The sequence below is a fragment of the Patagioenas fasciata genome, chromosome 2 (genome assembly GCF_037038585.1).
Source record: "Patagioenas fasciata isolate bPatFas1 chromosome 2, bPatFas1.hap1, whole genome shotgun sequence".
NCBI classification, from domain to species: domain Eukaryota; kingdom Metazoa; phylum Chordata; class Aves; order Columbiformes; family Columbidae; genus Patagioenas; species Patagioenas fasciata.
Window position 1 is genome coordinate 153,830,286 of NC_092521.1, and position 128,294 is coordinate 153,958,579.

A 128,294-nucleotide genomic window follows, 5' to 3' on the forward strand; every position below is an offset into this window, starting at 1 on the left:
CAAACTACCATGTTTGTGACACGCACAAGCAATCTGGGCAGCAGCAAGTGATGGACAAACCAAAGAGTGACATGACTGTCTCATCCCACCACTGGTCTTTTCAAGGTAGCATTGAGATTCCTTAGTGGTGGTAGAAAACTCATGCTGCTGCTCCCTTCCGTCATGCAGTGGCAGCTGTAACTGCAGGGGTGCAGGGGACACACACAGACTATTATGAAACTTCCCCTCAGTCTTAGTTTGGGCATGGTGGGACTGCAAAGAATGTAATTTAACTGTGTGCCCCAGAGCACTTTACAGCACCAGGCTAGGGAATGTGGCTTTTGCAATTGTCCCCTGAAACAATGTTCTTCTAACCACAGATCATGGTAAAGTACATCAGCAACTTGTACGGGATTTTTCAGATGAAAACCAGAACGAAACACTAGACATTATATATATATACATACATATATATATACACATACATATATATAATTATTATTATCATTCTATTTATTTATTTATTTATTTATTTATTTATTTATCTTTCCTGTCCTGTCTTCATCCAAATTACATCCAGGGATTTTGCTAGCACAGCAAAAAGCAGCAGAGTTACTGTTCTGCTCTCTGAAGAGGACTCAGTGTTGCTATTCTAAACTAGACCAAAGTAATTTGTGGAACTAGTCAAAGCCAGAACTAATTTTTAATGTGAGAAGAAAACAGTTACTGCTTCCTTGGTGATAGGATTATTCCTCCATCATAATGCTGAAATGGTTTTCAAGGAAAATGCATGTACAGGTAGACTATGAAAGCTGTATAGATATTTGACTTTACTGGTAGCAGAGCCCCAGGAATAAAAAAAGAAGTAAAAATATCCTGAGCAGCCTGTGTGGTAATTATAAACACACAGAGTAGGCTTCTCATTGCTATCAGTCCTCCTCTTGCCAAATGACCCATCTGGTCACTGTGAGTGTCCTCTCATGTGATTTCTGTATGAAGTGTTGAGGTGTTTTCTGAATATTGACAATGGTCTCTTTGTATGCTGAGCTGAGCAGGGTATACTCCCAGTCAGTCAGCTGATAGGGGTAACCAAGAGAAATTATTTTGAAGTTTTTTCTGGGTTGGAAGTTAGAGGAAAGGTTATTGTTAGAATTTTATAAATAAATGGGGGGTGGGGGGAGAGGAGGTGTTGTTGGTTTTGTTTGTTTGGTGTTCATTTTTTGGTTGTTTTGTTTTGTTTTTCCTGTTCAATATAAAAAAGGAAAGGAAAGGAAAATAATTCATAAAACCAGTAAGTGACATTTGAAGTTCAGCAGATATATTCTAAGCCCCGCAAAATTTCCTGAAGTGTGGCTTAATTCATGAAAAGAAAGATAATTCTTCCAACAGCATCATGTGCTTCTCCTCTTTCCAGAAACAGAAACTTCATTTGCCTTCTCCAGTGAACCCAATCAAATTTTTCTCTAGGAGTGCATAGGGACTATGAATTTAAAAGGACCATGGAGGCCAAACAGTGTTTTGATATCCCTCACCTCTCATTGGTGTGAAGATATGACTCACGCTGCCCAAAAGAAAAGGGTATAAGGACTCTCACTGATCTGTACAAGTGTCTTTTCAGAGTCCAAAAGATCTTTATTAATGGGGTCTGGGCACTGCAATAATCCTGCACCCCCCCCTCAAGGGAGAGAGCTCAGTGGGCGGGTGTGGTTGGGGCACATGCCGGGCCCTCCTGCTGGACCCGCTGCTGCCCTCAGGCTATTCAGCGAACAGCCAAAGTTAGCTGGGGACAGATGCTGCCCCTGCCCACAGCAGCTCCTGTCCCCACCCACTGAAAGGAATTCTGCGCCTGACATGGGCTGCAGGAGCACGGGATCGCTCCCCTCGGCTCGCTCCTCAGCCCACCGCAGTGCCAGCCGGAGCAGAAGTCAGATTTTGGAAACTAAGCAGCAGAAATTCAGCATTTTGTCTCCACCCTCCAGTAAATAGGTCTTCCTAAGGCTTTTTTTTTTTTTTAATTTTTAGTTTTGTCTCAGAGTCTGGTTATCAGAGCATTTCATCTGTTCATCGGAACTCTTTTTGACCTCAATTAATGCTTTGAGGAGCTAAGCTAATAAGTGTTTGAGGCATTACCATCACAGGAATATATATATTAGAAACATGTGCTTTGCTAAAAGGGTCTTGGAACAGTCTCAGCATGCCTCTGTGTCCCCTTGGATCATTACCACCATTCTTTCTGTGCTGGCGTTCCAGAGCTGCTGATTCACAGCCTGCATCTGGTTCTGTGGTGTTCTTGCCAACTCAAAGCCTGATGCATTATTTGGACACTTAACTTGCTCAAGTCATTCTGCCTCTATCACCAGCTTGTTTGTTGTAACATCCTGTGTGTTAGAAACACATTTCTGCAGGGCCTTTCCTCTCTGTATTTGATTATGCTATTTGATTTATCAGCAATGAAGTGTTTTCTTTCCTTTCTCTCTTTGGGCTCAGTTTTGCAGTTGAGGCCAAGCAGACAGTTGCTGATGCACACATGGAGTCCTGCTGGCTTCAGAAAGGCAAGGGGTAGGTGAGGACATCTGCCTGGGAAGAGTGACCAGGCCCAGATCGGGATCCAGCTATGTCAGCTGTCACTGGCGAGAGCAAAAACCGAGCTTTCCAGACATGTTACAGTAGACAGTCCGTTGGGATTTTTGAAACTTAACAGTGAAGTGTTTGTAGACTGACATATACCCCAATTGGTTTATGTGGAATTGTATCTGTCTTCATTCATTTATAATTGTTGATGAGTTTGAATTCTTCAGTCATGTAAAACAACTTGGGCATCAAAGGCAACATGTGAGATCAGAAAGCAGCTGAGATTTATGCCTAATTTCTAGGCTATGAAGAGGCTGGGGATGTAGAGCAGTGACTATGATTCAGTACACACATGTTAGGAAGGAGGCCTTTCTTCAAATTCCTGCACTAAACCATAAGAAAAACTAAATGATCTGCCATCCTGTGACGTTCATCTCCACTACATCAAAAGTGGCCAAGATCCCATCCTATTGAAATCAATGAAATTTTGCAAGTAATTTCTGTTAGTCTAGGATTACTTCCAATAGACATATATCCTGTGCCTTAACCAAGGGTGGTTTTTTCTCTCCAGCAACTACGGGGAGAGTTCCCCATTGCAAAAGCTGCTTAGGGCAGGAATGGCTTTTATAGGTTGAAGTTTCCTCCACTGTAATGTTTAACATGGGTAGCAGCTGTGCAGCCTTCTTCATCAATGCACTTCACAACCCTTATTTCCAGCTTTGCTAGGCAGAAATAATTCCAACATTGGGATGTGAATTTGATGTCCATCAGCTTTCACTCTTTTTTGTTGAAACTTAGTGATACTGCCAATGAGGTCATGTGCTCGGTGATGAGGGCAGTGTGCACTGAGAACAAGGATGGACAACCTCCTAAGCCATTTCACAAAGAAACTGCTTGTACGGTGCTTTCCGTGAGTGCTGGCTGTTCTCCAAAAGCTCAAAGCAGCTGTCTCAAGAGACCTATCTGTAAACTGACACAGAAACCCACCGTTACTGATTTATAGCAGCAGTCATGTTATATTTTGAATGGATGGAGATGGGCTTGACATTGGCTGTAATGGTGGTTGTCCATAGCATGAATAAGCAGAAAAGTCCAGGACCAACAGGCTCCTGGCTTCCCATAATGTGAATGTTATCAGCTGCCCCCAGCTTGTTGCAAGCTTGCAACATTATTTTATTTTTCTCCAACTCATGATTCTTGGAGTCTGGCAGTTATGTGGGAATTGTCACTTTCAGGGATTTCCTTGCCGAGTGTACACTTGGCTGGCCCAGAGCCAAAGCCTGTCATGATTTTTTTGGTTGCTTGAGTTCAGCCTAAGGACTAAACCAATAAAAGTGTATGGTAAGATCTATTCTTCAAATGCAAGCGGGTTATTGCAAGCAAAATCAGTTAACTCAAAAGGAAGCAGATTTAAAGACCTCTGGTCCATTTCTTGTATACTTTGCATCTTGATGCTGTCCTGTTTCCTTTCTCTGCTTTTCTCTCCCCTGAATATGTGCCCTCAGCAGCGTGAAACCACTTAGTGTCTCATATCACAGCAGCAGAGCGGCCGCTGTGACAGGACGAGCCTCCCTTCTGAGACCCATGCACCAAAGCTGGATTTCCAGTGGGGTCACAAACCTGTTCTGCACTGCAGGCTGGAGCTGAGTACCTCAGCACAGCCTTTCCTGACGTGTTGGAGGGAGGGAGAGCTGAGCTCAGGATTTCTTCTTTCTTCTCGACACTGTCCCAGGGCAGAATGCAACAGGAAACATTATGATTTCCATTGCAGGCATCTCTTTGTGAAATTAATCCTGAAGGTTTTCAGTTTAAATTATTTAAAGCAATGGGGACATTAAGGCCAAAAATAATGTCTCTATCAGCAGATGGAGCTAAGCTGAGGTCACAAAGATCCCATTTGCTGTATCCTGAATAAAAGCCTTCATGTTAAAAAAACAAAAACAAAAAACAAAACAACAAAGCTAACAAGATACTTCACCAATGCTGAAAACAACCTAGTTTAGTTCTGACTGTTACTGGTAAGAAAGACAGCTGTGCTTTCTGAACAAATACTAAGTTACCGAGTCCAGTGCTGCTACCCCATACAATAGCTCCTCCATTTGAAGTGTCCTGATGTCCTTTGTGTCTGACAACCCATAAAGGCTGCTCCACATCCCTGATGATGAGCGGTCCTTTTCTTTCCATGGAGCGAGAGCTGCTATCAAATGGTGGTGATCCCTTGCTCACCAGTGTAAAATCAATCTTCTGGCAGAAAGTCATAGTTCTGTTCTAAATATTTTTTTCTGACAATCTTTGTACTTTGCTGAGTAGAATTCCCTTTCCTGTGCTTTCACTGAAGTTATTCTTAAGCCTGAGAGCTGGCCAAGCAGCCATGTTCACAGTGAATTGATAGAAATTTCTACCAGGAAATGGAGTGGGAAGGACAAAGAGCAGCAAAATGAGTCCAAAATGACCAGCAAAGAGAGGCATCAAAGCCAAACTAAGAGACATGAGGCTTCTGAGTGCCAAACTTGTCAACACTAGAAATCTTCTAAGTTATTGTATAGGTATGTTGAAAATATATGAGGAAAATATAAATAAACAGAGCTAAATACAAAGTCATTGTAGGAATATATAGTAAGGACCATATGAGAAAGGCCACTAAGTCCACTGGCATGGATGTGATTCACTCTCAGGCTCTGTGCCAACTCAAGGCCTAATCTCTGCCAAATTATTTTGGGCCTGGTCTCTGTGGTTGCTAATGAATTTTTTTCCATCCTACTGTATCAGGGTGTTTAGCCCCAGCAGACATAGGAAACTGAACAAGCAGTTTATTTCAAGGAATGGGCTTAATGTTCCTTACGAGATGTAAAGTTAACAGCTGGGTTCTCTTCTGCACCTAATCCAAGTCAAATATGTCTATTAGACCAAGCCTAACTGAAAGTATCCACAAAGCTTTGTAGCAATTGAGAAAGAGGCCGTGTATTGTGTCATATTTTATATTGAAACGGTCTATTTCTAATAGGGCATGAAGCCTTGTCAGGTACAATTTTAGTGTAGTTTTTATAGCAATAACCTAATCATCAAAGGCCTGTTGTTCATCTGATCTGGCAGGGCTGGATGTATTATAGGAAGCAGAGATTATGGAATGTCTGCCTGAAGCTTCCAGGTTACACGTAGAAGTCTTGTTAGAAAAGGCAGGATCTGAAAACGTTCAGCACCTCCAACCAAAGTGTTGCTGCTGAGACACAACTCTGTGTACAATGTGTGAGACACAGGCACCCACGTTCCTCCAGGATGGGCTTCAAGGGATCACCATCAGCAGCAGTGTCAGGTGCTCAGGTGTTAGCAAGATTTCTCTCTTTCTTGTTACAAATAAGCATGGAATGTCATATGCAAAGTGGGTCCTAATCCCAATTAGATTGTTTTGTTTTCTGGTACTTCAATATTAGGTAGCGTTTTTATGCATGTTATTTCCCTTCCTGCTTAGTTTTGTTGCTTGCTTCTTTCTGTGGGTCTCTGCAGAGACCACAACTTCGTCTCTGTGGAGAATTCCATATAATTCTCTTGTTGCTCTGATTCAGAAGGAATGAAATAAGACATTTTATCCCTGATAAATCGTGTTTGTCATCACTTGATTTATTCTGTGGGAACTTTTTTTGAGACCATCAGCAAGGAGGTAATTACATAACTGGATTCATTGTATGATCGAACCCGTCTTTTTGGTGCTTTTACTTTTGTAAAACACATTTTTTTCCTATACCTGCTTGATGCAAACGTGCAGGATCACTTTAGCACCACTAAATGTGAGGTGGGAAATGAAAATGCAGATTCCCATTGAAAGAGACCTGTTATATCCTGTGTTGGCTCTGTTAAAAACCTCATCTTCAATGCAGAGCATTGAAGCACATTTTGTGAGGTTTTTCAGGACTGAGATTTTATCGCTTGCCCAACCTCATGTGTCCACTTACAGGGGTCCAAATTAATTGCAATTGTGATGGCTGGTTTCATGATAATGATGATCCATGTCTGTCAGGACCTGGCTTGAGACCAACTGTGCACTTTTATGCTCCTGAACAACTAAAAGATGTCCATGATGGATCGTCACCAGGAGAAATGTTGGTCTGAATGGCTGAAGTGGCAGGGAACTGAACAGAGATCCTGTATCTGGAAATAGCTGGGTAAGGTTAAAATACAACAGGTTAATATCAAGCTGCAGTATCACATCTAGTACAACTGCCCTAGATGTGTTTAAATGGCCCAAATGAAGGGTGAAATTTTCAACCAGGAACAATTTAGTCTCCCACATATCATCAGAATGAGAAAGAAAATGCCTTTGAGGCCATGAATATTTACACATTTGATTACACATGCAAATTAGATGCTTAAACAAATAAAGGCCTGATTTGCTTTGCTAGATAATCACATACAAATCACATATAAACTGGATCTAGACTTTGAAAATGTAGCCCTAATTTGACACAGTTACTATTTTATGAATACCTAACCTGATCGAGTACTTTGCACCTGAGGATGTTCCCTAAATCTTACGGCCACATTGTATTCAATGAACGTTTATGTGGGAAAATAATCAAAGGAAGAAAGATGGACCAGAAGAGTTACAGAGCTCCTAATCTACTAGTTTCAGAATAGATCATGTAAATGTCTAAAAGAACTGGAAGATTCATCAGAAACTCATGCAGAGCACACAGTGAATTCAGCAGAAGTCATATAGCAATAGATGTTGATGCTTTGGTTTTGGGTTTTTTTTGTTGTTCTTTTTGTATACCAACTCCTCCTGTTCTTTAGCATGTTACCTTGCCTCGTTCAGGTATACGATGGGGAGGATTTTCACAAAGGTAAAGTACATCTCTTAATATTTTCTCTAGTAAGGCTTATTTTCTATGAGGTTGTTTTGAACAATCATAGTAGGCAAAATTAACTTTTATCTAGAGGCAACTATTTTATTCCTTATTGTTGACCATTTTGTTCCTCTCTGTTACCCATTCACAGTTCAAGGCAGTAACATACAGACAGAAATCAGTACCAGGCAGAATGCCTGGGCTCTGAACTCCAGTGTACTTCTATTCTTTAGCCACTACAATACTAAAATGCTAAAGGTATTCAGCTGCACCACAGAGGTGTGTTGAAAGGCTTTTGCTAAATATGGATTAAAAGGTGAATTACCTCTGCTACATGTACCTGAAGATTAGGTTAATTCTTCATGGCGTGCAGCTGAAATCCACTAAACCCACAGAGAGAGCCTCAGGTGCTGCTGTGGAGACACAACTTCCCTGTTCGTCACAGGAATCCTTGGTGCAACGGGGGGTGGGAGCTTGATTTGCTCCCCTTTCTGCATAAATCCCTGTGGGGAGGGTGGCTGTTTACCAGGAAGGAGAGGAAGGACGGAGTATAAACTGGGGAGGATGGAAGCCAGCTGTTAGGACAGAACCAGGTACAGATGAAATGATGGACACAGGGCAGTTTAACAGTTGGAAATCTGTCATTTCTGCTCATCTTTTCTGACTGCTCCACATATGCGGGCTGTACAACTTAGCAGTTTTGAGAGAATAATAAAAATTACTCTCTAGAAGATGGCTGGAAATAAGGTAAAAAATAATGAGAATCCATGAAACAAGGCAATACAGGGTAGCAATGACAGGTACCTCTGCGGCTGAAAAAATGAACCCTAATGGAAATATCACCCTCTATGTCTTTCTGCCGTTAGATGTATGAAAGAAGTGCCTTTAAAGTAAATGCCTGTTATTTACGGCTGGGGATTAGTTTGACCTCAAGTTATTCATTTTGTTATTTTGCCAGTAGTTAAATTACACACTGTGCTACCTGAGCAGCAGTTACCCACGCCGCACTTCAGGCGCTTTTCTGTTCAAGGCCTTGAACAATGTGAATCAGTTTGTGGCCAGAAGCTCGTATGCTGTTCAGTTTATGTCATTATCCTGTTTGCTATACAGCTGGGAAAGCAAGGGATTGGTAATGGAGGCATCAGAATTCTGTGAGTAAAGCATAAGAAGTTTTACCAAAAGGAATTTGCAACAAGGAGGGGGTTTTTATGGCTAGTACTTGTGGTTTTGATAGAAAGATATAATTCCTGATTTTACATGAGGAAATAAATATAAGGTGTATGCAGTTTGTCATCTGATGTTGCCAAAACCTTTAAAGATTACAAGAGTTGACTTGGAATGGTGACCAAACTCTCTAAAAGAGTTGAGTAATGGTCCCACTAGTTACAGTGAGTAACTAAAGATGTAGTTATCCTGACCGTGCTTCATATTTTGTTAAAATATCTCTTAAATCTTGCAGACACAGAATTATTGCTTTTGATTTCTTATATCTTATAAGTAGGGAATTTATTTGCTGGCACTAGCAGACTTGGGTCTTCGAATGTTTACTGGCTAGCTGTGAGCTATATGTAAGCATTTCTCTACCACTAACACCTCCTGCTTCCAGAGACATCACTAAATACTGGAATACCAAATCAGCAATTATAAACCTGCTAATCACTACAGTGGTATTCACAAAGGCTTTCTTTAGCTCAGCAAGGTTAATCTCCCTGTGCTGCCTCTACAGTCAGGAGGAAATTTCTATAACACGATTCAGAGCAGAAACCTAAAATTTAAGTGCTCTAAATGATTCTGTAGAGTAGATCTGGCGATAAGGTGTCTCAAGAGAGAGCTTCCCTATGCTGCAGCTATCCTTGCATTATACATCATATTTTTTTTTCTATTCAAGAAAATAAATTCTAATAAATCAAATAAATAGTAGCCAGGGAAAGGACAAAAATGAACAAAAGGAGAAAGCTGCTGATCTCATACTTTCCTGCAGAGAAAATAAGGAAAGGGTGGAGAGTCGCCCAGACACTCTCTGATTATCCTGTAAGATAGGATGGGAACAATGAGGTGGCTGGGGTGAGCCCCAGCAGAGCACTTTCATTTTGGCACTTCAACAAATGCTGGCAGCATTTCCTTTTTTAATGTCAATATTATGTGCACAACTTCAAGGTAAGCTCTCCAAGTCACTCAAGTTAATTGATACATCAGGGATGTGGAACTGGAACATTATGTCCTTGATGCCACTTAAAAATATTGCAGAACTATATGTTGCCTTTGGAGGAGGGACTAGAAAAATCCAAATACCTATACAAGTGCTGGCCAGAAGTGGGGGGATTCACTGCAGCCATTTCTTTTAATGCATGTCTCAAATTGTTTGAAAAACTGTGAGATTATGTCTTCTGCTCTAGTTTTGATGATTAAATACTGTCCTGCCTCCCAAGTTGCTTCTACTATCATCTTATCTGGAACTGTCCTTTTGCTGCCTGTATGTACATGTTGATACAAAAGAAGTGATTTTGCTCTGAACTTACAGCTGTCTGCCGCAGTGTTGCCTCAGGGGTTCAAAACTGAGGGGTTTGAATCTGGTGCAAGAGCTTGTTTCTGCAGAGACAGGCTCTGGTGGGTGGAGCAAAGAAATGTCCCTTCCCCATAGCTGTTGCTTGTGGGGTGTATCATCCATAGGTATACTCAGGCTGTAGATGAACATTCGTGTGAGCTGCAGATATCACAGACTCTCAGGCCACTGTTGGCCCTCCCCTCGCACTGTCGGCACACTCAGAGCCTGTGCTTCTCGGGCCCACACAGGCTGGAGTGACACCTGAGTGCCCACCACCCCGGCAGCACCTGCGGGGCGCGGCGAGGGGAGGAGGGAGTTGTGGATGTTCAGACAGGCACTGCAGAAGAGATGCAAACATATAAGTACAGTGGCAGGAGAAATGTTTTACCAGCCTGGCCCCTGGCTGCCACTCTGGAACAGCACAGGTGTCCTACAGATCGTGTGTCACACCTGTCAGCCTGGTGTGGATTATCTTGGGAATACCTGTGAGTGTCACATGGGACAAGAGGGGCTGTTCAGTTGAGCAAACCAAGCCCTGTGGCTCAAAGCATTACAGTTACTAACCAATAACAATTTTTTTTCATCCTATAAGATATGGTCTGTCGAAACTATGTGGTGTAAAAGCAGAAGTTGATTGTGTTTTGGTGGAAAGTGCCCTGACAGAGAGGGAAATTCTCCTCTGAGACTCCAGGTCCTACAAGAATCCAGAGAGGCTCATCAGAGGTCCTAAGAGCCTGACTCTGCCCCTAGAAGTGACAGCTCTACTCTGAATGGTCTACTTTGCATCACTCCAGTTCAGCTAATCCAACGAGCGCAATATGTATCCTGCTACAGTCAGGTAAGGAAGACTTGTAAGACTTGTCCTAACTGTATTTTTATAGTCACACTGTTCCTGTGCACAACAGTCACTGGGTGTAACTGTAAATAAGGAATGCTTTCGTCTCACAGTTCAAAACGATGAGCTGTCTCCATTGCTTTTGCAGTGATTGTGCACTGAGACACAGAGGGATGACAGCTGCCCAGGCCAGCCAAGGGTTTGGTGTTCCTGGGAGCATGGCTGCGGTTGAAGTATTTTCTATCTCACTGCTATGCTGCTTTTATAGCATAATTAACTCTTGCAAATCAAAACTGACTTCCTTGCAGTGTACCCACACAGGGGAATAATAAGATCCTGAAACCTGGAACACTTTCTAAGCGTCAACACCAGTTTCCAGGTTTTAACATCAGTCATTTTTTCTCACGTGGGCAATATCACAGTATCACAGTATGTTTGGGATTGGAAGGGACCTCAAAAGATCATCCAGTCCAATCCCCCTGCTGGAGCAGGAACGCCTAGGTGAGGTCGCACAGGAATGTGTCCAGGCGGGCTTTGAATGTCTCCAGGGAAGGAGACTCCACAACCTCCCTGGGTAGCCTGTTCCAGTGCTCTGTTACCCTCACTGAGAAGAAGTTCTTTCTCAAATTTAAGTGGAACCTCTTGTGTTCCAGCTTGATCCCATTGCCCCTTGTCCTATCATTGTTTGCCACTGAGAAGAGCCTGACTCCATCCTCGTGGCACTCACCCTTTATATATTTATAAACATTAATAAGGTCACCCCTCAGTCTCCTCTTCTCCAAACTAAAGAGCCCCAGCTCCCTCAGCCTTTCTTCATAAGGGAGATGCTCCACTCCCTTAATCATCTTTGTTGCCCTACGCTGGACCCTCTCCAGCAGTTCCCTGTCCTTCTTGAACTGAGGGGCCCAGAACTGGACACAATATTCCAGATGGGGTCTCACCAGGGCGGAGTAGAGGGGAAGGAGGACCTCTCTCGATCTACTGACCACCCCCCTTGTAATACACCCAAGGATGCCATTGGCCTTCCTGGCCACAAGGGCACAGTGCTGGCTCATGGTCATCCTGTTGTCCACCAGGACCCCCAGGTCCCTTTCCCCTACACTGCTCTCTAATAGGTCATGCCCCAACCTATACTGGAACTTGGGATTGTTCCTGCCCAGATGCAGGACTCTACACTTTCCCTTGTTAAATTCCATCAGGTTATCCCCCGCCCAACTCTCCAGCCTGTCCAGGTCCCGCTGGATGGCAGCACAGCCTCTGGCGTGTCAGCCACTCCTCCCAGCTTAGTGTCATCAGCAAACTTGCCGATAGTACACTCAATTCCCTCGTCTAAATCATTAATGAATATATTGAATATTATTGGCCCCAGTACTGACCCCTGAGGCACTCCACTAGATACTGGCCTCCAACTGGACTCCGCACCATTGACCACCACTCTCTGGCTTCTCTCTTTAAGCCAGTTTGCAACCCACCTCACTACTCTATTGTCTAGACCACACCTCCTCAATTTAGCTGTGAGGATGCTGTGAGGGACTGTGTCAAAGGCTTTACTGAAGTCAAGGTAGACCACATCCACCGCTCTGCCATCATCCATCCACCACATATCACTGCATTCATTTCACTGAAAGAGGAAACATAGCAGAGGTGAGGGACTAACCCAGCACTGTAAAGAGAAATGGTATGATGCCTTCAACTGAAGCTCAGAAGATCCTGGCTCCCATTCATAGCTCTCATTTACTTCAGTCCGGTTCTTTATTTTATGCAACCCGTATGTTCTGCATAGATCAGTCACAATATTAAAAAGTGGAGACGGGGTGACAGTTGGGTTGCCTGTTTTGTTTGTTTATAAACAGCATAACTGGATGTAGCAGTCTCCATGGCTCAGAGGGAAGGACATGGGCTGTGAGGACACATTCAGAAGAACCCCTGGGAGCCAGTCTGTGTGCAGTCTTCAAAGGTAACCACAGTTCCTTGGTCTCTGTAAGCAGAGATATTCCAACATGATACCATTTAATGAGATTTATTTGATTGGATTTGATTTGAACGGTGAGCTCTGGAGCTACCAGGGAGCTATAATCTAGCCAGGTTTGTCCCTCCTTAGAAGACACGTCTTGTCTCCATGACATGCCAAGAGCTCCCAGGCCAAGGCTATGAATCTCTGGGCCTTCCACAGATGGGCTCTTGCTTCTGAAAGCTCCTCCTGGCTTCAGTTTAGTGAATTCAAATGCAGTAAAATCCCTTCTCTAGGGACATGGGTTTGTTCCTCTGACAAAAAGCTGCTCCTGTCCCTCTGCCTCTGCAGGACTCTGCTCCCGCTGACCTTGGACTGGGACCACCTCCCTCCCCCAGCATTAAGCAAAATGTCATTTTAAACATGGGCAACCCTTAAGCTGTAAAGAACTTTCTGAAATGAGACAAAATTAGGATTGATATCAGCAAGTGTGTATTTATATTCTGTGCTGGCCTCAAAACATATTTAACTTTTAACCAGGTTTGTTAGGAGAGCATTTGTAGCCAAAGATCATCCTTACAAACAGAACAGGAACCCATAAAAGATCTTAAGACTTCAAATTTCTGAGTAAATATGTGCTAAAAAAGCTAGTTTTATACTGTTGTTTTCAAAGTAATTAATTTTTAACCTTAATATTTACTCAGTGTAATGCAGTTTATTTTTCAGATGTATAAATTAATTTTCACAGAAATTGTTCATATGTGGCAAGTGAAATCTACATATGATGTCAACATAGGCAACACCCTGGTACAATTTCCTTCTGCTTTTCTAGAATAGCTTACATATAATTTTTGTGGCATAAAATAATTCCTTACTACATTAGCTATATGAGGAATGTTTACAGAAAATGAAACCACCATTTTGATTGCTAAAGCTCAGCACAAGGTCTATGTGGGATAATTGTAGTTAGATAATATTCACTTGTCCACAAAGTGCCCTGGATTCACCAACAATTACTGAGATGTGTTCAAGCCTTAACTAATAGCAGCATGTGACTGGAATAGTGATCTTTTGGAAGGTAATCAGCAGCTGGGCTGGAACCTATTCAGAATGAAATCCTCATCTCTGTTACGTGAGTTACTGTGCTGGGAATCAGTACTGTTGCTGATTTCACAAAAATAAGACATTAAAGAAATGATGGCCTACTCTGAGTTCTGTCAGCAGATCCTGAAGCCAGGGAAGATTACAGAATAACCGAGGTTGGAAGGGATCTCTGGAGGTCACATGGTCCAACCTCTAGAGCAGGTTGCCTAGGACCACATAGATCTCCAAGGATGGAGACTCCACAATGTCCCTGGGTAACCTGTGCCAGTGCTCGGTCACCCCCACAGTGAAAATGTGTTTTCTGATGTTCAGAGGGAACCTCTTGTGTTTTGGTTTGTGCTCGTGTCCCCTGGTCCTGTTGTTGGGCACTAGGAATCACTCTGTGTGCTGCTGGACTGTCCTTGAATCTTCTTAATCCATGCACAGACCACCAGACTTCTGGTAATTCTAAGCATAAATGATCACACCAGGTAAATCATATGTTTTTCTGGTAGCCTGAAGGGCCTTCTGTTGTCCTGCCACTGCTCTCCTTGTAGGTACTTGGAGATTGTGCTCAGGTGTCCATAGCACATTGAATGAAACGGGCTGAGCTCTGTGGCTCTTTCACCATCAGGTGTTTCAGTGTTTTGGATACTCTCACAGCTCTTCTCTGAATCCTCAGAGCGCAGCCCTGTTCCCACTGAATGGAGCTAAACCGGTGCCAGATACTGTCACAGAGCCCTGAGGGCTACCTGTGACAGAAGCACATTAGAACTTTTACTCACATGAGTAAACTCAGAGAAAACGAGTACAGATCCTCATTACAACACATGTCCCAGGCCAGACCGGCCATTTTGCACTCCTGATTTATTTCAGCTGGCCAAGCTACAGAGCTGCATATAGGCTGCTCCTGATGACAAGCAAAACTAAAGAGCAGGATCTCTTTAGGAAATAACATGCCTTGATCAGAAAAGCAACAGGTAGGAGGGAAAACACAAAGTCTTCTGTTCACTTGGTGATGTCTCAGCGCAAGGGCGGGTAGGAGGAGGCAGGAGGCCTGGCCTGGCCAGAGCAGCTGCTCTGAGGAACACCAGCACTCAGGCTTAGACACAGAGCCATGAGAGGTGCAAGTTTAGGAAGATCTCAGGCCAAATCTATACTGGGGACAGTTTCTGTGGGGCTGGCTCATGATTCCAACTCAGCCAAGACACCAGCAGCCCCCGAGAAGCAGGGAACAGGCTTCTAACGATGCGTGCTCTTGCTTTCTTTGGTTATAACTCTTCCATTCTTCAAGCCTACAATTCTAAGCAGCTATCGCTTTCTCTTAAACCTCGATTAAAGCTGACCATGAGTAATCCAGCACACGCTGGCATTTCACTGCTGGGGGGAACAAATGGATTATTCAAGGGCACACTGGGAAATTCTGGAGAACCTCAGTACTGAGCATGCTGTGGTCTTTTCGGGAACCTGAGTGCAGTCTGCCCACCGGCCTGGCAGGCAAGCCGGGCAGAGGAGCAGCTACCTGAGCAGGGTTAGTCTGTGTCTCTCCGGGAAGCAGTAAGGAAACAGAAACATTATCAAAGACTTGAGTCACTGGAAGTTTCTTTTGTATCATTGGTACTTACTGTTATCCGCTGCCCTTCCACCATCTCTCTGATGTTGAAGGCAACCCATTGTCTCAAGGACGGTGATGGTTTCCTCAGCAGGTACCTGCCAGCAGAAAGTACTCGTGGGAACAGTGGTTGAACATCAAGTTAGTGACAGACAACTGCTAGAAGGGACTTCAAATTCTTGGTACGTTATTTTCTGTACAATGGTACCTGACCTGTGAAGAATCTGTAAATTCTGTATTTTTGTTCTGTATCAGCTAAAGGCTTTTAATCTAATTATTTGCTTACAGTGAGCCACTGTATGTAAAATCTGCTTTTTCAGTTTTCGGTCTGGCACTTCCGAAAGGATTTATGGGGTTTTAATACAATTTTGTGTTAATATGGGTTTGCTTTTTTTTTGCAAGTGTCTTTACAACAAACACACTACATAGGAAATTAAAGCTTGTTAAAACCCGAGTATCTCAAGAATACAAACCTTATTGGGACACCCCTGTAAGTACCATCACTCAGCAGCAAGACAAGTCAACAGCAGCTCTGTGGCAGAGCGTGAGCAGATGGGTGATGTTTGCCCCTATTAACTGCCCTGGCTGCCTCACTACAGTTCCTGCTTCATAAAATAATCTTTCAAGAATGGAAGCTATCATAAGAAACATCAACTAAGCAAGTGTTACTGACAGCTGCAGATTGATTTACACTGGCAATGCACTGAAAACCACATGTGAAAGGACGGGATGTCTACAAACTTCAGCGAAAAGGATTTTATCTCTATCAGTGCCACTGGTTTATACTCCCTGGAGACCTGAGATAGTGTTGATGAGAGAGGATTGCTGTACATGCCTCTCACCAAACCTGTCTTCTACTGAATCCAAAAGATGCCGGTGATGGCACTGATAACTCTGCCGTACAAAACCAGCCAATCACGCTGCAGCCCAGAGGTCTTTTACAGCAGCAAAAGGGTGCAGCAAAATCAGATAGGGATTTAAATGAACACCTAACACACTAAGCATCATCTCTGGCTGAATGGTACAGAAATACTTTATTCACATTTATTGTCCAGTACTGTGATCTGGGAGGCCGGTTAGCACTGAATATATAAGGGCTGTGCTGCTTAAACATTTAACTAGACACCATGACAATGGAAATCACAGCAGAACCTAGAGAAAAAGAATGTCTTTTTACAGCTGTGAAGTCATTGCATCCCATTAGAGGAAAATCAGTAAACAGCACACAAGTTCTGCAGCATGAGCAGTACTACTGAGCTACTGACAGCACAGGCATAAGCACGGCAGGGCAATTACATCCCACACATACCTATGTAGTCACATCTCCAAAGAGGTAAACAACATTGTCATGGCAAGATAATAAGGAAACATGTTACTGTTTGCACTTACGCTAGCTTGAGGACATGCCTTTTAAAAAATGGGTATGATCAGCCTCCAGCAAGATTGGAGACTGCTCGCCTGTCCCCACGAGCAGAAGTCAGAGGAGCAGCAGTGCATGACCAGGATGGGATGGATGACTTATGTATGCTAACATTTGAAAATGCTTATACTATGGAACAGAAAAGATTTACAAAACTAGTTTTAAACCAGTAAAGTAGCACTCTGTTAGTTGCATCAAAGCCCCACTTTCATTATTTTTAGCTTCTTCCCAATTTGCCAATTATGACCACTTCCTAAACGGCAGTTCCAGCCAATGCCCAGATTCAGGTTAACACCCTATTTATAAACTGGAATGGAAATTGCTCCCTACATCCCTGACCATGGCAATAATTCCAGGGCTGACAGCGCAGCTCTCTACACTGGGAAAGCACGTAGCTCTTTCCTTCTGTGTCTTCAGGGTGTTATTCCTTAACCAGATGTGTTAAAATGGGACATGATAAAAGTTTAAAAATAATTTAGGATGTGGGTGGTTTTGCTGTTACATGTTTTAAGTAGATGACGCACATCTCACTAACCCCAAATGTGAAAAAACAGTTAATGCTAGAATATAACCTTTCACTAATCTCTACTTTAAAAAATAGCTCCGGTTACACTGAAGAGTTGCATCCAGATTTCTAGCACTGCTCCGAAAATCTCACCCAGCAATTACATTGTGCTGTTTCAGACTGCCACCTGATGGTGAGGAACAAGCTTGTTACCTAAGTTACCCTGGTTGTTCCTCTCTCTTCACAGCTGCTGCCCACTCAGTAACAGAGTCCGAATTACCCAACGCACCATCAGATACGCAGGTTTCTTGAGAACCAAACCTTTCCTTCCCCCTCCCTGTGATCCTCCAGAGCAACTTTCGTTCCAGCTCCACCTCGCTAGCGGGCCAACATGTCAAGCTGCTCTGCATTTGCACTTCTGGCAGAGGGAATGTTTTTTATTTATTTCTTAATTATTTCTTTTACAGAACTGGACTGCATGACCTGGATCAGGGCTAACAGAGATAGATAAAAATGTCCAGGGTAATTAGTGAGCTTAGAGCCTCATTCTTGCAGATCACTGATGCTTACTACTTGCTTTAAAATAACTAACTTGCTTTATCTACCACAGCTCATAGAGCAATCTAAACAGAACAAGAACAGCAGGTTTCCATTTCTTCCCTCTTCTGACACAGATGAACGCAGTCAGTGCTCCTTCACTCAGTCCTGGCTTTCTCCTATTACTGGTGAAGATGCTGTTTCTTGTAAATTACTTCCCTAACAGACAGATTTTAATTCTCGCTTCCCCATGGGGAACATTTCTATTTACTTCTCGGGAACCTTCGGAGAAAAAACAAACAAACAAAACATCAGTGCTCTTGATTAGACTACCTTCCCTAACAAACAAGCAATAGATTTGTTAATCCTATTCAAATGCTCAGAAGCTGAGCACACTCACTCCCCAAGACACTCTAATGGAAAATGAAGTTAAACTTCTGACCATCCCCATAGGGAGCAATCAGTGAAAACGCAACCAGCAGTATCGCCAAGTCCACAATTCTAATTTGCCTCATTCTCACCAGTCTGGACTCATCTCTTAAGCAGAGGACAAGCACATTTGTAGTTCTGGCTGTGAGCTCACCCAGCCTGCTTCCATCACTCCTTTTCCTGAGGCAGCAATCTTTGTCTGTTGCTAAGATTTTGTTTCTCCTGTATGTACTAATCTGTGGGTATTAAGCCATTCCTTGTGGGCAACCTGTATTTCTGGAATCTACTTCTCCAGTTGTTATTTCTGCCATTTATTTACCTGCATCTGCTGGCAGCTCACAGGTAAGTATTCAGACAACTCTCCCCAAATTTAGGACAGTCCATTTATGAGTTGTTACATTTTCATGCAAATTCCACATTTCAGCCAGCATTACTATTAGCTCATTTTTTTGTGGATGTAGAATTTTTGCTCTGTGGCAATCCAATCTTCCTGTGTTTAGGAACTCCTTTGACACACCTATCTTTGTATTTTCTCCTCAGCAATGCAATGAAGAAACACTCAGATGGAAGCCACATCCTTGACCTCAGTTTTCCCAAGACAGCAGCAACTAATCACCACGTCAGACTGGGAAGTAGTACTCAGTGGCACTGTCCTTCACCTCATGCTTCCTTGTCCTTCCTGGAGCTGAGTGGTCACAGTATGACCAGCAGCAGCCACGCCTGTTTTCAGGGGAGGCGGTAAAAGATGCATCTCATTTTCCAGTGCAACAAAAGGGCTGTAATGAAAGGAAAGGAACTGCAAGTCATCCATTTTTAAACAGATACAGCAGTGCTTCAGTTTAAGGTATTTAAGCACTGCAAAAGGTAAGTGGTAGTGATGGCCTAGGACTAACCGCCTCCTCTCACACCCCTTTTTTCACGAAGCATTAGCACGATCCAGCAGCAGGGAACACTTTTTTTGCTTGAAACCGAGATGACACATTTTATTTATCTGTCACTGTTCTCCCATACGTTCCAGTCTTCTGTAGGAGATGAGGCACTTCCTTGGGCTGTTCCATATCAACAAATGGGGCAGAGCACGAGCAGCCCCCTCTTACAAAAGGTCACAGCAAATGTCTACTTATGCTGACTCAGCACTGTGGAAAAAAGTTACTTCATCTTTCTGGCCTAAGTTCTTTAAGATAAGGAAGGACAATGACTTAAACATTTAGATATTGTCTCCACTGTTTGATAGTCAATATTAAACTTACAAAGCTGCTAATACAAAGTAATAGCTCTATGAAAGAACAATCTCATTTCTCTTAGGGCATGTAGGCTGAATCACAAGGATGAGATGCTATTTATCAGAAGCTTTCCACTTTTCTGCGGCAGGTACGACGCACAAATCTAAAAGTGACATTTCCTTTCCAGTTGTGATTCTGAACAGGCAACTCTGAAAAAAATAAAACCTAACAACTTACCAGGACCTGCCTTCCCACTTGTATAATACCCTTCTAGCAACTTAACAGTTTCTACAGAACTATCAAGAAAAATACATATTTTTCTCCTGTCTTTAGTGTTGTAATGGGTGAAAGCCATGAGAGCTGCCATCATTTAATCATTACTGCCTCTCTAAATTGTATGGACAGCTACCCCAAAAGGTCAAATCCTTTCGATAAAAGCAAGAATGATTCCAGAACTTCAAATTAAAAAGACACAACCACACTTTTTTGTCAACATGTAATGCCCTGGGTTTATTTTGTGAGAGTTCTGTCACAATTTTTCCAGGTGGGATTAAAAACCTTAAGGATAATGTATGCCATTGGAGTGGGCATTCAGACTTCGGTACTGACAAAGCACTAATAGTAGTCTGTTAAGTACCATTCTCTTCACAGAAGAGAGGTCAAATATTTCCAAAGGAAGGCACCCGATAGTTGTGGTTCTGGCCTTGCAGCCTTCTGGAGAATCTTAAAAGGAAAAAAGCTGGCTGTTTTAGAAACTGGAATGATGATACACGTACAGCAATTACTGCATTCTTCTCCCTTATATCCTTTTTCTTAAGAACAAGTAAAGAATGAAGTCTTAAAAACAGTTACACAATAAAAAAATACAATGTCTTCAAAAAGGGCGAGACAACATAAAAACTCCAGTTGTAAGGACTCCATTTGCATACTAACACTTTTTGGTGTGCAAGGAAATGGGACTAACGAGGGGAGCAGCAACATAACCTTAGTGCTTTAAGTACCAGAAACTGCCCACATGCCTGTGGACAAGCCAGGATGGGAGAATTCAGACTTCATTATTAGCTTGTTACTTGTCTTACGATACTCAAACAGGAAGATCCCCATTGAACAGTACATTCCCCATTGTTAAACTGATGCCTTTTTAAAAAATTCTGTATGTATGTCACCATTTTTCACATGATACACAGAAAACTCAGGGACCCAGAGGGGAACCAAGTTATGTTATACCATTTACAAAATACCAAGGAGTCCACAGCTACCTAACACATTTACTACAGCACAGGAACCAATGAAGGTACAGTGTACAAAAAACTGTAAACACGGCACAATAAATAGATAAAACAGCAGGTTCCGCACCATGCACATGATGTGATGACACTTTTTCATCTCTATACAATCTCACATCTCACACTCTTACTTTGTTGCAGTTTGTTTCCCTCCCACCCCCCACCCCAAGTGCAAAGCATCACAAATGAACAGGTTTGTATTCAAGTAACATATATACAAGAGTATTACAAATATGCAGTACTGTACAGATAATTGCTGTATTGTTAATTTACAGATGTTGATTCTTTCCTATTAACAGTAAGAAAAGAAAAACCAAAGCATGAGATGTGCATTGCTGTCAAGTCCCCACAGCTGCCATGGAAACGCAATGTGCGGCATTCCACCATCCCTTGCATTCAAAATGCTACTGATGCATAGCACCTAAACAAGTTCCCAAGGCTGCAGTTTCGCTCCTACGGAAACTACGTCACCTCCATAGCTACTGTATTGTCCGCTATATTGTTCAGTGCTGGCTTCTCTGTTTCATGGTTTTCCCTGTTGAAATAATAATAAAAGGATTAACAAGACTGGCAAAAGAGAGCAGAAACTGTTCCAAAGACAACTGCTCATCAGTACTGCAGAGCTCTTAAAATGCAGCGAAGGCACTAAGTGAAAAGCAAAATGATGGAGACATGAAATGCATTCATCTCACACTTCCGCGTTTATTGGGTGCTCAACTCCCAGCAATGAGTACTTTGAACACTTGCTACGCTGTAAAACCTCCCCATAAACCACCATGTCATATAGGAAACAAAAAAAGGGTGTTCTAAGCAGAAAATCTGTGATGCAGTAATAAAAAGTGTGCAATAAAAAGCTGCTGATGAAGTCACTGATTACAAAATCTGAAATTATTTACGGGAACACAAGTGATTTCCTGTCCAATATACTTTAATTCATCTTCTAGCCAAATATCTTGAACTAATGAAGAGAAATTAAGAACAGTAGTTGAGAAATAAAAATGGTTATTATATGTAAAGAATGTGACAAATACTTTTCCCAAATTTTGAGATACACAAAATATCATACATCCTCTGAAGTCTTCTGCAGTGTTCAAATTATAGAAACATCTTTCAACACAGCTGGACCAACTCTACCCTACATTCATTCCTGGCAGACTTACTTTTAAGGACAGACACACATTTAATTTTGGAATATTTCAGCCTTCACATAGAATATAAGAGTAAAAAAATCCTTACTTGACAGTGGAGAATTTTTTTATGGCATAGTATTATGAGATCTTAAGATTTCACTTCTAAGATAACATTTACTTTTGATCTGGTGGCCAGCAGAACATCCTGGAAGCCTATCAGTGTAAAAACCTGTCCATTGTTGTATTCCTCCCCACGTACTCACTTTGACCACCGTTATACACAAGGTTAATTTAAGCCAACCTGACCTAATACAACTGTCCTCATGAGCCACAAACATTTATCAAGCAAAATAAAGACCAGAGAACATAAGCAGATATAAAAAAACCTACCTTGGTACTGCATCCACAGAGGATGAAGCTGGAACCTTGGCCACCTGACAATTTGTTGCTGCAGCCAGCTTTAAGGCAGATGATGGAACAGCACTTAAAGTCCTCGGTATATGTCGTGCATTCAGTGTGGTAATAGAGTTTACAGTGGCAACTGATGAGGGTACAGTTAATCGAATGTTGTTCCCAATCAGAACCTGAGTTGTTGCAGAATTGGCAGCAGTTACTTGGTGACTCAGTGCACTGTGGGAACTTGAAGTCTGTGTTATATTTGAAGGCTGTAACAAGGCTGAACCTGCTGTTGATGATGAACTTGTATGGACAAGTGCTGTAGGTGTAGTACTACTGAGGTGTAAGCCCTTGTACACTCCTGCAAAGGATAAAAAACAAAACAAAAGAACTCAGAAAATACTCAACTCCAGACAGACACATCTCCACTGTAAAAATCAAGATGCAATCAAATTCTGTCAAATAGCTGCGTACCTGAGGCTTGAAGAATGCCATTCACCCCAATTCCAAGCACCACATCATCCTTCATTTTGAATCCCATCAGTTGTTCTGATGTAACCAAAGCTGAAGCAGCAAATTGAGCACTAACAGAATCCAGTGTCTTGGAAACAAAACCCTAAAAAGAAAAATGATAGCAAATATATGTGATTGAGGCTTCCAAAAGTCAGTACTCTCCCCATTTTAAAGCTACACATAAACCAGTAAAACAAACATCAATACATATAAATCAGAACTGTGGCCCAGTTATTCTCTCAGGCCAAACTGTTGTCAGCATTTTGTAAAACTAGTTAAAATGTGAACTGTGATTTTTTTTTCCCATGCACTTTTAACTCCATTGTAACAATGGAGAGGAAAATCCCCACAACTATTTAAAATACAAAGACACTTATTTCCAAAATTCTATGGAATAACATTGTTTCACAGGTCAACTTGTTTTCATGGAATTCTAAACCCAATCAGAGACTCAGAGGTTCAGGTTGGTAACAACTTCTGAACCTTTTTATGTGTCCATCACCATATTTGTGAATATTCGACACTTCCACAGTGGCATGGAAGACATACTCAGGACTTAGCTTTAGTTATTAATTATAATCCTGTCCTAAAAATCCCCCACTATCAAGAGGATAATGACATGGCTGGAGATGTCTGCAATTCATATTCCTAAGGCTTCGAAAATTTCATTAATTGACTGACCCATCTTTGTTTGTTTGTTTGTTAAGAGGGAGCAGAGGCAACGCCTGCCACACTCACCTGCAGTGTCCCTTCTAAACACTTTACAGAATGGCTATGATGTAGATTCAGGCGAAAGCCACTTTCCTGTTGGTTAGTTTCAAGGTTCTATGGCAACAGTTGACAATTAGAGATGAACCCTGGTGGGAAACAATGAGGGATAAATCATAGCACAGACAAATCCCTCACCTGTGATGTGTTGGCAGAGGAATTACTATTTGCTTGCTGTTGATGAATTTGTGCAAGCTGCTGTTTCTGCATTAGTGCCAGTTGCTGTTGATGTTGCTGGTATTGTTCGGCTGTAAATGCTGAACAAAATATAAAACGAGAAAATACTATATCAAAATACGTAGGTGTTGTGTATACAAACACATCTATTTAATAATCCTAAAATAAAAAATAAATTACATCACAGCGAGTCCCTAAGAGCCTTAATGCACATTTATGGCAAAAAAGGCCATCATCTTCCTAGAGATTTTTGTTCAAATTAAGCCTTCCCTTTTTAAGCTGCTTTTTAGTATACAGGTTTTAATTGCTTTGCTGCATTTAGCTCAAGATACCAAAAATGGAGGGGCAAGAAGGAACCAAAACACAATTAAAACCACCAAAAATTCTCTAATAACCGATTAAAAAGAGATTACAGGTAGAAATGGCATCACTGTTTTCATTTGGCGAAACTGCAGTATCTGCATTACTAGTAAAGTAGGTTTCTATGCAAAAACGTGGAACTGCATATTTTCAGCCCTCTCAGAAGGCATTATGAGGATAGCAAGAACCAACATTTAAGATTTCTGTTTATTTCAAAACATTAAACTGAACATCCTTACAACTGTGTAGGCTATCATACCACAGTATTTCTGTTTTGCCTTTGATCACACATACAAGCTACTCCATCGATACAGAATTTGACAGAACTACATCCTTCTCTCTAGAATCTTTGAGAAGTGACCCAGTAATCAGTGCATCACAGGTCAACCGGAATTTTATCCAGCTAGCCCACAAATATAAAATTGATAAAAAACAGCGTTATTCTTACAGATTCACATGGGAATGCCCAATGGTGCAGGGGTGGGGAGTCATTAGTTCACGGATTAACTTGTGTAAAATGGAAGTTGTGGCTGGTTTTAATTTAGATTTCCAAAATGAAAGGAAGTATCAGTTTTCAATTTAAAACGGAATGCTCTTTCTTGCAAACTCAGTCTAGGATACACCTTTTGGATTTTTCCTTCAATTTTATTGTTGGGTCGTACAGATGCTCCCAAGTGCGTGCTGCAAACAGCATCCACACTTCTAGAACGCGGCACAAGTTGCACCTTTGGGGAAGTTTACGGTTTGGCAACAAATCACCACCACACTTGAATCCTGTTGACAAGCTGCAATTTCTAAATTTCTCTATTTTGTTAATCTACTCTTTCAGACTTGCCCGAAGAAACATCTGTTTCTATCAAGTCTGCAATAATTTCCTGTTTCTGGATACAACAGGATTCTGAAGCACAATTGCACCTTAGGTATAAACTTGAACAGTAAGTCAATACAAACAGCTAACCAAAATAAGAATTAATATTTGGAAACAAACACAACTAACACTGCTGAGCATGCATTTTTCCAGGTGTTTTGTTGTTTGTTTTGTTTTTTGTAAGACATTATTCTGTATCCTTCTATTATGGCCTGGAAATAGCACCAAATTACTACCAGTACTTCGCTGACTACTTGAAGTTACAAATTTTTATTCAGCTGTTACTTTAAAAAGAAAAAAAGTAGGGATGTTGCACTTGTTTGTACTGCCATAAGTGATAGATTATTTCACAATACTCTCACAGTTAAATTTCACTTCAATTTTGTTTTAAAGTTATTTCTAGGGGAACAGTTTAGTAGTAACACCATTCATAAATGCCTTTACTAAAGAAAAAACAAACCAAAACCAAACCAAGCTAAAATTCACAGACCAAATATTCAGGAGTTGTTGTCTAAATTTTAATTTTACTTCATATAAATTAAAAGCCCTTCAGATTATTTTTTTTTTTTTAAACTGTCACCAAACACAGAAGTTACAGCAAGAAAGCTTTAGCACACAAAGATTAGCATGTAGGAAGCTGAGCGGCAGTAGCAGGGGGGGGAGAAAAATGGATGGTAATGCTTCGGTACTGATAGGTATTGCATTTCTATTGATCAGTTAGTGGTGACTTATTGTTTTTTTAAACGCCCTAAAATTTAGAACTGGTACGGTCTGGCCAACATAGTGACAATGATATTGAAGGTTCCCTGTATTAGTACCGTATTTTATTCTACAGTATCACACTGTGAACATATTGTTTAGGAAGAGCTCGCGTAAGTGATGTAAATAATGACAATTCACAGACTAACAAAAAGGAAAATGGGAAAAAAGGATAGGTTATGCCACCATCTTTGACTGAATTAAGATTAAAATTTCGGCTGTTATAACCATCTCACTTTTGTCCATTTGAGTAAGTAAAATTTATTTATAGCTAGTTTCAGTTTTCAAGCCTTGAGTATATTCTAGATTTTAACTATAGAGCTGTAGCAAGCACAGTCACCTATGTTTGTTTAACCAACTCCAAAATACTGGTTTTTTTTAGAGAATCAGTAAATAAAGTTTATAGAAACATAATGTGTTTTGTTTAGTATAGCCATTATTTAGGACAGTCTTTAAGTGTCCCCCTTTCTTTCTGAAAGCGACATTCAGAACAACTATACTTTTCAAACTGCGCATCAGCGTATTTCTTTTTAAGCAGCCTGCGACCCTGACAGCTCTACGTTTCCCACCACTATGAAAACAGTTCCAAAGCTGTCAAAGTAAACAAGTGGCAGAAGAACCCCACTATGATCACCACCCTCATTTATATTCAAAATGCTTCTCTTCTGCTCAAATATGCCAACACACAAATACTACCTCGAACATGCAATGGAAATAGCTATTTACCTGTCATAGCTGAAAATACACTCAAGAACAATTTATTTCAGGTTTTTCAATTTACATGAAAACATTCAGGGACATTTTTGCTGCTCCTCTTATTAAAGTTAAAAGCCTACTAGATATTTCAAAATACTAATTACAACATTATCAGAGATTTACTGTGAGATTCTGACTTAATCATTTGCATCCAGTTTCAAAACACACTTCCCATAAAGGGCAGCTGCAAGCTACAGCCTCCTACAATAATGTGCTGGATATTCCTTTTCCACTCCACAGCACATCCAGATGTGCTCATGGACCAGAAGAGTTACAGATCGTTAGCTACACAAGCAGCTCTTCTCTCTCCAATGCTGAAGAATGCTGAAGGTTTTGTTGAAAACATTAGTACTACTGAGAACTATCCAAACCAAAATTAACTATTTAGAAGACCTTCAAACTAGGAGAGCATACTTCATTCCCCTTCTGTTAAAAGCCACCATCTATTTTGCTCACTAACACTGTCACTAGGCTTCTCCCCCTCCTGCTCCCCGATTACAGCCTATATTACACTTCAATTGAAAAAATAAGCCTCCTGATAGTGAGATATAACTTCCTTCTGAAAGGTTGGTATGTATTTAACATCAAAGTACTTCCACCTGTTGAACCTCACATACTCATTTTCTGGGGCACAGAACTGTGACTGGAACTGGGGAAGGTTTTCTGGGGAAATCACACATTTGCTCAGCACAGTGATATCACAGGTGTACTGAGTGTCTGTGTCTCTACATCTCAAAACACTAGTCTGTTTTTAAAGTGATTCTAGTAGAACACATTGCAGATCATAAAAATGTAGCCACTATTAATGGGTTAGTTATATGGATTGCAGATTTTTGTTGCCTGCAAAGCTGGCATAGATGCAATTGCACAGGTGCCAAACAGCACTTCCTCCAGAAAAAGTTTCCCCAAGAACTTTGTTCCAGAAAATTTATTACCGCTTCTCATTTTTATCCTAAAGAAGAGAAAGGGCACAGCTGAAAACCTTTCATCTGTGTCAGAGAAAAACGCCAAGTGGAGAAATAGCAATAACAAACGTCATTCTTTTGTGCCATACACTGGTCTTTACCTGCTTGGAAAAAAACAGCAGGCAAGACGCAGGCCCAGACATTTTCTGTACGCTTCAGTCAGCAACCACACCTGCTAACTATTGCTACAGAAAGTTACACATTCCTGGTATTACTGGAGAACCTCAAGGCTCTAAAAAAATTAGTAAAGCAACAGACAACTGAACAACAGCTTCAAGCTAAAAAAGTGACAAGCCAAAACATTAAATGGTTAAAGATGATACATGAGATTCTAAAACAGATTCTTGCTTCAGCAGCCCTGGAGAGGTGCACAGTGCTGATAGACTCTTCTCAAACAGCATGCCCAGGGTTCCGTTATGCAGTCATAACCAGCTCATGCTAGAGAGGTTACTAAATTGGACAGTGACAGAACATCCAGTTTCATTCACTACACAGAATCCCGTGGGGGGTGGAGATGGGAATATCTCAACCACCACTACTGATACACAATAAATATGAACATTCTCATTCCAGAATACCTCAACTATCTTTTATAGCTGACAGTTGCACCTTCCCCCAAAACTTCTACATACCTTCCAAGACACTTTCAGTAATTTACCTAAGTCACCTGTCTCCTTAAGTTCCCTTAACCCGACTCCTTTCCTAAACTTCAACATTAGGAACCTTTAAAGCACAACCCTACCTGGAGTCTTCCACATCCCAAGATGGTTGTCAGAAGACGGGCAGCTCAAGTTTTACTGAGAAACTAGGCTATGTGAATGCTGCTTACTCATTTGTTTGCAGCATACTGTTCAGAATTGGAACAATTCAAATGCACTATGCTTCTGAATTGTTTCTGGTAGAATTCCAAATCAAGTTATAGCATTTCAGTCGAAACAACTTCTAGGATTTTAAGTCAGTACACCATGTTAGCTGTTATCCTTTTCATTTAACCGCTTGGGACAGCGCACACACCTACTCTGCAATTGTATTAGTGCTACATTTTGGCAGCAAGTAAGAGAGATGTTTTCTGGCTCACAGACTGCAAAAATGAATGAAAGGTAGAAGAAAAAGCTTCAGGAGTTTGCAGCTATGAATACAAGGAAAGAAACATCGGTACATTACCAAGACTGACTGGCAGGAAAAATGACTGCTTAGGAACTCCTTAGTGACAGCCACAAATCTTGTGCAATAACTCAATTTTTTAACAGCTCACTACACTATGAATCATTTCCTACAATCATTTACATGATGTTTGCAGTCTTCAGGATAACTACATATTAATTTTTTGCTCAAATTAAACCACTGAGTAACATCTTTCAATTGGATGATTCTGTTTACACATCTACCAAATTCTGTGGGAGGGTGATACTCAACAGGTGGTGCTTTCTGGAGAACAAAGTAACCATGATGCTGTCAATGGACTTCTCAAAGATCCATAGTTCTCAGCAGTTTTATATTGCAACACAGAACTATTTTTACAGTGCTTATTAGTTCTACCGTTTGATGTGTACCAGCCTTACAATGCTGCAGCTTACATTTAGCTCCTCTGAAAATGCAAGTCCTTTCCAGAAGTGGCCAAAACCAGTGAGAAGGGGGGCTAGCTGTGGAATCTGTATTTAAACGTTGTTCTTTGTACGGTAAAGCACCACAGCTGCAAGTTTTACTGAGAGGTGGCTCACTAGTTGTTACTCTGCTTCCCTGAAGTAGGAAAATACAGACTTAGAAAAAAACTGACCACAATAACCAGTTTCCTAAAAACCAAGAAGCATACCCTGGAAAGCAGAAAACATATGTGCAAATTCCTGGTCCCCTCTACCAGCATCCCTCTCGATTTCCTGACTGGAAAATGCTCACTAGATTTGCCAAGGAAAGTGAGCAAGCTTTGTGGAGTAAACACAATTACCTATCCTAATCAGTCCTGTTAAGCATCTAAAGAATTGGATATTTAAATTAAATTAACTTTAAAAAGCAGCTGCTTCATAACATCGAGTTAAGCAGGAAAATTATTTCAGCAGGAAAATCGAATCATTAAGATTATACCGGGTTCAAAAAAACCTCTCTCAAAACCCAATCAGAGGATTGGATTCCCCTATTTCCAGCAGAGGCAATGGCCATTAAAAAGGCAGGTAACAGAAGAAATATCATGTAACTAAAGCTTCCAACTGAGAAATCCCATAAACTACAGAACTGCTAAGTATGTGGAAAGATGATACATTGTGTTACAGTGTTTTCTTAAGGGAAATATATGAGAGCATCACATTCCTGCTATACAAGAGAACAATTAATTGTTACTAATGCCAAAGTGCATGCAAAGCAAACATCATTCACAATACTAAGGAATCCAGAACACCACATTTTTCATCTCTGTCTTACAAGATATGTTAACTGGCTTGCATTGCCTGGTTAAAGATTTTCTACTGTATAGCAAGTTCTCACCAGTGAATTCAGAAGATTGGAGAGACTTAGAACCATCAGTGTGATTTAGTATTTGATGCACCAGGCCCAAAGATGTTTCACTTTCTGAAAAGAAGTTCAAGATTGATTTTACTTAAACATGGCATTAGACACTACGAGAACATGAATTATAATGCCCTTGATTATTACCACAACAGCCTTATATTTCAGCCCAACAGAACTTAGGTGTGAAATTCCTAACATCAGAACTCTAGACTTCGAAATTATAAACCAGATACAAGATCTACATATGTACTCCCTACTTGGTAGTGGAAGAAATACAGACAAAAATAATTAATGAGGATTTTTACTGCCATCAAATAAAAGCTAGAAATGCTTGCTGTGCATTTATATTTTTCTGTCCATCATTCTTAATATGACTTTCCATCAGAATGTCAGAGGCCAGCTGGGGTATGCAGTTTACTACAGTTATCCATGTGAGCATCCTTGCATAGAGTGCAAAGTGTAACAGTTTAAACAAGCCCAAAGATTCAGCAACTTGGAGCAATGTATTACTCCAACTGGGTTGAAGCTGAATGAAAGAATCTAGTGTAACTACGAAGTCTCAAATTCTCCAGAAGTGCTCAGTGCTCTTACCCCATCCCCAGTCACATTTCTCAGACTAGAGAGGCTTTTCAACATTTTCTCCTTCAACTAAGCCTACAGTGGGCGATAAACACCTGTTACTCCCACAGCCATTGCTTCTTCAACTAGGATCTCGACATCTCAGCCACAGAGGGGCCAAGACTGTTAAGTTCCAATGACTGCTGAAAATGGCCATTACAAAGGTCAGTATTTTTCATTACAAAGTGTATCCTAAAATGTGGAAATAAGCATTTGGAAAAGGAGAAACAGTCAAACAGACAGCAGTGTTGAGACTATTACAGATACAAGAGTTAAATTAAGAGATCTAAACACAGCCAGGGATGGCACAAAAGCAATGAGAAGGTAGGACAAGTCCTTCTACTTCTGTGTGAGGAACTGCCACAAGCATTGAGGAGCTTGTTCCTACTTCCTTCCTGAAGAAGGGTGTCAGGTAACTTTAATGGTGTATCTGTCTCCTTAGTGAGAACAGGAAAAAGAGTACAGAACTGACATCACAGAGACAGAAATGCTGAACAGACATTTGGGAAATGGAAGCATAGTTCACCATCTTGCTAGACCTTCAAAGTGTGCAAACTTGCTTTTAAAAAGCAGATTAAGAGATGCAAAAAAAGCACCAAAGTTTGCTGCGAAAAAAATGTTATTTCTCTGGAATTCTCACAGGAAATATAACTGAATAGCAAAGCACAACTTGCAGCACATTATCCAAGTCTCTAGCTTACAAGAAAATGCAAGGTAAGCTACTCTGGATTCTTTGACTACAATCTGAATGTCTGCAGCTTTTCATATGCAGTAAGGTATACAATCCCAAATATCACAGTCCTCTAAGAATTTTCAGTAAGCCTTCTGCTAGAATACATAAGCTTCTTCTCTAAGAAAGAATTGCACTTTTCATGAGTGAGACTCCAGGCTAAGTGCTGGCCCCTTCAGTCTTCACAGCTTGCAGACTTGCTTTTCAAAGTGATCCGACTTCTGGAGGAGGGTGGCATGAAAGAACAGAATAAGCAAGACAGTTGCCTGGTCTTACTGTGTAGCCTGGGAACCAGTGCTCAAGTCTTTCACTAGTGACAGGTATCTCTGGTCTGTCTCCTGCACACAAGGCTGCCACAGAATTATACAGGCTGTGTAGCTTTAAATATCTCAAACTTTTGGCTACTGATGCAAGCATTCAAAGATATGTATGTAACATATTTAACAGCAAGTCTCTGGCAGAAAGCAGAGCCTCTCCATGATGTGATGCAGTTTGAAGACTACCTTTTGCCTGGCAGAACTAGATCAATCAGTCTCACAAGGAAGATTAAATTCTTGAGACACAAATACTTCAGATGAATATTCATGCCTAGTGTACACTGCAGACTTAAGACACAAGCTCCATCACTGAAGATTATGATCCAGAAACTTAAGATTGCGAGCAATACAGGCTCCTCTTCTGAAGTAATTCTATCGCAATTGGTTCAGAGTTACTAGCTTTTCCACTGAACCAGTTATTCCTCCACAAGAATCATGGTTTTACACTCTTGCCTGCTTTTTAGCGGTGCTCTGTGTAACAGATGCCTGAAGATCCTTGAATCAGGTCATCTTGCAAGAGGGCAAAAGATGCTTTTTTTGCAATTCTTCTGTAAGATTAAAAGGAACAACCTTCTTCAAAAGTGATGTTACTGTCAGCAGGATCAAGCAGCCAAGAAAAGTCTATCCTTCAGCACACAAGTCCAGTACATGCACCCCTTTTCAAGTAACTCACAAGGGATTTTAAGACATCCCTTCCCAGTTTACAAGCAAAATCTCAGTGTAACTACTTCCTCTTCCACAGATCTTTTACACTGAGCACTCTGAAAGCTGGGACCAGAATAACTAGCATTTCTTCAAAATGTTCATAAAATGTCTGGTTCTTTGAGAAAACCTCTTCTCCAGTCCTAAAGACAAAAAGAAAAAAAAAAAGCTTCCTGTAGCCAGAGAATGGGATGTCACAGCACAGCTTTTATAGCATCTCCCCTGATAACAGAAGGCCTGAGATACCTTCTCAACTTCATGGCTGTGCTGGCCATGAATAACAGACTTGAAAAGCAAAGTTTTCCACAGCAATTTTTCCATTTCAGCAACATGTTATCTGGATCATTCAAGGCTGAAAAAGCTCAAGACTTCTCTAAACTTGTTTAATATAGAAACGGACAAAACTTATCATGTGATGGTACACAGTAAACACAGCAACATGACCACCTCTGCTGGCCACTAAAGAATCCAAGCATCTTCATCTTCAAGGTAAGCAACATGGTTTGACCACAACTCACAGTAGCAGGGAAGTGATAAAGGGATTTGTAAAAACAGATACATTAGTGTTTTCTCATTAAAAAGACCTACTGCCACTACAAGGCAAAGAGAAACAAAACTTAAAAAAAATCCACTCCCATAACAAACTCCCAGCTTCAAAGACAGCTAAGAAAGAGGAACAGAAACACTCTACAGAATTGCAACCTGCAGTAGTGAGGATTAGAAAACTTCAGTACTGATGTTAGATACCTGATGTTCTTTACAGTATTTGCTACAGAAATTAAGACAACATAACTCAGAAGCTGCAGTCCCAACTGACATGCACCTTTGAAGAAGCCAAACTCTATATGAGACCTGTGAACACCTCTAATCCGTGTAGACCATGCATTTTACAGAATCCATCAAGAAACTGAAAAAGAGAGCTAGAAAACAGAATGGTACCAACATGAACTACACTGTATGCTCCTTTCAAACACCTACCCATAAGCAGAACGTCATCATTAGACCACATATGCACGAACTCATATACATCTCTAATACTACAAGAATCTCCATTAAGATTATAAATAGTTATACAGGTACAGGCTTCCTGGTTACAATAATCACAAGAAACTACCCAAAGATTCTGGCAACTATCTTACAGTATATCTATGAATTCAGACTTTTTTTTTTTTTTTAATGGAGTATTTAATTCCTTTATCAAACCCTAATAAAAATACAAATTTACAAATACAAATGTTGTGGAATTTATAAGTTTGGAACAATAACTTAAATATTTTACATAAATGAGATAAACTATCTGCATAGAATCCCAAGCACAAATGTCATATGCTAGGCACTTACACATATGTATTACTTTCCCACAGGCTTCAAAATACAACCATGGAGTTAAAACCTTGTACAGAATTCATCACCAGAAATAACAATTTGATTTAATTCCTAAATTGATGTAGACAAATATTTTAATAATTTATTTAAGGAAGAAGATTCTTTAGAGGTGTTTGTGTATTTATACACACACACCCCAAGACATACAATTTAAACTCAATTTATGTAGATTTGAAAAATTGGCTGGTTAATTTTTCAGATGTAATGTGTTGCCCATTACTACTTTATAGTCTATTTATAATCCATTCAGAACACATTAGTTTTCTTTTCCCACTAGTGACCTGACTACCATTTTATCACAGTTCAGCCTCAGGCCACTAGACAGGTCATGCTCTCCTCTGGACTTGGCTTATTGATTTGAAACACTGGAAGACCAGAATTTAAACACCAAAAGCCATACTCCGATCACAAATGCGAAGAACCATCAGTTTTAGCTTTAATATATTTCCAGCAAGAGTCATAAGAGAGAACAGAATAGGGGATGGGGAAAAGGACCTACTCTAGGACAGCACGGAGAGGAAGCACGAAATAGAGCAGCAGAACAAAGCTGTCCACCAAGTCTAAAAACACAAGAAGGAATTTTCTTCAAAAATCCTCAACCAACCAACAAAAAAAACCCCACAAAAAGCACACAACCCACCCCACCCCATCGCAAAAACTACCAAAACAAACCCAAAACACAAATCACAAAAAACAGGTGGTGCAGGGAGGAAAGGTACAAAATGTAGTGGGAAGCAAGAGGATTAGTCATCTGTTATCATGGTAATGCTCTTTGTTTGAGCAAATCTCCAAAACACCCCACATTTTGGGGAGTTTATTAGGTATATGAATTGCTCCCCAGCTGACTCTTACATTACCCAGGTTTTCTAATTTACTTCCAAAACCATAATTCAAAATGGCATGGAAAGCACGATTCTAGAGACTCCTTACAAAACAGTGGTGAACTCCAAAGTTATTTCTTTGGAAAAAGCTCCATCACTTCACGTTCCATAAAAGATGACAATGTACTGACTGATCAAAACTGAAGAGTTATTTAAGTTCAGTGTGAAGAACCCAATATAAAGAGAGATGCTATCTAACAGTATTCCAATTAAAAAAAAAACCACCAAGTTTTCTTAGGTCCTCAGTTCTGTAATTCAAGCTCTATAAGACGTAATCTGCCACTTGCTGACAAGACACACGGGTGATTAGTCTGAGAGTTTTGCCAAGTGTGAGAAGATGCATCCGTTGGGGTGGGCCGGGTATTTTTTGAATGGGAAATGGCATTTAATTTCACATAAGTTCAAATAAGAGTTGATAACATGCTGGGATTTAAAATGTAAACATTTTAACTGTTTCCCACCATCACACCTTGGACTAGGAAAAATTCGGAACGTAAAATTTTTATCAACATTTCAATTACTGTATTTTTAATTTTAAAAATCCTGATCTTCAGAAGCAACATAAACCCTGCACAATACTGGCTTCTAAACCATCATATTTCTAAAATCATCATTACATACCAAAGTAGCATTTGCATAAATTTGAGATGCCATACACCACTGCTAGCAATAAATATTAATAAACATTCTACATAGCAAATAAAGAGATAAAAGTGAAGATAGGCTGTTACCAACAAAATAGACCATGACGTAAAGTATGGATGATCTAACAATAATATGGATATTCTGAGCCAAGTTTAAAGTTTCTAGAAGCAAGTTTGTCAAAATAAACATACCAAAATGTGCTGAACCACTGCTACTTTTACTTTGTAAAGAGGTACTGCATGTCTGGGTCCCGGGTTGTGCTGTGCCTGTTCGATTTACACCCCTGTATAATTTCCTACAGGAGAGTTCGTCATTGTCACTGTCATGTAGGGATGGTGTCCGAGGCCTAAAATGCCGCCATCTACATGATTTGATATTGACTAGTATCTGACTGAGGTCTTTTGAGAAAGATTTGTCCGAGGTATTTGTTTCTGAGGTATTGGCAAATTGACTGATTGAAGAGTGTTGTGATGAGGAAAACATTTCCAAATCCAGCTGATGAAATGTATTATCGTAGTCCGAATGGGCTCTGTCTAGTAGCACCCTAAAAACACGAAAACAATGCAGAATTATACAGTGGCAAGAAAATATCAAGAAGGTCAACAGTTTGCCATGTGAGAATGAGAAACCTCCCCCTCCCAAAACATACAGAGAATGCATGACTATTTGTTATTTTACAATAAGTATGTTTAGGTTTCTCTTCACATGTATATGCTAGCTTTTACTGTTTGAACAGCTGATGTACATCATTATGTATATATTAAGATACTGCAACACACACACACATATATATATTTTTAAAATCAGGCTGGAAAACAGAGTTCCACAATGCAAAAAAACCTAGATAATAAAATTGCTTAAGTAACTTTAGCTCAAAAGGCTCACTCCCATATAAACTGAATATACCTACAACCATCCTGTTGCAGTGGGGATGTCACACATTAACTTTCAAATCCCCTTAAAAAAATCCCAGTAAGAGCCTTTCAGCTCCCATTCTGATTTTGCTGATACGCTAATATGAGAAGAGGTTCTAAGCATTAATTTGAAAGCCAAATCACGTTCTTAGATTTTAAGTTAAATACAATGATTTAAGAAACAGCATTTATACACTGAACAGTTTTTAAATTGTTTTCAATATAGGTGCTTAGGAGCAAAATGCCTTAAGGAAATCCTTAATTCTTTGGTATTTTTGACAATGTTCGAAGTTTAACGGTTATTGTTGCTTGTAAGCATTCCCCAAAAAATTCTCCTCTACAACTGACAAATCACCAAATAAGCTCCATACCCAGAAAAGCGTTTTCTGAAAAAATGGGATTTTTTGCCATTTTAAAATACTACAATTTGAAGACAACTATGCAAATAATTTAAATACAAACCATCAATCACAACTGAAAACATACATGTATTTTCACCCCAGAACTTGAGAGGCCAGTAATAAAAGACTCCAGAAACATTTAAGAAAACAGTATTAAAGTGGCTTCCACTACTGCAAAATAAAAATGGAGACATTAATCAGCTAAAGAAACTTGTATCAAATGGAAATATTTAAAAAGTCAAGCCCTCTGATGTCTCCATTTTTGAGGGTTTTGTGTGCGTTTTTTTGTTTTGTTTTGGTTTGGGTTTTTTTTTTTTTTGCTTAAACTTTGCTCTTTCAAAATACGTCTTAGTAATTGTGGAATTTTTTTTCCTTTGTTGTTGTGGGTTTGTTCTTCCCCCCTCCCCCCAAACCAGCAAGAATTATGTAGCACTTACCTTCCACCACGGCCAACTCGTCTTCGTGCGAACCCAATACACCTCTGGGGTACAGTGAGGGTGGTTAAGCAGTATCTGTAACGCACATCTCCTAATCTTCCCTCTTTAGGGCTACTCCATGGCCAGTTGCCAGGTTGGTCTAAATGAGGCTTAAAATAATTATAAACAATTAATCACAAGATGTTTTCCCACAACAAAGTTCTGTTTTATGGTATGTAAGGAAATTCTACTTACAGCATAGTACTGACAGCCTGCTTTCCTACGGAAGGCAAAAGGACCATCAGGATCGTTCTCTTCCTCTGCTTCCGAAGAACCAGACAAAACCTTTAAAGAGGGGATGGGGGGTGTATGAGGAGAGATATTAGTAAATCCATCAGTCTTACTTCTATTCTTTCCCCAAGAGCAGCACAGAACTCTAGAGGTCCTACCTGGGAGAGAGGTTCTTCATCCGAGCTAGGAAAATCATACTGATTCAAATCTTTAGCATTAAAGACTGGCAGCGCAGCAGGACTTGTCTGTTGAGGAGTACCAGCAGCAGATGAAGGTAAGACTTTTGGCTTCTTCTCATACTTTCTTTTAGGTCTAATAACATCAGGTTTATCTTGCTGCAAGAAAAAGAAAAGCAAAAAGGCAGTGTAAAATTACACACACAGCAAATTAGATTAAACCAGGAGTTTTCAAAAACTCCTGTGTAAGCGAGCTAAAACGTGAACCAATCTCTCCACCATCTCGACAGCAATACAAGCAGTCATTTAATAAATATATCTGTTTCATTTCCAGTAACTGAAATGTTTAACAGACAAAGTGCAATCAAGCACTATTTGCTCAATCCTTGCTAGATATAACACTAGTGGTTAAGATAACAGTACTACTGAAATATACAGTGATCTCCACAAGGAACCATTTTTCTTTTCTAACATTTGAAATGAAGACATTTATGCACTGTTAGGGAATTACTAAATATATGCTTAAAAGGCAAAAATAGAGGTTCAACTTCTCAAAGATACTTAGACTCTCAAAAAATCCTCTGAAAATTAAACACATTTTCCTATACTATGCAAATCCAAGTTTAAGTGCATTTCCTAAGCTTCCAAGAAACAGACTTCTTTCATGCTGTGAGACCCTGCATCAACCCAGCCTCACTAGCAACCTCAGTTACATTACTATCAATGAAAGTGTTCACTGACTCAAGCCACCTTATCAGATTCAGAACAGCCTTCGGACATTGCTCAGTTATAAGAACTCTTTCTTCAAAATTCAAACTATACCTCACCATTTCTCCTGTGTTACCTGACCTATTTAATATGCTCAGTTGTTGGCACTGTAGCTATGCTTTGTATGACACAAAATTAAAGCCTGCAGGAAAAAAAGTGCTGGTCAGCTTTCTAAATCATGTAAGATTAGTTGATACTTCACTTAAATACAAAACCAGACAGATACACAGTGTGTTGGGAGTATCAGTGGATCATAGTTAAACAACAACAAAAAAAACCCCACACCACAACCCTCCAGATTAAAATAACTACATTAATTTAGAACAAGATATGGGGTTTACCTCACTGTTTCTATCTTTGTAATTAGTTACTACTATCTAGGTAATAAAAAGTTTTGTTCAGGATATCCTAAATTTATGGACAGTATTAGTGAAAAATGTTCATGTCCCCCAGAATAAAAATCTAATTGCATTCCAATTGTACTTTGCTAGCCTATTTCCAGCTTCAAAAAGCCCTCCCCATATCCTAAAAAGCTGTATCTTGCATGTGTAACAGTATGAATCAGTAACTCTGTTACTGACATTACTCACTTTAACTTTAAATTCTTTCAGTTCCATAGCTTCCTGGTGTTTAAAAGGACTGCTGTTAGTCACAGGAATGATGGGAATAGCATAGGTAGGTTTAATCGGCTGCCGCTGTGCCATGACCTCAGACACAATCTCTCCACTGTAGTCACCCAAATTATACCTGAAACCAGAATTATTTTTTATTTGTTGGAATGTTTACAATGTATGCCTGGTAAAAAAAATGGAACACCACAGAGAAAAGCAGACTAATACTTGCAATTTGGGGTAAAGGGAAGTCCTGAATGACAGCAGGAAATGCAGGAAGCATTGTTCCAGAAATGGGGACTAATAACATGAAAACTTCATTGCAATGACTAATGTTGACAAATAAATCAAAGGATAACTACCCTGTAAAGCCTATAAAACATCTCCAAAAGGTAAGAATGTAAAGGAAAAGCAGAAACTTGAAGGAAAGAACAGGAGAGGGTTTCTCTCCCCTCTCACCTGGGGACAGGTACCATTAGAAAAATATACATTTATCACCCAAAAGGTTTTAAACAGTGAGGCCGAGTGCCTTATTCATTAATCCTCTCTCGCTTTTGTATTACATTCCTGTGGACAGTGCTGATTTGAAGTGCAGTTTTAAATTCTGAGAGGGGCATCAGAGTACTTCCTCTATTCAACAGCTTATTTTCTTGATAAAACTACTGGAAAAATCTTTATTTCTACTGAAAATGGTCAATGCTTGAAGAAAGTGCCCTGATAGAGACATTCTCCCTAAGAAACCAGACTAAAAAGTTAGTTTTAGAGCTTTAAAATACTGACTCAAAAATGTCTGTTTCCAAACACAGATGCTTAAGCTAGAGAAGATTCTAAGAATGAACCTAAAAAACAACCCCACATTGTAAATGTGACTCGCAGTTGGTTGGGAAAGTGAAGGTTGACAGAGAAGAGCACTTGGTCTTCAGCGCAGCTGACAAACAGGATGTTAAAAGAAGCCCTAGTTGGAGATGACTCACAGAACACTTTATACTATACTAAATGTTTGTTTGCTTTCCTCAAGAGAGTGTTAGATCAAGCTTTGCTAAAAAAGAAAAGCGATAATGAAGAAAAATAATGGTAATGATTGGAAATGGCATTAAAATCAGCTGGCATTTCCTTAATGTACACGTTTAAATTTAACACAAATTTCCACATGAATTTACCTATAATGATGATCTCTCTTCCTGTATAATACATAGGATATACACATACATTCAAATATAAGTACACATGCAATAAACCAAGGTAGATTGGTGCGAAAGGTTACTTTCCCATAACAAGCAACTTTGTAACATTTTGTTTTGCTCTCCATGACCATATATGAAAACATGCTATTCTGTAAACATCAGTGTAGATACTTACTAAAAAACTCATTACTAAGTATTTGTGGGAATCAGAATACAAAGTAGTTTCCAAAACTTCCTGCAGAAATTTTTCAATAAACATTACCTCTTCTCCATAATTTCCAGTGTTAAATGCAGCAACTCTCTCTTGCTTTTTTCCCTCCTCTTTATCATCTCCAGGATAGTTACTGCACGACTCAGATCTCGACGCAGCTTAAGCATCTTCTCATAAGATGCTTCATCATTTTTTCGATTCTGTAAATAGATAGTGTAGGTTTCCTCACATCATTTAAATGAAATAAACTGAATTAAGTTCTAAATATTTATGTATATGAATAATCCCACCTGCTAAAACAAAGAGAAGCATGTGCATGGTTATCAACGAGCTACAGATTAGCAACACCATACACAGGCTTAGCAGTAGATTTAGTGAAAAAATAAAGAACATAAACTTCCATTCAACAGCTGTCCTGAAGTAGTTTCTGTCATGTTTTTACCCTTGGAAATTGGAACAAAAGAACACTCTAACTTCTATTGTTTCATACCACATAGCAGAATTGTTTCTCTACATAAGCTGCTTCTTGAGAGGGGGAGTAGGACATGAAAGAAAGCAGAGGGAAGTATTGATCTACTTACTTTTCGTGTCTGCATCTTTTCTGTTCGTCTTCTAAAAGCAACATAGGGGTCATTTGTGCTGGAACCATCTCGCTTCTCTTGTTTCACTGCTGGGATAAGAGAGGGCCCTCGACAATTTTTCCTCTTTTTAATCCAGTACTCATACACTTCTCTGATCAATTCATCATCTTCCTTCAGCAACAGCTTGGCCTCTTGCAGGCTGACTGGCTAAATGTAAAACCCAGTATGTCACTTTCATATAGCAATATATAGAGCACGTACGTCAAATTCTTTATTCAAAGTACCGTTGTACCTGCTGACCGCTGCCCTTTTCTAGTCTGTCTATCATCTCCTCAAATTGCAAAGGAGAGATATCCATTCTTTTCTTCAACTTATTCACAAAGATCTCATCTTCCGAATCCAAGTCATAATCCGGCTGCTCAGCATCCAAACTAAAAGCTAAATGGTAACAGTGAAAATCAAGGTTAGTTTTACTACAGAAATGTTTTGTTCTAAGCAGTGTCTGGAGCACACACCACATTCTTCTGAAGACAAAACCCAAATTATTTGAGTGTTGTTACAATGCTACTTCAAAGTTATATCTAGTTTTTTCTTGAAAAAAAATTACACTATTAAAAATCAGGAATACAAGTTGATATCTATTTGACTATGCTTTTGTTAACCAATGAAAGCTTGCTAGTGGTCCCACCAGCTGGCAGCTTTCTACCTCATTGCTTTCAGTAAGGAATTTTTAGATTGGTCAAAATTTTCAAAGCTGTCCAGTATTCTGCAGTTTTACATACTGTATTATCAACAGTTAAGACTTCAGCCCAAAATAATCTCAAAGGTACTTGTACAAAGTCTGTGCAGACTGTATTACAGTGACCTTATTCTAATCCATGATTTTTGTGATGTAGACAAGTCAGACTAAATTGACCCATACGCTCTGCAGAACGCAAACAACTGTTCTGTTTTCCACAATATGCTACAAAAATACAGCATTCAAAACAAGATCTCCTTAGTTCTCATGCTTCATTCAAGTTGTTTTAGTTCATAAGAGAGACAATTTTCTTCCCAACTGCACATTTGGAAACACACTGTGAAAAGCATCCCTTGCTTTTAATAAATAAACAGAATACAATGCAGCTGAAAATCACCATTTCAGCTGTTAGACAGCTAGATAAGGAAAAGAAGAACGGAAAGATGTAACCTTAATATCAGCATGGAAGGCTGCTCGTATTAGGTTGGTGCAAAAGTAACTGTGTTTTTGCATTGTTGAAATCTGCTGTTTGATATTGGAATATATTCTTAAATAAATGTAGTTATGTTGTACATAATTTTAATGCACTTTTCTTACTTTATGGTTTGTTTTGTTTTTGTTTTCTTGCTGATGACTTAACACTTACTGCTTGTTTTATATTTTAGATTATGGAAATTATGTTAAATAGAAAGCAAATTCAAGCGTTTTTCTTATTTGAGTTCAAAATGGGTCATAAAGCAGCAGAACCAACTCAGAACATCAATAACACATCTGGCCCAGAACTGCTAACAAACATACAGTGTGGTGGTGGTTCAAGAAGTTTTGCAAAGGAGACAAGAGCCTTAAAGATGAGGAGCACAGTGTCCGGTCATTGGAAGTTGACAACAGCCAATTAAGAGCAATCATTGAAGCTGAACCTCTTAGCACTACATGAGAAACTGCCGAAGAAGTCAACATAGACCATTTCACTGTCATTTGGCATTTGAAGCCAATTGCAAAGGTGAAAAAGTTTGATAAGTGGGTGTCTCAGGAACTGACTGAAAAAAAAAAAAAAAAAAAATTAAAGTGTCATCTTCTTTTACATGCAAGAACAATGAACCATTTATCGATCAGATCGTGACATCTGACAAGTGGATTTCACATGACAGCCAGTGATGACGAGCCCAGTGTTTAGACCGAGAAGAACCTCCAAAAGCACTTTACAAAGCCAAACTTGCACCAAAAAAAGGTCGCAGTCACTGTTTGCTGGTCTGCTGCTGCTCTGATCTACTCCAGCTCTCTGAATCCTGGCATAACAGTTACAAGGATGCTCAGCAAATCGATGAGATGCACTGAAAACTGCAATGCCTGCAGCTGGCACTGGTCAAAATAAAGGGCCCAATTCTTCACAGCAACAACCCAGGGCTGCATGTCAACCAATGCTTCAAAAGTTGAATGAATTGGGCTACAAAGTTTTACCTCATCCTCCATATTCACCTGACCTCCTGCCAACTGACTACCCCTTCTTCAAGCATCTCCAAAAGTAGGGAAAATGCTTCCACAAGCAGCAAGATGCAGAAAATGCTTTCCAAGAATTCGTTGAATCCCAAAGGATGGGTTTTTATGCTACAGGAATAAAAAAACTTCTTTCTTATTAGCAAAAATGTGTTGATTGTAACGGCTCCTATTTTGATTAAAAAAACATGTGTTTGAGTCTAGTTATAATGATTGAAAATTCATGGTCCAACACCACAATTACTTTTGCACCAACCCAATATTAGTCTCTTCATTTGCTTAGGAGCAGAGCAACATGCTCTAATCTACCTGATCTTCAACCTGATCTAGTGGAAATAGAATAGCTGCTGTCTTCCAACAACACATTTGCAGGCCATTGGGGATATCAAGAAACATCTACTTCTAGATATAGAATACTTCCAACCAGACACTGGCAAATACTACTACTATTGCCATTTCTGCTTGGCCTCCCAATCCACCCTACTGTCACTTTATCCTGGTTAAATTTCGGGGACAGGTACTCTGCTTCTTAACTATGTATCATATATTCTCCTCTTCAAGTATATTTGTGTCTGTCTTTGCTAACAAACCTAAATTCCCCTGCAACCTGTAACTACTGAGTGTTATACAGAGGGCAGGAGTGGGCCTTTGAGATTGCCAAATTTAAACTAACAGACACAGACTCAAGGAGGACATATATCTACTTCTTGATCAAGAACTAAATACAGGTCTTCGGTTAAGAACTATGTATTCCTTTACATGTTGGAAAAAAACTAATTCTCAGAAGTCTGTCTTGATGTGAGCTCAACAGACATTTAAGCTAAGTAAATTAAAGTTCTTGGTATAGACTTAAATGAATTAGTTACTTTACTTACGCTGTATGTGAATCAGCTGCTTTGGCATTTTAAATTCTCCGGGATATATAGATTCATAGTATGCAATATTACTTTCTGCTTCTGGAACCGGTATAACCATGTTATCCCTCTTCTCTCCATATACTTGTTGTGCTGAGATAGCCCGCTGGAGGTGATGTTCCTATAAACAAAAAAGATGAAAATCTGAGAAAATATTTTCAGAGCTCAGACTTTTTAAAGTTGAAGGATGCCTATTTCCTTGCAAATGTTCTCCTTCCAAATCCCTGAAACCAGACCTAAGAAATTGATAATGCACCCTTGACTCAAGTTGCACTCCATAAACCAGAAGGTGTTTCCAGTAGGTGGAGCTCTCCCTCTTGCAAACACACAACTCGTCAGTTACTGAACTCAGTAAGCCAAGTTGCACGTCCTTAGCACAGTCAGCTACATAGATTGATCTTTACATATTTCTGGAGAGACACTTAAGATTGATTAGACATACAGATTATAACAAGTAGCTGCAGACAGATATTCGCTCTGGTATTATTCTATATTTGCTACAGCCATTTACTGCCAATGATGTCAGAAAGCCAAAAAGGTCTGCCATCATCTCCTATTAAGAAGAGAAGCAACTATTTTTACCCAGAGAATGATTCCTAAAGACATTCTCATTTATTGCAACGTTTTTCATTACCTTCCTTTTTCCCCTCCTAATCTTTTAAATAATTTTTAATAATAAACCATAAACCAGAGGGTGAGAATAACTAACTTTTAGAAATCTGCAGCTTTTTGCAAGCTTAAAAATAAATTACATTTATATCTATATTACTACAACCCAAGTAACCAATTACGAACATCATGTATTCTAGTAATTTTCTAATGCAACTATTTGAGTGCATTTCATTCTTCCTGTGGTGCTGCCAAGACAGTAAGTAGTACCAGCAGTGTTCATACAGAGTTACCAACAAAAAACACACAGCAATATGTGTGCATATATGTAAGTGGTTTACTGACAATGTAACACAGTATTTTTTTCCCTAGTACCAAAGCTCTTTTTTAAAGTTTCTATACTGTTCCTTCCTAAGTGCTCAGTAAACCAGCGCTGCCAATGCGGTTCTCCTTGAGATGCTATAAACCAGATCACTGAAACACTCAAAAAAGGAACTGCAGCAAAAGGGTGGCAGCGATAATCGGTTTCAATATTAAAGCAAAAACATAACAGTGTTCATCCGTATGATCTTATTACATCTTTATCTGACTTCAATTTACGCCCTTCTTCAGTACTATAAAGGCAATTAACATTCTATCAAAACTTAAAAAAACCTCACAAAATTATAAAATAGTGAAAGTGCAACATTAGTGCAGTCTCAAACTAAAACGTGTTTCATGGTATAATTCTGCTGCAAGGACTCACAGCATTTTAGCCTATCTTTACCTTCTAACAAGCTACAGAGATTTTTTTTTTCACATCTGTCCCCTGTTAAAAAGTTTGTTCATAAAAAGAGACTAATGATAAGAATAAGACATACCATAGAGTTTCAAGTAAAACTCACAGGACTGATTTTGATCCTCTAGTTTTTTTTAAGTGCAGACATTATGTCACCTAGGAGATGCAGCAGCTAAAATGCTTTCTTGGGTACAGTACAAAATAATTTCTTTCCTAGCTTTTTAGTGAAGCACTGCTGCTGGATACTTGAAATTTGTGTAAACAGCAACGATTCTTCAGGATTTTGTCCCAACAGCTACAGTTGCTGCAGAACAGGGAATTAAGTTTTATTTCCATGTAGTACAGTAGGATTCTTAGTCAAATACATAGTAACAGCCAATGTTTTTTGAATAACAACAAAGGCTTACTGTTTTTACAATCATATGGATTCCTGATGTGTTTACACCAACTTGTGTTTTTAAACGCAAAAAAAAGTGCTTTGTTTCAGGGAAGGGGGTTAGATGCTAAATTAAGATTTCAATTTCTCTGATCCATCTCTGGATATGGAAAAGGGCACTGCCAGTTAGTATCAGTAGTCCACACTACAGTAATTTCCTAACAGGCTTCAGTAACAACTATTTAAAGAAAACCTAACAAAATTCTTGAAACAGAAGCACAAATCACGGTTTTGCTTAACTTGCATCCAAATTACAAAAATACTCAGTACTTGAGCAGTGTTATTACATCCACATATTATGAAAGCAACTGGATAGAAGTTCCTCCACTGAAACAGGCAAACTAACCTGCTCTTCATAGATCTGTTTCAATTCACCACAAGAGACACTCTGCTAAACAAAACAACATAGACCAGGCAATGTTCCCTTTACACTCCCATGCACCCACTTCTCACTTATTTGGATATAAATCAGAAACAGACATGTTGTTTCCAACTTCAACATCTCAGCTAGTGGCTCAGCACATCTCTCTCCCGATAATACATATAATTAGGTGTGACTGGTAACTCTGGAAGCACTTGTTTTTAACAGGAAAGTACATTTAAACGTCTACAGTTAACTAACCTACTACAGCTTACAGTTTCTATCCTGCAGTCATTCTCCATTGTGATTGCACAGCAGATTACTCCCACCCAAATGCAACACCTCATTCATCTGAAACTGCAGCTGTCCATTTAAAATTGCAAAGGTTTCCTCAGTTTGTCAAAATGATTTTGAATTCCAAATCTTAATGAAACATGCTGGCTGCCCTTCATGGTACCTTGATTTAATATGTAGATGCTGTAGTCCAAGTCACTGCTGAAAACACCAGGCATTTAAAGACAGATTTCTTCAGAAATTGAACAAATCTTTCCACTTTGACTATTCATCTATCTTCAGATGTAGATTTCCAATCAGATATATCTCCACTATACAACAGTTTCTATAATACTGTCTCCCTTCACTGTATAACAGAGCAGTATCAAAAAACCTTTTAAATAAGTCAAGATACAACTATCCATTAGGTCCCTTGTCCTGACACATATATAATTTAGAGTGGATTAACCAGGGTTTGTTCTTGAAAAACTCATATTGGTTGTTCACAAAGAATTTGTTGTCTTCTAGGTGATTACTAGAGCCAAATAATTTACGTTATCCATATTCCTCCAGGAACTGCTGTTAAGATGGTTGGTTTGTAACCCTCCAGCTCCCCACCTTTTCAACAGGTTGCTACGAGGTTTTGGTTTGGGATTTTTGGTTTGAGGGTTTCTTTTGTGTGTGTGTGGGTGTTATGTTTGTTTGGTGGTTTTTGTTTACGAAGCATGGTTGCAGTGCCTTTTCCCCTTCCCCTCTGGAATACCATCTGCCCCTGAAAAGTTCACAAATAGCTGCGAAATCATTTCAGAATGACTCTTTCAATTCCTAGCACAATTTTTAGAGGAGTTAGTCCAGCTCAAAGGCTGTCATTTATCATGCTAGAAGGAAACTCATCCAACAATTCACTACCACCACAAGGTACCATGTTGTGCCCCTTGCTGTCATTCTCCATATCACCACTGCTTGAGGCCAGACTGAATCTATGATGACAACTTAGGGAACCAAATCCACAAAAAGACATTCCTCTCCCATTATTTCTCCTGAAAACAATTAGAAACAATTAGTCTTCTGACAAATTAGCTCCCTGAACTGCCAGGGTGGAGGTGGGAGGGAAGGCAGTGGAGAAAGGGAAGAAGACAGAAACATGACTCCCTTTGGTAGCAGCTAGCCATTAAACTGGCTTAGCTGCATAACGACATTAAAAATGTCTTTTTCAAATTAATAACAAGGGCAAAGAAAATATTAAGACTCATGAAAAGCTATGGCAGAGAAACATTTCAACTACCTCATTATCCAATACAATAAAGAAGATTTCCTCTTACTACAAATATTTACAGAATATGCTCTTCTTTTTCTGCACATTCATTGCTAGATGGGTCTCACACTGTTCACATAAATATTAATTGTTCACGTATTAATACTATTTGTTCCTATTCCATCGGCTTCCACTTTCAGTGCATTTGGATTTCTGTGTTAAGGTATCCTTCTTAGCAAAACTACACTGGAATAAGTGCAGTTGTCTCACAAAAACTCAGTCTGAATTCCTGAAGAGCACAGATTTTGCAGTTTCTTCCCCCTCTCTCCCAACTTCCTTTCCTTGGATCTTTCACACATACCCTGTTTCACAACATGTACTTGTTGAAGGTAGTTTATTCTTACTGAAACTGCCTTTCACTTTTACATTTAACTATTTTCCACCTGTTAGGCTTATATCCAGAAAAGCTTCCCTCTTCAGTTGTTTTCTCTTCCTGACATAAAAAAAACTATCAGAAAGACAACTTTGGGAGTTGGTTGTGCTGTGATGCTAATTTGATCCAGTACTTCGGAATGATGGTACTGTTCCTCGAACTTCATTCCCTCTACCTTGTACTAATACCCATCCAAATTTGTGTTACACGCTATCCAAAAAGTTCATCCAAACCCTAAAAATGTGCTTGCTTTCCCCCCTCCAAATAAATTTTCCATCAGGTTACACTTCCTCCACTGGCTCATCAGGTGGTCAGACAACCCCACAGTCAAAGGGATGCAGCAGGAGCGCTCAGCCCAGAGACAGAAGGTGTCTGAGGGAAAAAAAGCAGCTTCATCACTTTTTGCAACACCCAGCCCATAACATGGAACTGCACCTTATTAATCCCACTAAATTTCTGTCCAGAAAAGTATTTGGACAGTTAAAATTCCAGCATTTATCAGATTACCTTGCTAGTTGTTTATACAAACAAAAGATCAATAACCACTTTCCTCCTTTAGAAATTTTCTTTCAATTATTCAGTCTACAGGAAAAGGCCACCAAAACAGCAACCCTTCTTCTGACTACCCAGAATGTTGCAGGTCTAACGTACTTCAGAATTTTTGTAAGTAAAATTATATTGTGACACCATTCTTTATCCTGTAGTCTTCCTTTCTATTAATTTTAAGATACCAAGGTGGTCCCCTGTATCCACTCTTATTGTGTTAGTGTTGCCATGCATGTTTCAAAACATTAAAGAGAGAAAGCAAGCTAAAGCAAGTTGGTAGTAGCAAAGGCACTAGGGAAAGCAGGAACACAGCAGAGCAGCTCTCACCACAGCCTGAAGGAATTGGAACTTCTCTTCAGTTCTGCCCTGGGGATGCAACAGGACCTCTCTCAAATGATAATGCAAGGACATAGGTGTAATTCTTCAAAACAAGTTTAGTACTTTCATAATTCCTGCATTTTTAGTACACAGCATTTAACAAAAACTGAATTACAATAATTAGAACACAAAAGTAAGGATACTATAATTGTGGTTCAATCTGACTACAAGTAGGAACTCTTTGTCTGTAAGCAGAAACAAGCATCATCATAGCAACTGAAAGCAAACAGTATTTGCCACCTTCTACACTTAGCTAATACTTGGTAAGTTTTTGGCAACATGACTGTTGGATTCCAAGTTAATTACAGTTTCTCAAAGAAAACCAGCACTTGACAGAGCACAAAGATTTCTTTGATGAAATATTTACTCTGCAGAACACCTTGGATACCATATTCAAAGTAAGATAACCATGACCTGGTTTTGGCTAAAACAGGACCAACTATTTTTGAGTGAATTTTCCTTTCAGTTAAGTTTCGTTTATATAACTCACTTTTCTGAAGTTGGTTGCATGTTTTTCAGACAGTGTCTGCTTCCAGAACTGATAATTTCTGATGTTTACAGTTTCACTGAGCTAATGGCAAGAATGGTATGCAGAAAAGGCCCATGTTTATACTTCTTTCTATAGCAGCCAAAGTTGCTGATAGATCTCTCCTGTTCCAGAAGTGAAGGCTTGTAAAGGGTTTTACTTGCAAGGAGGGGCAGACAGAACAGGTGACCAAAAATCGACCACTTGAGGTTTCCATGCCATACACATCATACCCAGTTTCAAGCTGAGAGATCATGAGGGTCTCACTCTTTTTGTTCATGGCCAGCATCTGAAGAGGAACCTGTCTGTTGTTTTCCTGCCTTCAATCCTATCTGTGCATTCCTGAATCCAGTTTCCACCTCCTGTGAAGTCCCGCCCAGGATTTCCTGGTGTCTGCCCTGCAGCCTCTGGCACAACAACAGACCCCACTCTATGATCAGCCTCAATATTGGTTTTGTATATTTTGCATTATATCTGTAATTATTAGTAAAGCTGGTTTAATCTTCCATCTTGGAAAGTCTCCCTTCTCCTTTTCCTTCACAGGGAGGGCAGGGGTTAATAGAGAGCATCTGTTGCTACCTTTATTGTTGCCCCACTTTAAATGGTGACAACCACAACACAGGAAAGTAAAAGACCAAGTGACATAACCCTGTCAGTAACAGCTGAACAAACCCAAGATATAGAACGCATATCATAATTTTAGAAAGTCAACTGAAAAAAATGTTACTGCAGGAGCAATAAGCGTATCTTCAAAAGAATTAAAGAAACAATCTGCTGTTTGTATCTTGACTGCATATTTCTTCAAATAAATTCTCCAAATTATTCCAGAGCTCTGAAAATACACAATCATTTCAGGCACAATTTGCCTAAGTAAACGACCAAAAGAGGTGACTCTGCAGTCCAGTGCGTACAGCAGAGCAGAAAGCCTCCAATTCTCCAAGCCTGCCCTAAGGAAGGGAGTGCTCTTTGTTAGGGCACACAAAAGATGAGATGGTGAAGGAAGCCACACAGAGCAAGAGTTTTTTAAAACAGCGGTATTTATAAAACAACACAGGAGTTCAAGTCTGAGCACATCATAGTCACATCTTTGCCTCTGAAATGAAAAAACTATACAAAAGGGCACTACAGTTGATTCTGTCATTATTGGGAACCACATTGAACCAGTGCCCATCCACATGTCTCTGCAGACTTCCTGATTTACAGCAGTGTGACTGGGAAAAATCCTCTAACATGCATTCCTTGCCTGACAGTAGTACTTTCCAAAGTTACCATCTCACAGACCACATTATATGTTTGAGATACAAGAACTAAAAATGAAACCAATTTCAACAGCTAGTTATCAAGAAGCATTAGGTTCACAACAGTTACACTAAACCAGATCACAGCTGACATAGAATCAAGGACATACAAGTATACAAACTCACAGACCTTTTTTTATACACATTTTACCTTCTAGCAACTTGTGATGTGAAACTTTTAGAAAAAAATCTAAACACACAAGAACAATCCAACAAAGTTGCAGCTCATCTTAAACACTAACACATTATAATTAGGGTGAAATAAGAAAACATTGGGAACTGGAGAAAAAAAAACAGGTTGATAATTATGTCACTCAGAGGTGATAAACTGATGCAAGAGAAATGTGATTCCAGGCTATGAGGTAAAGATTTCTGTCTGCTAAATTCACAGAGAGAATACTGTTCCTACATGTAGGTTATCTCACATCAGCAACATTTACTGGTGGAAGGGCAGTGAAGGACAGCAGAGTTGCCAGGAGACCCAGCTGCACACTAAGACTTACTCATCCCATACCATATGGTAGGGACTACTGAAGCACTTCTATGATCTATTGCATGCAAATCACTCCCCAATGCCCCTCTTTCCTTGGCTAAGCTATGAGATATGTAACCTGTCTCTCAGCCATATAAGGATCTCAGCAACCTGCATGATGAGGAAAGCTGGCCTCTTTCAGAAGAGTGACAGTCAATCTACTCTAAAGAAATTTGCCCATAGATTCAAATCAAATAAATCTGCGCACAAAGGACACAGAAAGCAACAAAACCACCAAACCATCTCATTCACAGAATGGTTTGGGTTGGAAGTGACCTTAAAGATCATTTTGTTTCAACCCTGCCCTGCCATGGGCAGGGACACCTTCCACTAGACCAAGTTGCTCAAGGCCCCATCCAGCCTGGCCTTGAACACTTCCAGGGATGGCGCATCCACAGCTTCTCTGGGCAGCTTGTTCCAACGTCTCACCACCATAATCACAGAGGATTTCTTCCTTTAAATCTACCCTCTTTCAGCCATCCCCTCTTGTCCTGTCACTACATGTCCTTTATGTACTAGAAGGCTGCTACGAGGTCCTCCTGGAGCCTTCTCTTCTCCAGGCTGAACAACCCCAACTCTCTCAGTTTGTCTTCACAGGAGAGGTATTTCAGCCCTCTGATCATCTTTGTGGCCTCCTCTGGACTCACTTCAACAGCTCCATGTCCTTTTTATGCTGGGGGCACCAGAGGTGAACACAGCACTAGCTTCGCCTTCTCCTCATGTTAGCAGATCTTAGTTGTCCTGCAACTTACTAGTCAGAGACAATTTATATCCAAGATTAGGAAGACCATGGAGAGTGAGTGTTATCAGAGAATTACATAAAAAAAAAAAAAAAAAAAAGATGCCCCCCCTCATTCCCCACTCATATTATTCCTTCCCTGTTCCTAGAACCAGTTCAGGCATCAGAAATATGTTTGTGTGGGACTCTCTATTGCCACTGCTATAGAAAGGGCTCACCAAGGGACAGGCAAGCATCAGCAATGCTGTAAGCAAAGGTACAGAACAAACAGTCAGAAGATAGTAGCTATCTTAGATCAATGTAAACCATTCAGAGATATTCCAGATTTCCTTAGCATTTTCTTATTGTGGCAGCAAGTGGTTCTAGCAGCTTCTAGTATGAATGAAAGCAAAAATGCTCAGTTCTTCCTGAACAACAGGCTTCACAGCTTATTACAGAAGCACTTATTATAGAAACATACAAAACACTTTTCCTTTTACTACCTCACATGCATATCCAGTCACACTTAATTACATGCAAAACAGCAACGACATTCTGACAAGTTTGTTACAGCATCTGTTTCCAAACAACTGCTGGCGAAGAGCTCCAAACGTGACTGAAGTCATGCTGACGAGGGCAATCTTATCCTGCCTTGCGAATCACAGGACACTTCAACAGGTATTTTGGCACAAGATCAGTCCCCAAGTTACACTGATCCTTGACTCTGAGACAGCAACGCTCAACTCGTAAATACCGGCTTATAGATTTGACCTTTGATAATGGCAAGGCAACAGTTATGCTGGTAAGCATACATGCATTTCTACCCTCTTGACCTCACGTACCTGAATATCATATAATGTGTTAGCAATAGTTTATATTTGGTCACAACAAGCATACATGATTGAAACAGGACAGAAGTGGTGGGTCAAAATAGCATTATGTCATTCCTTGCTCTTCCATTGTGATGGGTCCTGAGGAAGACAGTAGATCACTTCCCCCCACACACCCCCAGCCTAGTCCACAGGCAATTTTAAGTATATATGGACACAGGGTAAACATCTTGCATCAATTTAGGTTACCTGGAGATTCATCCAAACTGCCTGGCAGTAGGTCTTCCCTTCTAAGGCTGCCAAGATCTCTCAATGCCCTGTATCATTCTGTTCAGCAAATTGTTCTCTTGTTACTATAGCAGAGCCTAAAGCTCTTCCTTCACATTCCAAACATGGAGGAGAACTATGGAGATCATCTCTGTCAATCAACTGATGTCAGTCTCATGAGTAGTCAATTAAGAAGGATTCCACTGTAATTACTATAACAATTAGATCTCTGCTACAAATGCCAACTTAAAATAGCTGCATAGGATTAAATAGCAATTGCTCAGTGAAAATGTGGTCTAATTTACTTTTAAAAATATGTGGTTTTGTAATCAACTGACTATCAAGAAACCTTGCTAATTATTAGTGTTATCTGGCACACTGGTTAGAAATGAGGTCATCCACACCATCTTCAGCATCACAGTGGCCTGTTTCCTCATGTTCAAATCAGACACTTCTAAGAGTATGCAAGGAGTCTGCCCTTTTCTTGGAAAAAATCTTGCTTCCCTATTCAGAGACTTCCAGCAGCAAATTACTTACAACTTGTGGGCAATTTTAACCTGCCACACTTGTTCAGTGAATGGTGGCACAGAGGTGGAAGACACAGAGGGTATTTGACTCCAAAGTCTAACAACATTAGTACTAGAGATCACAACTCTAGAAGAAATGGAGAGTGATTTGCTGCCTTGTTATCAGAAGACTGAAATTATTTTCATATTTGAAATTACCATGGAAAACTGGCAGGCAAAGATGAAGAGATGAATGAGATTGGCTCAAGACATGCTAGAGAAAAATCACATACACAGCTCAAGTACTCTGGGAATCAGGAAAACTCCAGTATTTAACACATACGTTAATTATGCAGTATAGTTCACAAACGGAATTTAACACCTCAGTCTTCCCAGGCACAGGTCCTGTTTGGACTACCTAAAAAAACTGCTGTGATTTGGCTATTTGCCAAATCACCACTGCACTGCACGTGTGCAGAAACACAGGATTCAGCATCAGTTTGAAACATTTTGTTCAGGAATTTCTAACAGCTCAATACTAGCAGCGTTAGTGATGGCCATAAAAATTCCTCATCTTTTTTCCCTGTAATCACTTCAGCTCTTCTGAAACTTCACAGCCTATGAAGCCTTGTAACCCATGGAGGGGAGTTATTCTTAGGGGAGTCTTCTGTTGTGAGCTAAATCAGATCATAGACGAGTAATGTAAGGACCACAGGAAGGTCTAGGAAAACCATGGCACTGCCTCCTTTCAGTGTCAACACAGTTAAACCAGCTCAGCCCATCTCATACAACTTTGCTGCACAGCCACATTTCACAAGATGCCAGACTTAACTGCAAACCTGTTTACGTCCCCGTTCCTTATCACAGCCCACTGTTGCAGCTGTAGTGCTGTCATTTGCAAGACTGCAATGCATCAAAACGATTTCAGTGATTTTCAGTAAACAGAATAGAGTTTAATAACAAAATTCCCCCTAAACAAAGGATTCTAAAGAATGCACTAAGATGCTTTTAACATATTACATAAGCAGTCCAGGGCACATCCTCTAAGCTGAAATCAGACTGTAATAAAAAATGAGCAAAGATTTGACACATACGGTTTACAAGAACACAGCTTTCAGGTTAAATTCTACAATGGAATGAGAACAGCCCTGAGAATTTAGACTTTCCTTATCAGAAGTTTCAGCTATAAAGCCATTTAGGAGAGCCTGAATAAATCTTTACAGCAGAATTATCTTCTCCTTGCATGGGAAAAACAGAAGAGGAACTTCAGCATCGTTTCATCAGTTAACTCATAATAAAATTGTATCAAGTTCCCAACTTAAAAGACAGACACAGTATCTTGCTGCTTATTTAAACATTACTGTGCATCAGCAATACCACGTAACAACTCAAAAAATTTTGGAAGGCAAGAGCTGTACACTTGAATTCCAGCATTTTTATTAGTTACAAGGACTTGATACTGTTAACAGTACTGAGCATTGATTAAAAAAAACCAGTAGTGTCATCTGAATAATGAGTAACATGGTAGCCCAACTTCGCAGCAAACAAGTGTCTCTTCTGTTTCACTACTTTTGTAAACAATACTCAGAAACATATGCACACAGGGTTGTGTGTTCCAACATAGACAAGTGTGCTGCAACTGTTCCAGTTACGTATCATGGTAGAATAACATACACAGCACTGGACGAAGTTAAAGGTAAGTTATAAACCTACATTTAGATAGATAACACTATTTTTAAAAAAGTCAAGTGAGTTGGGTGAAATTTTACAGTACATTTCTCTCAAAGTTTTCTATGTTAACTATAAAAAAAATAAAATCTACCTCTCCTTCCACAGGAGTTGCTCAGCAGAGCAGGTTTTCAAATGATCCTCATTAAACCAACCCTCTTTTCCTTCGCAGTTAAGGCATATTGCAATCTGGATTCATTAATCAACTTGGCAGCAGTACAGAATCATGACAGGTAAGGCTGAGAAAAACAAGGCAACAATAACACACCATCTGAGAGAACTGCCTATGTCTTCCCAGTACGTCTACTGAAGGTTTAAAAACATTTCCTTCCACAGCCCAGACTGCACAAACTGTGGACATCAAGGGTTTCCAGATGTACACATGCTCAAACTTTCTGAAGAAAACACCAAGTCTAATAATTAAGAACAGAATTTGGTGTGTCAAAAAGCATTAAAAACAGATCTCAAAAAATAGTATCTAAAGCTACTATTCTCCTTAGGATTTGCAGTAAAACTCTACAACTTAACATTAGCTGAAGCTTGAAGGTCAGATCTCTGAATACCAAATTGTTCAGCTACCCAAGGACTTCAACTACACACACGCCCAAACTGGCTGACCGGGCTAACCTGAGCACTAGACATTACTAGTGACCAAACTCTTCAAAGAATGTAGAAACGCTTTTGGAAACTAACTGCAAGCCAAACGTGGATTTTATCAGAGTGCCACTTTTCCTAACACCCACTCAAAAAGGAGCCCATGGTCATCCCTACTGAGGGCAGCCAAAACCCACAGCCACCCTTGCACAGCTCTGTTCTCTTGGACCACAGGGTACCAGAAACTGGGAGTGTGAGCCACATTCATTTTCGTTTTTGTGTTTAGTAGCATGATAATTTTCTTCTTCTATGAACTTCTTAGTCCAGTGTGCACTGTGCAACTCTAACGTTAAAGAGGCTTGAGAGATACCAAACATCTATGCAACTTTTTGTTGTTGTTGTTGTTGTGGGGAAAAAGGCAAATAAACAAAAATTAATGATAAATCAGTGAGCAAACTATGGGGTTTAGGTAGGGTCTTTAACACAAGAAACTGGAACAAATGCACATTCCCATTAGATTTGCTTTGTTTACTTGTCAGATTTGACGACCTCTTCTGTTAAGGACAGTTCTACTATGTTATATCAGGCATTCACATTTATATACTACTAGAACCTGGTTGATATTTATACTGAACATTATACAGTATTCAGCTTATGTGGGGACAGTAAAACATCAAAACCATTATCAATAAAACCAAGTATCAACACTTGTGTAAATTTGTTCATCCATGAGTTAAAGCTCAGCAGTTCACGGTGGACAAACAAAAAGTTTGCCATAACAGCCTAAACAATCTAAGCACCGTTTAAGAAGTCACATGTGCATTCCACATAAAAAGCTCATATATGACAGTTTAGTTAAAAAATTCAAACTAACAAAGCTTTCAGAAACCTCCTTAAACTATCAAGTCTATTTCTGATTTCAAAAATAAACAAAAATCTGTTAGCTTTATCCATCAGTGCTACAGGGAAGAAATAGAGCCTAAAGAAAAAGCACATGGTGAACCACAGTAATGACTGAAAGCTAGTCTGGTAAACAAGCACACTCCTGTAGACTCCAAAATATCTGCATTTTTAGTACTTTATTCCTCTGTATAACACACAATGGATATTAACTGTCATATAGTGATGAGCAGAAACGTGACCTGCACAAATACACACAGGCTGGCAAAGAGTATGCCTAACCTTACTCTTAAATAACTGTCACATTCTCAACGGTATCGAAGTTCCCATCTCAAACTCCTCCAAATTCCAACTTTTATCATACAAAGAAAAAAAAATGCATTGCAATTTTAACTCTTAGTAAAAGAAGAGGCTTTTCCAAGTACCAAGACAGCAAGGTATCAAGAAAGCTGCCAAGACATTTGAGAAAACTAAAGCATTCCCCCCAAGGTACAAATGCTGTAAGAGACATAATCAAGAGTTATACTGTACAAGGCATCTAGTAAAGAAGAAATCTACTTAGCAACTAGTATAGAACTAAGTTTTGTCAAAATATGTTCATGACAACTCAAAACCTACCAACACTTTTCAACTAAACTGTCTTAGCGTCTGTATTCACAACAGATAAGAATTTCAGGTCTGATGCTAAAAAGGTAGAAAAGTGCTTCTTCAACAGTGACAGTGACAGGTGCAATATTGAATAACTTAAAATAGATTTTCCAAAGATTACACCACTGTGATGAGCTTATCTATGTATTTCCTGCTGCAGATGTCAGTCTTCAGTTTGCAAATCTACAGATTTAGACACTTCTTGGCTTAGAATGAACACTGCTGCATTTGAATGCAGAAAGATGCTACCTAGAGCAGAGTACTGTATTAAGCTGAAAGGCTTAGACAAAATACCAACTTAAAGGTTTCCTGCTCAGTAAAAATGTGTTTTGAATGACAAAGTGCTACATGTACTATGAATCAGGTGCCAAATCATTATTCTTTATAGGTCAGCTATTTTTGGTGTCTTGTAATCTCCACATTTATTTAAATTGCCTTTAAAAACACAATACAGAGCATTCCAAATTCAGGACCTTTTACATGCAATTACAATCAATGTTTGTTTTTACGGTTGGTATAAACATTGAACAACTAAGACAGGTAAAAGACAGTAAAGCCATATGGAGGAGGGGAGGAAACAGAGGTGAATGGGAAAGACCTACTATAAGGACAGGCATTTCCTTAATGCTGGCAAGCTCAATGCATTATAACTGTCATTATTATTCTCTCTGTGCACACAGTCAAAGTTAAGTGTCTGATTGGCACAAAATAGGACAACTGAATGTGACTGACAAGGAGCCAGCGTCAATTAGTTCAGGCCACACGGTCAATTTTAGCCCAGTCAAGTATTTTGTTCTGTTCTCCTTACTTCACTTCAAATGAAGGGGTATTTTAATACCCTTCATTTAGTCAGCATTCAAGTCAGTTTATTACCTTCATTTATTAAAAACAAACAAAACCAACAAATACAAAACCCCCTCACCATTCCATCATCCCTTAGGTCTTCACTCTTTATGGCTACTGCATTAATAAAAGCCTCTACTCACAACACCAGTTAAGTATACCTGATCTCTCAAGGAAAAGATACGTGTTATTTCCTCTACCTCTCTTAAGAAGAACAGTTGAATCCCATCACAATGGTCACAACACAGAGCTGCCTGCTTCTGTACTACATGTGCTGCTGCAGACTGATTCTTAAGGGGCAATTCCTGGCTACAGTGAAATAAAGTTACAATGGAATTGTCATGGTTTAACCCCAGCCAACCCAAAGACCATGCAGATGCTTGCTCACACTCCCCCCCCAAGTGGGATGGAGGGGAGAATCAGAAGGGGAGAAAGAAAAAAAACCTCATGAGTTAAGAACAGTTTAACAGCACAGAAAAGGAAGATAATAACAATAACAACAATATACAAAACAAGTGATGCACAACGCAACTGCTCCCCACCTGTGACACTGAGAGCCTATGGGTTCCTGAGTAGTATTTACTCCCTCCAGCTAACTCCAGTTTATATACTGAATGTAACATCACATATTAAGGAATACCGGTTTGGCCAGCCTGGGTCAGCCGTCCTGTCTGTGCCTTTCCCCAGCTTCTCCTGCACCTGCAGCCTTCAGGCTGAAAAGTCCTTGACTTGCTATAAACATTGCTTGGCAAGAACCGAAACAGTGTATCATCAATATTCTTCTCATACTAAATCAAAAACATAGCACTACACCAGCTACTCGAGAGAAAATTAACTCTATCCCAGCCAAAATGAGGACATGTATGAATGCTCATGATTTAATGTGCCTACAATATATATTTTAATACACTGAAGTGTAATAGACATTTTAGAGACTGCTTTGTGCCTTTCTCAAATACAGTCCAATAATATAGCTCACGTATCAGTAGAGAAATCCATTTACAGGACTTCAAAAAAATACCCTGTTATGCTAGACATCCTACCTGTCTCTCACCACCTACTGCCACGTGAACTACCAGAGGTTGCAAGTGAGATTCTGTACTTCGGATGAATTCATCATGTCCCTTCTGTGCAAGGACAATTTTAGCTAATTGCCATTAACAAGTGTATTAGAAAAGACTATTTAGCACATCGTATCTTGAAAAACATCAACATGACACTGCATACATTCTTGGAGAACAAAAGTCAGCGCTGCCTAACATGTTTTGCTTTTAAATTACCAATTACAGTCTCAGTTTCACACTTCTTACCACGTTAAATGGTTTGATCATTCTATACAGCCCCTGCATTTTCCCCATGCCGAAAACAAAGGACCATCAATAAGTAAAGTAACACAAAGTAACAAAAGTAACCCATCAACAGAAAGCAAAATCAACATTATAATGCAAGGTGAGAAAAACTAAAACATAAAATGTGTTGTTAACAAGAAATTCTAACAGACATGATGAAGTACTTGCCACGCTTTGCTATCACAAAGAAGTCTTTATGGTCCTTAGGACCACATTTAAGCCCCAGTGTTGTGGGGGCTGTTTCCCTTAGGTTTATCAGTCTGACATCACTGAAACATGGAAAGAAAAATTTTCAAGGCTAATACATCAGAGATTTTTATAACAATAGCTTGAAGACACCTAAACTATGCTTCAAGTCTTTTTCTTTGGTATCTTTGATATTTCTGACAGCACACTTGTTCTGATAATTAACTACTTGAAGTTCTCAAGTACATGGTTCTGTATAGCTTCTTCCTAAGTGTTTTATTCCTTTCCCAATTGCTAAGTTCAATGGACCTACTCTATGAAGCACTGTTAGCTATTCACAAGTGCTCCTACTTCCTTCATCTATTCAGTATTATGACAAAGATTTGACCAAGTAAGTCAGTTCAGTAACTGTAAGCCCAAGTAAGATCATGTTCTCTCCATCCCTGGAAACGATACTGCTGCCAAAAGCTGGTTTAGGACCTCAAATTTCAATTCCACCTGTGCAGGCAGCGCCATCTGCTAAAGTGGTGGTCTGGCTGCCTTCAAATCCTCAGCAAGAGATACTAACATTCTCAGGTAATGTGAATGTATTATTTAAAAGCATGAAAGAGCAATGTATCAAAACAATCCAGAGAGTAAACTTCTCAGCTAGGATTTAGCTCTGACCATGTGAAGAGAAATTATACCGCAGCCCAACACATACATGCACACTCACTCTCCCTGTTAACAGTGGGAATAAGCCACAAAAACAAGACAAACATCCAGTATAAACACAGAAGTGAACAGCACATACACTCCTGACCACAGAGCAAAACAGTCTGGGATAAGAGACTCCAACCAGCAAAATTATTGCTGAATCTTTCTTTCCTCCATTAACTAAATAAGTGCTTTTAATCCAGAGTCCTCTTGAGCACAGGTCAGGCAGGTGGTCAAACTTACATTGCTGAGAGATAGGACAATGATATTAATGAGAAGACTAACTCTGGAAGACATTGAAGCTCTTTTTTTCCATAAGATTATGCCAAGGAAATTGTAGTTTAATACAAGCCAAAATAAAATGTCAGATATCTCACTTTAACTTTTCAAATTACAGAGTTAAGTCAACCACTGGATAGAATATTTAAAAATCAGCACATTACTAAATCACAATGCACATGGACCTTCTTTACCTGCTGAAATGAATTAATAATTAACAAATTGAGGGCTTGGTTTAGTTCTTCTATGGGCTCTCATTTACCAATGGGAATATCCATGAATGTTTTTCCTATCCCTTTCAGATGGCTTCAGAACTTCATGCTATCCCGCTATACAGCGATTAAACCAATATCTTCTGACTGGACTAGTCATGCAACATACCCATGATGTTGACACTTGAAAAATTATAGCTTGTAGATAGTTTGTGATGCACTTTCATCAGTATCATAAACTTACTAGGAGCACTTCAGAGCTTCTCTTTCCTCAGCAGCTTCAATAGATTTTATCAATGCTAAGGTTTTGTCTTTATTTCTATGGCATTCTGTAGAACCACACTCCCACTACCTAAAAGCCAGCTGAAGCTCCCAAAGGCAACATGTAACAACTACCATCTACCAGCTCAAGGTCTTCCTCCTGCAGTAAAAATACAAGTAGTTCATCAAAAAACAGGCCAGATGTAAGAGTTAATGCATTAACTGCAACAACTTCCTCCAATAAAGTCCTGAACATCATAAAAAAAACCACCTTACCGCATTCTGTTCCAGCTCAAAGACGCACCGTGTTTTCAGTATTTAGCTAACATTCAGAAAAATTGTAAACATCTTCTCAAGACAAGACACCTCGGAAGAAATTACTCTCCTTCAGAAGAAGCCTGACAGAATGAACATGCAACAGAAAGTTCTGTTTGTCACTCTTAACCTACAGCTCTGGTAAAGATTTTTCAGACAGAGCTACTTTGTAAACACGCATGTTTCACCTATTTCCAACGCATACCATTTCCTCACTGAACAAACCTTACCTTACAAAAAAACCAACCAACCCACCCAAACAACCAACCAACCAACACCCTATTTCAGTTTTTGTAGCTCAAGTTCATTCCCTACAAACAGTGAGAAAATAAAGTCTTGTCTATTTATTTGAAGTTTGAAGTTCTAACTCAATTAAATACATTAGTTGCACAAGATGGACTGTGACTATTAAACTACCTTTATTCCTAACATTTGAACAGCCTTACACAGCACTTGGCCTACTCTGAGATCACAGTATCTTCATCAGAAAGCAGAGCTAGTGGACTAACATGAATCATAACTTTATTCTATAACAAACCTGAAGATAAAAAGCAAGAGAAGAGCAAACAAGGTCATAATGTTTGGTTAAGAACACATGAAAGTAGAAAAAAAACCAAACATAATAATTGAGAAACAGAAGAGAGCTCATGAATTTATCTGCAAGCATCTGAATGATCCCCCAGTTTTGTGGGAGTAACCCACTTAAAGGATTCCAGTAACTGTATGAAACACAAAAATTGTGCAGGGTTCAAACTCCAGTTGGCTCTTACCTGTAGCCTTACTCAAACTTTTCAATAAAACCACCCCGATGCTTTAAATCCAGCTCTTTTCTGAGATATACCTAGGTTACTGAATTGTAAATATTATAAATCAGATCACAATACTGCAAAATCATCTTCCTGAAGGCAGGTCCTATTTCCTGCTACCCTTTCCAGAATTGTTTTTCTTGTACTTCAAGTAGTGAGAAAAATCAAATATGAAAAAGGCACACAGGACATATAGTGCTGAAATACTAGCAGAGGATTGGGGGTGTGGAATGTAGATTTACCACACAGTTAAAAGCTGCATTTCTTAAGCAAAAACATAAAGGCACAGGGGAAACCAGGATTACAATTTTATCACCAGTGTTTAAAGAAACTTAAGAAAGAGAACAAACCCAGAGAATTTAAAAACACAAGACAACCGCACATTTCAAATAACAATCTTGGAAGACGCCTGGAAGAAAAGATGTCACCTACTATACACACAAACTAACATGGAGAATGATAATGGAGAAGATTAAACAAATCAAGTTATGTCAAGCGCTTCCATACCTATGATGAGAACAGCACTTCGGGTGAGACTCACTACAGATCGATTCAGTGTGGCAAAGCAACTTGCACCCTTCTTCCCTTTCCAAAACAGGTTCTGCATCTAATCCACAATCATTACACTTTCATAACAACACAGCCTTGCACAAAATCCTTGAGTTTTGAAAAGGAAAAGCTGGAAATAGAAGCCTATGGAAAATTCAACTTCCCATGCTAATGTCTTCCTAGCAGCCATGCTGTGAGTTGGACAGCTGATTAGTGAAAAATCTGAAGACTACAGCCCTTTAAATTATAACAGAAAAGTGACAGTAGTATGCAATGTATACATCAGGTGGCCTTTACTACAAATCTCTCTCCTTAAATGTAAGCTCAGTAAATCTTCCAGGCAGACTACAAAATCTCTATTTAATTTCTATTTACAACTAGGAAGGAACAACCTTGAAGTAATGAAATTGGTATAAAGGTATGAATATAAACAGAAGTGGGAAAGCAATCCTTTCCAACGATATCCTCTTGAAAGGTTCCAATTCTAAAAGCGTTAATTTCTTAACTCCTGATTAAATTTAAAGGAAACAAATCTTAAAGAGTGGTACTTGAACCTGAAGAGGATAGTTTCCTGTCTCACTCAAACTACCTGTGCTTGAAGAGACTGACAGACTATGAAGTTTTCAAACTTTTATTCCATCCTCAATTCTTGCAATCAACCTTCACATATTTGTTTAACCAGAAAGATCCTCCCAGAACAGGGTTAGTCCTTGAATGTACATACAGCTGAATACACAGAATATGCATACACCGGTGGAAGGGAGAACAGAGTGTATGTAAAGGGTCATTAAACAGAAAGAGGATATATACAGATACAAAAGCAGCAGCCAGCATTTTTATTCTGATGCATTACTCACTTGCTGCATCCCTTGACATTAAAGCTAGTTTTTCCTCTTACAAGTAGAAAGTGGAAATGAAGCAGAAAAAAAACAACTTAATACATATACATAAGACAAGCAGACTACAGTATTCTTTTCTGGCAGAGCAGACTCGCACACACACTTTTTCAAGTAATGTATTAACTTAAAAGTATTCAAAATTTACATTGAATACTCTACAAATTGATGCTAAAATACAGAAATGTCGCATTTTTTCCCCACCTGAAACAAAGTAATATTAGCAAGTTCCTGTGCACAATTCATGTTTCACTGGCATCTAATACAGGATATTAGCTATTAAAATAAAAAGAAAAATACAGCCATGTCACCCTGATCACCAAACATTAAAGTTACTAAATTATTGTCCCTTCCCCTTATTAATGTTATTAATATTTCAATGCATACAATTAATATCCAATCCTTTGCTGAAATCCATTATACAACGGATAAATCTGAAAAACCTTATGGGGCTCCTCCTTAAGACAGGCTGTGAAAATTCTTGGGAGGTAAAGCCTTTCCACACAAACCTGGCCTTAAAACAACTTACAGTCTACCCTGACATAAGCTCCTCCCCTTAACTCCAAAACCCTGCCAGCTGTATTACTCTTCTTGTGCTATTAAGAATAATGCTAACAAAATCATTTTTGTGGGTGTTTTTTCCTCAGTCATAAGGTAAATAATTCGAGATTTTTAGTCTCTTCCAATGGTTAACCATCCTCATTGTAAATAAGAGAGTACTAAGTAAGTCTAACCTTTTTTTAATCTTAAGTCTGAACATGAACAATTGGTCTCACTGTAGTTCGCTCTGTTACACATAAAGCCATTGCTGTTACATGCCTTCTTTTTGTATAATTACTGGGAAATCAAGAAAAGGTTAAAAATAATTTGATTATGCATAGATCAAATGAACTCCTTCGGACTGGTCTACACTTGTTTTTTCTGGAATAGCTTTTTTAGGAGGAATTAAATTGCTTTTATATACATATGTAACTCATAGAGGTGATAGATTAGAAAAAGAACCTCCCCTAGAACAATGACTTTAAATCGTTCAAAAGTGAGTTTGCTAATTCACATCCTCCATCATTTAAAAAAATAAATGGGACCTCCTGAAGATACCTCTGACCTGCATAAGGCCCTGATGACCACCAACTCTTCTATTTTCTGAAACCTTAGTATTTTCAACAGTGCTTTAGAGCATGACATACACATTAACCATTATTCCATGTTTAACAGATACCATATAGAGAATTAATATCACTTTCTCAAATCGCCTTCATGGCAGTCCCCTGCTCACAACTGCAAGCTAGTGCATTATTTCTCCATGGCATAACACAGGACATCTATCATGATTCCTGAACTTTTATGCAGAACTGCTGGCTTACAGGAAATTGCCTGTCCCAGTTTGAAATGAGAAGAGGGAAAATATACTCCATCTCGGTCCAAGAAGTATAGATTATGCCTGTGGGATTTGACAATCTCATTCCAGCCTCAAATAAATGCCACCAATCTGTAATAGAAGTCTATGCCACCACCATCCCCCTGACTTCAGAAGAAAAGGACCACTGGTACAGGTCAGTTTCATACCACAGAATTAACCTGTTTCTGTAGGTTGCCAGAGACAGTGCATAAATTGCTCACCATAGAAGCTACTCCTCACCATCAGCCAGACTTCCTAACTTCCATGAACATTCAGGTGCACAGGACACCTTCCAACATGAAATACCATGAACAGAAAGCTTTTAGGTAACTAAAGATGAAATACCCAGTAATCTGCGACTGTTATTGAATAGTGAGAGCTGGGCACAGGGAGAGGGAAAGAAAACACACACTTCTTAACCCCTAAATATTTTGACATGAGCATGAACTGGTATGACTCCTAACTTGAAGTTTGGTCCTCTTTGCAGTGAGCTGTCATGTTTTTTCTTTTAAAACACTGAGGCTAATGATCTCATTCTCACACAGGAATATCATCTGAAGTTAGTTACTAAGCTCAATGCCAAACTAGAAGGTAAAATGAAGACCATTATCATGAGCTCATAGAAAAATCTCTTTCAGCTCTGAGCTGTATTCATAGACTGCTGCTTCAGACAAAATTTTGACAAAACCTTGTTTCTCTGCTCCACTCCTATGAAATTATTAAACATGTATTTAGGAATCTGAATTAAGTGTGTTTAAAATTAAGTGCAAAAAAGATTAGACTGCTACATAAAATTAATGCCTCCTACATGAGCAGAATAGCTGGACAAAGGGGAACACGATAAAAACAGGAAACAAAACTCTGCCACTCTGTAGGACTTCTGAATCAAAGTATGCAAAAAAATTCTACCTCTACCCTCCCCATTTACTTCAAGATCCTTTAATTTTCAGCTCTCCTGGTCTAAGAAAAGACCACTAAAGGAGTTCAGTTCATCTGATTTAAGATTACACCCAGCTTCTACAACTAGGGGTGAGAGGGGTGGTGATGGGGAGGATTCTCTTCTGTTAGCAAGCTAAAAACTTTATAGGGAGTTTCTTAACTCTACAGCAAAGAAAAAAACCTCCAGACTTGAAACTGGTGATCCAGGTAACAGTATGTTTCTGTTTCACATTCATACAATTGCAACTGCCCCTACAAGGTCCTAAAATACTGATTATCAGTGAATCTTGCATCAGCAAGGTAGTGGTTATTTTAAGAGTACTTAGACACCATGTACATAGTTAGAAGAAAATACATACTTTCATGAAAACACATACACAGAATGCAGTTTCTTAAGCTAGCAAGAATGTAATGAAAAGGATTATGGGACCTTTACTGAAATTTGAGTATGTATGTAATTAAAGACCATTCATACACCAAATGCTACACCTCAGCTATACACCACACATTTTTAAACTCACCACAGCTTAAATGGTGAGATATGGGTTCCTTCTTGTACATTCCCTACCAGCTTTTTCCCTTGATAAGGTAAAACCAGTTGTTACAGTAGCAAGAGAATCTGGATATGGTAACCTCCCAATGCCTCCAGCATGGATATGGGAGGAGAAAGGCATGTCCTCCATGCAGATATTGCTTGGAAGAGATCTGTGGTAGTTGCATTCAAGGCAGTTTATAAAGAGAATGTGATCCTTGAACATACCCAAACGGGGTAAATAGGAAATTAACCCAACAGTGCTTTGCTAAATTAAGACAGAACCTATTAGAGAACAGGTTGGAAGTGTTCTAAAGCATCTGAATTAATATTAGGTTATCATCATCAGGTCATCTACAGCATTTGGCAAATACTGACAGGCCATGTTGGTATTAGGGAAAAAAACAATTACATCCAGTAACGAAATTTTACCAAATAAGCTTTTTTTAGACATCCCCTAAGCCAAAGGAGGGAGGATAACCACAACTATGGATTTAAGGAAAATAAAAGCACATTCAAGACTATTTCAACAGTTTGCTCAAACACCAGGTAACAATACGACAGCATTTACAGATGACAATTGCACAGACTTAATTCCACCTCTGTGCAACTTGTTAGTTACATTATAACACATATACTGAACTGAATTAATAGCTGTACAGTTTATGATTTCAGACTTCAGGTGCTTAATTGTTCTATCTGCTACTAGCAACACTAACTAAAATTAGACAGCAAGCTTGCATTTTCAACTCTGAACCTTAAGAACCATCCAAAGTGCGCAAGTCTGGCAGAAATCTACTAGGTCAAGAAAACTGCTACTCCAGAGTTAAGGTGAGGGCAAAGATTAACCACAAGTTTAGCTAGAGAGTGAGTTAAGATAGTAATAAAATGCAGCAAGAGAAGTTATCATCCCTTGATACTCTCTCCCCTGCATCAACACCAAGCACAGAGACACTAGGATTTAGGAAAGTTTACCTGACATATACAAACTCGAACATACACAAGACTAAATGAAAATGTAATATTCAAAACCTTAGTAGGATCATAGTAATATCAGCATTTACATCAAGATAACTCACTCAAGAATAAAAAAAACCCACAAAAACAAAAAACAAAATCACAACAAACCCACAACCTCAAACCCATGCTAATTCTCATACCCACAGGACTGTTATTAACTGGAGACATGAACATTGCCATATTTTCCTATTCAGATAATTCATTTATCTGATGTATACCAGGGCATTTAATTAAAAGCATTTGTGTTCACACACTGATCTTTGTTGAGGCACTGCTTCAACTACCAAGTTCATACTTCCTGACATTATAAATATGTCTTATAAATGTGGATATGAGGTGCTTCAAACACATGGCTTTGTTTTTATTGTGTTTTTTTTTTTTAACTCTTAAAAAGAAACAAAACCAACAAACTATATTCATAGTAATTTCCCACAAGATTAAAAAAAAAAAAAAAAAAAAACAACCAACCTGCAAAATCTCAAAAGCCTCCTAAGTTTCTGGGTTTTAACTAAGAGTATCTAGGCAGCACGTGGGGAGGCAGCGCACGTCCCATCTCCTTTGCTTTCAGAAAAACACAGCAAAAATAAGTCTATTTTCCTTGGCTTGGTTGGAGGCCATCAAACCTCAGATGACCTTAACGCTATGCATGGTTTCTTTCTGAAACGTAAAGTTATTGAACATGTTCAGAAAGCTTCAGTTTGTCTTATTTTTTCAGTAAAGCATTCTCTCAAATAACTGAAGCTACATCTGCTCTGCCCTTCCAGCTGTCTCCTTTCAGTCCAGAATCTGAATTTCCAGTTAAAGCAACACCCCTCTCAAAAACACACAAAACAAGAGGCCACAGAAATAAACACCTTCACAAACGATAAACAAATCTGATCCAGCTACTTCTTTATTCAGTCAGTTATGAACCAAATAGACTTATGAGCCAAATCTGCATTGCTATATTATTAACAGTAGTCTGCTGTTCCATTCTCAAAATTACAGCAGTAAGGACGTGTTTTTGCTCAAAACCAGGATTCTGAGATAATACAGGGGATGTTCAGTGTTGCATAACAAGAGTCATTACATTTTGAAGACTTTTTCTTTTCTTTCTTTTCAAGAGATACATGTCTCCTGATAGTTTTTAGTTTCTTAGATTTAGCAATGGACTTGGCAACAGCCGCAATGTGTTTACCCTAGAAACTTGGAGCTAAACCAACTGTCAGAAGGTAGTATCAGTTGATAACTTCAAGTACCACTGTCCGCGTGCCAAAGAACTTTTTAGTATAGTCTTGTATCTCCAAGCAAAACCTCTAACTGAAGTTACGACTTACTAAGCAGAAAGGTGTACTCATTAACAAAACTGGCATCACTTTAAGGCCCTTACTTGCCATTTCTTTTTAAACACTTACTATATGCCTTTTATTGGTTGCATATTTTAGAACTCAGATCAAGTTATCAAGGCTGTTTCTCCTTCACAAGACTCTTACAGAACATCACTGCTCAACTGAAGCTTCCAGTTGTAATAATGAAGATGTATTATTTTTCCTATTTATTGTTCGTAAAACAGGAAGGGAAAAAGATGAAAGGGAAGCAAAATAGATTCATTTTTGTGCATCATGATACTTATTAGTCATTTAAATATCTTGTGACTTGATGCTTGATTGCATTTTTCCCTAGGGAAAGTTACTCAGTCAAGAGAAGAGCTCTTAACTCCAAATATGTGTTCATTTAAAATTACATTTATGCAAAACTCAAGGCAATGTTAGAATTTTATTTATAGAATAGTTACAAATGCCTGTTCACACTAGACCCCAGAGATTCTTATGGACACCCTACCATCTGTTGGTAAAGAAACAGATAATACAAAATACCTACTATTTTCCTAAGTATTCAGGGGAAAAAAAAACAACCAAACAAAAAAACCAACCAAAACACTCTGATTCAAGTCTTCAACTGCTATGTAATACAAACAACTTCCAACCTTCCAAAATTCTGGATGGCATGAAGTTTGAGAAACAGAACATAGTAGGTTATAACTTTAGCCAACCATCACGCCTCTTTCTTCACCACCAACATAAAACTGAAAAGAAAGCTTTTTGGGGCAACAATAGGGAAGGAAGGAAATTTAGTAAGTTTGTGGAAACAAGAAGGGAGAAGAGTTTAATATCAACTATTTTACGTAAGAAGATCCAAAAAGGATTGAGGAAGACACTTCTGTTTACTGATGGCAAACAAAATTCTCTTGGAGGTGTTTGTGTGCATACACATATTTAAAACAAAAGCATGAGGAAACTTTAACTGTGGAAAGCGTCTACTTCTATCTACAGCACTTAAGTTTAACCCTCAAAGCTAGATTTAGTAAACAAAAGCATCACATTAACCACAGAAACAAATCTTATAATTAACGTTTGAAAACTTTCCCTTGCCCATGACTACTTTTCCTTAGCTAGGACATAGACCTCTGGCTTTATGTAAGCTATTTAACTACCTCATGTAATTTTCCAGCCTGAGGACTTGTAACTGCCAGGTAAACAGTAAAAGAGAGATAGCAACCTGAAATGTCTACATAAATAAATGCATGTATGCACACTTACTCAAACTGAGAAACAAACTCTGCAAGCAAGCATCATAGCGAAACGTAAAACTTACAATTCTGGTATAAGTGCAAATCAAGATATTTGTTCTCATATTCAGAATCTAGTTATCAATTCAGAATACAAGTACTGCATCAAAAGAAACATAAGCACCTAAGCATAGCTACACACTACTTAAATACTACTACTAAATGGATACCATGCTAAAGTTTTGACCACCTTCACAAATATTAAAACCCACCCAAATAAAACAATTTTAAACCCCTCATCAATATATATTTCAGTGGATGTTTAAAGTAGCTTACGACTTACACAGGACTTGGAAATATTGAATCATGTTAAAATGGTAGGCAGTTACACTAGAAAAGCTTCAGAGAATCCGTTACTGATTGGTGACAACAACATGCAAAGATTACTGCTCACGTGCAAAGACTACTGCTTTCCAGCAATCATTCAGCCTGAGGACATTTCATAAAAAATCACATAACCAGTTAACTTAGAGCAGCAGTGCTACAAAGAGGCTACATTTAAAGAAGATAATGTGTATTTGACGTTTTAAGGAAGTAACTCTCAAGTTTGCTACATCTGGATATTCAGCCAGGAACTTCACAGTCTGTCACGCTTGAAGGACAATGGCAGGCCTGACAGCTAGCAGAACTCAAAACTATGACACTGTCACATTTGTTCTTAACACTAAATTTTAAAACCTGTTTACAGAACTGTATTTCTATAGTTCTTTCCTATTTGCTGTGCTTAATACATATATGTGGAACACTGACTGCACTAAAGAAATTATTAGAGATCTGCAAACACTGAAAATAACAACCCACCTCAGCAGGGGTCTTCAGCAATAACAGCTGCTGAATGTTATACCCCTATCTTGGAACGTGTTGAGTGAATGATCAAATGATCTTGAAGTTCGAAAAGGTTTAAGTTTCATTCATCATCGAGACAGCAAAACTGAGAGGGGAAGCGACAGACTTTTGGCCTCCAAACTCGGATTTTCTTTCTTTCAGTACTATTTCAGTACTGACTTTTGTATTCCCATGTGGTGAATACCACAATTCTACGTACATCACGCCCGTCTCTGCACTTCCAGCGCTTTCAAACAAACCTAAAGCAGAAACCCTCCCAGTGTCCATGCCGGGCACAAGTAACAATCACACCAGTGCCGCAGGGACAAGTTCGGGCCGGAGCGGCCAGGCCCGGGCCACCGCGCGAGCCGGCTCGGGGCGAGCCCGCGCAGGAGGCACGCGCCGCCCCAGCACGTGCGCGGGGACGCGGACAACGGCCGGAGCGCGGGGCCCCGGACGCCGCTCCCCGCCCGGCCCGGCCGTTACTCCCCGCCGCCCCACGAGGGCGGTCCGGGCCGGCGCGCGCGCTCCCGCGCCGACAGCCACAACTTCCGAGCGCCCCCTGCGGCGGCGGCCGGCTCGGCAGCGCCACCCGGTGGGGCAGAGCGGGCACGGCGCCGCCGAGTCGCGTCTCCCCGCCGCTGCCGCACAAGGCCCGGCCCAAGAACCAAGAGACAAAATGGCGGCCGCCCGCGGTATCACGTGACCCCCTTTGTGCCTTTCGGAGCCCCGGCGAACGGCCGCCAGCTACCGCGAGGCGCGGGCTGGGGGGAGAGGGGACCGCAGGGAAGCGCTGGGGGCAGGTGCGGTCACGGGCCGCCGGGCTCGGCACTTTCCCTCCCGAGGTGTCCCCCCCCTCCCGGCGGGCGGGGAGAGCGGGGAGAAGATGGCGGCCATTTTGTGCTTGCGCAGAGGCGAAGGTGGGGGCCCCGGCTGCGGGGGGGATGGAGGGACCCGGCCGAGGGGGGGGGGGTCTCACGTACCGACTCCTCTTCCTTCTCCATGCCCGTGGGCATCTGCGGCACGGCCCGGTTAATGGAGGCATATTCGGCCAAGTCGGGCAGGTCCTCGCAGCGGAAGACGGGCAGCGGCTTGGACGCGTCCAGCGCCCGGGCCCGGAACGACAGTTTGCTCATGTTAGGCGGCGATGGCGGCTCCGGCTGGGGAGGGGGGGGCGACAGCAAGAGCGCTCCGAGCTGAGAGCCGGATCCCGCCGAGCGCTCTCATGGAGGGACCGGGGCTCCCCCGGCAGGGCGGGGCGCACTCCGACACGGGGCCCGGCGGCGCCCGCTGGCGCGGCTGGGCTGGGCGCTGGCTTCTCTCCTCCGCCGCTCCGGCTCCGCTCAATACGCCACGGCCAACATGGCGGACATTAAACCTCGACTGGCCGCCTCTTTCAGCCAACCCCAGCGCCACAGCCATTCCCACACTGCATCGCGCAGGGGCGCGGGCACAGCGCCGCCCGGGGGAGAGCGCGCGCAGCGCGGGCACGGGAGCGCGGCCTCGGGAGCGCGGGAGAGCTCGGAGCGGCCGGGCAGCGGGCACGGGGCACCGCTCGCGGCGGGACGGGGCCGCTCCCCGCGGGGCCCCGTCTCGCGTGGGGCGGGGGAGAAGTGGGGAAGCCTTTTCCTCTGCGCAACCGGGCCCGCTCCGCTCGCCCGCCTCGGAGCTGCGCCGGGGACGGCGCGCTCCGCTCCTCTGGTGGTACAGGGGTCCGGTCGTCCCAAATCCCCCACCGCGAGTGGGAGCCTCCCCGAGGCAGAAGAAGCAACGCCTTTCCCTGACAGCCTGCGGGAAACCCCGGGAAGGGAAGCGAGGGAGAGCGGAAAGCGCCGGCCCCGACCTTTCCGGTCACTCGGGGGCCGGCTGGACGCCGCACCGAGGGACCGCCAGCCCGAGCGCTGAATTCACCGCGGCCCGGGCGGGCGGCAGCGGGGCCGCTCGGTTTCCCTCGAACGCGGCCGCGCCTCCCAAGCAATGACCGGAGCGGCGCCCGGAGGTCGTTCCGGCTGCGGGGGATAAAGAGGGGCCGCCCGGGGAGCGGGAAGTGCCCCTCGGCTGAGGGCCCGGCCCGAGCCCCGGCGGGCGGCAGCGGCCCCTGTCCCGGGCGTCCCGCGGCGGCACCGCCGAGCCACCGCCGAGCCTCAACAGCACCTGCCCACCCGGATCCGTCCCTCCCTGCATCGCGAAACCGAGTTCACATTCGTACTAAATGAAGGAGAAACAAGCACCTCCCTGAAAACATGAAGAACTGTGAGAACGCGGCACCACCACAACAGCGTTTCTAGCCTGTTTCTCTGAGGCTTAAGAAACTTGGTCCCGTAGCGAAGTGCAGACACGTGAAATAGATTAACCCTTGCTTGGATTTCAGTTACCGGTTACAGTTCAAGCGAGCTCACTGCCGGCGAAGGATAGAACTAATTTGAGCACGTCTCATTAGGTAAGCTCATTTACATCCCAATGATTTGATTAAATTGATGCAATATTGCGCTACAAGCAAGCGATAGGAAATGCAGAATTTCCGTAACATCTCCACATGGCGCCCCAGGTCACACAGCGCAGCCATAAACCCGTCAAAACCCATTTCTCCCCGGGCACAGCTGGAGCTGTCTAGGTAAGAAACACTTCACCTGCTCATGTATGTTATGTTCTCACACTGGGTTGTAATGCCATTCTAGTTCCATAGTTAAATCATAAATAATTCCACCTTCTTGAAGTTGTGTTTATTTTAATGACAAAGTACTACAAAATTGTATTTTGTTTGAATCTAAGTATCCACTTTTATAGCAAAATGTTGTCTTGTGCTGTTATATAAGAATCAGTGGATAGACCTTGTTCTTTATCACTTATTACTCTTAGGAAATAGAACTTTTGGAAATAGGACATAAGTGTAACAAAAGCATTACAAGAGCCTTATTTTCATTAGTAATTTCAACAATCTGATATGCCTATAATAAAAGCAAAAGCAATTTTTTAAATAGCATCATCTCTTTAATACCACCATCTTCGACCTTAAATAACTCCTAGCCACTGGATGAAATATTGCTAGATGCAATTAACAGCTGCTTCAAGCCAACTATTTGCATGCCTGACTTTCCCCGTAAGTCTCCCAGACTGTTTCACCTGCAAGTAATTTAGCTTCACATCCTCTCTGGGACAGGAAATATTGCAATATCTGCATTGAAAATGGGTAATGCATTGGAAAACAGCTGCTGGGGACAATGAGTCTTGGAGACTTTTAGGGCAGGGTTGTTGTTTGTTTTTTACTTTAAAGACAGTGATGTGAACTAAGGAATATCATTGTATTAATTTGTATTTTTGTAGTTATATCAGAACCAAGTGTTAGAAATGCAGATTGCTTTTTATGCTAATTTAAAAACTTAAAGCACACACTAGCTAGAAACAGTAATTCTAAAATAATCTTAAAATAAATTGCACATAAAACATCTACAGAGTTTTCCACAAATACTGAATAATTGAGTTTATGCACCTAGCAGACAGATAAGGTGATCACACACACACACACAAGTACACTATCATAGACTGGCCAAAACCACTAACTGAAAATGAAATATCTGGCAGCTAAGCAAAAAATAATGCCATTAAATATAACTGCCCACTTCCACTGACGAAAGAAAAACTATACATAATGAAAGTATAGAAAATATTTTGAACTATAAAGAAAGGAAATTCAAGTTTAAACTTATCCTTAGTTGACCTTTGCATTGCTAACCCTACCACAGGCTTGAGGAAAGTGCTGAACAAGCAGAACAGACAATAACATTTGGATCCAACCAGGACAGTATGCATTAAGAAAGAGTTTTGGCCTGAAACTCTTGGACTCATCAGCTCTTAATGTTTTGCCAATAAAACAGATAGTGTTTATTTTGTACCACAAGCTGATTAGTCCTGAAAATTACCTGAATTAATTTGCTAGTAAGATGAAAAGTGCGGTATTTGAAAATAATGCAACATCACCCTAATTTCTGTTCTGCAAAAGCAGTAACAGGAAAAAATGTAGAATGTAAACAGACTGATGTTTTTATTTTGCCTTCCTTTCAGTTAGGTTATGCAGATATATTTTAACTTTTGACATTTTGTAGCATTTACCAAACAGCTCACATTACATTTGTAGATATCAGTGCTGCACTATGGACAGTAGTTAATCTAAAATTTGTATGCTTTGCGTGATGACCAAAATACTCTTTGCCAGCTTTCAGTGAAAGATCAGCAAGAGTTAACTCAGTCATTGTACCAAAGTGCTATGTGTCTGTTTTAAAAACTGAAATGTAATGAATAATTGCATTTTGAACTGCTGTACTTTTTTTTGGTACAAACTGCTGAAATTAGGTCTTTAACATTGTAAGCATTTCTTTAAGGCTTCATCCTTCTATAATCTCAAAATTTAAAGAACAGGCTTTACTATCATGAAAAAAATAATGTACATCAGATATGTGGGTGGTAAATATAACCATTTCAATATATAATCAGAAGTATTAAATTCAGACTGACCATTAAAGGCAAAGATCCAACAACTTGATCCCTACAACTACAGAAAGGGTCTCTTGGGGTATCACCTTGCTCAGGTTTCTGAAGCCCACTAACTTAACTCATCATTCTGGTTTGCAAGTTCTCTGTACCATTTGACAAGTTTTTACAAATTTGAGTATTTAGTTTTATGGCTTAAAACCTCTCTGAGGCAAAGACAGACTTTCAGAAGTTTCTTTATGTGTGAATTGTAGTCCTCTGAACATGGATTTGATATTTTCTCCCATTCTAACATCAATCACTGATTCTTGTCCCAGAATAACTATGCATAAAAGGTATACACGTTAAACTGTGCGTCATTTTTGGCACTTTCTAGAATCAAGTAGCTCCACATTTTAGGGATTTCAGTTCAACTTCTAAAACATTTTTTTAAATATTATTGGTCTATTTTTTTTTTCTTTTTAATATTAGGAGTTTATCTCCAATTAAGTATGTTATATAAAGGCAAGTATAAAATAAAGGAGCTAAACATCGATATAAAGTGCAATATAAAGGCTGATACTGCATATATGAGTTTTCTGTTGTTCTGCTTTTAAGGAAAGCCTCTTTATTTGAGAAAATAAATATCCACAACAGTAAGTAGTATTAGCAGGGAATATGTAATGTCATTCTACTCTCCAGCCTCATTGGAAGAGGGGTTTTTGTTTTATTAAACTTTCTTCCTTCCCATCCCTACCCCTTCCAAAATAATGATACACTGAAATCCAGAGTCAAGCTGGGATTAGAAATCAAGTATGTTCATCTCCTTACGTGCATTCATTTTCTCTACCCATACTTTTATTGTGCCTACTTAAAACATTAACAGATGACAATTAAAGGTAGAACACATTAAAAGTAAAACTTGTTTCTCATTTGCCAGCCATTTAAAAATAGTTCTTACATACAGAATATTGTATTTTCATAAACTAAGAATATGCTGAGTACACTAAGCTATATACTAACTTGCAGATCTGTAAGTATTTGCAATTTTTCGCGTTTCTCACTCTGGGACTACTTTACACCCTGATTCTGCTATTATAGAGTTCACTAACTCATCTTTTATTTATGTAGCAATTTTATTGACCTGTTTTTTTACTTTTTAGCTCCATAAATGCTCACTGTTCTGAACTGATAAAAATATCACTGGTCTTCCCCCCTCAATAATCAAGTATTACAAAATACTACATTATGAAGTTACCATACTTAAGCTTCTTTCCAGAATTACTTACTCTTAGGGGTATTTGGAAAGATACAGGTCACTCTTGTTCTCTAGCAAGCTATTACAGATTCTGTATGTATATTCCTGGTTTACATACGCTAATGATGCTTCTGTTCAGATTTGCTTCACAGCTTTTTGCTTGTTTGTTTGCATATATAAAGATAGCTGTGTTATTTTAAATCGTCTCAGTGAGCTACATGGTGTTTGGATTAAAATGAGAAAAATGTAGGCAAATATGACACTAGAGGTTTTTCATTATTTTATAAAATGTAGCAAGTAGATGCCTATGGAAATTATGTTAACAGCATGAAGATTTCAGCCATAAATGGACTGATGTAATTCATAGTGCATTGCACCTTATTTGCTGGTGTCAACTGCCTGTTTTAAAAGAGATAATGGGACTGCCAAGCATATTTAAAGAGTTCATACACTGTACTACAAAACTGGTATAGAATATATATATATAAATATATACCTTTCTGATAACCTCTGCCATTTTTATTGTAATATAATTTAGTGTTTCATAGCTTTGACATCTCAAAGAATTGTATGATATAGTCTGTTAGTTTAGGTGTTCGTGGTTGAGATGCAATAAGGTACAAAGCTTGTTAAAAGTTCTGAATCATAGTTGAAAGGAGTGACTAAGTAAGTCTCTTCCTCAATTCTTGTCTCAACACGGGGAAAGTAACATAGGAATATTTGTTTCTCTAGCAAACAGGTAGGTACATGTACTGCATAGCCAAATCTTTTAGTTATCTTTCATTTTTTGTAAGTAGTTCCAATTTATACTGCAGAATACCAAACAGAGAAGTGAACAGATAGTTCTGGATCTAAGCTCCCATTTCCATTTCTGTTCAACAGCTAGTAGGAAAACAATACATTTTAGATACCAAAGCTGCCTAAAAATTAAATTTGGAGATATAAGAGCCTAGTAAAACAAGATTCTCAGAAGTGTCGAAACATAAGCATGTGATCTTTTGACTATAAAACCAATTATTGCTATTTTCATGAGCAGTATCTTACTAGATATGACCAGTAAAGGAGCATTACAAAATTAGTTCTGTCCTTAACATTCAGAACAGAAACACAGAAGCTGGCTTTCTTGCAACAGAATCTGAAATTTGAACACTTTGTTGCAAGTGGCCATACCTAAAACTGCATAAGGCATTACCATGTGATCAGTGGGTTTCCCATTTTAAAACTACATGCAGGAAATCACAAGACAACATTATTTTGGCATTGGCTAATGCTAACAAAAACAAGATAGGCTGAAATGAACCATGGTTCTGTCAGTTCTCAGGCTCTCCACATGAGACCATCACTTTGTAACATGTTGCCTTTGTTATCAACGTTGATTTTAAGATACTGCAGTCGCACTTTCTGATCTGCCATTCACTGTCTCCTCTGTAGCCGTGCTGCACGGTTGCTTATGAACCTGCACCAAGTACCAAGTGGGAATCCAATCAGATACACTAACAACTCAGCAAAAAAAACCCCAACTATATTGACCAGAAGAAAAGCCACTTGAAAAGTCCCACATTAGAAGTTCTGTTCCTCCATTAGCTACAGCTTACTGCCGCTGCTCTCTTCCTTCACACCATCCAGTTTGTGATGGCTACAGAATACAGTAGTTTGGAATACTAAAACACACAAGAAGGATTTGGAAGTGATAAAACTGTATATGCAATTCAATACACAGTCAAAACAGTAATACACTGTCATGCTATATTTGAGAACCTTTGCCAACAAGACTGATGTCTGAACTAGTCTAAGTGAAGGATTTGTTTTCTTTCAGACTGATCATCACTGTGTGTGGGTGGGGTTTTATAGTTTCAAGCAAATATATGACAGGCAACATTTTTCCACGTGCGTGAAAGGAGCTAGATGCCAATTTAATGGTGTAATCTTACTTGGGGAACATGTTGTCAGCCACACACATTCAAAAGTAGAGTCCATTATCCTCAGGGAAACTGAACCTGAGGGGTGTTGTGCTACTGAGCTATACCCAAAGGAGAGGGAAAAAACACTAGCCAGTAACTCTCTTCCTGAGAAGAAATGAAGCAAAGAGAGGAGCAGCAAAAGCTACTACCACATTGCTACTTTTGCAACTATAGCTCAGCTCTTACAGATGGTGGAGGCAGTTGCTTCCATAGGAGGAGACGAAAGACTGCAAGAGGAACTAAAGACTTAGGATGGTTATTTTACAAACTCAACATATATCCCAACATCACCTGTACAGGTAGAGTCCATTTTACCATTCTTTTGCCTAAAAATGTATCTGAAAGCAGAAAGGGTTTGTCGGGGCTTTTTAGTACTCTCAGGAAGGAATTAGTTTCCTCTATACAGCTTGTTCAGGAAATTTAAGCTTTTATGTGTGTAGGGAAAACCCATAACAGTGGAAGCAGTTATTCTGTTAGATATAGCAGTGGAAAAAGACAAAAAATTCATGCTGAGATTTTTCTGTATTGAAAGATATCTTTCCCTGTTTAAGTTTTCCTAGATTCAGAACAGCTATCCTAAGAATTGTGAGGGTTAACAGATAAGTGATTTAGGAATTTCTCCTTTATTTTTCCATTCCATAGTATGTATTCTCTCCAAAATATGCTGGACACACTTTGAATTCTTGCTTTAGTCATCTTATCCAAAAAGTCAATCTATAAAGATTATTTTGTGGAAAGCATAGTAAGACAGACAAAGTTTTAAAACGTAAACTTTTTGCAAAGTTGTCGGGTTTTGTTTGTTTGTGGTTATTTTTAAACTGGGGGGAACACAAAAAAAAAAATCAAAAAATGTCTGACTTTGTGGTCTGGGTTTTTTTTAAGTTTTATTCAAAGCTTTTTGTATTCTGAAATACAAAACATTAATAATATTAAAATAGCAATTTATTCTTTCACGCCAATTACTCTAAAACATTATTATAAAACCTGATCTGGGCAGACAGACTAGGCACCTCTTAGGTGCACTGCACACTTATAACACAAATAATTTCTGAGTCAAGTGAAGTTAATCATATGATCATGTATTTCCAGTAAAAAAATCTAGCAGAAGGTCAAAAATCTTATCCTTTTGTTGCTGGAAATGCAAAGGATTTGGCTTGCAAAAAAACCTCAAACCAAGAAACAAAAAAACCCAAACAAACAAACAAAAAAGGCAAACAAAACCCCAGCCAACCAACAAACCCCAAACCAAATAAAAGCACCGCACCTTGTCTTGCCAACACAACTGCTAATTCCTTAATCAAAGGGCTAAGTATAGATTACTTTGATACTCAGCACAGCATAAGGTAGAGGACTGAAAATGTAGAAAAGAAGTAGAGAAATTATGGTTGTACATAGGTCTGAGGGTAGGCATAGTGATGTACTCTGTCCTGGATCCTTCAACTGATCATTATGATAGAACCAACCGAACAAAAAAACCCACCATGCCACTACACAAACCTTAGGCTGCTGCAGTGGTCACACACCAACCAGGGATAAAGGAGTATACTGGGACAAGCTACGTTCTTTTACATAAATTTAGAAAATTAACTACTATACTGTTAATTGCATGCTTCTATGTATGTGCAAATACATAACAAATTCAACCCAGGTAAGCTCATATGCTCTAAGTTTTTAAATTTTGTTTTTAAAATAAATAATTTACTTGGTAGCTTATACTCCCAAGGCAGGACTTCTATCTTGCGAGTCAAGCTATGAAAATCATTTCAAGTACTTCAGAGCTTCTGGATAGTATGATCAAGTATGTACAAAACTTCAGAATTATATTGCTGGTGTTAAACAATGTGCAGTTCTAGTCTGATATCAACTCTATAACGTCAAATGCTTTAAACTGCAATTCCTGAATCAGAATGAAAGTAGTATATCTGCTTGTTCCAGGCAATCCAGGAAAATACTGATTTATACCTAGACAAGGATTAGCTAGGCTTCAGAAGTCTTCCGGTGCAGGAAAGTATACCTGCCTCTTGGAATGAAGAGGTATTTCCTAATGTGTATGTTTAGATTGGAGGTGGGTGGTCAAGCTCTCTCTAAAATAAAAAAAAAAAAAAAAAAAAATAGTGGTATCTACCTACCCACCTCATGAATTCCAGACCAAATTAATAGGATTGTGTTATTAAGTATATAATACAGGCTATACCATCTTTACTTAAAATATTTCTCCAAATAAAGGGAAAAAACCCCACAAATAACTCAGCTTTTAGATTTCAAAAGTCTGATGTCATTAGTTTGCAAGAACATTAAAAAAAAATAGACTTCAGATGTGGATTCTTTTACACTACACACTGTCGTTTGTTTTATACTTCTCAATAAAGCATAAGATAGAATGTTACAGAGATATTATTTGTCTTCTGTGATACAAATTAATCATATTGATAACCAAACACTTACATGCACGCTTCAGAAAGTTCTAATTAATAACTTTTTGTTTGTTTGTTCGTTTGGTTTTGTTTTATTCTGTTTGTTAGTGAAGGAAGGTAATGAACTAATTTTGAATGTATATATCCAGCAGAGGAGGCTAGACTTGAATACAGAACTGATCTGAGTGGTTTTATATATATATTTTTTTTTTAAATATTTTTTAAATTATTATTTATACATATATATTTTTTTTTTAATTGTAGCACCAGGGCATAAAAATGGAAAACTCTGATAGGGTTAACCTGAAGAAAATACATTTTTCAGAGGTTTTTCAACATTTAGAGAATGCAAAAAAACCTTGTGAGAGTTGGGCAGATGTTGAAAGGGAAAGTGTTTTGGTTTAAATAGAAATATGAAGTTGCTTAGAGAAGAGAAATCATGTTAGACTATATTATTTTCTCTATGCATCTACTGTAGGTGGGCTCTGAAATCACAAGCTGATGTGATATCACTGGTATTTTCTTCTCACCCCTGGTGAAATCCCCAAGTCTGGTGTAAGGGCAACCTGAGAAACACAACCAAGTGGAAACCAGTTTTCTCAAATCATTTAGAGAGTACCAGCAGTTACGGCTTTCACCCCCTCACACCTCTCTAATACAGACACTCCATTCTCACTCCCTTATTAAATGATATGTTAGTTTCAGTGTTGCCTGGCACTCTGTTGATCTGTCCAAGAGAGGACAGACCGCTGTCATTGACACGTGGATCTGTGCACAAGCCAGGGACTGGCCACAAGTGCCGTGTCCCCTGAATTTCATCTGATTGGTAAGCAACTCAAGAAGGGTGTTAGCACAAAAGGCCATGACCTAATTAAAACAAAACAAAACAAAAAAAAACCACAAAAAAAATCAAAAAACAGGGAAGAACATAGAATATAGGAAGGAAAATAGTTTCTCCCATTAAAGTAACTCATCTGCAAATGTGCTTGGCTAGAACCCCCAAGTCCCATAGATTCCTGTAGTACCCATTTTTTAGCTGGGAAGTTGTTCCCAAGATGATCAAAGAATCTTAGAGAATCTTCATTCTTTATGTGATTATAAATGGATGTGGGCCAAAAAGAGTGTGTGTATGTGGAGTCATCAGGTACAAGTTTTTTCCACCTCTATTATCCAGCATGGCTTCTCCTTAAAAAATGCTGACTGTGGCACTTGAACTGCAAATACACAACGTCTAAAGGCATCACAATATTGTCTTGTATAGATACCTTAAAGATCATCAGAAATAACATAACTGCCCTGCATTATAGGATTTGAAATGAAATTTTATTAAAAAAACCTCTGAACCAATTCATCAGGTTAACATGCCCTGTCTATGCTTGGCATTACAGGTGGAAAAAGCAGTGAGGTAAAAGGGCTCTCTAAAGAAATGATGCTTTTAGTCATCAGGTTATGGCAGCACCAGGGTTCCTAGTAAATAGATACAGGACCTCAGGGGTGCCTGTAATGCTGAAAGGCCTGGATCTGAGTCACCTGTTTTTTTAGCCTGTTTGAACAAATACGGAAAATTCACTCTTATTTGTGTTAATGAATATTCAAACTGCACACACATGTGAGGCCAGGGAGGTCTTGCTTACATTTAGCAGGTTTCTTAAAGCCCTGAAGGAGACCCAACTTTTCAGTGCCTAAATCATGCACAAGTCAGTATAAGCAAGCACTGGGGTGTGGGACTTATCTGATTAAGTGAGGACATTCACATCTGAGCTAGTCATACTAGGCAAATGGACATCTGATCAGGGTAGTCAATGAAGTTTAAAATATGGTTCATCTCACAACAGAAATAATTTTTTTTTTTTTTTTTTTTTTTTAGGGGGGAGTCTTTTTGTTGTTTGTTTTTTAAAAACACAATTTACCTGACCTGCTTCTTTTCAATGACTAGGGTTACAGATTTAACAATACCTATCTAGAGTCAGGTGAAGCAAGTTCTACATTAAATGTTTATGAAACAGTGATTCCAATTTCCTCAGAAGTACAGCTTACTGTTAATCCATTACAGCATGAGTTAACACCACCTTACAGGCTTGTTACCTGCCTATCTAGCTTGTAGGTGTAGGTCCCAGAGAAAAACCAAAATAGAACCTGACAAAAAGAGGACTGCTCTGGGAGGAACAAGTCCTTGGTTCTGCTCACTGCTCCTGGGGCTTCCTACACTTTAAACATTGAGTAAAATCTGTGAAACAGCCGTGGGAGCAGGGATGAGATCCACTTCTTTACCTGTTGCTCTGGAAAGCCCAGTGCTCAACACATTGTAAAATATAACTCCTTTTCCCTTTCCCTAGCATTTTTCACTCCAAAGTGGTCGAGATTGTCTTCAATAACAGAAGATGGAGAGTCAGTATCCCACCATTTGAAACCACTTACTCCAGGTTTGAATTCCCACAGGCTACAGAAGCATTTAGAGCTTTTACTGGATTTACTGGTGCTCAAACCAATAGGCTTTGGCATCCTAACTATTGTTTTCTTTTGTATGGTATTGTGTGCCACCAAGCAACTTTCCATTTACTGTCTGGGACCTCCATAGCAGCATCTCAACTCCCTGCACAACTAGTGAAGACTAGTGCTCACGTGTTACTTGCAGTTCCCATCTTTCTCTGTTGTTTATGCAGGAAGATAGGCATAAACAATAAATTTTAGCAAATGTATATACTTTTAAGGGCAATACCTACTTTAAGGGTCAAATTCTCACCACCAATTTTAGGCTCTAGCTATTATCAGTAGGGAAGTTATGAACAAAACAAGCTATCAAGGAAATTTGTAGTGTTGATATTATCTTGCTCCTGGGGCCAAAGGACAGTCCAGGGGTAACACGATATACCGGAAACATGACTTACCTAATCATCTAAATAAGTGTATGGGAGCTGAAGCCACTGGTATGTGGTCATACGTGTCCAAGGCATACTTTGGTGTGCATGAGAGCTCATATAGAAATTCTGTTTCAAATCTCTGATATTCCTCCCTCAGCCCTATATTTAGTAAAGCATTTAAAATCTAGGCTTGTCTCAAGGACTTGGACCTCTTCCCTACAACATGAATTAACTTCTTGAGCTATTTGATAAAAGGAAAAATATAATGAATGTTAAAAGGTGGAAAGATGCACTAGCCATAGCAGTTTCCTCTGGCATATAGGAGGTAGAGCAGATTATTTCATAGCATTGAAGAGCCATAAAAATACCAGTCTGGAAGAGGTGTGGAGGGACCCAACTTCCTAGAATATGGGAGTCTGAAGCAAGCAAGAAATATATAATCCTTTCTTCACAGCTGGGAAACAGGTGACCCTTGAAGCAAGTTTTTAAAAACATTATTTGTTGCTATAATTTGATGCTGACATGTGTGATGTAGAGTATTACAGATAACAAAATCTTGAAATAAGAAAGATAGAAACAAGACTTTGTGTCACAAGGTTTAGAACATAAAGATACCTTTCCGCCCACACTGAAACCTTGTTGAGTGTTGAATGGAGGAAACAATGAACAGTTTAGAGCCCTCAAAAGGGAACAACCAGGATTTCCAGGTGCCAAGGCATGTTATCACCCATAGGAAAACAGAACACAGTGATATGTAAGTGAATGAAGCACAAGTTATGGCCTTTATTTGAACTGAGTCCCAAACGATGCTCTTTCATACAACTAGCACACATCTGGGGAACTGTCTTCACATTATTAGTGGCTAACTTTGGAACCTGGTTAAATCTGCCTGGAATATAGGCATCTGCATTTCTATAACAATTGTAAAGAGACAGACAGACATCTTTACCCTGTGTCTCTTACTTGAGTACATAATAACAGCAATATTGGTAGGAGGAATACCATGAAGGCACACAGAACATTTTGGTCAGTCAGGATGAATTAAGATCTTGGAAAAGATTGTTTTAGAGTAGGATGCTATACTTCAAATAGTTTTAATCCAGGAGAGCCAAATATCTTCAAAAGGTGCATGGAGTCTATACAGAGTTTCTAGGTAAAAGGGAAACCGCATTAGGAGAAAAATATCTGATTTTTGCCATCTTAGAAAGGGAGTAATATATAGGGGACAAAATCAAGAAATCCACAAAGGAAAAAAAAAAAAAAAGGATAAAAGTAATTTCTTGTGGTTTAGGTCCTGGTATTTCGTAGACAGGCATTTCAGAAGTAGCAGGGTGGGGAAAGCACACAATCAAGACAGAGACACCCCTCAGAAATTACTCTTCCAGGCATTTCTGCAGAAGATTCCGGAGGTAAAATAGTTGCTATTTAGCTTTGAGAGGATGCTAAATCTTAATCAATTCTTATTATTGGCAACACATCTGCAGGGAACTATTTCTTGCTCAACAATGGCACAAAAGGAATAAGGATAGAAGTGAGAAAACCGCTGAATTGCAAAACATCAGCATTTCTCTCACCTTACAACTACTTGGTAGGAGTGAGAACAGACACTTTCATCAGATGCAGCATCGAAGTGGCAAAACCATAACCAATGGTAAAGAGTAGCCCCAATGGAGTGGGAGGAAGAAGTGTGAAGCAAGTTTCCATTCAGCATTAATGTTCTTGCTGACTTCAGTGAGCCAGAAGCTGCCTCAGAGCAGCAAGATCACTCGCCATCAGTTCACTCATGGCCTGCACGCACAGACTGCTGTCACAAAGAATCATCGCTTTCATAGTCCAGGATGACAAGAGGACCAGAAGCATGAAATTACCTTCAGTAGTTTATCATTTGCTCAGTACTGTTGTCCATGGATGAGCAAACTGAACATTGGTCTATATGATGTAAAGAAGAAAATGAAAGTCATATCAGAATCACTCGGATGAACGTATCTCAGAGATTCTCTAAGATTTGTAATTATTGTAATATATTCAACAACAATTGGCTCTACTTCCATTAGTATAACCCAAAATGCCAGCCTTGTGGCCTGGTGACCAGGTCTGAGAGATGGAAGATGTCCAAAATCCACACTTTCTCAGAGGGTGCATATCTTGAAATTTGTCCTCAAGACCTAAGAATTGTACCAGAGTACTGAAGGTGAAATGGTCTTATGGCTCTGTCATAGGCCAACAGGACTCTGTGCTCCAGCCAAGACTTCATAAAAACAGACCTTGTCTGACAGAGGAGGGACGATGAAAGCTGACTGCTCTCTTGGATATAGATGCCTCTTTCTTGAAGGTTACAAGATATATTTACCTAATGAAGAAGTAAATTTTACCTTTCTTAAAAAAAAAAAAAAAGACACCACTATAGAGATCTACTTGAAATTGTGTATCAGTTTCCATAAAACTAAATAACTCAGTGAGCAAACTTTCTTTAAGAACAAAATCTAAATGCATTTTTGCAGATTAAATTGCTCATGAGAGGTTCAGAGGCTGTTTCAAACAGTCTGTTATTTGTTAAATTTCTTCTTTGAAAATAAGGAGGACATTTAAATGTAAAAGAGATGCAAAGGTCTCTAAAATTGTCAGCCTCATATCACTCCAAAATAATAGGTATATTGATTCCTTTAAAATGTGTTAAATTTATTGTTAAATTTATTCCTGAACCTGTTGAGTTTTCTAATACATGCTCTGATCATAGGCTTGACTATGTCTTCCCACCCATCTTCTTAGAACATTAATCACTTCTGTTTTCTTAAACACCTAATATGGATGTTAGCAGAAAGCCTTCTAAAACATTTGCACTTAGAACCGAGGTGATCTGTAGATTGTAACAAAAGAAAATGCACATTAATATATGTTTATAAATACATGTAAAATGCATGCTCCAGTTAGCAACAGGGAAGAAAAAACCCACTCACCTCAGGTGAATCCTGTTACAATCTGGAGGACTACATTAGGTTTTCCCTTCTTTAGAATCCCACCTTCACGCACAATTCAAACTCCTACAGACCTCAACAAGAAATCCACACACGCAAACACACAAGTAAGAGGGACCTTACGGTTTAATAACCAGCAGTGAATATAACCTTCAACTTCACAACAAGCAAACAATGGACTAGTTGCACCGTAAGTGTGTACCAAAGCCTTCCATATTGTACACCAAAATCGTTTAAAAACCTTTCATCTGCGGCCACTGTAAAATCATTTGGGGGATGGGGCCGAAAATCTCATTTTTGGAAAAAAACTCGGTTCTAGGTACAGGATTGAAACAAATAAAAAAAAATCTGCTTCATTACACAAACGAGCGAAAGGGTGAGGTCATGCCTGATCCGGGCCATAGTTCATGCAACACTACAGTTTTTCAGAGATACATTTTAATCGTTTTTCTAACTAATCTGCTGCTACTTTTGATACAGAGAAAAGGAAAAGATACAATAGATCCGACCGTGCCCCACCTTCCCCTCTCCCCCCGGCCCCCTCCCCCGGCAGAGCCGGGGACACAAACCGCTCCGGAGCCCCACAGCGCCCCCAACCCCCAGCCGAGCCAAACAAAAAAGATCTTCCACCGTCTGAAAAAAAAAAAAAAAGCGCCCAGAAAAATGCCCAAAATTACAAAATGTCTCCCAAATGTACCTTCTTGGAGGAAAAAGAACAAACAAACCAAACACTCACCTCCTCTGCCCCCCCACAACCCCCCTTCCAAGACATCTAAATGAAGTGTGGTGAAATAAGAACCTTTATATAACTAATGCTTTAAGCTAATTGCCACAAGAGCGCTAATTTGTAAATTTAAAAGGTCACTGTTTAGTAAGAGACGTAACTTAATCTAAACCCTGTTATGTCAATCTCCACCTTCACCATACCAAGGGCAGTTTTCCCCCGTACTTTAGACCAAAGTAATCCATCAAGAGCCATCACAAATAGCATTGTAAACTCTTTTAGCCACGACCACACCATATAGCAGCAATGTAATATGCTGCTTTATGTATTAGAGCTGCATTGTATTTACAAAGACAGTCACATATTTGGTCCTGGATCCGTTTATTACTCAGTAAAGAAAACCCCCAAACAAAAAGCCAGAACCAAAAAAAAAAAAACAAGTCCATCTGGAAAACAGACGAGTTTTTATGCTCTTATATTGAACTTAAATTGCTGCTAAGCTTTGCGTGTATAAAATTTTAAAAAGGAAACAAAACTGACTTCAGTAATTGTCGATATTAAGGAGGCATCGTTGGGTGGGATACACATGAGATGAAAGCTAAGAAAAATACAAGGCTACGTTTTGTTCATCAACACAACGGAAACCCTCCACAGCACCAATACACGCCAAAAAAACCGCAGCAAGTAATATTTTTGATTAAAATCACAAACTTACCTTTGGAGAGGGCAGTCCTTGCAGAACGGCTGTAACAATATGGACTGCATACTCGCTCTCCTACAACCAGCCACCTCCATGCTGCAAAGGGCTCCCCGAACATCCTTAAAATATTTCGCAAATGCAAAAAGTGAGACTTTTTTTTTTTCCCCTCTCTCTTTTATCCTCTTCCCCGCCGCCACCCCCGCCAGGATGGCCGGGTGAGGAAGGAGGCGGTTTCCCCGAGGGTCTGCGGGCGATGCCGGGGCGAGCCGGGGCGGGGGAGCCCCGCACCGCCGGGGCCACAACTTTGCCAGGGCCGGCGGCGGCGCGATGGGCTCCGCGGGCAGCGGCCCCGCCACCCCCCCCGCTCCCTCCGCCGCTGCTACCGCCGCCTGGAAAAATGCAGTGTGCCATTTTACACCCGCCTTTGAAACACACAGGACCAAAGTCTAGCGCTGGTTTTCGGTGACACTGCAAAACTACGGCTCGCTCCACGCACCCCCACCCCCAATCCCTCCCCTCAATAAGAGCAGCCGCCTCTGGAGAATTAATAAAGAAAGACAGCTGGAGGAAATAATTCCGAGACTTTGCCGTTTGCCCTTCCCCCCCCCCGCCCCAGCCCCCCCTCCTGACCCCGAAGCAAGTTTGAGCCGATGGGCACATCCCTCCGCTCGCCCCCGGCCGGCAGCCCAGCCCGGCCGCACTTGAGCAGCTCCCAGCGCCTGGAAAGGCCAGTCATGCCTGAAACAAAATCCATGGTTCCTGGAAAGTGGGGAGGCTTGAATCCCAACAAATACTCCGTTTACTTACAAATATAAATACCTACCTTATGAAAGAACTAAATTAACACTAAATTCAACAGATACATCCGTTATGGCAGGAATAGTTTTTCCATAAATACTGTTTTAAAAACCCCTCCTTATACTGACTGACAGAATTCTACCATGCTGCCCACAAACAAAATGGCTGTGGCACCGAGTTTTTTGGTTCCTCCCACTGTGCCTCCCCCTGGCCTCCAGGAAGTGGTAGAAATCCAAAATAAAATCCGCACGAAAAGTACAATCGTCTAAACTCCGTACGGCACCACCAGACATCACGGGTAGTAAAGCACATTTACCAACGTTGTACTTTCTCGAGGATTTTTATTGTTTTTAAAAGGGCATCAATCACTGAGAATTTACATCACTGTGTAATTTGAACTTCCTGCTTTACATATTTATAAGGTCTTTCACCTATCTTGGCAGGCTTTCAAATTAAGTGGGTTGGGAAATTTGATGCTGTGGCTCTAGTTTGTGAGCTGAGTCAGGTAGTCCCTGCTGGAGCTGTGCTGTGAAAAAAACGGGCAAATTCTAACACTTTCGGCGTTCAGTGTGAGGCAAAATTACCCCCCTGACGTATTACAGTCTCATAAGTGAACACGTAGGCACACAGAGGACACTGGAATGAGGATTCTCAGCAGTAACTGAAGTTTAGGCCCCTTGCATATAAATACACGTTTTGTAATATTTATATTGTTACATTTGTGGTTCACAGTAGTCTGCCTGAATTATGGTTTCTGTGGAAATAATCTTGCATTTTATCTTGTTATGTCCCTGTATGGTGTTGTAGGCCTGTAACTTTTTTTGACATTCATCTTAAAAAGAAAATAAATAGGAAAATATGGTATATTTAGATTAGAGTAGATCCTAAAAGTGTCAATATGTGGTCCTCTATCTGAGCCCCCGGTCTTGCCAGGCAGTGGCACAGCTCCTCTTGCATGCTGCCTCCTTGGCTCCGGAGGGCCTGATTCATCTCCCTTGAGAGCCCGTTTGCTGCCTTCAGTAGGAGTTACAATGGAGACTGGCTGTCAGACCTGCTGAGCCTGATCCAGCGCTGTATTAAAAGACTTGAATTAATATTCCCATCCACTGCTATTCTAAACCCTTTTCAGAGGCACTGAAAAAATAGGGAAATTTGTGATTTTTTTTTTTTTTCTGAAGCACCTCATATTTGTAGGTCTTAGATTAAAAAAAAATCTGCAAAGAACTTAGAGCAAATTTTGTGATTATTATTATTTGCTTGTATTATCATGCTATTTACCGGCCTTAATCCCGGACTATGATTATGATGATATACCGTATAGAAATATAGGGCAAAATGGTAATTCCTGCCCTGAAGAGCTCAAAAGTATAAAACAAAAGACAGCAGATGGCTACAGACAGATGAGGGAAACAATGAGACTGTATTGATCGGCTGGGAGGGCACAGTTTGCAACACGCCATCAGCCGAATTCTTGTTTCTGTGTATACACCATGGCGAAGAAAACACAAGGTGGGATTTGATGAAGAAAATTAATTGGTTTTGTGGCTCTCAAAAGAAAACATCTCCAACAAGAAGAACAGCATGGAAGAAAGTGCGAAGATATTTGAAAAAGCAGTAGGTGAACTACAGAAACCTAATCAAATTGGCATTATTTTTAAAATAATGACAGAAAAAAGATAAGGGGGGAAGTAGGCTATAGCAGCATTGAAAATAGAGATGTAAAGCTTATGTTTGATATACGAGAGGCAATGAAGGATTCAAAAGTCATGAGGGCCTGGAAAAAATCATAAACCAGGCCTGCTAGCAGTTAACAAGTCCTAGAAAAAAAGATGTAGAGTAGTTTGAATTTTATAGGCCTGAAGAGATGTGTTGGTTTTAACCACTGGTTTGAGGGCTATGTGTTGTTTATCTGAGCCTCCCTCCTAACCTGTTAATACAAGTAGATAAGCACACAGGAGGGTCAGGATCAAAATGACCATGAGCACTTGGAAGGTTTCTTCTCCTGTTACCTGTTTTTTGAGAAGCACTCATCCCCCTGTGAGCAGCGTTCCAGAGATTAAATGTTCATCACTGTCTGCCCTAAACTAGCAGAGACTTGGCAGCCCTTGTTTGCACAGTGGAGGGGGCAGAAAGGACTATGGGGCTCTGTTTTAGGACAAAGCTACACCCAGGACAGCAAACCACCCTTTGCAGGAGGGCTGTGGTCTCAGTACATTCGTTGGTATGTTATATTGCTGTAGGTTTTTAAAGCTTTCCCACATTTAGTAGTGGCATTGCAGTAGTGGCAGGTGCATATTGGAAACAATTTGTAATTATTTTGTATGAAATACCTTAGATAAGATTTTATTTACTACAGCAGCAAATGTGACAAGCTCTTAGCCATGATGTAACTCGGGGCTAAACACTGCAAAGTAAGTAACCTCAAATGAGCTAGGCCTTGGTCTGTGGAAATACTACACTGTGGCAAAGCTGAAAAAAATTGACTGGATTCTTTTGTTATAGGGTAAGCTAAACTGAACTATCCCAAATTTCCTTCTGATTTAAAGCTTACTAGTTCCGTAGATGAGCTGATGTGTGGTAGCTGTTGAGGTCAGGGTCATTTTTGCTCATGTTTGATCTCATCATTGTGTATATCAAGTGCTAGATGTTGAGAATTGAGATAGTGATTGAAATGCACATTGTGGCTTTTTAAATCTGAAAGAATGTTCCAAGAAAAGCTGAAGAATATTTTCTCATGACTTAAGAACAACCCTTACTTGACTTGATGTTAAATTTCCCCAAATTTCTTGTTGTTTGAAGTAACTCCAAAGAGCACCACTATCCATTCTGCACTCCTTTTATTTTTTTTAAACTTTGTCCAATGCTTGGTGTGGATATTCATCTTGAGATTTTACTCAAAACCAGGGAAATAGAACATGTGTATGGGAGCAAAGAAACAAACTAGCTAGGATTTAGACTAGCACAAAAAAGTGGCTGAAAGCCAATAGCACTCAAATAGTATCTTCTTACTCGAATTAGTGAAGCTACTTTTTACATTCTGCTTGCAGTGTAATTACTTTTATTATTCTTTATCTTTCATTTTCATTAATCTTTATCTTGCCCATAAAGATTTAGCTCTACTGCTGTATTTTCCAAGTAGGTCTCTGTCTCCACACTGGTAACAAACAAATTACACTGATCTTCTCTTGACAAGCTTTTCTTGATGTCTTTAGGAAGTGAATTATCAGTCCTGATTAATCAGTAAATCATTAGGTAGACAGTAATAGCTGAAGGATATCAAAGCGGTTTTGCAACTAGTTTGTAAATGATCGTTTGTCTTGTTTTCATAAAAATGGCATGGACTGTTTTTCAGTTGAAAGATCACCAAATGCATAAATATTTTGCATTTTTATTCAATAGATAATGTTCACATAGCTGCATAATTGCTCTTGAAGAATCCAAAAAACTGATCTGCTGTAATTTGGAAAATTCATAAATTATAGTATAAGAATGGATCATTGATGCCTGACTGTTTTATAAAGGAGAACACAGACTTCCCCAGTTTAATTCTTGTTTGACCCAGATCAGATATTTTTAAAAGCATCCAATCTTGACTGAAAATGTAGAGTGATTAAAAAATCCACTATAATCTTCACTAAATTGTTAAAGTGATTACTTGACTTGCTTGAAATTTAACTTTAAATCATGGGCTTTGTAACTTATTAAACCTCTTCTTTCCTTCTGTGTGTCCAAGTTCTGGTTTTGTTTGAGTGTATAAGACTCATAAAGTGTTGCTCTTTGTTATGGATGTTATGTGACTGTAGTGTTTCTCCAGCTTATCAGCAATCTTCATGCTTCACAAGTCGTGGACATCAGAAACAGGTACAATATGCCAACAACAGTCACATTACTTGCCACATACTAAAGTAATGTAACTCCTGATATTTTTTCTGTATATCCCCAAATTTAATTTGCTTTTTTGTTTGATTATCACTACAGGTTCCCCTGTTCAGCAAACCATCCAATTAATTTCTGTATCCTTTGCAGTAATCCCTTTTTGGTCATACCTTCTCACTCCTTCGGTCAATAGAACTTAACATTGCTCTTGGAATTTTGCTTTCACCTGTACACAGATACACATACTGCTGTACTTGTGCCCACTTTAATAAGCTGATCCAAGTTGCCCTCTACCAATAACCTATTCACCACTATTTTCCTCTTATCCAAACTGTGAGCATCAGTAAGGATTTCTTTTCTCATTAATCTTACTTCAAGCAGTGTTTTTCTCTGTTTCAGACACTGAAATTGCACTGCTGAATTTCTTTCCTTGTGCTGGGACGTCATCTTCAAATACTTTATGATTAGAGAAACTACATTTAAATTACAGTGTGGTCACAGGTTGATATGTCATTTATCCTTTTCACATCACAAGTCCTGCTAGTGAGAGTTCAGATGGTTCTAGGGTGATGTTCAGTGGCAAACGCTGTAGAAAAAGAACTGAGTCAATACAGGTGGAAAAGTAGTTCATTACAAAAATGGATGAGAATGTTCTGAAAATAAAGTATTGAAATAAACCTCCGAAACATCTGTTGCTGTTGGTTGCCAAGGTATGCCACACATCTCTGAGAATCGCTGTTTTCTCCCATTATTTCTGTTGTATCCTTGCATGATGATCTGAAAGCATCTGCTCAGACCCTCTGTACAGATTGGTCAGCTCATGACCTGTATCTTTCTGTGTGTTAACAATCTTCTTGAGTTTTGCAAAGTATCTTCTGTTGAATTTTCTAGGAATCAAAATGTGCCATTCTTTCAGAGTTGTCCATATGAAAAATCCTATATGGCAATATACTTACTAAAAGAATACTTTAGCCACATCAGATTAGCACAGATGTATTGGAAAAAAAACCCCGGTCTTTTAGTTGTCTGTATCTAATTGGTTTACGCTGGTGGGGAACATTAGGAGTGATTTCAGAACAAAGTCAGAAAAAAAAACTCTGAAAAAAAAACCTCACTGTGAAACCTTTATTTTAATTTTGACAACTGCTTGATTGGGATTGTTCTGCATACTTTCCCTGTTATGTGCTGATATTTGAAAGAGAATCACATCAGCTTTGGCCCAGGTCTTGGAATTTCAGGTGGAAAGTTATTTAGTGCTTTTCAATCTAAGCACTGGATTCTCATCGTTGTATTAAAATTGCTGCTGAATATATTCACTGAGATGTTTGCAGGCAGCGGTAGCTGCTAAAGCATCTTTTTCACTTGCTGGCATTCCTCTTTTATTTCTGCAGCAGTCCTTGTGTGAGCATTGTTCCCAGACTGTCAGATACAGCTGTTGCTGCTGCTGTTGGATTGTTTACAGTGTTCGGTGCCAAAACAAGCAACATGCAATTGATGCTTCTGCTTTATTAAATATATTCTATTGTTTTCTCAAGTTTTCATCTTCTGAAAATTAAGCTGATCGCTTATGGATTTTATTAGGTGATCTACTATTGGAGACCATTTTTCCATATGATTTATTACACCTAGGAAATTTCAGCAGAAATGCCGCGGATTCAGATAAGGTGAATAATAGCTGCAGTCCATCTGTGTTCCGCTGACTTGCCTGTTGACTGGTTTATGTGTTCAGCAGATTTTATCTGCTCTTTTCTGAATTCACGTTTGTCATTCAGAATAAAGGGCCACTGTTGAAAACATCTCAGAACTGCTCAGAGTCACTCATGGTGCTCACTTTTACTGCTGCTGCAAACAAATGCACCATCTGTATGGCAAAGACAATGCTGTCACAATTCAGTTTTCTTTTTTGAAATGTTCTTATGCTGGTGACATACTGAATGGAAGCTGGTTTAGTCAGCAGAAGCTTGATGAGCATAGGAAGAGTATCTCAAGGGGGATTTAAGAAAAGCCTGCAGTTACATGTGACTGTGAGGATCTGTAAGTCTGAGACATCTGAACCAAAGTCCTTTACAATTCCAGATTCAGCAAGACTATGAACTACAGCCACAAAAGCTTCATTTTCTTCTAATTTTTTCTTATTAAGTTTAGCCTTGTTATAGATGATACCATTTCAATTTGGATACCTTTCACTGAGTAACTAGAATCAGGCAGCATAAACTCTGGTCAGCAAGCGCAGTGCATTCTTTGGTCAGCTCATCTGAAATTCCAGGATGCAAATGATAAGGCATTTATTATTTTAAGATACCACAATACAGTGGCTGTTTTCTCATACCATTATCAATTGCTGTTGGAAAATAAAGTAGTTCATATATATCCTCTGGTATTATTACATTGCTCATCATATTCTCAAATATTAAATTGCCTATTTGACACATCTGCTCTTCTGCATTGTTATTTTCGGCTGTAGCATTTCAGACCACTCAGGGACAAATACAATATTTGCAACCTATTTTTCACCTAAATTTTCTTAAATCCCTTCTTGTATCCCTAATTTTGCTCATCAAATATTCTTTCCTTTTTCACATCCTTTTCTAGAGCTTCTGACTTATAGTATATATTTATTGGCACTTTCCCTATTTTTAATGTTAAACAATGTGGTGACTGTAAGCCTTTTTATTAAAGTTAGAAAAAGCTCTGAAAACTAAGCTGATCCAACTTAATTAGCTTGTTGATTATAAACGTAGTCAATCAGCAAGAGGAAGTGTATATTAATAGACACACCATGTTGCACGGATGCAGCCTTTTCATGTAATGTCTTGTGTATCTTATGTTACACTGGTCCCAATTTTGCCCTCCCTACGTGTGCTGCAGAGCAAACACTAACACTCATTGCTGTGCTGCTCAGGTACAGTAAGAAATGAGCTCCTTGCCCTCCTGCTTCCACTCACATGGACCTAACAGTAGCAGCTTCTCTTTGCAAGGGGCAAGAAGAGTCTTTCTCTTCTGTCAAAAAAATGCTCCATATTCTCCACAAAGAAAAAATATCAAATCAAAAGGAAATATTCTGCAGGCTAGATCTAGTACATGGATTGCCAGCTGGATCACAATACCTTATTTACACAGTAAATTCCAAGAAGCATTGCCAGAGTCCTTTTGGTCTGAGCAAAGATGGGGAATGTGTACGGCATCCAAGGCTGAGGCTGTTACACAAAAATCTTAATGCAAATGTTTGTCGGTGGTTTGTAAATGGCACAGCTGCAGGTGATGAGCCACATTGTAACACTGATCAATACACCTTATAGAAACGTGCCTCACAGTCTAGTATGAGGCAGAACAAATTCAGTTTTGCATTACCTACACAAGCAGACTTGAAATACTTATGCTGTCAGTCCACAAATGGAAGAAAAGGGGAATGTAACAGTTTATGAATACATCTTTTATTTTCATAGCTGCTTATTTAATTTCAGGTTCCTCTTAATTTTTAAAACTAACAAGGACTTTTCCTTTGTGATGACAGAACTTTAGCTCTTACCTTACAAATAGCCACTAACAGTCCTCCCGATGCAACTTTCAATAAAATTATTTAGCTTATAATTGATTAATTTTTGACAATCAAAATGTGTATTTTTAAGAACATACATTTTCTGAAAAGAGAGGCTTATTACTTGTGATTGAATACTATTGAAACCTGGAAGAGCTAGTAGTTTTGTTTGAAAAATGTTGCATTAGTCTCAATTGTTCTTAGTTTAAAAGGTGTTTGCAGATATTTTTTATTTGCTGCTGTAATTTGCAGAACCTTCCCTATGAGGAAAGAGGAGTTAAATATTTTCTCCTTGGAGAAAAAAAGGCTCAGGGGACCTCATAACTGTATTGCAGTATTTAAAGGGTTGCTACGAAGAGGATGGAGGCTCTCTCTTCACAGGGTGCCACATGGCGAGACATGGGGAAATGGGTGCAAGTTGCACCAGGAGAGGTTTCATTTTGTTAAAAGAAATAATTTTTTTGCAGTGACAATAATCATTCACCCAAACAACCTCTCCAGGGACAATGTAGAGTCCCTGGCACTGGAATTTTTCAAGATGTGATTGGACAGGGTGCTAGATAATCTCATCTAGGCTCTCTTTTCCCTGAAAGGTTGCACCAGATGATCTTTCAAGGTCCCTTCCAACCTGGACTGTTCTATGATTCTGTGACATGCTCCACTGCTGTACTATATACTGGGGACTCCTTTCTTTCCTGACTTTTGATCTTGTCATAAACTGCGTACTTATCTTGCTCCTTGGACTAGTTCATCCACTGATTTCTAATCCTGGATTACCTTCACTGTGATCCTGTCTCCATTCCTGACTCTAGCCTGGCAAAATGTCTTTAAGGTGGTCTGCCTCAGTGTTCTCAGGGCAATGCAGAGGGCTGATTACATCTCTCCAGTACTCACTCAGCCGAGTTCCATATTTATTTATCTCAGGAAACTTCCAAACCTTTTCCCATGCCTGAGGTACCCAATCTCTTCAGTACTTATTCCATTTGTTATCCATCAGTTGATGCAGGTGTCCCTTATCTCTCCGACAGTGCCTCACATCCTTCTGTTGCCAACCAGATTCTCTTTGTATTCTTAGTCCTTCTCAGGGCTGCTGTGTGCCTGGCATGCTCTTGTATGAAGCTGTGCTGGTTTGACTGAAAATGAGTTAATTTTCTTTGTGCAGTTAGAAACCTCTCTTTTCCATAGCTAGCATGCTCATTATTTGGACTTAGTTTGACAACAAAAGATAACACCCCAGCACAGAGTTAATGTTTTTAATTGCTCTGGTCTGAGAGCCAAGGACATTCTGAGCACCTTGCTTACAGGTGTGAGGCATTGAGGAAGGCGGGACAGAGCTTGGCTGACATCCAGACTGATTGATGAGAGTATTCCATCCCATTAGCATCATGCTCCAGATCTAAGAGTTGGGATCTTCCAGTTGGCTCTTCTGGGTTCTCGGGCGCTTTCTCTTGTGCATGTTGTTTTTCTTCTTTTTGCTTCTTTTGTTGGAGGTGGGGGAATCTTTGGTGCAGGACATGTAGTCCAGCTCTTGCAGTTTTGCAGAAACCTCTGAGCCTTTTTGGCTTTTTCCTCTTTTTCCGCTACTGGGGACCGGGTGCTACTTTGCTGGGACTGGCTGCTCAGTTGTGGATGGAGTTCGTGAGGAATTGCCTTGAGTATCTTTTATTTCTATTATAGATATAGATATTAGTAGCGTATTAGTATTAGGTTATTTTATTAAACTGTGTTTATCTCAATCCAAGTTTCTCCCTTCCCTTTTGATTCTCTCCCCTGTTGGGGGGGGTGGATGAGGGGGCGAGTTAGCTGCTGTTGTGGTTGTATTACTAGCTCGGATTAAACCGTGACAGAAGCTTTGCCATTCTTTTCATCTTTTACACAAGTCTTTATTTTACTTTTCCTGGCATGACTTTCATTGTTGTTTTTCTCCCTATTGCAGAGGCACTGTGTGTCTTCTGTTCCTTCCCCATAAGAGTTTTCCATTTCTTACCATTTGCAACACTGTGCCTGTACCTTTTTGTCTTTTTCTTCTGTTGATAAGACTTACAGCCTACTAGAATTTTTGAACCGTATTTCACAGATTAGAAAACTGTAACTGTAGGATAATGTTGTGTTCAGAGCTTCAGGTTGTGGGGAGGGAAAACAAATAGTAGTGTCTTCTTTCGGCCTAACTCTGAAGGATTCTCATTTGTTCTTGAGTACAGAGATCACAGCTCTCAAACAGTAACTAATGATATTCCTTGCATCAACAACACATTTTTGGTCCAGACTTGGTTCCCATCTGCTTCTCTGTGTAACACAAGAGTAAGAGGAAGAAAAGCAGATGTGACTGCTGTCCAGACTCGTAGCTGAGGCTCATAGGAAATAGAACCACTACTTTCCAGGCCCTGAATTTGTGGGAGCGTGCCCCTGGGTATTGCACTCCAGTGATCCCTGGATGGCACAACAGCGTAATGGCAATCTTCACCAAACAGCTGGAGCAGCCCTGACGCTGCTGTAACTTAATCCTTTGTCTGAACTGGGCCTTGGCAGTCATAATTCCCCTTCAGCTCAAGTCTTGCCTTGAGAGCAGCTCAGAAAGAACTGAATTTTAATGTCTTTAGTTTGGAACTTCTGTTTATATTTTTACATGTTGCAGGTTTCCTCTGAGTTCGTTGTTTAAAAGGCCAATTCTCAGAAGTTTTGTAAGTGCTATTTCTCCATAGCTGCACCAAAACTTGAAGGGAAATTAGTTTATCTAAGGGACAAAATTTTCTTTGTGACTACAAGGTTTAATGGAAAGAAAAAAACAAACACCAAAATAAGCCTTATAAAGCTTTTTGTGCAATTCAAATCATAGAAGTGAGGAATAGTGCTGGCAGCCTAAGGAAAGGCCCAAGAACAGCATCTTCTAAAATATCAGGACAAAAATCCAAGTAGAAGGTATTCTGCAGCACTAGTTTTTGTGGTTTATTTTGTTTTAAAAAGTATTCAACTAAGTCTTTGTCATCTGGTCATAGGAGATTTAAAACGAATACCATGCTATATATGTGTTCATTCTGCTACAGACTCTTAAATCATTAGCTCTGTAAAAAATAAGCTAAAAATTCTTCCATGTCTGCAGGCGTGCACAAATGCACAAAACCATCTCAAGAATCTACCTAGAGAGTTTTTGCCAAAATGTGTCTCAGTAACCTTTGCTTTTAACCCAATGATTCTTTTAAAATGATAAGGCATTACATATGTTCTAGATGTTTTTGTTGCCTAATAGGTTTAAAGTCATTATTCAGTTCTACATGTGTTTTCACATTGTCAAGGACTGGTTCTAGACAGTAGAGTAGTATCTGCTACAAACTCTTTTAAATATCTGTCTTGTAAAAAGTAGGAAAATACTATCACCTAAACTGTAATTATATCATGTCTTATTAATAAAAAATAACGATGAAACCTGTGATTGCAGAGTATGTCCTCTAACCTGTAGTACAGTATTTTCTGGCCCCAATGCACCCTTGGTGTAATTAATAGGTTTCACACAGCAGAACACCCTTAATTAAATTATTAAAAATATCCTGATTTTTCCAGTCTTTTTTTAGCAGCTAGCCATAACAAAAGAACCCCATTGTTCAAGAATAAGAACTCTGACTTTGGGTTATGTACCACTTTTTGTAACATTTCTTTTTTTCTTGTTCTAGGTTATTTTCTTTTCCATCCATGCAGTACTGGCTTGGCACCAAGACCGACCGTGGCTGCTGAAGAACACTTTGATGTCCAGGACAGTGACTGGGAGAATGGCTGGAGTATTGGAACATGGTCTTATTTCATAAGGCACTGGTATGTCTTCAGTCTCAAAAAAATGATTTTTGACTCAGGCTATAATGAAATCACTTACCAAAGCTTTTAATTCCAGTATTGACTGGTGAAGTATTCCCTTCTGACTTAATTTCTATACTCTTTTGACATACATCGTAGTAACTTCAGATTTTCTGAAGCTGCTAAGAGTGCTGCAGCCCATCGCCTGTACAAATGTTCCCTGGTGCAACATGTGAACCAATGGGTAACAGTGTCGAAACTTCCAATCCCCGTCCCTGTTTCCACAGTGGTTGATTCAATCACCACACCAATGTATGGACCATTGAGCTGTAACTGGACTGGAACTTTCTCATTCTCTCAGGTTCTGATATCCACTGTCCCCTATTTAGCAGCACACAGTAGCATTATTTCAAATGTGAATGATAAAGAAAACTTCCATATGAGAGCCTTGCAGCTGTGTGGAAGTGGATGATGGCACTCAGGTGCATACTACAGTTACTTGATTTGAAAAAAAGAAAAAAGTTAAAAACCACTGAAGTACCCTCTATATATTTGCCATATGGGACATCCAGCACTAACTAATGCCAGAACACTTATGTGCAGAGTGGTGACTTCTGTGTTGGTAGGAGAAGTACTAGGAAAAACAGCAGCAAGGCTTTAGTGTCTACTGTTAGCCAACAAGTTACATGAATTAATGCAAGTAGAGATGCAGCAGTTTTTGTTTAGACATGAAGAAAAAACAATTATGAAGCTTTGCATGAAAATATTGGGTAGTTTCACCATGATTTATATATTTTCGTAATTGTCGTAAGGTAGTAAAGCAGACGATGAACGAAAGCCGTTCATATTGCTTGGAAGTACTTTATAAAACTGGTAATACTTTTATGCAGAAAGTACTTCACAAGTGCTATGAACTTGCAACTGAGTTGAACTCAATTATTCTACACAAGATAGAGCTTAGCTCCCAAATGCTCTTCTTGGTTGCTTTTTTAAAGCTTCAACATGGACCTTTATTTCAGTTAGACTTAAGAAATTTGTCAGAGAGGATAGTTATAAATGTTCCTGTCACAATGAAAAAAAGCAGCTTAGCTGGGTTTACTTTGGTTTAGTCTCATTTACTTTCCTGAGGCAAAAGTCCTTCTCCCCACTGTTAACACATTTTTCTCATTACTCACTGGATACCGTTTGATCAATCACTAGTTAACCTGCTCACACTTCCATGACTTTCCTCATTTATCAAACAACAAACCAAATAGACTTGGGAGACTATTGAGCCAACATAAAATCAAGTGGACTTTATTATTACAGTATTAATAGTTTAATATCTTGAAAAGAAAGGAAGAAGGAATGAACATGGCTAAGTTTTGTAGCAATAATTCTCTTGGAGTTAAATAAAAAATGAAAGAAGAATTAGATGCTTTAAAAGGTCTGTGAGTAAAGGGTTTCCTGTCTAGAAATCTTAAGAATATTCTTTTATTACATGCCTTAAAACTCATAGTAATAATGTTAATGCTTCTTTGGATATATTAGATAAGATTAAATATTCTAAAACACATTATCATTTTTCGGTACAGTTTTACTATTGGGGCTTTATTGATGTGTGATTTTGCCTGTAAACTAATTTGTTCCCCCTTCCGAACACTTCAGATTAATAACGCTCAACAGTTCATTAATACTTTTATTCTGTATACCTGCCTTAGAAGATTTTAGGTAGAGTCCTTTGTGTAAGTATGTTAGATTCTAGTAGTATATAAATTATATACTTACGTAATTCATGAAAGATTAGCTACATTTAATCTAAGAGTACTTAATTAATTTTGTACAGCATCCTAATTGTTTACAGTTTCAATACCTGAAGTCAACACTTGCTTTCAGGTCAAGTTCATTGCAGCAACAAGTTCAGTGAATGCTTCGGAAAACTCTGGACTTGGAGATCAAGTTGTCACAACGTGACACTAATTTATGACTGTTTTCTCACGGAGATGCTTCTTTATTGATATACCTGGATGTAAAATTGCGAAGAATATGCTCTTTTTTCTCTAATAATACAATTTAAAATAAACAAGTCATAAATAAAGAGCATTTTTTCAGCCCTTTTGCAGCCATCCAGACCAGTACAGACATGAAGAACCTCATTATTTTCTGATTTACTTGTCAAGAAGATCAAAGTCAAACCGAAGAGTTCTAATGCAGTGTACAAGTGTGTTAAAGTATCATTAGTAAGGGGCTCAGGTAAATGCAGGATGATTCTTTTTTAAGCTTTCTTATATGTCTGTGCTTACAGAGGCCTTCTGTCTTGAACCTGACTGATATCTGGACAGCATCTGACGTATACTTCAAACCATTCATTCATCATTGTACGTGGTGCTTCCTAAATGAACAACAGTGTTTGATACTTTTACTGTATTTCAGAAGTGTCCTATTTCAGCAAAACTTCTATCCCATTCAGAGTAATGCCACTTTGAAACATCCCTTGGAGTTAATGCTTTCTTTAAATACATCTGTGGCATTGTTCTTTACTCAATTCATTTTGTCTTCTTTTTCTCTTTCTTTGGGCTCATCTCCATTACAGTGCGGTCCAGAATTCCTTTCCTTCTCTATATGTCTCACCTTAAAAGTTCTCACAGGGCTTTGTAGCGTGTTTCGTGAAAAAATTAAGTTTGTGCAATCATGTATTGAAGTCCATCTCTCATAATTTTTGAACCTGCTGGCCAGTTTTGATTGTATTTGACAGAAGAAGAAACAGTGTTTATGACAGCTTACTTCTGCATGCATAATTCAAATGTCTAACCAGAGAGTTTTGTGAGCTCCTAGACTGATGTGCATGTATGTAACATATTCAATTCTTGCTAGTTCCGTTAAAACAGACTTCATATTAATACCCTAATTGAAGAAAATCTTAAAAAAATAAATGCACAAAGAATTTCTACAGTGGAGACTTGGTTTCCGTCACTGCGCTACTTTCAGAATTTCAAGTGTTTATTACTTATATTGTTTTTTTAACAAAGTACTGTCAGCTTGGGGGGATATCTTTTTTCTGCCTCCATCACCACATTAGCAGTTCATTTGCCTAGTTAAAATTGTATCCTCATCTACCAAAGGGTTTGCATAAAATCGATGCTTTCTCATATGCACTTCAGCCCATTTGTGAAATTGGAGAAATCAGTGAAAAGATTAGTTCCATTACTTTAAAAAGTAAAACATATTTTCTGACAAAGCTAATATTAGTATTCCAACTAATTAAAATTTTGAATAACATAGAATAACAAATTAGAATTTAAACACGTGTTGGAGAATATGGCATCTCCATAAACTGGTAGTTCGGAGTGTCTGGGAAAAGAGTTTTCATGGTGAAGTATTTTCTTTGGTGTGAAAACAGCAAGGATACAATTAGCAGAAACTGAAGAAAGCACAGGAATCTAGGCCACACGCAGATCGGGGAATGCTCTCACTTGTTTATCTGGCGCAGGCTTGCTGTGCTAATATCACTCAGTAACGTAAGAAAGTGAGAACAGGCAGAGAGCGAAATGAAATGTCAGGCTGGTGCCGCTCCGGCCAGCAGGTACCTGTGAGGAGCAGCAGCAGAGGTGAGACACAGGGTGACCCTGCCTGAGCACACGCTGGCTCCCGACGGGCCGAGTTGGCGATTTCTGAAGCTGTTTTTTGCATCTGGTTCACAATGTTCATTAGCTACCAATGGACATACGCTCCCTGAATTTGTGCAGTATTTTTAAAAGCCATTAATATTTTTAGTTTCTGTAATATCCAATGATTTCAAGCTTGACTTAACTGGTAAATGGATGATTGATTTTCTAACATGATGCCCTGTTTCTCTAGTTTTAGAAATGTTGAATAATAATTTCCAAGTAGTATTGCCCAATCACCTTTAATTTTATACCTTTATTTTATCTGTTGGGTAAAAAGAATTCTGTTGTATTTTGGAGAAAACTACAAACAAGTTTTTGGCTTGAAGTGAAGCAGTTCAATGCCTCTTGTTATTTTTGTCACTTTTCTCTGCACCTTTTCTATCGTTTTATTCGTTCTGAGGTAGGGCTGTCCGAGGTAGATGTTGGAGTCAAGATGTGAGCATACCATCCATGCATACAGCAGGACAATGATGTTTTCTTCCGAATTTTAGTTTTCTTTCCTTATTATCCTCTGTTTCTTTTTATTTTCATATTCCGGTAGGTTTTTAACATTATTTACTTAGGACTAACTAAGAGTTCTCTTTAGATAACTAACCACCATAACTTCCAGTTTTTCAGGAAAGGGAGGTGGAATTAATAGTAACTTAGAATCCATTTATATATGTATGTAATTGCATTTTATTTTTCCCCTGTGCATTATTTTATACTTACAGAAGTGATGGTGACTCCTCCCTAGGTATAGAATGTTTATCCACTTGTCCTTCAATATTATATCTAGAATAGTTTCTCCCAGTTTCCCAATATGAAGGTCAGTCTTAGTGGTTTAGAGTTCCCAGGATCATCTTGGGAGCCCTTATGAAAGGATCATGTTTCTCACATTTGATTTCCCCAGTACTGGGGTTTTAGAACTATCAGGTCTGGTATTGCCACATTTTGGAGCAGGGACTTGGAATTTGGCAGCAGAACCTCTCTGATATTAGTGATGTGAATTTGCTATTTTTATGACTGCCATCAAATTTTGGCCAAATAAACCCTGGAAAAACATTTTCCATCTGTTCAGTAAATACTAATAGATTAATTTTACCTATAAACTATTCAATGTTATTTCTTTTTACTTCTACACGCAAACCTTGTATGATTTATAATTTTTTGAAAGACTTTATCTCTATATAGAGTTCTCCATTGCCTCATAGCTCCTATATATTAATTAGACTCTAATTTTGCTGCATCTTGTAGGTAGTGCTGTCATCGGATCCGTACAGCTGTTGCTATAGCTCTGCTCCCTGCTGGCTGACAAAGAAGTAGCTTAGTCTGGGGATTCCAGAGCTCAGCAGAATGTCTAATATTTCTGTTACAGTACTGAAAGTTACTCTGGTGCTAAAACTGAGACTGTGGGTAATGTCTGAGGTTTTCCTTGTTCAACCAATAATGTGTGGAGAGCTTGCAGGTGAGTCTGACTGGAACACAAGTCTGCTGGGCAGCTGCATACTAAAGACGACAAAGAGAACTTGATTAGAAGGAGAAAACAAAACCAGAATTTCTAAACTCCTCTGAGATTCTGGAATTAATCCATAATGCTTGGAGTCAATGTGTGCATCTGCCATCCTCAAATAGCTTTGAAAACAATGAAAAGGTATGTGACCTCTCTTCTGATTTCTCTGTGTAGAAGACAGCAATGAGTTACTGGGCAGTGTTCTTGAATGCCAATCTGAATGGTTCAGTATTGTTCAGACTCTGTGAATTCAAGAATTTGAAAATAATTAAATTATCAATAGCTACTGGTTTAGGGATTCCCATATTGTAAAGTGAAGACATTTCAAGTACATGATAACATATTAATTTTTCCTTGAGACCTTAAGATGTACAAAGCACAGAGAGACTGCAATTAAAGTTATATGTACAAACTTAGTTCTGGCATTTCCTAACCTGCAAGTACTTGACCATGCCACAATAAACATTTAAATACAGTTTATATGCAAGTTCAATACTTGTAGTTCAGTCTAGCAATCTGGTCAGTACTATGCTCCTCATTGTATTAATTATGAAATAAGAATACATAGTTTATGGGTTTTTACAAGCTGTTCAGCAAGTACCTTTTTTAAAATTAGTCATCACATTCATCTATTTGTCTGGTTGCATGATTTGTGTCTTAGAAAATATACAGTATAATGAAGTGAGAATGGATAAAACAAACATGCAGTTGCAGAGAGTTTCTGTATTTTCATATTTTAAAATTATTAGCCATTTTAATTTACTCTTGTTGTAAAACACAATTTATTGTGTAAATGTTACTCTGTTCCATTATCGACATTATGACAGGGATGAGGTTTCTGTTTATTCAGGGATAATTCCCCTCTCGCTGGATCTGGGCATTCTTAATGAAAATAATGTGTGCATGTCAAGGAGCGCTATTTAAACTCTCTGTTTAAATTTATTTCACTATATTGTTGTACCTTAAGCTTCACCTTGAATTTGTATTCGATCTAAGTAGGTTGGCTGTAACTGGAGAATTTTCTGTTAAAAAAATTTCATTGTGTGCTTATCGTGCTCTGTTTCCTCCACATTTTAAGAAAGAATTCTCTTCGGAGCTTTATGTATTTATGGAGTCTGATGTATTGAAAAAAACACCCTTTTCTCACAGAGAGAAGGAGATTTCATTTTCTCCTGCCTGAGAGGACAAATTCTGGTTCTTGTTGGTATGCAACGTTAATACACTGCCTGTTGCCTGTGTGAAAACTGACAGTATTCATGTTAAAAGCAATATATGGTCACACTTTAATCATTGATTATTTTAATTAAAGCCTGAAGCTCTAGTAACAAGAAAAATTTAAATTACTTTTTGACATCCTACATCATTCATTTCTCGATGGCGTGGCCCCAACTGGGATTGTCTGAAGCACCCACGGTCCTGCTGCCTTGTGACTGAATATACACACACAGTGCTAAACACCTAATGAGCACTGCACCATAATGCCTGGGCAACCAGTATTTTGTGACACCACACAAACTGCACATACAGCACAACACACATCAAATATCATTATTTTAGCTCTGCTTTGTTAAAAGCTGTTTTACCTCATAAGTAGGCACATCCTCCAGAAAGGACTCTCCTTTTTCAGGTTCCCTGGCTGTCCTAATTAGCACTACAGTTATTTCTTCTGTGATGCTTTCTGTCTAACTCTCTTAATGGAGGGCTTTGGGGCTCTGGGGCTCTGGGTCCTGTACAGACCTTGGGACAATATGGTCCCTACCAGCAAATTACAAAACTATGTGTGGGATCCTGACTAGGAGACTTGGGAAAGAAATTGCTGAAAGGCTAGTGGGTGCTTCTACAGTCATCATATCATCCGTGCCCAGAACCTGTCCCCTGTCAGGTGTCCCAAACAAAAAGCATCATGCAGATCTTCTTGGATTTTGGGGTCTGAGAAGAAGCAACTGAAATGCTCCAGAAACTTCCCTGCTGCAGTGCTGCTGTGAGAGGGAGCAGGAACCTCTGTCAGTCCTGACCTGTTTCTTCGGAATGAGTGAGGCAGAGCACTGAGGAGACACGTTGTTAATTACCCAGGGAATACAGTGCTCTCAATAGGTAGGTATTTGGTGTCAGGTCTGGAACATGCTTGTGTAAAAACAGAAAATAGCGTTATTTTCTAACATAGTGCTGTAGAAGATTTTGCTTTTATACATGCTAAAAGTTATTTGGAACCTGCATAAAAGTACGTAACATTCTGTATTCTGTGCTTTTTAAATACATATAAAAATGTTTTATGTTTTTGTCTTTTGTATTCAAGTATTACAGACACACTGTTACTACAAACCAAATAATACTTAGTCTCAAAAATAAACACTACAGTTTCTTACTTATCTGTTTTCTTTGTATTTTTATGCAGTTTAAAAGTAATAACACAAAATCCCATTGCCCACAGTGATTTGATTTCTTTCATACTATATCAGAGAGCTGGGTTTAACTTTTCAGCAGCATAAATCTGACCAGGCAGTGATAGGAAGCATTGAAAAGAGGCATCAGTTTGTGTTGAAATAGTGAAATATCCCTCCATTAGATTTTACTCATTTAATTTTTGCTTAAAGTTCCCTTACAATTCAGACCAAAAATGTGCCAGTTGTAAGAATATGTACCAAACATATCTCTTTTCATTATTTTTATAGGGAGCCTTGGAAATTAGCTCTTATAACTAAATGCAGGTGTCTTTTCTCCTGGAGGCTGATTTCTATGCACTATCTAGACTGTCTGGATTTCTGTTGACTGAAAAGGAATCCAGTGTCTCTAGCTCAGGTGTAGGTACTTGCCACATGGGCACCCACAACTGATCGGCTTCTTTTAGTGGTTTCTGTGGGGTATCAGTAGCGAGATGGGGTTGGAGATGGACATGGATGGAGGACAAGTGGAGTGCAGTGGTCTTGGCATGATTTTTTGTTTATGTTTGCCAGGAGATGGAGATATGAGTCAGAATAAATTCTATATGTACTGGTTCTGTACTCTTCCTTGGTTGTTTCCTGCTAGCAGTTATTAAAGACAAAACATAGCAGTGATCACATACATTATAGCAGTTATGATCTCATTTTGGCTTGCTCAGTTGATTTGAAATCTAATATTTAGGTTGATTCTAACCTCTTCAATTCCTATTCTGATCTAAATTCCTGCCCCATTTTCACTAATATTTGCTGTATTGGCCATTCGCTCCCTGGGTAAATTGTATGTAAGCAGCAGGTTTAATGGTAATGGCCTGTAGCTTTTCACAGCTTGTTTTATTCTAGTGAGGAGCTACACGGTGGGGGTAATGTTATACTCTATCTTAGACAGACAGAAAAAGCTTTGGAAAATGCGGTGGGTTATTTCACCCACCTTCCTCATACTGGAAGTGACCTGGAAGGGAAAAGGAGATACAGCTGGTTCTATGTTGTTTAGGCTGGCCTAAGGCACGAGAAGAACATGATGAGAGCTGCTAAGAAAAATAAACTTGGAATAATTTGAGTTTTCTCATATGTGGGAAGCACCTGCATTTACCTGAAAATAATTTGGAGTGTCTAAGTGCTGCTTTTAAATTGGTTTGGTACACTGATATTAACTAGGTCTACTCATCCAACCTCATGCTGTTGATCCTCATGTTTGTTACCAGAAATAGGCAATATCACATTGACACTTTGGGGGAATAAGAGAATTTACATAATTATTGCTCTCAGCCTTAAAGGTGTGTGTGGGGATGAAAGTTTCTTGGTTTTTCAATAGCCCTCAGGTACATCTGAGAATATATATATCCTTGGGCAGGTTTGAATGAAAGCAAAATAAAAATAAAGGGATTTGTCCATGACTGAATTGGCAAAACCTGCAGTAATGTCGTGGATTAGAACTAGTTTTGTTGCCTTTTCTAATGGGACTTTGCTGGTGCATTCGGTGTTTCAGGCAATCACAGCTGAAACACCCTCACACCCCCCTGGAGCACCTTGGTGATGGCACAGAACAGCAGCTCTCACTGGAGGAGCTGTGATTATACTCACATCTTTCCTTCCCTGGTTCTCCCTCCTTTTCTACGTAGTTTTCTTTAACTGCTGTGTGGGTGCGGGGTTTTGTTTGTTTGTTTTAAACTTCTGCTTTGGACAATTCTTGAAAGAACAGAATGAAAATGTTACTGGCTGCGTGAGTCTGCTTTACCAAAGCAGTTTGGGCTTCTGGTACTCTTCCAGGAACTGCTTACACACTGAAAATATTAAGAAAATTAGTGTCCTTATTGTGTCCTTAGCTTTCCTTAGATCTCCCTGTCTTCTCACAAATCAGTACTATTAAGTTATAACTTCATTGTAATCTTGTTTGTTTACAGAAATACGTACTCCTGTCTCCCTCAACATAATAGAAACACATTTCTTTGTTCACTTACCCTAGTGAGCTTTGCCTTTTGCTTTGTGTCTGGCTTTATGCCTTCGACAGAGACTCTAAAATAACTACCCTAGCCATTGCAATTTCAGTTGAGAAAAATGAACGTTATCCAGGCAGACTGATTAACTGGTCTGAATCCTGACCATGATGTGTTTTTCATGCCTCAGGTGGTAGCTGAGAACTGTCTAAAGTTGTTTCAGGGTATAGAGGCCTAATTATTTCATGCTTTGAATCTAAAAGCATGTAGCTGGCACATCTGTAATTTAAACTAGGTCTATTGTAACTGTCTTTTGGATCAAAACCAGCTGACAATAGATATTGGCTACTTTCAGGGTAATACTTCACTTACCAATATTGAAAAATGCCACCTTTACAATTCACAGTCAAATTTTTCCTGTGGTTTTTCTTTCTCCATTAAAAAACTTCTTATCCTTTTATTACCAGATCAACAAAAAATGCTTTCTCATTAATATTCTTCAGTTTAAGCTAAAATGCTCCATTCATTTTGATTGTACAAATGCAAGGATATAGGAAAGGTTTTTTTGTTAATAGCAGAACACTGGATGATCATACCATAATTATGCAAATTAAATAAAATATGTCTTTAAATTATATTGGAAAGAACAAAAATGGAATTTGATTAAATGATTATTATTTTATACTTGTGAAAATCCCATGAAGTTCAGAAGACTTTCAGGAGTCTTTTGACCCAATTAAAATATCATGACCCAGATTACACAAGCCTTTGATTAATGATCAGTTTTTGATCAGTGTTTTCTCAGAACAATTTATCATAATTGCTCTGAAAGCAATTATTGTATGTTGTTCAATGCTTTTAAAATTCTTCAGTAACAGCTTAAGGTTCTTGTCCTTGTAGCTTTTCACTAGAGCAGCAAATGATATAGTAGTGTGTAATTACATGCTTATTGCTAGTTCAACAACCAGATATGTTGAATGTCATGTACAAATTATGTTTTACTGTAAATTAACTATTTGCCTTTAAGCAAAAGAATATTTTCTAGACACAACTATTAATCAGTTGACTTTTAAGTAGTAATGATATGTATTTTCTGTAATGATTGTGTTCTTTAACTTGTACGATCACATCAGGCTTCTGTCCTCTTGTTTTCAGAAACACCACAAACTCCTTTGGTTCGGCTCAGCTTTGGGCTGTGGTGACTCCGTTATGGAGCTGATGGAACCAGCTGTGTCCAGCATGGAGCATCCCCTGATCTCCTTCCACAGAGGCCACCGCTGCAGCCTCCCTGTGTCCCCACTGCCCCTGCTAAAACCTTGCAACTTACGCGTAATACAAAGAGTTTTTTCTTTTACTATAGTTACTAATAATATTAATTTCCTTACAGATTATAAGCACAGTTGACAATATTTATAAGTTGAAGTGAAAGAGACACATGTAGACTCAAGTGTATGTATAGTAACCTTTTGCTAAATTAGAGATTTAAAAATGCATGTTACTTAGAACCTTCATATCACTTTAAATAACAGTTCTAATGCTGTACTTAGGTCACAAGGCTGTTCAATTTTTATTAATAGAAATTTTTTTTTTTCATTTACAAACATGAGTGTAAGTGATCTGGATCCTGAATAAGTCATAGGGCTGTAAACTGCAAATCAGAAACAATCAATTATTGTTGACTGTATTGGTGATTAAATTGGATAAGAACCTATAAAAACCACTGTTAATAGGCAAGGCTGGTGTTGGTATGAAGCATATTTAGGTTTTTTGTACTTGTAAATATTTAAGACCAGAAACCTCAGCCCCAGAAGGCTGGTAACTTTCCTTAAATGCAGATGACATAGCTAGTTAATCCTGGAAATATGTTACAATTTTTTTCATCTGGTGCTATCCACAATGAATAGAATGACAGGTAGTACAGCTTTCACACCACATTGCTTAAAAGGCCACCCTGACTGCAAAATTCTTGCCCATTTTAACAAGGAACAGTTTATTATGGCCACAGTACAGCAGAATGGATGCCACAAAAATCCTTGCTTCGGTTTATTGAAAATGATAGAAACTTAATTTCAGTCAGTAAAACTGGTTGTTTTGAAAAAAATCCAGCAAAGGGCAATGGCAGCAAAAGCAAAGAGAAAATCAGGTCTTGTATGTTCCTTTTTGTTCACCTTTTTTGTTTTTGTTTGTTTGTTTGTTTTTTAAAGGCAAGATGAATATATGGAAAGCCCAACTCCATCTACAGTTAAGATTTTTTTTCAAGAATGATCATTATAAATTGCACTGTCAATATTAAGCGTTATCATTTGAGACCTGTTCATTGGGCAGAACTAGTCCTGAAATGGAGGAGGATCACAGGAGACATCACGGTGTTCTCTGCTTATGCAGAAGTATGGGATACTCGTATTATAACAACAGCAGTACCGGTCTGTGTGTAGAGATCCTGTTCTGAAAGCATTGGTTCACATTCTCCTGTATGAGGTGAGGCAGACTGGAGTGTTCCGCATTTGCATCCTGTTTATCTCCTTTTAATCCTTGGTGATCTTTCAACTTGCCTGTCAGTTCACTAAATTCCAGCTCAGTGTTGATCTTGAGGAAATTCAGGCTCAAATGAACTGTGAGCTGCTTCTCGGCGGTAGCTGTGACTCAGACTTCAGGGACGTTTGGATCTGTCTCTCTGCATTTGATCCAAGCGTCACTGAGGAGAGGCCCATGCAACCTAACTGGTGTTGCTAATGAATGCAGATTTGGACGTTCTGATGGTTTGGGAAATCACCAGGTAGCCCAGTGACCTTGCCCCAGTAATCTGCCTGCTGGTGGAAGTCAAGGACTGTGGAAGCTTCATGGGATTTTCCTTCTCTGCGTGCAAGTGTTCTCTCTGTCCAAATTACACTTGCTGCTGAGTCATTTGAGATGCAGCACACTATAATGTTAGCACGGAGATACTATTCTGGGACTCAAAAGCTTCTCTGAACAGAAGGAAACTTACCATAGCATTCATGGCTCAGCCTGATGTCTGAAAATCAAGGTGCTGGAACATGCCACTGATAAGTATCTCTTCATATTACTGCAGTTTTAGTAGCACTAGTTCTTCCAGGGTGTCCCTAGCTGTCCATGTAGTAGTGGCTTAGATGGCCCTGTCTGGAGGATAAGTCTGGTCCATAGACAGGGGGTGTCACTGAGGACGTGAAAACACTGATGTATTCACATGTTGTGCATGAGGGAAATGAATGGTGAATGTGGTGCATGTTTACGTGAGGTGGGGCAGGGTGTATTCCCTTTCCTAGAAGGTATGAACACAGCCAGTGTGCTCCGAAGGACTCAGGCTTAAATGGATTAATCTCTGTTGGCCCAGGGACCACAGTTTGTTCTTCACTGTGAGTGATAAAGATAGTACCAGAATACTCTAAATGACTATGGTCATGGGCTTCTTGACTTGCATTAGCGGTGTAGCTTCATTTTGGGCAATATCCTAGTTTAAAAATATTATTCATTTCCGAACTGTTCAGTGATATTAAAACCAGTTATAATGCAAGTACACCTGATTATTCTTCTCAACTTTGTCACATTTCTCCTTAAAACATCTAGAACAATTACTACCCAAGTCTTTAAACATACAAGAAAATTCACCCCTGCGACAAGAAGATTCACCCCATGAATCTCAGGAAAAAAAAAGTGCTGCAACTATACTCCAGCTTTTTGACTTTTACAGGGCTGATTGATGTAATAATTTTGTTCCCAATTTATTAAAAAATATTTATAAACATGGACGAACATCATAATCCACTTGCTGCAGATTAAATCTGTGATACAAAGAGGTAATGATTTTACTGGGATCTCAAAAGTAGTACTCAAGGTTCTGCCAAGAAAGTACATTATGTCGGCATAATTTACAGCATCTCTAATGATTGTTCTGAGCTATGTCAGCATTCAGCAGCTGTTTTATTTCTTCCTTCTCCATCTGACTAGAAAGCCTTGTATTTCAGTCATGTAAACTCTAAATCCATCCAGCTTTCAGGCAGGTTTCCTTCATATTCTTCAAAAAAATAATGCTTTTGAAGGAGGATGGGATGGGATACTTGTGCTTGTCATTTCCCAAAGAAAAGTCGTAAATCTTCCTTCCTTCCTTCCTTCCTTCCTTCCTTCCTTCCTTCCTTCCTTCCTTCCTTCCTTCCTTCCTTCCTTCCTTCCTTCCTTCCTTCCTTCCTTCCTTCCTTCCTTCCTTCCTTCCTTCCTTCCTTCCTTCCTTCCTTCCTTCCTTCCTTCCTTCCTTCCTTCCTTCCTTCCTTCCTTCCTTCCTTCCTCCCTCCCTCCCTCCCTCCCTCCCTCCCTTCCTTCCTCCCTTCCTCCCTCCCTCCCTCCCTCCCTCCCTCCCTTCCTCCCTCCCTTCCTCCCTCCCTTCCTCCTTCTTTCTTTTCTTTCCTAATACAGTATTAAAAATCAACCATGATAGCTCCCTTTGTTTTACAGTAAATAGATAAAAAACTCAATACAAGAAAAACTGATCAAATGGCTTAGTTCAGTCTAGCTGCTGCAAGAAAGATGCATTTTTCTGGTGTTTTTTAGCCTGAAGAAGCTGGATGTTAGGGTTTTTCAGTGTGCCTCAGAGACTAGTCAGAGTCCAGTGCAGCAATAAAAGGCAGAACCAGCCAAATTTTTCTTTAAACATAGGTCATTTCAGATTGCAGCCTTACACATCATTGCAGTAACACTACTGAGAAGGCAGTGAACTGTAGTGTGCTGGAGGGAATACTGGATCTGAGTGTGGTAGGGTAGAAACTTTTAAAATCAGTTTTGATGCCAAATAAAATGTAACATTGAACCTCAGACCAAACAACAACAGATGGTTATTAGAAGAAGTAACTTAAAGCTCTGAAGTATTTATTTTCCAAGATGTTGGTCACTATAGTACCTGCAAATTTACATTGTGTTTTGTCTGTTCTAATCTTCAAGTCCGGTTTGTGAATGTAATGTAGTAGTAAACTATTTCAGAAGAAGAAACAGAGGCAAATGAGGACAGACCTTATTCTTTTCTCTAATACACTGGACAGGTGAATTTAATGATTTTTTATTGCTACAGTACCGCTGTGTAAGTGCTGTCTATACATTAACAATTGACCCTTAGCGTAGCTTCATTCAGTGAGAAAACTGTCTTGTTTGTGACCTGAATTGCAGCTGTTTAGACTTGGAGAAATTGATTGCAGTAGAAGGGATTATTCCATTTTCCTACCTGTCCTTTTTTTTTTTTTTTTCAGGTTTGTGAAATTAGCAGCATTGCAAAATGTTCCACTTCAATATTTCTCATTTTTGGGGTGACAAAAATATAAACATAAAGGAACTGAATCAAGAGAAAAAAAGCGAAACCAAGTGTTTCCTTTATTTCTAAAATAATCTATTGGCTCTTGGGCACTCTTAGTTCCCATGTTTTAATGTATTCATGAGTTTTGCTTCCTTAAACTCCAGTGAAGCAGGTAACTCTGTCATAAATGAATGTTCAGCAGTTGAACACAGCATGTTTGACTTTTGGGAGCTTTTGCATGAAAAGAATTTCTATCTTGGTTTTCATCAGTTCTTCTATGTGACAGAAGTAGCACAGAGACTGCAGTTACAATATATTATGCTTACATTACAGTATTTTGATTTGAGAGCAGTCTACAAGAGTGTCCTGAGGCAAGGAGGTAAAAACCTAATATAGGAATTTGAATATATAAGATTATCCTGTAAAAGTGCTGAAATATAATTGAGAACATATTTTGGAGTAAAATATCTTAATGTTTGCTAACCATATGGAAATGATGAATATGATTCTATGATGGCAATGACGGTAATCTACAGCAAACCTCTAGCATCTCTGTCTTCCTTTGCACACTGGAATACGAAAGTCTAACCAGCACTACTGTGTGCGACATCTCTTCTTTGTCCAGTATGGTTCCCATAGTTCAGCTGTTCAAAATACATACCTTCTATGACCCCGCAGAAAGATTATATATATTCTGTAATTTTCCAAATATTGAATAATTTATTTTAAATTATCAACTGCCAGCATTTCATTGGTTTGATATCAGACTTTTCAGTCTTGAAAAAGTTGATGGAAAAAAGTTAAAATGGAACTCGGTTTCTGGATAAGGTTCTGTAAATTTGATGAGTAAATCAAAATGAGAAAAAAAGGGCAAATATTATTCAATTTATCTGTTTAGAGATTAGTTTTAGTAAATTAACTAATTACTTCTTAGTTCTTAAAGATAATTTATTAGTTTCTAGTTTGAATGTTTTTATTCAGGACTTGGATATGTTAAGAACATTTATCAGTTGACTACAATTGTAATAATCACAAACAATATAACCTAATGCTACTCTGGAATGTAACTTTGGAAACCATCTTAGCTGAAGAAAAAAAGTCTTCCATGGACTCTAAAAAGAAGTAGTAGATGCTAAAGATAAATGTCTAATTCTGAAAGAAGAATGTTGGATTGTAACTAGTGCCACCATGCCAAAGATTGCCAGAAACCATGGAATGTGCTTCCCAAATCCAGTGTTTTAATGGTACTGAGAAGCATTTCTCCCTGGTAGACTGGGAATTTGTTATACGAGTGAGCATACCTCTGACTGAGTTGATTACACATAGAACACATTGAATCATGCTGATATACAGAAAGAATGAATTTAAAATAATTGTAAAGCATACTATATGAAAATTTATGTGCATTAATGTCTTCTGCTATTAAAAATATTTTTGCTACATGGGGAGTATTTACACAAATAAAGCTTATATTTTTGTGATAGCTGTCAAGTAAGGAGCCTATGTCACAAGTAGAAAATAGCTATGATTTAATTAGATACAGACAAACAACAGTGTAGGATCCCTATAATGACAATTATTATTTCCAGAGTGACCCCATAAATTATTATGGGTTATTTTCTGCGGCTGTCAGTCTTCCTTGACTGACTAGATCAGGGTGTCAAACACGTTTTCACTGGGGGCCACATTGGCTTCATGGTTGCCTTCAAAGTTGAATTAACTACACCCACATTTATACAGGCCTAAAATTACATTCAGCCCTTTGAAGGCAACTGCGAGGCCAGTGTGGCCCCCAATGAAAATGCATTTGACACCTCTGGACTGGACGATGCCTCCTTAACTGATAAATACTGGAACTTGCAGGGTTATCCAGGGAAATAAGACACACCTGGCCCCACTAAGGTTTCTGGTGCAATTCCTGACATGACCGTCAGCTTTATGTGCCCATTCTTTACGTGTTAAAAAGTATGGCAACATAACCACATTTTTTTAAATTCTAAAATTCATGAAATCATTTTGGTATTTAGCCAAGAGAAACGGAATTTGTCCGTGTGTGTTTACAGTCTTTTTAGACAGAAAAGGACATTGATCAGATGTTGCACAGATATTTCCATTTTGGCAATTAATTTTCTTCTTAACCTTTGCAAACCTGTTCATCCCTGTCTGCTGAGCCTCTAGTTTTTGCTTCTGTAAAAAGAGAGAATGATTCATATGTCTCCAGATACCTTTGCATGGTTCGGTACCCATTGTCATCTTGCAAATAAGTTTGTTATAAAGAAATAAATCTTAAAGGTTTGGCTTTAGGTAAATATATAACAACAGAAATATGTTACTTATTAATCCTTCTTTGATCTTCAGATTAGCAATAAACATAAGCCTGAATGTGCTTTATACTCGTGGTGCTTCAGCCATTTTAAAGCTTCCTTACATTAACAGGAGAGTATCCAGTGGCTTTAATATAAGTGATAATCAAGGCTGCAATGTACTATGTACTTATATGTAAGATGCTATAGTCCAAAAAGATCAGAGTACTGAATATAGAACACAGTTTTAAAGCAAAATGCGTTACTCTGCTTCTGTGTCCTAGATTAAGACCTATGTGTTTTCCTAAAGTAACCTCTTGGTTTTGTCACACTCCCAATGAGACAGAACATTTCCTGATGGTGACAGTTTGCCCACAGCGAGCTGCTTTTGTGTGTGTGTGGTTTTTTCGTTGGGTTTTGTTTGTTTTCCCAATTGTTACCAAAAGTTGACCAACTCTATAAAACCTAAAGTTTGTGCCAGTTCCTCATCTATCATCTGCTTAAAATAGCTAATAAAGATGATATAATAAAGGATGAGCTAAAAATATTCTACAGCAAAATATCAAATTTTCATGTGGGGACAAAACTACCTACATCTGTGCTACGCATGTGCTTTGCAAAATGGGCTGAAATACCTGTATCTGGACTCGTACAGACACTGTCTTCATCAATGAATGAAACTGCATGGAATGCACAGGCCTGCAGCAAGAAATGCATTAAAGTCTAATTCTTAGACGTATATAAAGTTTACTTCACTCTTTTTTGGAGTATGCCATGTGCCAGTTTCTAGAGGAAAATCATTAGACACTGTTTAGATGTTTTGTCTGCTGAACATCTTTCTGAGTAACTTTTATCTTTATATGCAGGGAAGAAAGCATTTGCAGTGTGCTTGCCAAGCTGTCATCAGGTACGAGAGATCTGAAAGACAAAGAAGCTTTTGAAGACAGTGAAATAGGCAGAAATACTGGTAAACGCAGAATAAACGTAGAGATCTGCATTCTGTTATTTAGGTCCCTGTTTAACACCTCGTAGGCACTCATTGAAGAAGTGTTACTGCTCTAGCAACTCCTGTGCTCAAGATGATGCAGCAGATATTACTGAAAGTTACTGGAGACATTGTGAAAAAATACAATTATTTTAAGAGGAATTTAAATGCAAATAGGCTAAACAACTTTATATCATTTGACGTATAGATGACAAACTGGGAATACTAGCAGAATGTACCAAAAGTAAATAAGCGTAAAGCTTAATGAGGGAACGGGAGAAGTATTTAGTCACAAATACATAAAGTTGGGCATTAACTAATACATCCTGCCAAGCAGCTCGGTACCAGTGTTGCTGGTGGTATTTCACTAGTGCTGACTGACTTCTGCCAATACCTGACTAATTTAAAGCTAGCTCAGGTATTTCTTCTACTTGGTAACTAGGTATAGTTTACCTGATAACGGCTTCAATTTCTTATTATTTTTTTTAAGATTTAGATTTATATGTTACATGGACACTTAAAAGCAATACTGAAAAATGTAAATCTGATGTCGAGGAGAACTGGGAGCTGGCAGAAGAATTCAGGTGGGACAGTGTTTAGGCAAGGGTATTACATAAACAAATTGAAAGGGCTTTTATAACATTTTATGAAGACTGAAAGGAGGCCATTCTGTTTGAAGACATAAGGAAAGAGGATGTTGAGTAGAACAGGATCCCAGAATGGCGTGTGGAGTTTTCTTTCATTAAGAGCAGCGTGAGGGAAAACTTTGAAAGTATCCTGAGATCATGCACCTGAGTATCCAAAAAACTAGTTTTGGAAATAAAGATACAGCAAATTTTTGGAAAGTAAAATATTAGCTCTTTTTCACAAGTCTAGTTAAAGCTGATAAAACCTTGAAATGACATATTTGAGAGGACAGATGGAGAATGTTACTAGAAGAACAATTAATGATGCTGAGCTTGATTTGTTAGTCATCAGCATGGAGATAATAACCTCAGGTGTGTCAGCTGCTGAAATTGCTTAGAGAGAGAACATAAAGTAAGATGAGCAAAAGGCTATAGACACTGCCCTGGGGAATAATGAGAGAGTGGGGAAAGATGTTGCATCAAAGATGAACTAAAAGAACAGTCTTGAAAAGAACTGGAGCAAAAAAACCTGTCCTCAAGCCTAGTGGGTGTAAAATGCCAGGGGGGTGAGAAAAATCAATGGCATCAAAAATAGGAAGAAGGCAAAAGAGAATGAAAAGGTGGGAGCTGAAGGACAGTGAGATTCTGTGTGTCAGGGAGTAGCAAGAAGAGGCTGCTCCACAAGGGAAGGCCATCTGGGAGAGGACAGTGACAGCAAATGATTGTGGACAGTGTTTCCACTGATGAGGGTACAATCCCCCAGTAGCTGGGCAAGGCAAGCAGGGCTGGGCTGGCTCTGGTGATCAGGATCACCTAACAGTCCAGAGCACAGGACACGTCCAACATGATCCAACATAATCTTCTCCCCAGGTCACCAACCTGCATCTTACCAGAGTTGTCCTTGGCCACAGGTGGCTGAGCCCCTTGAATGGGGAACAGGTGGCACTCAGGGCCCAGGTGATTCAGAGTATCCAATGATTTATGGTGAGCTCTGCTGCAGTTAATGAGAGTTTTGCGATTGACTTAATTAGGGTTGGGAACTCATCCCCTCTCCTATATCTGACCATAATTCCTTCTTGCTATTGTTTAAAACGGGAAAAGAAGATATTACGATCCTGAGGCTGGAATGTGAATCACAGTTATATTGTGATACAAGCAAGAAGACAATCTTTGTTTTGAAGGGCTTAAATCTAAAATATAACACATTCAGGAAGGCAGAGTTAACAAGATAATAAAAATGCCATTTTTTTCATTCTTTATACACTTAAATTTTGGTACTATTTAAATATGAGCACATAACAGAGCTTTCTTTTCAAGGCTTGAAAGTTTTTTTTTTAAATTACTCACAGTATAGGCTAATAATTTACTATATCATGGATATTATTTCCAATATAAAGTAAATTTTGAGTTCAAGATCCATCTGATAGCATTCAATTTTTAGAATAAATATATACATATAGTTTTCCAACCGCTCCCTGGTATTTTGCATTAGCTGCAGATAATAGACTGAAGGAGCTACCAAACCAGAGACTTCTTGCGATTTTAGGATTGAATCTGAAAGACCTGCAGGGAGCAGCGGCCCTGGCAGCTGGCGGAACAAGCAGCACCGATGGTGAGTGCGCAGCTCAAGTCTGAGACCACAGTATTGATTCACTGACACTTTTGTGTGGTTGTGGCGTAGAATTACTGAGACACTCAGATCCTCCATGGGTTATGGTACAGGACTGGCTTTTTATAAACATGGAAATGATTTTAGCTTTTTTTTTTTTTTAAGATTTTTTTTTTTTCTTGAGAATTACGTAAAAAATGTAAGAATTTGAAGGGAATATCTATTTTCACACAGGTGAAACTGGTCATTGACTAAAGTTCTGACACTGGAGAGTGATATTTTAGGTTGCCTGAGTGCTACTGAAGTATTTTTACAGAAAATACATTTTAAATTACTGATAACTTAGGAGCATAATAATTGAATATGCATAAAAATACATTTCTGATCTATGTCTTCAATACTAGATTGTCACTATAATGGAAAATAGTATCAAAGATATCTTTCATCAGACAGGAATTATTTGCTTTTATTCTTTAAGCTGTACAGAGGGAGCGTTACATACCTGTGTTATATCTTGTGTGATATTCTGTAACAATTTATAGAATAGTTTCATTCTTCAAGTTAAATATTAAATAAAAAACCCTTCAAGTAATTGCTGTGTCTAATAATTAGTGTGTTGTATTTCTTAGGAGAATGCAAAGGCAACTTCTCAACAGTAAATACTGTAGCTTAAAATTTTTATTACAAGAGCTTGTAAAACTTTAAATTAAATAATATATCTGTCATTTTCTATAGAGACGGGAGGATATGAGCTAAAAAGGATTAGAGCTGCAAGTCTGGAAGCCAGACAGAAAGATTTGCAGGAAGTGGAGTCTTCTCTAGCAGATAACTGGGCATACGTGGGTCAGAGGGTGAGACCCTGTATGTACATTCATCTGTATGTATGGTCAGTAAAAATTCTGGCTTTGATAGACAGTCCTAGGATGGATGTTTAAATATCTAATTTTGTACTGAAAATATGCATTATTGCTTGTGTCTGATCTGGAACGTGTTAGATGCCTATATTTCTTAGCCATAAAAGATCAGCTTGACAATGATCTTGGATAGAATAATTCAGCAGGACTATATTAATAGAAAACTAAGAGAAGGGAACATAGCTGATGGTCATCATTATTGTTTTATAGAAAATAATGCAAATCAACAAGTTATTTTGAGCAGTGTTGAAGTTATCATGTTGATTAACAGCAGCTGGCATAATAGAGATCTGCAAGTCTAGAGTTTGGCAGAAAGATTTTTTATTATGAAACTAGATAAATATGAAATTAACTGCCCAGTTTAATATATTCCAGCTGAATACTTACCAGCTTTGTGATGCGTTTCTTACCAATGTAAAACAAAAAATGGATTGTTGTTTTCATTTTAATTACTATCTCGAAAGGAACTGAGGAAAATCCAATGACTGGTGTTATAGAGGAGATTGATTTCAGTGCAAAAGTCAGGCCAGACTTACTTTGGCACTAAAGGAAGGATGTTTTGTGAAGAACTGAGGTGCCCAAGTCAAAGAGAGCAGTTCAGCAGAAGGTGAGTGGGTTAATTACCTGTTATCCTGTATTCCTGGTTGTCAAGTGTCCAAAAGATTTCTGGGTTTCGGAGTGCACAGTGATCCAGTTTCAAGAAGGAATGGAATCCAATGAAACTCTGTTATTCGATGCTGTTCTCCAGCCACTGAACTGTATTACATTTGCCCAGACCCGGGGAGGGCTCAGTGCTCTGGATCCTGAATGGATGGAAACACCACTGAAGTGCCAGTGAAATGCAATAACTGACACCAAATTTTATTTTTCATATTTCTTATTTGCTGCCTACAGATCATGCCTCAAAAAGAAGCACAGAATCTTCACATTTTAGCTTGGAGATTAAATGGGTTGGCACTTTGTTCATTTCACTAAAACACCAGTTCTTATAGAAATGTAGACGGATTTGGATGCTTCCAAATGATAGGTGGCTTTGAAAATCCCAGACTCTATAAATTAAATCCAATGTTCTGGTAATAGAATCCATGCACCACGTGAAAGAACAGGATATAAAGGAGCTGATGGGTGGTATCTTGCAGCATCTCTCCTGCAACAGCTCCCAGAACTCTTGACACACAGTGTTTTCCTGTTACTGTTCAAGAGATTTACAACAAACTGGTCTAGTTTTATGCCAGTGGAGAGTCTTGGAAAAGAGAGAATTTGTTCCTTCCTGTTCTGGGTAGGATGAGGTTTCGATGTGCCCATTAGTGTGACACAAGGTAGCAGGCCAACCTACCTTAGTGAAACAAGCCTATTATTTCTTTTGAATCAGGTTTTAAAATAGTAAATGTAACTTCTAATTATTACTACAAAGTATTTCTCTTGTGATAGAGAAGAAAATGCAGGAGTTAACAGAAGAAAGGTTTTGCTTAATAGCTTGGAATCAAACTGGAAAGGTCTGCAACAAGCTCCAGCTCTTGCAAGTCACCAATTTTATGGCACAAATGGTAAATACTGAAGAACACAAAGGTTTCTAACCGTTGTGCATCAGATTAAAGGTTCCTATCATCCAGTGCCGTGTCTCAATCTGTGTTCAAAAGCAGACGTATAGAGAACAGTATCAGATTCTTCCCCAAATATTCTCCAGTTTCAAAGCAGGCCATATTTGTTATGTTCTGCAGCTAAAGTCCCATGATGAATTATTTCATGAATTTGTCTATTCATTTAAAATCCATAGTATCCATAGTATGTCAACATACTTTACAACTTAATTGTGGGTTATAGGAAGAAATACCTTAAGTTTATTTCGAGCCTGGAACCTTCTTGGTCTGAAAACTCCGTGGTCTTCCCCTGTTCACCTTCTCCATTGCCTCTCACTGTACGTACTCGGTGCTCTCATGGCAAAGAAGGCAAATGGGATCCGGGGCTGCATTACGAGGAAGCTTGCCAGCAGGCCAAAGACTCTGTCAACAACATCCCTCAAATTAGAAAACCAATAAATAATTCCTATGGTGTGTTTTCTGTCTTCCGACTTTAATAGTTATTTAGCCAGTTTGAAGAATGATCTCTCTTTGGCTGAATGTTGCTGACTCCCTCAAAGGAATCTGGTAGGTTTGTGAGGAACAACTTCCCTCTGCCTATGTTGGCTCTTCCACAATATACGATACTTATCCGTGTGTTCGCTTGTTCTTATCTTTTCTACCAGGTAGTGGTAGAAACATTTGGATAACTTTCTTTCTTTCTTTCATTCATTCATTCATTCATTCATTCATTCATAAATTCCCAGAAACCATCTTAAGAATTTGGACTATGCCTGTTAGCCATTTTCCACTCATATGGCAATGAGATCTGGGACTCATCCTTGAGTTCCTTAGGCCTTCTTAAATGATTAGCACTGGCTCTTGGCAGTTTGCTGCTCTTCTTAATGTTGATTTATCTCTAAAATATTTTTTGACACTTTGATTTGAATAATTTCTCTGGCATTTGCCTCATGACGAGGTATTCTAGGTTAACCAGCTCATGAAACTCCTCCACAGTATGTACGGAGGCAAAGAACAAGTGTACATGTATTCCAACTGTTCTTCTGATGTCTCAGTGTCAGGCTTTTTGTTCCAGCGTATTTATTAGTTCTTATGCCTTCTGTGAGGCACTAAATCCTCTTTAGCATACTTTTAATGGTGAACTTCGTGTTCTTTTGTATTTTCTTCTTTTAAACGCAATTCAGCTTTTTCAAGGACATGTCCTGACTTTGATCAACTTCTTTTACTGCCTGTTGAATCGGTTCTTCTGCAGTTTGTGTGATTTTCTGAAGTCTTTCTTGAGCAGGTTCTGTGGTGCTCAAGAATAATTTGGTATTCCCCTCCAGACATGTTTAGTGAGCCCTTTGTTTTTTTATATACTTCCACTTTTTGAAATTAGGCATTACTATAATAGATGGTTTGACTTTTATCCGTCTTGCAATTACAATAGTTTATCAATTATCATCCTTTTCAGAGTTTCTGATACACTGACTGCCATGTCAGCATCGTCATTAACAGAGCAGGAATCTTCCCCTCAGCCCATCTTACTTCTTAGACTAACACCTGTTTAGAAGAGTGGATGCATTTGATCTGGTTTTCGATGCCTTTTTTTACATGAATCAGCCTTGATCTTGAGTCTATTGCTCCCTACTCAGAAAAAAGCCGTGTTTGTGTGACTGGATATTCTAAGGGCTGTGCTTTGGTTAGGAAATATTTCTAGAATAAAATCGATGATACTTCAGATCGACACTTTTCATTTCTTTACTTGTCTTTGCCTTGTGCTAACACAAAAGGCAAATAAAATAATACCTAGGAAAAAAATAAATAGTTCATTCATAAAAAAAAAAAATTACAACATATAAATAATCACTTATCTAAATGAAATGCAATGGTTTGATTAATCTATACTGACCTGTATTGACACAATAGTGTTGTTGAGAAAATATAAACATTCCCGTGTTCTGTATCTCAGTTTTCATTTTATAAAGCTGTTCTGTAATTTTTTTTCTAAGACATACACCAAAATCATCCACTTTCTATAGTGTCTATTAAGGTCTGCTTTGACAATCCTAATTGTGTTTGTAAAATTAGGCATGGAACCAAGAGTGTGAAATGTCACATAGCAGAGAATTTACAATATAGTGCTTTTAAATCTCTTGTGGATAAAACTACTTATGTTTTGTGTAATGCAGTGTTAAAGCCATGTGAGACAGTTCATGCAGCTGTCCTATGAAGAATAAGCAAATTCAATTTTTCTGATTGTTTTCCATTGACAGAGTATTTAAGACTTATTATTTCTTTGTATTTTAGAATCTATTTCTTATATTAATCTGTATGAAACTCTTCAGTCTACAGTCAATGTTATTTTAAAAAACCCTGCCTTCAAAATTAATTTAAAATTAGTATTTAATCCAAATATTCTTAAGTGTGGTTTTTCCGCTGCAACTTATGCATTTGAATTAGGTGAGGTTTAATGTATTTACTACCATTAATGGACATTCACCTGAATTACTTCACAGCACTCTGTGTTCTGGTACTTGTATTCAAGGTTGCTTATAAATATTTACTGATAGGTAACTCCTCTGGCGGTAATTCTGATTTTTCAGAAAGAAAGAGGAGTGCTTGGAAAACAGCCTTTGAATAGTTGAACTTTGTAGCTAGAGGATACTCTTTCACTGTTTCTACTTGATCAATACCAAAGCTTTAGTAAGAGAGTTCTACTGAAAGAAGTGCTTTCTCTCTATTCACATTCTCTGCTCCTCTGAGAATGGATTTCTACTTGTTATGGAAAAGCAGTCATAATGTATAGCAGTGCAGTTGTGCAGAAAAGGAAAGGAAACGGTCAGAATCCCCAAGGCAGGAGGTGTTTATCAGTCACGATTTCCTCAGGCAGGTGCTCACGACTCTGCCAAGAAGCAGCTTCAGTCTGGGCTCCAGGGTCCTCAGTCAACCCAGAGGCAGCTCAAGGCAAGAGGCTCAACAAACTGTGGTGAAGTTTGTTCATGGATGTTACTTAATAAACCTCGTGATGACAGAGGGTTATTTCCTTCGGCTCACTTGTATTTTTGCTGTTCTAGTCTCAATCCAGGATAAGAGACTTCGTTTTATTAATAGCTGCTATAAAGCAATTCTAGCTCTTTAGATGGATGGATTAAGGATAGCTGGACTATGGTTATTCCAGCTGTAATTCTTTTAAAACAGATACACTTCTGTTGTCCAGCACTTAAACTTTATCATATTTGAACAACATCATCCCTCTTAACTAGAACATCGAATATTGCTTTAAAGCAAATGATACATTTTGTGACACTTATAGTATCTTGAATCTGATACCGTGGGATGGCAGCTGCTCCCTCTCATTTAAGCAACTGTTCACTTGGAGACATTAAGCAACTTCCATCTGGCTGGAAGTGGCTACTAGAAACCCAATTTAAGCAGGGATTTAAAAAAAGCTTAATGGGCCTCTTGAATCCAATCTTCAGGAGCATCTCTCTTTGAAACAGTTGTCTCCAAATCCACAAAAGCATTTTGAAACCAGATTTGTTAAGGAAACTGCAGAACTTGTAACACAGATGGGTGGACAGAACTAGGTCAATGTACATGTAATTAAAATTTGCTTAATTTAGGAGGACTGGTAATGCTGTCTTGGAATCAAGGTTCCTGAATGACAGCATCCCGCTATCTGTATGACATGAACTCTATTAAGTTGAGGATTCCAGCGTTCCATGCAGTCTGGGAAAGACCAAGAAGTAAAAAGAGATCCAAAGGACACTTTGATACAGTCTGAAACAAAAATTTTGGATTACTATTTCTAGAATATTGAAAAACCAACAGCCGTAAAGTTCAGAAATCATCCTTTATGTTTAAGCTGCCTTGTCTCCAATGAAAACAGTTTTCATGGACAAGTAATACAGAATGTGCTTAGAAGAAATTTCGGCATCTTTTCTTACGGAGCTTTTGAAGACCCTCAGTTTTGTTGGGGAAGTGACCCAAGCCGTAGGGAGGGAGGCAAGTTTTCAAATGTCCAAAATAAAATCTCATCCATTGTGGCCACAATCCAACTGCAATTCTGTTAAGTCATACAGAGAGGAGCAGACAACATGAGCCGTGCACACGTGCAGCTCCCACTGGTTTTGTACCTCGTGGTCAGGTTAATGCCATTCTTGGGCTGTTTTGGTTCTCTTGCTGGAAAAGCAATATGAAAAAGAGCATTCACAATGCAAGAACTAATCCAGAGTAGTACTGTGGACTTTGTTACAAAGCACCAGCAGGCTACATTATTGCACAGCTTCTTCCCACCTGTGAGTTTGCTCCTGTTTGCACCAACCAGCAGAAAATGTACCTGTTGCCTGAGCCAACAGCCCAAGGGAATCAATGGTGCAGCAGCTCTGTGTCGGCAGGTCCAACCTGTCATGAGCCTCAGCACGTCTTCCCAGGAACCACATGCATGCAGAACATGTACACAGAGCATCTGTATACACATGCAGAGCATGGCAGACAGAACACGGCGCTCACGGAAATATGGACAGGACCAACAGCCCCCTCCCCTTCGCCTTGCCCACGGATCAGATGGAGGCCCATCAGCAGGAAATTCAGATGTAACTACAGCACCCGTCCCTGCCACCCTGGGCTCAGACACCCAGCCTGCCCAGTAGCTGCCCCCGGATCTCTGCTCTCCCCTGCTGCTCCCTGCAAGGCCCGTCCTGCTGCAGCAGCTGCTGAACCCCACACACACGCTCCCATACACACACCTGCCTGCCCCACCAGTCCCTCCAGGAACCAGCCTTAAACAGCCAAGTCCAGCTCCAA

At 39.2% G+C, this 128,294-nt stretch overlaps 1 protein-coding gene and 2 long non-coding RNA genes across 9 annotated transcripts; 2 read left to right on the top strand and 1 right to left on the bottom strand.

The window, feature by feature from the left end:
• Positions 1–20,013: 20,013 nt before the first annotated feature.
• EPC1 (enhancer of polycomb homolog 1) lies at positions 20,014–89,658 on the bottom strand. Of its 7 annotated transcripts, XM_071805296.1 has the most exons (17): positions 89,505–89,658; positions 88,697–88,800; positions 43,952–44,111; positions 41,136–41,281; positions 40,844–41,050; positions 40,314–40,462; positions 38,847–39,003; positions 37,471–37,647; positions 37,277–37,366; positions 37,043–37,191; positions 35,482–35,834; positions 29,988–30,071; positions 23,763–23,881; positions 23,595–23,681; positions 22,818–22,959; positions 22,338–22,704; positions 20,014–21,352 (listed from the first exon to the last, which is right to left on the bottom strand). In XM_071805296.1, exons 3-17 carry the CDS (start codon positions 44,049–44,051, stop codon positions 21,280–21,282), a joined length of 2,400 nt encoding a protein of 799 aa, XP_071661397.1. In that variant the 5' UTR covers positions 44,052–44,111; positions 88,697–88,800; positions 89,505–89,658; the 3' UTR covers positions 20,014–21,279. The 7 variants fall into 7 exon arrangements, 5 of the variants coding, with proteins under 5 accessions (XP_071661397.1, XP_065688955.1, XP_065688956.1 ...); XM_065832883.2 differs by lacking the exons at positions 88,697–88,800; positions 89,505–89,658 and adding an exon at positions 72,305–72,470; XM_065832884.2 differs by lacking the exons at positions 29,988–30,071; positions 88,697–88,800; positions 89,505–89,658 and adding an exon at positions 72,305–72,470.
• A 1,240-nt stretch (positions 89,659–90,898) lies between these two features.
• Positions 90,899–108,187, top strand: LOC139827291 (uncharacterized). Its single transcript, XR_011737771.1, has 2 exons — positions 90,899–91,093; positions 100,562–108,187. It is a non-coding gene; the product is annotated as an uncharacterized lncRNA (long non-coding RNA).
• A 6,413-nt stretch (positions 108,188–114,600) lies between these two features.
• On the top strand, positions 114,601–121,604 carry LOC139827292 (uncharacterized). The gene is made up of 2 exons (XR_011737772.1): positions 114,601–118,699; positions 120,896–121,604. It is a non-coding gene; the product is annotated as an uncharacterized lncRNA (long non-coding RNA).
• The last annotated feature ends 6,690 nt before the right edge of the window (positions 121,605–128,294 follow it).

What these genes read in the sequence shown, in the direction of transcription:
- EPC1 (XM_065832883.2), bottom strand. Translation starts at nt 72,457, where the DNA reads ATGAGCAAACTGTCGTTCCGGGCCCGGGCGCTGGACGCGTCCAAGCCG. An exon ending in AAAAGGGCAGCGGTCAGCAG is followed by an intron (nt 41,051 to 41,135) that starts GTACAACGGTAC and finishes TTTTACATTTAG; the next exon opens with CCAGTCAGCCTGCAAGAGGC. An exon ending in TGAAAGAATTTAAAGTTAAA is followed by an intron (nt 37,648 to 38,846) that starts GTGAGTAATGTC and finishes TTTTTCTTGCAG; the next exon opens with CAAGATAAACCTGATGTTAT.